The sequence below is a fragment of the Balaenoptera ricei genome, chromosome 2 (assembly GCF_028023285.1).
Source record: "Balaenoptera ricei isolate mBalRic1 chromosome 2, mBalRic1.hap2, whole genome shotgun sequence".
Classification (NCBI taxonomy): Eukaryota; Metazoa; Chordata; class Mammalia; order Artiodactyla; family Balaenopteridae; genus Balaenoptera; species Balaenoptera ricei.
In genome coordinates this window covers 77,008,528-77,134,366 of record NC_082640.1, presented here as the reverse complement: position 1 = coordinate 77,134,366, position 125,839 = coordinate 77,008,528, and the positions used below count along the sequence as shown (strand labels likewise).

The 125,839-nt window shown below is 37.5% G+C and overlaps 3 protein-coding genes across 10 annotated transcripts; all 3 read left to right on the top strand.

Annotated features, from left to right (window-relative positions):
- Positions 1–8,117: 8,117 nt before the first annotated feature.
- RNF111 (ring finger protein 111) lies at positions 8,118–93,718 on the top strand. Of its 8 annotated transcripts, none has more exons than XM_059913169.1 (15): positions 8,118–8,467; positions 9,375–9,421; positions 42,406–43,304; positions 58,054–58,180; positions 61,791–61,954; positions 64,815–65,009; positions 72,353–72,672; positions 75,919–76,177; positions 79,885–80,233; positions 81,925–82,050; positions 83,356–83,482; positions 87,032–87,124; positions 88,787–88,882; positions 89,935–90,038; positions 92,057–93,718. In XM_059913169.1, exons 1-15 carry the CDS (start codon positions 8,459–8,461, stop codon positions 92,172–92,174), a joined length of 3,033 nt encoding a protein of 1,010 aa, XP_059769152.1. In that variant the 5' UTR covers positions 8,118–8,458; the 3' UTR covers positions 92,175–93,718. The 8 variants fall into 8 exon arrangements, with proteins under 8 accessions (XP_059769152.1, XP_059769150.1, XP_059769147.1 ...); XM_059913167.1 differs by having other exon boundaries at positions 89,911–90,038; XM_059913164.1 differs by having other exon boundaries at positions 81,898–82,050; positions 89,911–90,038.
- A 715-nt stretch (positions 93,719–94,433) lies between these two features.
- On the top strand, positions 94,434–95,464 carry LOC132360448 (glycine cleavage system H protein, mitochondrial-like). The gene has a single exon (XM_059915526.1). It carries the CDS (start codon positions 94,434–94,436, stop codon positions 94,953–94,955), a length of 522 nt encoding a protein of 173 aa, XP_059771509.1. The 3' UTR covers positions 94,956–95,464.
- Positions 95,465–107,765: 12,301 nt separating this feature from the next.
- Positions 107,766–123,852, top strand: CCNB2 (cyclin B2). Its single transcript, XM_059915525.1, has 9 exons — positions 107,766–107,916; positions 110,302–110,430; positions 110,536–110,649; positions 115,453–115,623; positions 116,255–116,413; positions 117,926–118,162; positions 118,461–118,601; positions 122,409–122,519; positions 123,610–123,852. Exons 1-9 carry the CDS (start codon positions 107,893–107,895, stop codon positions 123,718–123,720), a joined length of 1,197 nt encoding a protein of 398 aa, XP_059771508.1. The 5' UTR covers positions 107,766–107,892; the 3' UTR covers positions 123,721–123,852.
- The last annotated feature ends 1,987 nt before the right edge of the window (positions 123,853–125,839 follow it).

The following is a 125,839-nucleotide window of genomic DNA, read 5'->3' as shown; positions in this document are numbered from 1 at the left end:
TATAATCCAAATAAATACATTTTCAGAGTTTGGTTATCATCAACTTTGACCAATTTATATTTTCACAACTTAAAATTTTTGAGTTAAATTTCAAAGTAAAGACCTAAAAGATCTAAAACTAAAATCTCCAATCTTTCCAGATTTCTGAAACAGTAGTGTTAATAGTGACTTATGCCCTATCGAAAGTTAAAAATAATTAAAATCTTATCAGAAGTCCTGAGTACTAATGGCATTCAGATTCAAGTTGTTAAATATTTTTAAAATTTCCTCTTATTACATAGAGAGTTTCATTTCATTCTCTTTTCTTCTTCTATATCCTTCCTTTTGAATATTCCCCAAGTATATCAGTATTTTAAATGTACTGATATATTTGTACAATCTATAAACTAAACAAAGCACAATCTGTTTACAATCCTATAATCCAAAATCATAGTCAAGATACATGTTAGGCAATTAAATAAATACTAATATAGTTTAGGGAAACATTTAGTGCTTTTGGAAAACTTTACATAATCTATAAATAACAAGCAAGTACATAGAAACATCTTAACTTCCTGTTCTGAATTTGCAAATAATTTACCAGTCTGTAAATCACGCTTGAAACTGTAATATTCACAGCGTTCACATAAATCTTATTAGGTCTGAAGCAAATCATGAAATGTTAGAGCTTTAAGGGACTTTGGAGAGTATAAGACTAACTTTTTAATGATCTTAAACTTTTAAAGTTTTGTTTACTGCTTACAGAAGTGAACCCTTTAGAAATTATGGTTTTTAAAAACATTGGAGGGGACTTCCCTGGTGGTTCAGTGGTAAAGAATCCACCTTCCAGTGCAGGGGACCCGGGTTTGATCCCTGGTCAGGGAACTAGGATCCCACATGCCGCGGGGCAACTAAGCCCGCGCACCACAACTACAGAGCCTGAGTGCCTCAACTAGAGAGCCCGTGTGCTGCAAACTACAGGGCCCATACGCTCTGGAGCCCGTGTGCCACAACTGGAGAAGAGAAAACTGCATGCCACAACTAGAGAGAAGCCCTCACGCCAAAAGGAAAGATCCCGCGTGCCTCAGCAAAGACCCCGCGTGCCGCAACTAAGACCCGATGCAGCCAAAGATAAAAATATAAATAAATCAATAAATAATAAATAAAAACTTTTTTAAATTGCAAAAACATTCTAAAAAGAGTTAAAACAACTTATTGTAAAAGTTAATTGGTAAGCCTGTGACCAATTTTGACAAAGTGTATGAAAATACTAGTAATTAACAGACTAAACTATTCTGAGAACAGTTGTCAATCAATCTGGAAACCTCAGTGTGACGCTAGGCTTACATAACCATAGGTGAATGGTGGCTTTCTCTTTTATTTTTCTACAGTTTTATTTTAAAAATATACTTTCACAGAACCACGTGGCCTCAAGCATGCCCAGAATTTGGCCAGATAGCCAGAAATATTTCAGGATACTCGAAGTTTCAAATGCTTGTCTGCCAAATTCCAGGCATACTGTGTCTCCTTGTTAGTCCATAATTTGTTACTTCTGTTTTTCAAAAACTGAGCCACACAGATAGTATTAGTGCTTGACAATTCAAATATACCTTGAAGGTTACATTCCAAAGACAGAGAAACTTTAAAAAATGATATATATTCATGAAAATTATCCTATCTTTTGAAGTTATCATTCCACCAAAGAGCTTCTCAATTTTTCAAAATGATTTCATTGACTTCAAAGCAGTTTAGCAGTAGGAAATAAGTGCTGTGCCTAATGACTCCTCACTTTCTGTTTCTGTTTTTCTGTCTCTGTCACTCTGTATGTATAATAAAGATTGTAATCTTCAAGCTAAACACAGTCTCTGTTTGCAATCTTATAGTCTGAAATCAAATTATATATATAAAAAAAATTTTTTTAATATAAAATTTTAATGAGGACCTGCCTTGCCTCAACTAAATCAGCAGTGCTGTGGAATCTATAAAATTTTCCTTTTAGTTTCAAGTTCCAGTGATACCTTGGTACATCAATAAGAAAGTAAAATGTGGTGAATCACTAAGTGTTCTGACCAGTGCACTTCTTAGATCCTTTTAATTCTTCCCCAAACTTTTCATCTGAGGAAATATTTTAGTAAATATTTTCAACAAGTTCCCCAAATCCCCTCATTGCATTAAATCTCCAATCTTTGTTTCATTTTCTTCCAAAGAGCTCACAAAGCTGACCACATAAGCATACTCTCACTTGCAAACGTTATAGAGTTATAGTATTTATGCAATGGTTGGTGGGCATACAAGACTTTCCCTGTGACTTCGATAATTTGTAGAAAATTTCCTTTTTTCCCATTTATTGCAGGTGATCCATTAATACAGCTCAGTATTTCCATGTTTAGAACAAGCTCCTTAAATTCTTGTCTGCCAGATAGTTAGGCACTACTGGCCCACGTGTGCAGACTAATTTGGTAAACATTACTTTGCTGCAGTTCCCGGCAGGCAGAATTTGGTTTGGACTATATGTTGAATAGCCCTGATCTTTTCACAGTAAGTAAAATTAATTTTTGGAAGAGTTCAAATGATTTGATTAAGACTAAGAATTTCTATTTTCTTAGTGCAGAATTAAGACTAGAACCCCAATCTTTTTTTTAATTTTTAAATTTTATTGTATTTATTTTTTTATACAGCAGGTTCTTACTAGTTATTCATTTTTTACATATTAGTTTTTATTGAAGTATAGTTGATTTGCAATGTTGTGTTAATTTCTGCTGTACAGAAAAGTGATTCAGTTATACATATATATATATACTCTTTTTCATATTCTTTTCCTTTATGGTTTATCACAGGATATTGACTATAGTTCCCTGTGCTATACGGTAGGACCTTGTTGTTTATCCATTCCATGTATAATAGTTTGCATCTGCTAATCCCACACTCCCACTCCAACCCTCCCCCCACCCCCCCCATCCCCTTGGCAACCACAAGTCTGTAGAACCCCAATCTTCTTATTCAGTTAAGTTCAGTAAATAATTTTGAGTGATATTTTTCTACTAAAGAGAGAAGGACATTATATATATATTTTTTTTTGATCTCAGTTTTTGGAACAGACAGGTATGTATATAAATAATTATAATACTTCTAATAGAAGTATATACAAAGACTGAAGAGAGTACAAAAGTCAGAGTAATTATTAGGTCTGTTGTGGGAGTGGAGGAGAGAGGTATGGAAATGCTTCAAGGAGGAAGGCTTTGAGGAATGGATAAGCGTTTGCTAAGCAGATGAAGCAGGGGTGGGGCGGGGGGAGAGGGGGAGGGTGTTTGCACAGAAGGAATAGTAGGTGCAAAGGCAGGAAGATTTTGGAACAGTATACGTTTTCTAGAGAATGCAAGGAGTTTGAGAAGTCTGCTGAAGTCTAAGTGGGGGCAAGGAGTAGGATTGTAGAAAGAGGTGGTGTGAAATGGCTCTGGAGAATCTCGATTTTGAAGAGCTTTATTTGCCAAGCTAAGGATTTTGGATTTTATCCTGAAGGTGATGGAGGATCATTGAAGAATTTTAACTTAGTGTCTCAGTTTCTGCCATACTCTGGTAGTGGTTGAAGGTGGATTTGGGAGTGGTAGGGTGTTGCTTGTGGAGTAGAAACATAGAAATCAGGAAACTATTGTGTGTAATTCAGATGAGAGATATCTCCCACCCCTATAATATGCTATTATTCCCCTAAATACAACCCGTGGCACCTGTCCTTTCAGTCTCACCCCTTTTCTGCTCTGGGCTTCCTGCCTTTGATTTGTTGCCCATCTACTGTCTGCCCTGCCATCATGTTAGTGACTATTCTGATTTTTTTAAGTCTACCTCTTCTCATTACTCTCCACCGAGCCATTTCCAAACCTGATGTCTTAGTAGATGGCCTTACCTCACATTTCACAGAGATATCAAGGCCATTCAATGAGCAAGCCTGAGTTTGTTTGTCCCCGAAGCTAACAAACTTAATTCACTTATACAATCACTTCCTCCTCCTCCCCACCTGCTTCAGTGAAAGGACTAGCCCTTCTCCTATCTAAGGCTAATTCTTCCATCTGACCTTTGAATCCCATTTCCTCTGCTTCCATTGAACATTTCTTTATTTCCATGATCATTCACCTCTCTTTCTCAGCGGGCTCTGTTCCCGTCAATATACCAATAGGATTCAAGTCTCTGCCTTTTAAAAATTCCATATCCTGCTTGATATGTGTCTTTCTTTTTCCATTTACTACCAATTTCATGACAAAGTACTGATCCTTGTATAACTACACTGTTCCATCCTTTCTAAACCAGGACTTCTCAGTTGGAATATTATTGGCATTTTGAGTCGGATAATTCTTTGCTGGGGACGCTGTCCTGTGTAGGATATTTAGCAGCATTCCTTGCTTCAAACTGCTAGATGTCAGTAACATCTACCTAGTTATAATAACCAGAAATATCTCCAGACACTGTCAAATAACCCCTGGGGGTCAAAATCTACCCCAATTGAGGACCTGTGTTCTAAAATGTAGACCAGTTGCCGAAACTGCTCCTACTTACAGACCTCCATACTGCCAAACATACCCTTCATTACTCACTTCATTATTGAAACTTTTTTCTCACTGGTCCTGTTCGTTACCTGTTTCTCCCTTTGTTCTGGCCCATCCATATCCTTCTGGGACTCCTTTTCATCCTTCAACTCTTAAAATACCAGACTTCCCCAGGTATCTGTCTCCTCTCATTTATGCTCTGTGTGACCTCATCAAAACTATTGTTTTGGCTATCACATATAAGTTAATGAGTCCAAATCTCTCTCTTCAGCCCAGACCTCTCTCCTAAGCTTCAGACACATATGATGAACGGCTTAACTGGAATCTCCACTTTGGGTAAATGTTAGATATCTCAAACTCAACTTGCCCCAAAAAGAAGTAATACTTTCCTTTCTCTCAACCTCCTCCCTCATCCCATGCAATTGAAAGTCCCAAACCCCCAAAGTTGGGTTTTTCAAGCCTGTGTCTCTTTCTTGAATGGTGCCACCACCCAACCACTTACCATAAATCTGGAAGCCTCTGAGATTCTCCTCCTTCACCTCCTATAACCACTTAGTTATTCAATCTTCTTATCTTCTGTATCTGTCCCTTGCTTCTTACTCCCATTTCTACTACCCTCATCATTTTTTACCTGCAATTCCAACTGGTCCTTGCCCCTCTACTCTTGCCCTTCTCCAATCTTTCCTCTACTCTGCTTATATAATGGTGTCTCTAACAGTCAAATGTGATTTTTATTCCTCTGATTGATTTCCTTTAATAGCTTCTCATAGTTTTAAATATAAAATAGTTCAAATTCCTTATCCTAGCAAAAACCTTACTTAATATATTTCTATCTACTTTGCTTCCCTCATCTTTTGATAGTTTCCTTGCATGACACATTCAGTCGATCCTAGTAAAGAATTTGTTTCATGCTGTTTCAACTAGAGGATTCTGTAGCTTAGCACGTGCTGATCTTTCTGCCTGCAATGCCCTCTCTATTTGCTTTATTTAACTGTCTTCATTCATGTTGCAAAATTTAAACATTAAATTTTGGTTTAATGTTTGACTACATGTTTGACTACAGCGTTTCATCTTCTCTTGGTTTAACTACAGTGTTTCATCTTCGTGTTCTCAGAACGTGAGTGTACCATCCTTTACCTTCCACATTACAGTGTAAATTGTGGGTTTGCTTTCTGGGTCTTGTAAACTACTTCAAGTAAAGCAGTGGTTATGTACCTAGTACTCACAATGTGCAGCACAATGTCTAGCACATAGTAAGTACTTGATAAATGAATAGTTCTAAATACACTAAAGACCTGGACTGGTGCAGAGTACAAAGAGGAATGGGTCGATTTTCGATATATGAGATATTTCATTGGCAGAATTGGAAGGACTTATTCACTAATTAGAGGTAGGGAGTGAAGAAGAGTCATCAAAGATGACCATTATGTTCCTAGTTAGATAACTTGGTCCTATTGATTGAGACAGGGAAGACTGAGATGGATGGGGTTAAACACTGTATACGTACATTCATTTATTTATTTTGGACACGATATGTTAGAAATGCCTGTGGCACATTAAAGTGGAAATGACATATACAGTAAACAGCCATATGGGTCTAGATCCCAGTCAACGCTGTCCAACAGAAGTATAATGTGAGTTACAAATGTAATTTAAAATTTTCTGGTAGCCATATTTTAAAAAGTAAAAGAAATAGGTTAATTTAATTTTAATAGTATATTTTACTTAACCTTGGATTTCTCGACTGCACTATTAACATTTTGTGCCAGAGAATTCTTTGTTGTGTAGGGCTATCCTGTGAATTGTAGGATGTTTAGCAGCATGCCTGGCCTCTTGTTAGTAGTTGCCAATAGCTCCCTCCCCACACAAGTTGTGACAACCAAAAATGTCTCCAGATATTGTTAAATGTCTTGGGGGGAGGAGATGGTACCAAATCACCCCTGTTTGAGAACCATCGATTTAACCCAATATAGCCAAATTATTATTTCAACATGTAATCAACATTAAAAGTTATTGAGATTTTAATAATTTTTTGTATTGTATCTTTGAAATTGGATGTATAGATTTCACTTACAGCACTTCTCAGTTTGTACTAGCCACATTTCAAGTGCTCAGCAGCTACATGTGGCTAGTGTATACCTTTTTGAAGCACATAGGTCAAGAGCTTTAGAGAAATGGTTCGGTCTGGAAATACATGGCTTTGAGAAGTCATAAGTTGATAACAGCTAAAACCATGGCAGTAGATAAGATAGTTCAGGAAGAATTTTTTATTTAGAGTGAGAAAATAGGAGGATTGAGGAAAAATCCTAGTCCAATGCTCTTCTGGTCTCCCCACACGATCTGCTACCCTTTCTTGTTTATTATCATTATCATTTAAAAATATTTTCTTCACTGAACAATATGGAGAACATGAACAAACACAGGAAAGGGTATTGAGAAAGACAAGCTGATGACAAAGGGAGGGAATTAATGTTTATTGAACACTTAATTGGTAACTAATGTTTGAAGCGTTATGTGAACTGTCTTAATCTCACAAGAACCCTTTAAGAGAAATGATGTTACCTCAGTTTACAGAGGAGGAAACTGAGGTATTTTTGTTTTTGTTTTAAATATGCTTTTATTTTATTTTTTTAAATTGAGGTAAAATTGACATTTTCTTTCTTTTCTTTTCTCCCTCTCTCTCTCCCTTCCTCCTTCTCTCCCATCCTTCCTTTCTGGAAACAGATTTACAAAGGTCTAATCAATTAGACAGCTAGCTGTTAATTGGCATCACTGGGATTTTTTTTAATTTTTAGAATTCTTTTTCAAATTCTTTTCCCATTTAGATTACAGAATATTGAGCAAAGTTCCCTGTGCTATACAGTAGGTCCTTGTTGGTTATCTATTTTACACATAGCAGTGTGTACTTGTCAATCCCAAACTCCCAGCCTATTCCCCCCCACCCCCAACTGTAATTTCATTCTCTAAGTCTGGCATCACTGAGATTTGAAAGGAAGTTTGACTGATTCCAAAGCCTACATCCTTTTCCCCTACATCCTCCTAATGCACGTAATGAAGCATTTGCTATCTACTGATTTTTATAAAATAAGTAAGAAGGCGTATGTGATTGTACAGTTAGTTCCCAGGATACCTATCACCACTTTTCATCTGATTTCGGAAGCAAATTCACCTTAACGGTGAGGTACCATGATCTCCATGTCATTGGCAAGTATGATTTCAGTATCATTTGCTGCGAAAGACACTAAACCACGATGTTTTTGTTTGTTACCTTAAGTACTGTCAATAATTCTGTGGTTAGTTGTAACTTTTAGTTATGAAAAAAATCAGCCAAGACGTAGTCAGCATTTTGTTTAAATACTGACCGCATTTCACCAAGGAAAATAAACTAACGAGCTCTGTGACATCGCTCCGTTTCGCCAACAGACTGATAAAGCGAGTTCGAAGGGGCAGGCTCGGGGAAGAGGGGGCGGCACGGTGAGAAACGAGAATCTGAGCAAGCGCAGAAACAAACAGATGTTAATGGAGGCGAGAAGGCTACTGCGCTCTCACTTTGCGAACTGTCGTAAAGCCCCCAGTGTCGTGCTCGCTCGGTAGAGGAGGGATTGGTTAGGCGGCGGCGGTCGGAGAGCAGCAGCAGTGGCGGCGACGGTGGCGAGGTGTTCGGTCTGCGCAGCATAGAAACGCCCGCAGCTTCGGGGAAGGAGTTCCCGTGGGACCAAATTAGGCATTCTGAACCCAAGCCGGGTCAGCTGGGCCGAACTAGGCGCTGCCGCTCGTACAGTTTTGGTGGCGGTGACAGACGCTGCTCCTGACTGTCGGGGCCTATTAGGCCAACATCCGAGGCGCGGATCACTGGCTCTCGACGCATCCTCTTCCCCCCTTACATCTCCTGTCTTCCTTCCTGGGCCAGTGATTCCCGGAGCCTGGGAAGAGGGTTGCTAATGATTAAGGTGAGGAGGGCGGGGGGAGGGGAGCGATTGGAGGCCGCGCGTGCGCGCAACGGGGGAGGGGCCGGGCTGGAGGGGAGAAAGAGGAAGGGCTGCGGCCGCGGAAGGCTGGGGTCGGCGACCGGCCGGTTATTGCTGGCTCCGTAGTGACTTAGGGTCTGGCTCTCTGCAGAAGATTTAATTGTGTTTGAGCAAAGCATTTGTCTACAGACACACCCACCCCCCTCAGTAAGGGGCTGTGGGTGAAGGGATTTCTTTCCCTTTTTCGACTCTCCCTAGAGTCTTAGGATGGGGGCTGAGGACTGAGGCGTGGGAGTGCGATTTGACAATGGAGTGATGAAGGTAACCCGCACCCGGGGTGTTGGAGGGCGCTAAGTCAGCCCTGACGGTTAGGGAGTTGCCTTCTTCTGTGATGAAGGAAACGTAGACCGCAGAACAGCTGAGATACAGACCCGTCAGATTTTTGTATAGAGTTGGCTGATTGGTCATTAAAAAAGAAGATATTTTTGTTACTGTTTTTAGAGAATTTATCAGAGTCAGTAACAATGTTGTATTTGGAAATGTTTGTTCTGTGCTGCAGAAATAGAGGTTTGTTACCATAGTTCTTAAATAGGTTATAGTAGATCTTTACAGATAAGTTCTTAACGCACGTCTAAGTTTTAACGTGTAAAAAATACCAGGAAGTATAGGGTATTCATTTAATTTGTTCATGTTTGTAGTGTGGGGTGATTCCATTGTATTGCATGCTTTCCTGTTTCTTGGTTTATGTGCAGTATGAATTTAGAACTCTCTAGGGTGGTAAAATGCCAGCTGACATAGACTTCATTTCATAGTTCATAAAGCTTTTTGAACCTGCCTTAATCCAAACTTTATTTCATTTGGTGTTTTATGTTTAATTTTCTTGTTTTAGGGACCTCTTCAACCAAAAAGAACAGACTGGGGAAAAGATAAGCTAAGGTTCCATTTCCTTTCCCATTTTTGTTTTTTGTGTCATTGCTTTCAAATGTTAGTATGTGATTAAGGTATTACATAGAAGTTTTATAATACTGGTTTTACTTGGTTTTATTAGGATGAAAAATCTACATTTTGATATTTCATTACTATATGTTTTTTAGTAAAAATTTTCATGTCAGTGTGAACCAGGTTATTTTTTCATACAAAACAGTAGTGTTTGGTCGTGTTTGTGAGACAAAACAAGTAGGGTGAGAAAGAAACCCTTTCACTTTGAAAAGAATCTTAAATTTTTTTTTTTTAAAGCCTTGAATTATTTTACTTTTGTCCATCTTTTGTCATTTAACCTTGGACAAATGACATCTCTCTCCTGTGCATTTGTTTGCCTCTACAATTCAGAGTAGTATTCTAAGAACTGGTGAGGGTATTTATGAATTGGTCTGAACAATATTGTAGGGAAACTAGGAAGGTTAGAGTTTCTCCTTGTACATCAGGGAAGCTGTATCTTGTGTATATGGATCCTTATGTCACTTTTTCCCTTTTGTTTGTTGTCTTTTGGTCACTTGCATATTAGTTCTTTCACTAGAGTTGGTTTTTGACGAAAGATGTAGTAAAAATAATTTCATTTTGGTGAAAAATGCATCGCAGTGGAGGTTATACCTTGACAAATTTCACTTCAGTACTCTATTTCTACAGATAATTGAAAAATAGCTATACTGATCTTTAAGATAAGAGGTCAGCAATTTACTCGTCTAAAGCAAAGGAATAGTCAATAGATATTCCTAAATAGTTATTTTCACTTTAAAATTTAAAATGTGGAATAAAAACCTCATTGAATCAAACCAATTAAAAATTTTAGATGCTTCTTGTATTATTTTGTCAAAGAGGGGTTTCTGTAACATGCTTTACTTAGAGCGTAATTATATGTGCCCTTGTTCTGACATTTCCCCTGGTGGCTAGGATTTCAATAGGAAAAAAAAAAAGTGACAGTACTAAAAATGATGGTAAAGTATTTTATAACTTGATATTAACATTCTATGGGTGACATTATTATACATAAAGAGTATAGGGCTAGAGACAGGAGATCTGGATTTTAAATCTAGCTTTGCTTGCTATTCATTAGATCTGTGACTTTGTGGATGACCATCCATCCGGGGCTTCAGATCTCTCTCAACTGTTAAATGAGAAGTGTGGGATAGGTAACTCTAGCTTTCTCTAGGTCCCAATTTTAATGGTTTGCATTTTTAGTTAGGCGTTTTTGGTATTAATCGTATTCATCATGATCCAGTCCCCAGAAAGAAATGCTGTACTGAGAGTATTAATTCCTTCATGGTATGTATATATTAGAGACGGGGAAAAAAAAGACGAAACAAAACAAATGATTGAGCCATGTTTGTTGTTCTAGATAATGCTTCTGTCCCATTGTAGATATTACTCATGATTAGCTCTCATATGATACTAAAAAATGAAACTTTTACTCCTGCTAATGCTCTTTAAATCATCCTGAGTAATTTTTCTTTCAGAAACCCATAATCATTGTTGAGTGAATTTCCAGAAATGCATTTGAATGCCTTACACCTCTGTTCTTTCTTTGCTGCATCCCATAGTGTTTTGGTAACAGCTGGCCCAAGTTTCTGCAGGTACTCAATTTATACCATGACGTGAGCAGTGAGTGAGCTACAAATGTTTAAAAACAAATACTAAATTGAGCTTACATTTTAGATAGAGGTACTGCATTACTATTTAATCATTCTGTAAGTATTTATTGATTGTCTCATGTTCTTGGCATTATTCTTGGCCTTCAGTGAAGAAGGCACTCTGCCTTCATGCAGTGGATATTTTATTAGGGGAAACAATAAACAGAATAGCTTTATGTAGTGGTAAGTGCCATGAAGAAAATAGGGGCATGTAATGGAGAATGAATGAAAGTGGGGCTCTACTGTGCATTGAGAGGTTAGAAAGGGCCTCTTTTTAGAGGTAATACTTGATTTGCGATCAGTGATTAAAAAGAGTCAGCCACAGTGGCAATCTGGAGGAAGAGTGCTGCAGACAAAGCAAGCAGTAAATACATTAGATTGGGTTTGATTCTGGAGAATCTACAATTGTGAATTAATTGTTTGGTTTGTCTGTTAGGCTTTTTCATAATTACTGATAGACAATTGTAAAAGAAAGGTTAAAAATACTTACGTGTAGTAACCAAATGTAGTGTGTTGACATTGTTTAAATCCTGACTCAAACCAACTGTAGAAAGTAATTTTTGAAGCACTTTGGAGGAAATTTGAATGTAGATAGGTATTAGATGATTTCAAGGAATTATTGTTAGTTTTGTGAGGGATGCTAATGGCATTATGTTTATGTAAGAAAATGCCCATTTTTAGAGATGGAGACTGAAGAATGTGGAAGAGAAATTTGTTTGGTATTCGTTTAAAAATACTTCAGAACAAAGAAAGGATGGGAGAGATGAGTTAGATGAAGCAAGTGTGGAATAATCCTGATAATTGTTGTGTTGGAGTGATAGGTGTATGTGTAGTAATAATATTGTTCTCCTTTTATGAGGTTTGGAAATGTTCATACTTTAAAATGCATTTTAAATAATATATACCCTATTTAGATGTCTTCTCCTTTTTTTTCTCTTCCTCCCAGTTTTGATAAAATGTAGACTTTTGTTCCTCTTTCTAAACATTCATCATTTATTCAACAAGTATGAGTACTGTATTTCAGGCACTGTGTCGGTGCTTGAGTTAAAACAAAGAGCAGGACCTTAAGGCCTGCCTGTGAGGAGCTTATGGTTTGCTGGATGAAGGGAGAGTCCCTCAGTGTGGACTGTGTTAACATGAAATCATAGGTTTCTGTGTTTTCCTGAGGGTATACAGGATCAGCATCTTAGTGTTTATGTGGTTACTAAACAAATATTTTTCTTGGGACATCCCTGGCGGTCCAGTGGTTAAGACTCTGTGCTCCCAATGCAGGGGGCACAGGTTCAATCCCTGGTTGGGGAACTAAGATCCCGCATGCTGCACGGTGTGGCCAAAAAAAAAAATTGTTTTTTTCTTTTTCTAGAGAATTGAGAGTTTAGGAAGTTCTATATGCAGCTGTGTGCCAGTCTGAGTCACTGTTGTATTCATTTCCCTTATTCATATGTGCTATAGGGCATCAGAATAAATCACTTTTTTACTTTACCACCTTTTGACATCCCAGTTTGCCTTTATTTAAATTTTTTATTTTGAAATAATTTCAAACCTAAAGAATTTCAAACCTAAAGAAAAGTTTAAAAAATGGTAGTGAGAACTCTTCAATATCCTCTAGTCAGATTTACCAGTTTTTAAAATTTTGTTGCATTTGCTTTAGTGCTCTTTTCTGAATCACTTGAAAGTAAATTGAATGTATTATGCCCAAGTCTCTAAATATTCACTGTGTATTGTATTCTTTTGCATTATCACAATACAGTCACCAGATTCAGGAAATCTAACATTGATAATGCTGTATTATCTAATCTATCTAATCTATAGCGCCTATTCCAGTTTTGTCAGTTTGTCCCAGTAATAGCATTTGTTTCTTTGTAGCATTTTCCCCATAGGATCCAGGCCAGGATTGCAAATTGCATTTAGTTGTCATCTCTCTTCAGTCTCCTTTCATCTGGAACAGTATCTTAGCCTTTCTCTTTCATTGTATTGACATTTGTGAAGAATACAGGCTATATATTTCATAGAGTATTCTCAATTTGGATTTGTCTGATGTTTCCTCATAATTAGATTCAGGTTATGCATCCCCAGCGGGGGATTTTGTATCTTTCTCAGGGTATGATATTGAAGTACCTGTTATCGGTCTGCCCCTCATTGGTGATGTTAAGTTTTAGTTACCTGGTCATGGTGTTGTCTGGTTTCTTCACAGGAATGTATAGTTATTATTTTTCCCCTCTCACCTAATAAGCAGTCTGTGGGGATAACTTTGAGATAGAGCATATATCCTGCTTCTAATCAGATCTGTATTTTCATGAAATTTCCCTCCTGGATTTAACATCCATTGATGATTCTTGCCTGTGCTGATGTTTATATTGATGGTTGCAAAATGGTTATTTTCTGACTCCATTTCTTTATGTCAGTAGGTGTTCTGTTTTAAGGCAGAAGCATCCTTTTATCTATCTGTTATCAATATGGACTTATGTACTTCCTATCTTACTCAATGGGTTATACTACATTACTGCCTTTATTTATTTTGATGCTCAGATTGTCCCAGGTTTGTCCAGTGGGAGCGTTTCTACCCTGGCTTCTGTGTCTTTTTGACATACTCTCATAATTTTTTTGGAGTATTTCCTCTCTTTTTGCACATCTCAGTCCTGGAATCAGCCATACTCCAAGGAGCCCTGGGTCCTTACAGTGGGGAATCCAATTTGCTTTTGAGTTATCTATTTATATATAGAAATAAGCTCTTCTTTTCTGGATCAGGACATCTTTTGAGAAACTAAATTTAAATTAGACTTTGATAGTGGGTTTGTATTTCTCTGAAGATTTTGTTTATGAAGTAATTACATAAGATTTAGCAATTATATTTACCGTAAAGCAATTATTTTATTCTTTTCTTTTTCAAATACATAAGTTCTGATTTGATCTTAATCGTGATCAAATGAAATAGAAGAAAAAAAAGGTTATTTTATTTTATGTTGCCTTGTGTCTGTGTGTGTATGTATATGTGTGTGGGGAGGGTTTAACCACTTAACTGTTAAAAAATGACTTAAGGTTTATATACTTAACTGTTTTTTTAAAAAAATAAATTTTTTTTTTTATTTTTGGCTGCATTGGGTCTTCGTTGCTGCACGCAGGCTTTCTCTAGTTGCGGCGAGCGGGGGGCTACTGTTCTTTGCGGTGCGTGGGCTTCTCGTTGCGGTGGCTTCTCTTTGTTGTAGAGCACGGGCTCTAGGCGCACAGGCTTCAGTATTTGTGGCACTTGGGCTGCGTAGTTGTGGCTTGTGGGCTCTAGAGCGCAGGCTCAGTAGTTGTGGCGCACGGGCTTAGTTGCTCCGCGGCATGTGGGATCTTCCTGGACCAGGGCTCAAACCCGTGTCCCCTGCATTGGCAGGTGGATTCTTAACTACTGCGCCACCAGGGAAGTCCCTACTTAACTGTTTTTACCTGAGTCATCAGACATTTTGGTTTGAGGAAATTGTTGCTTTTTAACTAGCTTTTTAAATGAAAATGTTTTTATTGTAATATAGAATGATATTTCATACAAGAGTGGGAACTCAAAGGCACATTATTCCAGGCAGTTACTGTTACATCTTGGTATCTTTCACAGCCATTCTCTCACTTTTGCATCGGTATTTGCTTTATTTGTCTTTTAAACTTAACTTTTAAGTATTTTTCCTGGCAGTATTTTGAATGATTTTTATTTATTTATTTTTAAAAAATTTTTTATTATTTTATTTATTTATTTTTGGCTGCATTGGGTCTTCGTTGCTGGACGCAGGCTTTCTCTAGTTGCGGTGAGCGGGGGCTACTCTTCGTTGCGGTGCACGGGCTTCTCATCGCGGTGGCTTCTCCTGTTGTGGAGCACGGGCTCTAGGCGCGCGGGCTTCAGTAGTTGTGGCTCACGGGCTCCAGAGTGCAGGCTCGGTAGTTGTGGCGCACGGACTTAGTTGCTCCGCGGCATGTGGGATCTTCCGGGACCAGGGCTTGAACCGGTGTCCCCTGCATTGGCAGGCAGATTCTTAACCACTGCCCCACCAGGGAAGCCCGATTTTTATTTTTGAACCAATTAACATCTGTACATGGTTTAAAAGTTAGTTCCAAATGGCTTATAGTGAAAAAAAACAACAGTCCCCTCTGCTACCCCTCCTAATCTCCTAGTTCCACTTCCTAAGTGGGAACACTTTCGGCTCTTAAAAAATATTTTTTCTTTTGGTATTTACCTTCATATTTCTAAATAATATGCTTATATATCTACTTAGCCACTTTAGATGTCAGTTTACATTTTTTGTTTTTTAAAATAATTATTTAATTTTTTAAGGTAAAATACATATCAATACAAAGGATACTGAATTCCCAGGGTACAAAGGGTATACAGGGAAAGATAAGTCTTCTTGCCATCCCTGTCTTCCTACCACCCAGTTCTTTTCCCTGGAGACATATTCCCTCTTCTTAGTTTATACGTATCTCCAGAGCAGTGGTTCTCTGTGGTCTGTGGAGTCTTGAGGGGGGTCTTCAAATGTTTCAAGTTATCTGTTGGTTTGAAACTATTTCATAATAATACTAACTTCTTCTTTGTTACTTAACTGTGTTGACATTTGCACTGATGGTGCAAACACAGTGGTGGGTAAAACTACTGGCCCTGCAGTGCATATCAAGACAGTGGCAAAAATTGTACTAATAGTCATGTTCTTCATCACTATACATTAACGGTTGGGGAAAAAAACCTGGTTTCATTTAAGAATATCCTCCATGAAGCAGTAAAGCTTGTTAATTTTATTAATCTTGACCCTTGAGTACATGTTTTTTTAATATTTCATGTGACAAAATGAGAAGAATGTTATACGACACTTCTGCTGCATACCAAAGTATGATGCTTGTCTTGAAGAAAAATATTTGTGTGATTGAGTTGCGCGCCGAACTAGCAAACTAGTTGCTTTTTTCATGGAACACTATTTTTACTTGAAAGAATGACAAACTGTAGTTATTTAAACTTGGGTATTTGTACATATGTTCTCAAAAATAAATGAAGTGAGCCTGTTACTTTAGGGAAAACAACCAACAGAATTTATTGCCAGGATAAAATTAAGGCTTTCAAGCAGAAATTAGAATTTTGGAAAACATATCTGCCACTGTGATCTTGGCAACGTCTCAGGACCTTGCTGATGAAATTATTGGTGATATTAACAAATGTGATTTTTAAAAATTTGCTGTGTTATAATGAAACGTGTCATTGTTTGGAAGATGTGCATAACTCGGTGGACCAACTTTTTTCAAAAGATCAATGCAGGATATTAACAGAATCATGCTGTGGGTATAAGGGCCTACTTAAGTGCAAGATAGATCAATAGATTTTAAATGAAATGGTCTGGAAAGTTTCATTGATATGGTTTCAGAGTCCACCTTGCAGCTAACCTTTACAGAATTACGCGTGTTAAGTTTTGGCTTAATATCAAAGAAGAATAATATCCACACTTATCTGAAAATATTAAAAATATTCCTTCTTTTATCAACTACATATTGGTGTGAAGCTGGATTTTCATTTTAGAAATTTTTGAATTTTTAGAATTTTAGAATCTTGAAATTTTAGAATTTTTCATTTCTGACTACAGAAGCAGATATAAGAAATCGGGTTTCTCTATTAAAGAGATTTGCAAAAATGTACAGCAGTGCCACTCTTACTAATTATTTTGGAAAAATACATTCATAAATGTTACTTATTAGCATGGAGTGGATTTACCTTTGCTGATTTTAAATAAAAAATTTTAAAGCATTTACCAACTTTCCTTTATAATATTATTACCAGTACATACAACCCACATAATAAAAGCTCTTTGAGTTCCTCAATTATTTTTTAAGAGTGAAAAGGGGTTCACAAGTCAAAAAGTTTAAAGACTGCTGCTACAGCTGGTTAATCCAGAGGGTTAAGCAGTTTTAAGCGTTACCTTTTGACTGCTTATGGAAAAGGAGTTCACACTTCTCTCTTTACCGTTTCTCCCAATATAGTTGTATCACAATTTTAGATTATTTTATTTTATTTTTCCTGATTTTCAAAAACATACTTCATGTTTACTCTTGTATTATATAAATATCAGTTTAACCTTTTACTGTAAGAATATAAATGTTTTGAGAGGCTTTGTTACTCTTTATACAGGTTCACAGTCAATTCATAAAGGTCTCTGGGTTTCTTTAACTCCATGGTCTCGTATGTTGCATATTTTAAATAACAATTCAGCGTATATTTACTGAATGCCAACTATGTGTTCAGCACAGTAGTGATGAAAATCAAGTCTTGGCCTTAGTGGGAAAACAAGTAAATTTTACAGATGGTGATTATGGAAATAACTGAGCTGGAAAAAGAAGATGGGGGTAGGGTTAGCTTTTTAAGTATAAGGTGGTCAGGGATGGTCTCAAGGATAAGGAAACATTTAAGCACAGACCCAAATGAAGCAGGTAGGAGAGCCTTATGGATATCCTGGGGACAAGCATTCTGTGCAGATTGAATAGCAATAGTATGCTTGGCCGGCAGAGGAATAGCCAAGAAGCTGTTGCAGCTGAAGTGGAGTGGAGGAGAAAATGGTAGTCTCTTAGGACAAAGGTAGAAAGGGTTTATGTCCTTCATTTTTAGGAAACGTTCTTGTATTAGCTTTGATAACTACTTAGTCATTTTTTCCTCTGTTCTCTTTTTGGAATTGCTTGTGAAGTCAGATGATTGAATTTTGTTGCTGTTTCGTACTTGCTGTTAGTTCCTCTGTGTGTGTGTGTGTGTGTGTGTGTGTGCACGCGTGCACATATTTTTAAAAAATGCTTATTGTGTGCCATCTCCTTTTCTTCCCACTCCCCTTCTTTCTGTTCTTTGTACATGTTAGGCCTGTTCCTGCTACATGATCTTTCCTTACTGTTTCCCCCTGCTAGGAATGCTGTTCCTCTACAACTGCGTGGCTTGGTTGACCGGTGGCTGGTTCCTTCTCATGATTCGTGTCTTTAGCTTCTTAGCGAGGAGACTGTTGATGGTTAACCTTTACCATTTGTTTTATTTCCTTAAGAGCACATATTTCTAAAATTATCTTGATTGTTTGTCTACTCGTGTCTTGTTTGTCCTCATTTGCATGCAGTTTCCATGAGAGACTTTCTGTGTTCTGTTCACTGCTGATCCCAGTGTCTAGAATGGTGCCCAGCTTGTCATGGGCTCTCAATAAATACTTGTTGAATGACCACAATACATAAGTAAATGGTAGCTAATGTATTATCAGTGATATTGTATCTTCTAAAATGTTAATAAACTACTGTAAAATTCATTTCTGTTACCTGGGTGTTGTTTCCAGATCCTGATCTGATTTCAGATGCTTGGGATAGAAAAAGTTTGGATAACTTGACTTGTAATTATCCTCTTAGAACTGAATACATCTTTTCTGAAACCTTCTTCCTAGACTTGCATTTACCCATTTTATTCCAGTGTGAGTGAATATTTTTCCTCATAGATAGCAGTTCTGGGTAGCAGTTCTAATGCCTCGACTTACTTTTCAGTCATCTTCCTTTATCTTGAACAAGTTTCAATTTAAAAGATTTTCTTCTTTTCTCTCCTGTCATCTTCACTAACCCTTAGTTGCCTCTTTTTCAGTTGCCACTTTCTTCCCCAACAGGAAGAAGTCACAGTTTATGTATACTGAAACCAAAATTCTGAAGATTGCCCAAAAAGTATATGAGTAGATGTTTGTAGGCTAGACATGTATAGGAATCCACATTAAGGTTAGGATTACTATATTTATCTAGAATATGAAATTCTTGGAACAGGGTAGCATCTTAACTATCTTTTAAATTATCACCTTGAGCAGTGACTGGTAGCAAAAAACTAAAAAAGTTTATTGAGTAAAGTAGCTGACATTAGTATACTGGATAATAAATTCTTGGTTTCCCCAAACCAGTACCCTGGGATTGTTTAATAGCTTGCTGTTTTTGCTTTTTGCCACAAAGATTTTCACTTGCTGTCTGAATACACAGATTCAAGGAAGACAAAAATGTCATTTGGTCCAAATAACCTTGGAAATCCCTAAAGTTGCCCATAAAATATAAAATATAGATATACAGCCTCTAAAAGTCCAACACATCCTATTTTTCCTTCAGTGTTGGAACAAATCACGTTTCATTGTTAAACACCAGATGAAGTTGTAGGCTATGTTTGTGGTCCATGTTATGGGAAAAATAAATGGCTCTAAACATTAGAATCTGACAGCACAGCAAGATGCTCATATCATGAGAGGCACATGGGAAGTAAGGCCAACTAGAGAGTAGTAAAATATTACCTTTTTGTGTTCATTTTGGGCATACACTCATTGAGCAGAATAGCAGGCATAATCTACATGGTTTAAATTATTTTTTTTTCTTCATATAGTTGAATTTATATTAGTGTGCTCTCTATCCAGAGGTGTTCCCCCATCCAGTTTTCAGCCTTTACCTTCAGTCATTAAAGTGTCAGTAACTCTTCCTGGTTTTTCTCTTATGACTCTTTTTCTCATACTTTAAAACATACTATTTAATTAATATTCTCCAGGTTACATATTTTGACCTAGATCACATAGGTAGAGCAAAAGCAACTTTTATCTAAGTACGCTTGGACTTTGTTCAGGGAGAAATTTTTCCCTTGGACACTTTTGCTCAGCATATTAGATCTTACATTCTCAAAGTAGCTGCCATGTTTTCTAATCTAGTTTTCTGTTTTATTTTTATTTTGTTACCCCAACCTTTGCTTTGGGGCTTTAACAACTCAGGGTTTTGGTCTGATCTGCAAGAGGAATTTGAGGTTCTCTCGAATAAGACTAACTTGAGGTGGGTGTACCTACAGAACTGAAGGCCTGCCAAAAAAAAAAAAAAAGGAAAAATTCATGGGGGGCAGATTGTGGACTTTTTTGCCAAGATGATTTCTAAAAGCTAGTTGACTATTTAGCTTTAAAAACAGTAATGAAAGCCAGTATGTGCATACATTATTTTGCCTAAAATTTATAACAACCTTTTGAGGTAAATATTTCTATTTTTCAGATGAGGAAATTTAGGAACAGGATGGTTAGTAACGTGATGAAGACTCACAGCAATGATGGAGTTGAAGGGATTTAAGTTCATTAGATTTTGAGTCACATGAGAAAGGAATTCCAAAATTCAGGGGCTTAATCTGAATTTCTGTAATACCTTTAATGAAAACAGTAAGCTGTATTTTTATCTCCCCTGGGCATGGCCTTTGTTAAAAGAGAGGGAAGGATGGTGATATTTTATTTGGATGGTGTGATTAGGAGGGACTTAATTTTTCTGTGCTTTTTCTGTGTATTCTAGATTTTCTGTAGTGAAGATATTTTAAAAATCAATTGAAGTATAATTTATAAAAAGTATAAGGCACACATTTTACTGTACAGTTCAGTGAGTTTTGGCAAATATATACATCCATGTAACCAACACCCCAATCAGGACATAAAACATTCCATCACCCTAGAAAGTTCTTTCTTGCTCCTTTGCAATAAGTCATCCCTATCTCCTGTCCCAGGCAACCACTGATCTGATTTTTGACATCATGGATTAGTTTTGTTTGTTCTAGAACCTCATATACATACAAATCATGTAATATTACTGTTTTGTGTCTGGCTGCTTCTGCTTATTAAATATTTTCTGTCTAGCATTTTATTGTGAAAAATTTCAAACATATAAAAGTTGAAAGAATTGTACAGCAAGCACCCATTTCCCTATCACCTAGATTCTACAGTTACCAATTTGCTTTTTTGCCTTATCACAAATCATTCCATCTATCCATTCCTCTAACCATTCATCAGTCAAGTTTATTGGTGTGTGTGGTGTTTTGTTTGTTTGGCTTTGTATTGCAAATTAAGTTGCAGACATCAGTGCATTTTACCCCTAAACAAATTCAGCTTCCATGTCATTGACTAGAGTTGAATATTTGTTTACAGTTCTTTGTTTTTGAAGTAAAATTACATACAGTGAAATGCACAAATCTTAAGTGTACCATTTAAGTTTTGCCAAATGTATACATTTGTGTAACCCAAATCCTTATGAAGAGGTAGAACATCACAATCACCTCGGAAAAGTTCCCTCACGTGCCTCCTGTTCAATTCTTTCCCCCATCCTTTGTAGAACACAACCGCTATTTTGATTTTTTTTCATCTTAGACTAAATTTGCCTGATCTAGAACTTCATATAAATGGAATCAGTATAGATAGATGTTTCATATCTGATTTCCTTCCCTTAGCAGGGTGTTTTTGAGAGTCATCTGTAATGTTACTTGTATCAGTAGTTCCTTCTTTGCTGTTGTTCTTGTTACTGTTTGGTATCCCATTGTACCTATATATCATAATTTTTTTATCTTTTCACTTGTTGGAGATTTGTTTTTCCCAGTTTTTGGTTCTTATGAGTAAAGCTCTGAACATTCACATACAAATCTTTTTGTATACCTGTATTTTCCAACCTAGGTGTGGATTTACTGGATTATAGGTTAGGTGAACGTGTGACTTTACTAGCAGCTACTAAGAGTTGTATGTGCAGTTCCAGTTGTGCCATATCCTTAACATTTGGTGGTTTTGGTCTTTTTAGTCTTTTAGCCTTTTATTGGGTATACAGTTGTATCTCACTGTGGTTTTAGTTTGCATTTCCCTGATAACTGAAACTATTGAGCATTTTTTCATGTACTTACTGGCCATTTATATATGTTTAGAAAAATGTTAAAAATTATTTGCCTGTTTTTTGGGGGGTTGTCTTATTAAGATGTAAGAGTTTTACATATATTCTGGATTCAAATTGGGTGTGTATTTGTATATACATGTAAATTATATATATGTATATGTAATTTTCTCTGTCTTATGCTTGCTATCTTGCCTTTTTGTTTTCTTAATGGTATCTCTGAAGAATAGAAGGCTTTTATTTTTATAAAGTCTAGTTTCTCAGTTAAAAAAAAAAAATGTTTAGTCCTTTTTGTGTTCTATGAAATCTTTGCCCATGGTGTGATCACATAAATTTTCTGTTCATTTCTTTTTGAAGTTTTAGCTTTTAGGTTTAAGTCTGTGATCTGTTTTGAGTTAATTTTTGTATCTGGTGTAAGGTAGGGGTTGAGATTTTTCCCACACAGCTCACTAGTTGTTCCACCGCCATTTGTTGAAAAGAGTTACTCTTTCCCTATTATCTTGGCACTGTTGTTGAAAATCATTTGATGATATGTGTGAGGCTATTTCTGGACTTTCCAGTCTATCTGTATGCCAATAGCACCCTGTTTTGTTACAGTTGGGCTTTAATGTCATCTTGCTATTTGTTTTCTATTTGTCCCATTTATTCTCTGTTCCTTTTTCCCCCCTTCTCTTGTCCCCTTTAGTCTTGAGTTTTTTTTAGTTTTGTTTTTTGCATTACATTTTACTTCCACTATGGACTTACTAGCTATACCTACTTGTTTTATTTTTTATCTTTGATGGTCTCTTTGGGTTCACACTATGCATATTTAACTTTTCACAGTCTGCCTTCAAGGAATAATAGACTATTTCATGTATAATGTAAGAAACACAACAGTCTATTCTTTGTTCCCCTTCTGTGCTTTGTGTTATTATTGTCATGCATTTTACTTTTACATGTTAGTAGTTTTGGGAGGATTTCTTTGTTCAAATTTTGGGGGGGTGGCTAGAGAATAATCCTTGTGAAGGTGAGTGTCTTTATGAGGAAGATGCTGGTAGAACTCACTTTTTTCCATTCCACTTTCACAGAAGTGACCAGATGGTGATGATTTATGAAAATGTCTTTTAAATTTGATAAATTCAGACCAGAAAACTTAGATATTTGAGGCTAAAAAAAAGATGGTTATATCATATATTCTTTTTGTAGAACTAGAGCAAAATTAGAACTTGGAGCATTTGTAACTGAATGTCTCTGAATATTACCCAGTTATTGACTTTAGGCAAATTATTCAGTGAAAAACATTAAAAAAATTCCTCCCCTATGTTTTTAATCTGTATATAAGGTAAACTTAGTTGTACTTTATATTAATTAAAGTTTTTGTTTTCAATGATTTTGCTCATCTCATTCTAAGCTTTTATTTTCAGGTCTTGATTTTGTCATTCAGTTTATATGTAATCCTTTTTCAGCTTTGTGTCACTTGAGACTATGGTGAGCATTCCATTTATGCCCTCATGTGAAATCATGGCTAAAAACAGATTTTGGAATGCACGTTGTAGGCTGATTTTTAATTATACAGCTCATTTTATGTTGCTGATTATTTGTATACTCCAGACAAGTTTTGGGATTGCTCTTTATTCTGTTTTAACTTCAAAGTGTATTGTAGCTTACAATTCTTCTCTACCTATTGAAGGGTAATGAAGTTGAGACTGTGCTGCCTGATTAGAGTGGTAGGGAGCGAGCTTAGTGTTAAGGGTGGAAATGAAGGGAGAACATAGGGCTTTAGTTCTTGTGAAGTAGATTCCTCCGTCTCATACTAAATTAAAACAAATTCTGGGGGAAATCTTGTAATTCTGTGGACCTTAGTCTATTCTTTCATATGCTGAAAAGTATCCCAAGAAGTCATCTTACTTTCTCCTTTTCTTCTTAACAGTAATTCTAGACAAATAGTTGTTTGAAGTGGAATGGCATATTTGAAGATTATATGTTGTCTCTCAGAAGATCATATGTTGTCTTTCAGATCACTGGTTTTTAAAATTTTTTAGGTGTACTTCATCATTAAATATATGGTTCATTCAGAGAACTTCTGCCATGGAAAATAGGGTAATCAAGTCTCGTTTCTTCCCATTTCACTATTTTTCCTTTTATTCTTCCTGGAAAACCTTCCTTGGTACAGCTTCCCCTTCAGAATTGAATTAAGTTCTACTCCGGTTTGTTTCAGTGCATACCTCTTTCATGACACTGCATTTTAACAACCTACTGATAGGTTTCTCTACCTGCTGGACTGTAACTTCTTAAGGACAGGTCTGTGTCTTATTCATCTTTGTATTTGCAATATTTGGGACAGTCTGGCACTTAGGAAATGTTCATTGCATGGTGTATTTGTTTGCTAGGGCTTCCATAACAAAATACCACATGCTGGGTGACTTAAATAACAAAAATCTATTTCGTCACAGTTCTGGAGACAAGAAGTCCAAGAACAAGTTGTGGGCAGGTTTGGTTTCTCCTGAGGCCTCTCTCCTTGGTTTGCAGATGGCTGCCTTCCTGTTGTATCCTCACATGGTCTTTTCTCTGTGTCTCTCTGAGTGTCCAGATTTCCTCTATTTATAAAGGACACCAGTCAGATTGGATTAGGGCCCACTCATTTGACCTCATTTAACCTTAATTATTTCTTTGAAGGCCCTATATATAGTCACATTCTGAGGTACTGGGGGCTAAGGTTTCAACATATGAGTTTTGAGGGGACACAGTTCAGTCCATAGCACATGAATTTTTTGATTTGGCATACATTCCAGCTGAAGGGGATTTGTTATGGTCCAACACCAAACCAAGGTTGTCAAGGTTGGGACCAAAGATTTCCTAGTTTGTATAAGAACAAATGGCTTAATTCTAGTGTTTTGTCTTAATGTAGTTGTCATACATATTTAATGATTAAGACGCTGTAGCCTTTAGTGCTTGGAAGTACTACTACTACTAAGTTTTCTTTCCTTCACTCTTTATATCACAAAAAAGTGATAAAACACACTCACACATGCATTTGGGCACATGAATGCTTTGTGTACATATTGGCTGTTAATGCATGGTTGCTGAACATTTTAACCCAAGAAATACATTTTTTTAATTGAAGTACAGTTCATTTACAATGCTGTGTTAATTTCTGCTCTACAGCAAAGTTATTCAGTTGTACATATATATACATTCTTTTTTTTTATTCTTTTCCATTATGGTTTATCACAGGATATTGAATATAGTTCCCTATGCTATACAGTAGGACCTTGTTGTTTATCCATTCTATATATAAGAGCTTACATCTGCTAACCCCAAACTCCCATTGCGTCCCGACCCCACCCCCGCCCCTTGGCTACCACAAGTCTGTTCTCTATGCCTGTGAATCTGCTTCTGTTTCGTAGATACGTTCATTTGTTTCATATTTTAGATTCCACATATAAGTGATATCATATGCTATTTGTCTTTCTCTTTCTGACTTACTTCACTTAGTATGATATTCTCTAGTTCCATCCATGTTGCTGCAAATGGCATGATTTCATTCTTTTTTATGACTGAGTAGTATTCCATTGCATATATGTATCACATCTTCTTTATCCATTCATCTATCGATGCACATTTAGGTTGTTTCCATGCCTTGGCAATTGTGAATATTGCTTCTATGAACATAGGGGTGCATGTATCTTTTTGAATTATAGTTTTGTCCAGATATTTGTGTGCGGGCTTCAGTAGTTGTGGCTTGCAGGCTCTAGAGCGCAGGCTCAGTAGTTGTGGCACATGGGCTTAGTTGCTCCGCGGCATGTGGGATCTTCCCGGACCAGGGATTGAACCCATGTCCCCTGAATTGGCAGGCGGATTCTTAACCCCTGCGCCACCAGGGAAGCCCCAGCATTTGTTATTTGTAGACTTTTTAATGATGGCTGGTGTGAGGTGGTACCTCATTGTAATTTTGATTTGCATTTCTGCAATAATTAGTGATGTTGAGCCCAAGAAATACATTTTTATTTGCCAAATTCCCAGTGGTAATTTGGAAAGGTGACACCATTCAATAATTTCTCTGTAGAAATTCCATGAATTATACATAATTTCCCAGTGTATACAGATACATGCCTTGCCATCCCAGTGGAGCTACCAGACAGTTTTAGACCCTTTCTTTTCCCTTGGTAGTTCCAGCCTTAGAGTCCCACTCCCTCCTCCCTTAGTAGTTCAGTGTAAGATTTTTGGGGATATTGTTGGCAGTAGTCAGGTAATGGTGAGATTGGAGAGCAGGGTAAGCTCCATTGTCTCTCATTTGTCTCCTCCCTTTCCTAGGAATGGGGGAAATTTGCAAATAATACCCTAGTGCCCCCCTTCCCCTTAAAAAAAAGTTTTTATTTTACAGTTTTTCATTTACAGAAAAGTTGCAAAGATAGTACACAGAATTCCCATAAACCCCTCACCGTTTCTCCTATTGTTAACATCTTACCTATTGTACATGTATCACAACTAAGAAACCAACATTAGTACATTACTTGATTGTAGTGTCCTGTGCTCTCACAGTTTTTCCGTCTTTCCTTGTTTTCATGACTAACAGTTTTGAGGAGTGCTTATCAGGTGTTTTGTAGAATGTCCCTCAATTTGGGTTTGTCTAATATTTTTCTCATTGGTTTGACTGGGGTTGTGGATTTCGGGAAGAATACCACAGAGGTGAAGTGCCCTTGTTAGCATCATGACTTATGATTGATGATATTAACCTTGATCACCTGGTCAAGGTAGGGTTTGCCAGGTTTCACCACAGTAAAGTTACTGTCCTTTCCTGTTGGTCTTTTTTCTTTTTTTGGAAGCAAGTCATTAAAGGGGGACAAATTGTTCAAAGTTCCACCTTCTGGAAGGGATGTATCTAATAATCATTGGGAATTCTTCTGTCTTTTCACTCCCACTTATTTATTCAGTCATTTGTTTATATCAGTGTGGACTAAATGGATATTTATTTCAGACTTTGGGTTTGAATTCAGTACTATGTTATTTATTTTGTTGCCACAACTGTTCTAGCTTTGGCCATTGGGAGCTCTTGCAGGTTGGCTCCAGTGTCCCTTTGACATGCCCCTTCCTTTTGTGTTTTGTGTCCTTTACTTTTTGGCACTGTAAGATGCTCCAGGCTCATCTGTTTTTCTTGCCACAGTTCTAGTATCAGCCATTCCTCCAAGGAGCCCTGATTCCTTTTGTTGAAGAATGATATTAAAAATCAGAATCTGGGTGCTGGGTCCTAGTGCCCTTTTTCTTCAATTCCTGTGCACAATGTGGAAAGTCTGAATCTGGATATTTGGATGAATGGTCGAGTGGTTATAGCATCACACATTTTTATCATAGTACTTGATAGTATCTGTGTGTGTTGACTTTGTCTTTTGCTATGGAGTCATAAAAGCAGATTTTTAAAAGTACTTCTAAGTGTTTAAAAAAAGAAAAGTTAAAGTTAGACAGCTTTAAGGAATGTATGCTTGTTTTAGGGCAGGCAAATGGGGAAGAGTCATTAGGTTCTTCTGTTTTATTCTGAATTTCAGAAAAGATGAACTCTCTTTGGATGCAGAAAGGAAGGGTGTCATCAGGAAACCTTCCATGGACAAAGAAGTGTGTTTGAGAACTTATGCTAACAGGAATTTCAGGCTTCCTTGAGCCTGTTCCTCTCCATTATTATCATCATCATTATTGCTGTCATCATCAGTAATATTATTTTGCCATAATGCTGTTATTCCAACCTTACCTTTCTTTTCCATAATGCTGAAATTTTTTGTTTTTCAACATACAAGTCATTTACAAATGATTTGTAGACTGTCAGGGCAGGTAAAAGACTAGGGAGGTCGGAGCCTCTTTCCAATTGCTTTTGCTGGAGTTTGGTTGCAAGTAATGGAAATTTGAGCTTTTAAATCTATTACTGCCTTGAAACTTTACTAAGTATTTTAGAAAATGAATGGATCTGGATCAAGAAAAGAGTTTGTTGTTGAATTCTCTTGGAAAACCTGGTTTGAAATAGCAACTGTAGCTCTAAGAAAAGGTTTTAGTCAAAGAATAGCAGAGTTCATCGTTGTCATAACAGTTGAAGAAAGAGCCAGTGATATTCACAAGGTTTTCTGAACTTAATTTCTAATCTTTTAAAGATTCTATAGTTCAGCCTTTGTCCTCCTACTTATATTTAGCAATTTAGATCTGACACCCACTAGGGACCAAAGTTTTTAAATAACAAATCTGAATCTCTCTCCTTTTTTTTTTTTTTTCCCTATTTGGTTATTTCGCTTTATAGATTTCTCAAAAAAAAAAAAAGAATAAAAGTAAGTAAAACATTATAGGTAGAATTCACATATGTTTTCCCTCTTGTCAGTTTGAAGAAACTTTGCATATTAGGAATATAGTTTCATATTTTGCAGGTATTTTGTATATTTTATTCTTTTACCATTTTTGTGAATTTATATGCGTTTTTTTGTACCATCGACATTGTCATCTTATTTGTACATTTTCAATAAAAATTGAGATAATATTGTTAGTCACAATTGACATGTTACCATGTTAACCCATGGTAAGCAACTACAAATTTTTAACCATATTATTATAAATATGTCTAAAACATGCTGTATGCTTGTTTATTTTACTGAGAACAGTCCTCTGGATGGCTCAGAATCATGATTCTGAACATCAGCTTTTATTCTTTGCTTATTACAGTGTTGCCCTCAGAATCTGTTCACAGAAATAATGTTATTTAATCTAGGCAAACTGCTGACTTTTTAGTCACTGGGACAAGTGGCCTAGTTCTTCTATCTTTTAATTATTAGGTGCTGCCACCAGTATTCCGTCTGTTATACCTGTAATCAGACAACTAAGCTTATTAATATTAAATATAAAATAATAGTCTCTGAGTATTGAATTGCATGTGGCCTTTCTGACAATTATTTTGAACCTTCGTAGAATCATTTTCCTTTAGGCTCTGTTCCCAAGAGTTGAAGTTGTTGGAAATCTGACTTCCAAATAAGTGGAGTATTTATTACTGCCTTACAGAAAGAGAAAAGGAGTTATTTCAACAACATGATAAAACCTGAAGAGTATTTTACGCAACGGAATTATAAGTTACTGAATAACGAAAGATACCATATTTTAACACGAGTATTTTTTTGGGTGGGAGTATGGTTTTTTTTGTTTTTTGTTTTTTTCATTTAGGGGGTATGAAGTTTAAGGCCAAGTGTGATACCAGCAAGAAACAGCATTCATTCCAAAATGGCATAATTCTGTAGTGTTCTGCAGTTTGTGGTTCTAGCTCACTTGTTGAGCAGTGCTCTGAAAAAATGTAGACAGCTTCAGGGTCATATTTTGGTGTTTTGGCTCAAGTTTGGTCGATTCTGGGGAGGCAGCCCTTGATTTGGTGAACAAGTTCTCCTTCCTTCACACCACCCTCCAACGCTAAAACCACCTTTTGCCCCCACCGCTGCAAAGCCTTCTCCCTGGTCTCTCTGCTTTCTCTCCAGCCTCTTGCTGTTAGCACCACCTTCAATCTAAACTGTGTTAAGTAGAAACATTATCCCTCACTTTTTGATGATTTGACTCTAGCTTAGTCTCTCCCTCTAAAAAACAAAACCACAAAAAAAAACCCATACCCCAAACATCAGAGTACTTAGATACTGTCATTCTTTGCCATGTCTCAGCATTGTTTGAAATGAAGGATTTTCTCTGCCTGGCATCACCTTCTGTATGCTTCATGGTTTGACTTAGATGTCACCTTCTATGTGAATCCTTTACCAGAGACACCACATGCTTTCTCCTTTGTGTTCTATAGAGAGTGCTTTTATTTATATCATTATTCATAGCATTTTGTATTTTGGGTCTTTTATGTTCTTTTTGTCATACTAAATTGTGAACTTCTTGAAAGATAAGACCCTATATCTTATTTATATCTCTGCCCACAGATCCATAAAGCCCTCATAGGTAGTGATTCTTGTGTGTCCACTTTAAGTTGGTTATTGCATTTGCCTTTGACATAGGCTTGTAGTTATTCTAGAACTAATTGAATAGCTAGGCATATACTGTATGAGTCAGAAATTTTCATCTTGACTTTTTCAGCCCACCATCATTTGGTTCCACCCTACCTATTTCAAATAGTATTTCCTGCTTCTCACAAGGATGTGCTCACTGCTTCGTCAAGGTTGTGACTCTTTGTGACTTCAAAGAGTCTTGCATAAGCCACAATTTTTATTTTTGTATTTTTGATTTTGATTTCTCCTTATTTCTTTAGCATCATTCAACATATGTGACTGTTTATTCGTAAGTAAAAGACCAAATCACTTAAAATTGTTAACAAAAATTAGTTTAAAATGTTAAATGTACTCTGGTAAAGATTTCAGATCTTATTTAGCAGTATGGTTTAATTCTACATTTAGCTCTTGCAGATTATTAAATTTTGATAAGAAATTAGGCAAGTTAAAGCAGATATCTTTCCACATATAAAAATATTGTCTTTATGTTGGCCTCTATCACTTTAAAAAAGAAAGAACTCTCAGTTCACTGAGTTCCAGTCTCCAAGGAAACCTGGATGCCACTTGAAGTTCAGTTTTGGAAACTGACAGTTTAAATAATAATAATCTCTTTTTTTAAAAAATTTATTTTTAATTTTATTTATTTTTGGCTGCGTTGGGTCTTCATTGCTGCACATGGGCTTTCTCTAGTTGTAGTGAGCGGGGGCTACACTTCGTTGCGGTGCGAGGGCTTCTCATTGCGGTGGCTTCTCTTGTTGCAGAGCACAGGCTCTAGCTGCGTGGGCTTCAGTAGTTGTAGCACGTGGGCTCGGTAGTTGTGGCTCGCGGGCTCTAGAGCGCAGGCTCAGTAGTTGTGGTGCACGGGCTTAGTTGCTCCGTGGCATGTGGGATCTTCCCGGACCAGAGCTCGAACCCGTGTCCCCTGCATTGGCAGGCGGATTCTTAACCACTGCGCCACCAGGGAAGCCCAATAATAATAATCTCTTAAGAGTAGTTTGTGAATTTGAAGCTTTTTGAAAGTTGGCAGATTGATTATTTGAAAAACTATCAAGAACGAAAGATTGTGGAGGTTTGTTTTCCTTGAACATTTTTTTGACTTTTTATGGACACTTTTCACTTAACTCAACTATAATAATTATTGTACTTTCATTGGTAAAGATTATTTGATGATAGATTATTACTTTCCAAGCATGAAAATTTCTTCATACAGATAAGTTCAGAAACAACGTGCCTAGGTAGACTAGTATCAGTAACTAAAAAGCATAATCAACTCTCAAGTTTGACAGCTTCATTCAGATTTGCTAACAATTAGATGCTATCAGTTTCTGCCCTATTCTCTCATTAAGCTGTCCAGGACTGGTGGTCATTTCTGGTCACTAAGGAGGAATTTCATGCTTAGCCAAGATTCTCATAAAAATCATACTATCATATATTTGACTTATATAGTAATCTGCTACTAACAAAGTTGTTCCTAGTCCAGAGGAAAAATAAAGTATATTCAGTTCTTTTTTTTCACTCCTTTAAAAAATTCTTGTACTTTGATTTCAGAAGTGGCAAATGATCATTTTATAAAAAATCAAACCATGCAGAAATTTGTAACACCGAAGATAAATGCTTCTAGCCCAGTGCACTAAGTCTCCACCTTACAGTTTCAGTCCCAAACTAAGTGTGTATTTTGCTGTATTGTCCCCATGCATGTATAAATATAAGTTGTTTTACAAAAAAGGGTCACATTATAACACTTATTTGCAACCTGCTTTAAAAAAATTATCAGTTTGTACAGAGCCTACCTCATTTTTAAAGGCTGCATAGCAGCTTATTTTATGCATATACCCTTAATTTTTAATTGAAGTATAGTTTATTTACCATATTTTATTGGTTTCAGGTGTACAACATAGTGGTTCAGTATTTTTATAGATTATACTGCATTTAAAGTTATTATAAAATAATGGCTATATTTCCCTGTGTTGTATCCTTGTAGCTTGTTTATTTTATATGTAGTAGTTTGTGCCTCTTAATCCCCTACTCCTATCTTGCCCTCCCTCCTTCATTCTCCCCACTGGTAACCAGTAGTTTGTTGTCTATATCTGTGAGTCTATTTCTGTTTTGTTATATTCATTCATTTTATTTTTTAGATTCCACATATAAGTGATAACAAGAGTACCTAATTTTATCTTTGTTGTAAAAATTAATGCTTGATTTTAAAAAAGGAAAAAAAAAGTTTGAGTTCAAATTTTCCCTTTCACTTATACCTCCTCAGTTATGCATATAACTGTATAGTTATTATTTTTAATTAAATGTTGAAATGTTTCAAAATTAATTAAATGTTTCAAAATTATTTGAAATTTTCAGTGAACAAAATGATGAGAAACTGGATGCAAACAGTATGAATTTGAATTAATCTTTACATTTATGTTTTCAGACTATTAAAAAAATGTATGATGTTTTTAAAGGCCCAAGATGTCTATGGTGATGGTATTTATGTTTTATATTTTAAAAATTTGTATCTTCTAATTTGTAACAGAGCCGATTTGGAGTGTTTGCTCATTCAGAAATGAGGTGTCTCTCCACTTATGAGGATTGTGTTGTACAGTTTTGTAGTTTTTCGCCTTTAAGCCTTTTTTGGTTGATTCTTTCATATTTTCTTGATAGAATATATTTTATATAATAGATAATTAGCAATATCTTTATCTCTCATATTTCATGTTGTAATATAAATTCCAAAGTCCAGGCCAGAAATGTTAGATATTTGTGCATTGTACCCTATAATTTGTAATACTGCCTTACTAACTAGTTGATACTGACTGCCAGATACTCTTCAGGCTTGCCAGGATAGATAGACCCTTCACTTTGCTACTGGCCATGATAATAACACAATCATGACTAGAGCAGTAGACTCTCTATAATATATTGAACTCCACCCAGTTTGTACTCATAGGAGACCTAAATAGATGCTAGCTGTGTTTTTCTTTGATGACTAATACTTAGGGATTTTAGAGTACTTTAAACAAGATGAACAAGAAAATCATTAAGTTCATTGAGTAATAGAAACCTATTATTTGACAGATATTTAATTTCTCTTTTTCCAAAAGTATAATGTCTAGTATTAGAAATTAGGCAGCTGAAACATCCAGCTCCCCAAACTAATCCTCCATAGTAAAGGAAAGTCTAGAATTATTCGCTTTCCTAGGTTTTGTGCGAAAGAATCTTAGGCCTTTATTTCTGTACTTTAAGGTTCTGCAGGAACAGTCGATTTTATGCCCTTCTTTGACTCTAAGGATTTCATTTATTTCTAGTTATAAGGGAAGGCCCTAAGCATTGTATGCCTTATATGTGTAACTGTAGAAAAGGAATTAGTAACAGCCATTATGCCAGGCACTCTGATAGGTACTCTCATTTAACCCTTAAAGCACTTTTACGAGGTAGATACTGTTATTGTCCCAATTTTATAGAGGGGAAACAGTGTTAGTTTAAGTAATATGCCCTAGGTTACACAGATAGTCAGGGGTAGAGACTTGAACCCAGATCTTTTTAGTACACAAATGAATAACACTTAACCTTTGCTTGACTATTTACTCCTTTTTGTCAGTGATCCCACTTAAATGTCGATAATCACCTTCCCTTTCACTCAGTATCCTTTGAGTGTTTTTTTTTCCATAATATTTTCCCAAAGTCCTTAGATTCACTATAGCTTTTTTGATTATTATTGTACTGTCTTTATTTTCTAGCTTCCTAGAATATTTTGGAGATAGAAGATTTCTTTTTTTGAAGTCTTCCTCTTGGTGGTTTGGTTAATCAGCTAGTTCTCTACCCTAAGTCATTTGAGGTCAAGTTTGTACTGGGATGGTGGGGCACAAAAATTCTACATTCACAGAGTAAGCCTTCGATGAAATAATCAACCCATGGGAGCTCTAAATGTAAACTGGGTGCTTTCTGTGCTTCTTGGTTCCTTTTTCCCCTTTCAGGGGAGATAGTGATCCTGGGCAGACCTCTCATAAGGCAACTTTGAGAGTCTGATAGTTCTAAACTCCATTGTACTGTACCTTCATTCCTTTTCATACCATGAGTAATAATGTCCAGAGCAACATGGAATGGAGGCTGGATATCCCATGTCCACTTCCTCTCAAGTCATTGTCTCTATGGATATCTGTTTAGGTTAAGGAGTAGAGTAAACATCTCTGGATTTAGGTCTCAATCCTTTCACTCTCCATATAAATCCTTCTTAGTTCACTTACTTTGAAATGCAACCCTAAGACTGACCTGTGACTCTAGCAAATAATAGGATGGGTCCCTTTCATAGCAACACAGAGCCGGCCAGTGAGACTCCCTGTCCTTCCCTTTCTCTACTCAGAGGGTTTCAAGATTTTACTTGGAAAAGTAAGGAGAAATTCTGAGCTGCTTAACAGAAAACTATGAACTACAGTATTCTAGAAGACTGTAGATAACAGAATTTTTGAAGGTGAAGAGAACTGGAATACTAGTTTCCCTTGTTTTATAGTTGAAGAAAATTTCCCATTAATTTTTGCATAATTGACATGATAGTAGTTGTTTCTTAAAGGTCCTGTGTGTCTCTTGTTAAATTTGATACTAGGTATTAAATCTTTTCACCTCTATAGTGAGTGGTATATTTTTGTTATTCTGTAATATTTTCTAACTAGCTACTGTTTATTTAAAGGAAAGTCATTGACTGTGGAGTATTATTTTGGTAAACATACATGTACCTGTCTTACTGTTTCCAGTGGTTTTCCTGTTCTCATCTGTTAATGTCATTTGCAAATAATTATAAAAAAATCACTTCATTTTTAAAATTTATGTCCATTCTCTTGTTTGAATGACTTGACTAGCCTTTCCAGAACAGTGTTATATAGTGATGAAAACCATTTTTTCTTCTTGATTTTAGTGAGAATGCCTATAGTGTTTCACCATTAACTATCAGTTGTTTTTCTTTTTTCTTTTTTCCCCCCCTGAGTTGTGCAGGCCAAATAAAACATGTGTATGACTGAATCCGGCCAGTTCTCCAGTTTGAAGATTTATTTATTTATTTAAAATTTATTATTTATTTGTTTATTTGGCTGTGCTGGGCCTTAGTTGCAGCATGCAGGGTCTTTAGTTGCAGCATGCGAGATCTTTTAGTTGCGGCATGCGGGATCTAGTTCCCTCACCAGGGATTGAACCTGGGCCCCCTGCGTTGGGGGTGCGGGGTCTTAACCACTGTACTGCCAGGGAAGTCCCTGAAGATTTATTTTTTAACCTTGGACCTTGATGCCCTCAGAGACATTAAAAGTGGTCTCTACAGACTTTCTGGAAGATGCAACCACTATTTAATACTATTTAACACTATTTAATACTTAGTATACATTGAGAAGCAGCAATGTAGATCAGGTTTGCCAATTTTATAGAGAAGAAAAATCTCTTATTTTCCTACTGTTCCCTTTTGAGATCAGTTTCTCTACTTTAAGGACTTATTGGACTCCCAAATATAAGATAAATGTCTTCTGTCGTTCTAGAGCTTCTGTAACTGAAAATTGGGCCATGGTAAATGTTCAAGAAGTCTTAGACATAATTATTACATAATTTTGTTATTACTATTATTCTCATTCTTCATATTCTCCTCTTTCCTATCTAAGTGATTGGTATCATCATATTCTTAGTTACCCAAGCAAAAAATACAGCAGTCATTTTTTACTTTTATCCATGCATTCTTTTACTGATTAATCCAATTTAAAAATATTCATTGAGTGCCTACTATGTGCCAGTCACCTGTGTTTTTTTTTTTTAACATCTTTATTGGAGTATAATTGCTTTACAATGTTGTGTTAGTTTCTGCTGTATAGCAAAGTGAATCAGCTATATGTATACATATATCCTCATATCTCCTCCCTCTTGAGCCTCCCTCCCACCCTCCCTATCCCACCCCTCTAGGTGGTCACAAAGCACTGAGCTGATCTCCCTGTGCTATGCAGCTGCTTCCCAGTCACCTGTTTTAATTAGTACAAGTCAGGCAGTGAATAGGACAGACAAGGTTTCTGCTTTCTTTGAACTTCCATTCTAGTGAGGGAACTTGTACAATGTACAGTAAATAATGAGATAATTTCATTTAATTGGCAAGTCAGTTACTTTACAGAAATCAGGATGTGATATAGAGTGGTGGGGAAAAGAGTTTGGTTCTTTAAATGAAGTGTGTGTTAGTCCAGGTCCTCTGAGAAACAGATACCACAACAGGATTAAATGTGTAGGGATTTTTTTTTTTTTTGTGGTGGTAAATTACACATAATATAAAATTCACTATTTTAACCATTTTTAAGTATATGGTTTGGCATTAAATACATTCACATTGCTGTACAACCATCATCACCATCCATGTCCAGAACTTTTTTGTACTTCCCAACCGAAACTCTGTACCCATGTAACACTAACCCCCCTTCCCCCTCCCCCTAGTCCCTGGCAACCACCATTCTACTTTCTGTCTTTATGAATTTGACTACTCTATGTACCTTATATAAGTGGACTCATACTATTTGACCTTTTGTGACTGGCTTATTTCACTTAATATAATGTCCTCAAGGTCCGTTCATGTTGTAGCATGTGTCAGAATTTCCTTCTTTTTTTTTTTAAACTTTTTTTTTTAGAGCAGTTATAAGTTTACAATAAAATTGAAAGGGAGGTTTAGAGATTCCTCATATACTTTCTGCCCCCACGTATGCATAGCCTTACCCATTATCAATATGTCATCAAAAGATACTTTTTTTTTTTTAACCAAGGATGAACATAAATTGACCCATCGTAATCACTCAAAGCTTCATGGTTTACCTTAGGGTTCACTCTCGGTGTTGTACCTTCTGTGGGTTTAGACAAATGCATAATGGCATATACTCATCATCATAATATCGAAGTATTTTCACTGCCCTAAAAATCCTCTGTGGTCTACCTATTCATTGTTCCCCCTCTCCCAGCCCCTGCCCTTGCCCTGCAACCACTGATCTGCAGCCACTGATTGTCGCCATAGTTTTACCTTTTCCAGAATGTTAAATAGTTGAAATCATACACAATGTAGCCTTTTCAGGTTGGCTTCTTTCACTTACTAATAATGCATTTAAGGTTCTTCCATGTCTTTTCATCACTTGATAGCTTCTTTCTTTTTAGCACTGAATAATATTCCATTGTTTGGATAAACCACAGTTTATCCGTTCACCTCCTGAAGGACATCTTGGTTCCAAGTTTTGTCAATTATGAATAAAGCTGCTGTAAACCTACGTGCGCAGGTTTTTGTGTGGATTCCTTCCTAAATTTCTAAAGCTGAATATTCGTTGTATGTGTACCACGTTTTGTTTATCCATTCATCTGTCATTGGACACGTAGGTTGCTTCCACCTTTTGGCTATTGTGAATAATGCTGCTATGAACGTGTGTGCGCAAATATCTGTTCAAGTCCCTGCTTTCTTTTAGGTATATACCCAGAAATGGAAATGCTAGATCCTACACTAATTCTGTGTTAATTGTTTTAGGAATTGCCGTACCCTTTTCCAGAGCACCATTTTATGTTCCCACCATCAGTGCATAAGGGTTCCAGTTTTTGTGCATCCTTACTGACTCTTGCTATTTTGGGTTTTTTTGATAATAGCCTTCCTAATGGGTGTGAAGTGGTATCTCGTATTTTTTTTTTTTAATTTAATTTAATTTATTTATGTCTGTGTTGGGTCTTCGTTTCTGCGCGAGGGCTCTCTCCAGTTGCGGCAAGCGGGGGCCACTCCTCATCGCGGTGCGCGGGCCTCTCACCACCGCGGCCTCTCCTGCTGCGGAGCACAGGCTCCAGACGCGCAGGCTCAGTAGTTGTGGCTCACGGGCCCAGCCGCTCCGCGGCATGTGGGATCCTCCTGGACCGGGGCACGAACCCACGTGCCCTGCATTGGCAGGCGGATTCCCAACCGCTGCACCACCAGGGAAGCCCGGTATCTCGTATTTTTGACTTACGCTTCCGTAATGGTTAGTGAAGTCATTGAGCATATTTTCATGTGCTTATTGTCACATGTGCTTATTTCATGTGCTTATTGTATATCTTCTTTGGAGAAATGACTATTCAAGTCCTTAGTTAATTTTTAATTGGGTTATTTGTTTTTTGTTGTTGTTGAGTTCCAGGAGTTCTTTATATATTCTTCATACTGATCCCTTATCTGGTGTATGATTTACAAACATTTTCTCCTATTCTGTAGATTGCCTTTTCACTCTGTTGGTACTGTTCTTTCTTACTAATGAAATTTTCATTATTCGGAATATGTAAAGTATACTGTCTATATTATCTAGCTATAAGTAGTGGTTTTTATAAAGTATTTAAATAATAGGAAAGTATTCTGTCAGGCACTTGATTTAATATTCTTAAACTGGCACAAAGTCAAATAAATATCAGTGAAAGAGAAAAGGTTTAAAACATGCCTGTGGCACAAATATTAATTTTTTCCATGTAATTATATGAAAGAAAATAAATAGCAAACATATTTCTAGTTAATTTTCTGAAAACCTCTAAAACTTTTGTAGAAAATTCAAAATTATCTTATACATTTCTTTTAAAGTCTTGTTCCTTTAGAGTTCTGAAAAATTAATTATTTAAAAAATTCGGGCTTCCCTGGTGGCGCAGTGGTTGGCAGTCTGCCCGCCAATGCAGGGGACACGGGTTCGAGCCCTGGTCTGGGAAGATCCCACATGCCACGGAGCAGCTGGGCCTGTGAGCCACAATTGCTGAGCCTGCGCGTCTGGAGCCTGTGCTCCGCAGCAAGAGAGGCCGCGATAGTGAGAGGCCCGCGCACCGCGATGAAGAGTGGCCCCCGCTTGCCGCAACGAGAGAGAAGTCCTCGCACGGAAACGAAGACCCAACACAGCCATAAATAAATAAATAAATAAATAAAATTAAAAAAAAAAAAAAAGAATATCCTTATCATCTAAGGATAAAGACCATTTAAAAAAAAATTTCAAAATTTAAACTATTGTGTTAATCATAAAAAAGTATATTTACCTTTGGTAGTGAAGGTTCATACTAATAATAGTGACTGTTTCTAAACTGTATTACAGTTTAGAAGTACAGTTCCTGAAAGTTGTATTGGTAATCTTAATGGGTTTTTACCCCCCTTATTAAGCTTATATCCTCATATAAGCTTAATTTATAATGTAAATTGCCAAATCCTAACCCTAATTTTTAGTTCTGAAAGTTAGCCTTTTTAGCTGTTGTGCTTTTTTCATGCAAGATTTACTAGTTGTGTATCCTAAACTATTGTCTGTCAGGAGTAATTGGTATGCTGCTGTTATAGCAATAAAATGATTGGATCAAACCAGCACGAAGAGGGACTAGTGTTATGATTTCAGTATTGAAACACTGTATAATATCAAACCATTCATAATGTGGCCAAGGAGACAGATATATCTAGTGCAAACTTGCCTCCTTTGTAAATTAGGTCAGCCAATAATTTTTACAGAAATAAAAGACTAGATCATGATTTTATCAAATAGCAAATAGTTCAGAACATTCTTTATTGATCCTTTGTGTTAATCTTGGTGCTTTTTTAGTTAAAAAAATATAGTATTGGTATTTATTTCTTTACATGACCTTGCTCCTCTTCTTTTTCTTAGTTCAAAATAGAGCATACATTTGTACTCCCCTGGTGGGAACATCTCAGGAAATACGGGATGTTAATATTGCATCTAAGGACTGCATGACAATGCAGAGAACAGTTACTGGTATACAAATGCACATACCAAACACCACACTATACACCACCATTCTCCCTTACTCCCTCCCCGCCTTGAATGGGGCAGACAGAATTCACCAAAAACCAGAGCAGAGTTAACCATAAAGAGTTCATTATTTTGGCTTTGGGGCATAAACTGATGGAAAAGAAATTGAGTTTAGTAAATTATGCCATGAATCACTTCTTTGTAAATTCACTTATGGATTCCTGGTCTCATAATTTATCTGTTCTTTTGGCAAGTTTTTATTGCCTCTCAGGATCTCCATTACCAAGGCCCAGAGGGTGACTTAGTAATTAAGGATGAGGAGTCTAAGACACCTTTTTTCTTCAGCATATAAAGACTATTTCCTCAGAGATCCAACTCAGCACAGCTCTTGGGAGACATGACTTCTGGAAGAACCCCAGATTTTTTCAAATGACATGATTTTTTTTGATGTGAATCAAAAGAGGGGTCCATAATTATCTGATACCCAGATAATTATGATACTTTACATCTTGACTTTTTGGCAACAGCTTTATCGAGATATAATTCACATACCATACAAGTCTCTCTTTAAGTGTACTGAACTCAGTGGTTTTCATAATATTCACTGAGTTGAACAACCATCAAAGGAATCTTAAAATATGTGGGTTTTTTGACGTTTTTTTAAACTTAGCATAGTGTTTTTGAGGTTCGTATCATGTTGTAACGTGAATCAGTACTTCATTTCTTTTGATTACTGAGTATTAATCCATTTTGTGGATTTATTTATTCATCAGTTGATGGACATTTATGTTGTTTACACTTTTTGGCTCTTATGAGTGGCTCTAATGGTGTTATGAATATTTGTGTGTAAATTTTTGTGTGGATGTATGTTTTCATTTCTCTTGGGTGTATACCTTGGAGTGGAGGTGCTGGATCATGTGATAACTCTGTGTTTAATCTTTTGAGGAACTGCCAAACTACTTTCCCAAAGTGTATACACCATTTTACATTCCCACCAGCAATGTATGAGGGTTCCAATTTCTTTACTTCCTTGCCAGCACTTGCTGTTATCTGTATTTTTTATTATAGCTATCCTAGTGGGACCAGCTTAAATCTTGAATCACATATACCTGTGCCTTATCGTTGTGGCCTGTTTTTTCTTGCGTTTAATTATGGTGATCCTTGTGTGACTGGCCGCCTCTTACAGTTGCTAATTGCTCTACCCATGTGTTCACCCATCTTTTTGTTCCTCCTTTACTGCGGATCCAGACAGGGCTTGATGACTGATCTTGGATACACCAGCAACCTGCCCTTGAAGAAGATAGAGGTTTTAATAGCTTCGTATAGAAATAGGTTGTTTCATTTTTTAATTACTGTCATCTGTTCATCTATTTGATAATAGTTATATACTAAAATATATACCTGTGAAGTTGTTTATTACTGTAACTGTCATTTGTGGAGAAGAAAAAACTTGCTACTAAATAACTTTTTTTCCTCTCTTTTTCAGAAGTGGTTTACAAAGTGCATGTTAAGTACAAAACTATGGTGTTAGAAGTTACCTTAATGGTTACAACTCTTGGTGGGTGGAGTGACTGGAAGGGGATTTCTGGAGTGCTGGTTATCTTATGTTTCTTGATATTGGAGCTAGTTACATAGATGTGTGAGAATTCACCGAGCTATAGACTTAGAGTACATGTGTCTTTGTTATACTTCAATAAAAACTTAAGTTAAAATCGTTAACATTGTTTAAATCATTTTTAGCACTAGTAAAGGTTTTCATTTGTCATATTAACTACCTTTTAAATAAGTATATTCCATTTTGAGTCATTATATTTACTACCTTAAATTATCACCATTCTTGTATGTACATTGCGTTGATGTAGATGCTATAATTTCAAGTCCCCTTGTTCAACTGCTCATAATTTCAGAGATTTAATGATTTAGATTCTTAGATTAGCTGTAGAAAGTTTGATTTTATGTTCTGCTGTGTTGCTTTAACTGAATGATCTTCAGCAGCTCAGTTTTGGCTCTGGTCTTTCTGTATGTATCTAAAACTTTATGAAATGCAGTAGTTGTGCCTACTGTCTATTGGTGAGTTCAGGTTCTCATTAGAGTCTAGAGTAGTATGAAGGAAAGAACTATGAAAGAGAAGCTATATATATATATATATTTTTAAATTAATTTATTTATTTATTCCTGGCTGTGCTGGGTCTTCGTTTCTGTGCGAGGGCTTTCTCTAGTTGTGGCAAGCGGGGGCCACTCTTCATCGCGATGCACGGGCCTCTCACCATCGCGGCCTCTCTTGTTGCGGAGCACAGGCTCCAGACGCGCAGGCTCAGCAGCTGTGGCTCACGGGCCTAGTTGCTCCGCGGCATGTGGGATCCTCCCAGACCAGGGCTCGAACCCGTGTCCCCTGCATTGACAGGCAGACTCTCAACCACTGCGCCACCAGGGAAGCCCCAGAAGCTATATTTATATTAGTTCATTGTTTATAGTAATCCATCTAACATAGTAACCATATAGATGTATAGAAAGTATTTGATGTAATTATCACTTTAAAATGTGATACCAGGAGAAAACCAGTATTGACTGATCAAAGTCTTTTGAATTCTAATCCTTTTATCTATTTTTACTATCATAGGTTTTGGAGAAATTGTTTGATTTTGACCAAATATGTTATGCTGCTGAAGTTAGGAAGATACACAGTAAGATCAGTTTTTTGGTTAATAGAAGTTCTGAAGTAGGCTTATGTTATGTAATCTTTATTTCTAAAAATTGGGTTTATGGGTAAGAGGTATCAGAGAAAAATGACTCATTACAGCCATTTTATATTCTGATGAGGAAAAGGCAATTCTGCCCTATTACAGGGATATTTTCAGTGGAATCTGAGAACTGTTTAAACAGTATAATAAAACACATTAACCATCTTCTTAATATCTTATTGTGTCTTCTAGGCCTTCCTTAAAGTTTCCCATGTCTCAATGGACTCCTGAATATAACAAGCTCTATACCTTAAAAGTGGATATGAAGAGTGAGATTCCTTCTGATGCACCAAAGACACAGGAGAGTCTGAAAGGGATCCTCTTGCATCCAGAGCCCATTGGGGCAGCCAAAAGTTTTCCTGCAGGAGTTGAGATGATTAATAGTAAAGTGGGGAATGAATTCTCACATTTGTGTGATGATTCTCAAAAACAAGAGAAGGACATGAATGGTAACCAACAAGAGCAAGAAAAAAGTGTTGTTGTGAGGAAAAAACGCAAAAGCCAGCAGGCTGGCCCTTCATACATGCAAAATTGTGCTAAAGAGAACCAGGGAATATTAGGATTGAGACAACACCTAGAAACACCAAGTGATGAAGATAACGATTCCTCTTTTAGTGATTGTCTTTCTTCTCCTTCATCTAGTCTACATTTTGGAGACTCTGATACTGTGACTTCAGATGAGGATAAAGAAGTCTCTGTAAGACATTCCCAGGCAATTTTGAGTGCTAAAAGTAGAACTCATAGTGCACGGTCCCATAAGTGGCCTCGGACTGAGACAGAATCTGTTTCAGGATTGTTAATGAAAAGACCCTGTTTTCATAGCAGTTCATTAAGGAGACTTCCATGCAGAAAGAGATTTGTGAAAAATAATTCCTCCCAGAGGACACAGAAACAAAAAGAGAGGATATTAATGCAGAGGAAAAAACGAGAAGTGTTAGCCCGAAGAAAATATGCATTGCTCCCCAGTTCTAGTAGTTCTAGTGAGAATGACCTCAGCAGTGAATCCTCTTCCAGCTCATCAACTGAAGGAGAAGAAGATTTGTTTGTTTCTACCAGTGAAAACCACCAAAACAATCCAACTGTTCCCTCAGGTAAAAATTTTGTTTCTTAAGTTTAGTATGGCATGGAGGCTATTGCATTGTGTTTGTGCTTATTTTCTTCTACATTTTAGTGATTTCATTGTATTTAGAAGGAATATGAGGCTCTATTAACTTTTATTTTTAAGCCATATAAATAAATTACCAACTGTAATATTAAACCATGACCCCAATTCTAAGATACAAATTTTTAAAATTTCTAAAATTTTAAATAGAAAATTTAAAATTTTTCTGGCAAAAATAAAGCAAGAGGTTTTTTTTTTTTTTAAAGGAATTCCTTTTTTATTTTTATCATTTATTTATTTATTTATTTTTAGCTGTGTTGGGTCTTCGTTTCTGTGCAAGGGCTTTCTCTAGTTACGGCAAGTGGGGGCCACTCTTCATCGTGGTGCGCGGGCCTCTCACTATCACGGCCTCTCTTGTCGCGGAGCACAGGCTCCAGATGCGCAAGCTCAGTAGTTGTGGCTCACGGGCCCAGTTGCTCTTCGGCATGTGGGATCTTCCCAGACCAGGGCTCGAACCCACATCCCCTGCGTTGGCAGGCAGACTCTCAACCACTGCGCCACCAGGGAAGCCCCAAAGCAAGAGGTTTTATTGGGGTTTTTTTTGTGTGTGAAAAAGTTTTTATTTTATACATAATCAGATTATATTTTGTGAGTTGTTGATTTATGGTACAGTTTTTTTTCCCATAGTGCTTCTTTAGTACGTTTAACTTTTGAGTGCCTTTTCAGATAGCTATGTGATGGATTTCTTTCACATTCAACTACAGTAAGAACAATTCTAGTCACTAAAAAAAGACACTTATTTTTCCTTTAAGTACTCTATTCTTACTGTTTACTCTTCCTTTGTCATGTTCTCTATAACGGAAAAATAAATTCAAGCATTTGAGAGGTAGCTTTTATTCTAATACTGGAACACAAACTTTTAGTCCTGACGGTGCTCAGTAGAGCCTATGATTAATCAGTTAAAAATGAATCGATAGATGATTAGCTTGAGTGCACCCCTCACCACAGTAAATGTTATATTTAACTAGAATAAGTTCATATACAGTCTCTGAAGTGTATGTTCCATATAAACCATTTTTACAGTTTGTTGTAATTTAAGGTAATTTGATGAAGTGAGCATTGAGGAGTGAAGTCTGAACTGAGGTAAAAGATTAATTTCTTGTGAAAGTGTAAGGAAAGTGGGGTTGGGAGAGCTTTTTAAACGGCTAAGGTAATGGTTTCCAATTACTGACACAGAGCTTTCCTAGTCTTTGCCTGATGTCCTGCCTGTTGAGGACAAAGCCTACTTACTAGTCTCCTGTGCAGATATGCCATTTCTCCCTCTTCTCTCCTTCTATATGGGTCCCTTCCTTTTCCAAGACACCCTTTCCTCTTCGACGTTTATTTTTCTATTCTTGCCAGAATCCTGAAATCAGCAACTTTGTTCTTAATTTTAGTCTTAGCTATGGTTAGTTCATTTTTTTTAACCTACCCAAATATTTGTTTTAAAAAGAGTTAATTGAGATCACCTGCAGCGGAAAGGAGGTTACAGCACCCATTCCCTGAGGTTTCTTGAGAAAGAGGGAGGTGAGAATAGGAATTGTCTTGCTTAATTGTCACATTTCACATTTTTCTCAGGTAATTAGAATGTGAAGACTCTAGTTTGGGGAGTAGGAGCAGCAGACTCCAATTTCTGCTTGAAATTAGTGAGGCAGGATGGTTGGTGATGTAAAGCAGAAATTCTAAGAAACGGATATTTGTAGGAAGCATGAGAATAGAGTAAATATAGGCCTGGATCTGTGTTTTTATCTAGGAAGAAAGGAGTTCATATGTCCTCAAGTAGTCAAGATAAATGCAAACTCTGTAATTCATTTTTAAATCTTGTTTAGTACTAATTGTAGCACGTGGGTTTTTTAACTGTCTCTCTTGGAAGAAATACATTATTTTCAGGCATTATCCTTGTTTGTCTCCGGAAACACAAATCCAAAAGTTGAAGCCAAGTACTCCTGATGTTTTCTGGTTCCTAGACCAGTGTTTTAAACTAGTTTTTTGGTTTTTTTTTTAAAACATCTTTATTGGAGTATAATTGCTTTACAAGGGTGTGTTAGTTTCTGCTTTATAACAAATGAATCAGCTATACATATACATATATCCCCATATCTCCTCCCTCTTGCGTCTCCCTCCCACCCTCCCTATAAACTAGTTTTTAATAATAACATTCACTTGGTGTGGAATTTTAAAAGTACCAAGAAAGTATAAAATAAAAAGTAAAAGTTTACCTCTTCTTCTTAGGTCCCAGTCTTACTACCCAGGAGTGATCAGTTAGCAGTTTCTTCTTATCTCCTGAAGAAAATGTGAAAGTATATGTAAATATAAATAAATAATGTGGGTTTTAAAAATATCAGTATGTATAGTTATCTCTTTTTTTTTTTTTTAATTTATTTTATTTTTGGCTGTGTTGGGTCTTCGTTTCTGTGCGAGGGCTTTCTCTAGTTGTGGCAAGTGGGGGCCACTCTTCATCACGGCGTGCGGACCTCTCACTGTCGTGACCTCTCTTGTTGCGGAGCACAGGCTCCAGACGCACAGGCTCAGTAGTTGTGGCTCACGGGCCTAGTTGCTCCGCGGCGTGTGGGATTTTCCCAGACCAGGGCTCGAACCCGTGTCCCCCGCATTAGCAGGCAGATTCCCAACCACTGCGCCACCAGGGAAGCCCCTAGTTATCTCATTTTTTAAAAACAGATGCAAAGTATCCCCTGTGCATGGATGTTCCATAATTTATTTAACCAACTTTTGTTGATGAATATTTGCCACATTCATTAGCATTCAGCCTTCTACACGCATTTTTTGCACATCCAGGCAAGCATATCTTAAGGAATAATTTTTAAAAGTATATCACAGGGTATATGCATTATAAAATTTGCTAGCAGCTGTTGCCAGAATGTCCTCCAAGGAATTTGCCTCAAGTTCCTTTACTACCCAACAGTGGATGATGTCATGATAGTAAAAATACCCAGTATTTGGGTATTTACTCTGTGCTGGTAATGTTCTAAGTGTTCTAAGTGTTTTATTTAATCCTCCCAACACTCCTATGAGGTGGATTCTGTCATTATCACCTTCATATCACAGACAAAGCATTTAGAAAACCATTTTAGAATGATTTAAATTCAGAATAAACAAGTATTGATGGGACTTAGCTGTACTGTCTAAACTTAAGTATTGATGGGACTTAGCTGTATTGTCTAAAAATTTTAGTGCTCTCAAAAAGTTGACTTCCTTAGATTCTTAAGAGATAGGGTTTTCTTCTAGATACATTTCTAGTGCTGGCTTTCTGACTCCAAGTCTAGTATGTTTTAGTGTGTGTTAAGAATTAGAAGAGGATTGGAATGACTCAAAGTTTAATTAGATGTATCTACTGAACTTTAGTAATTTGATTTGTAATATGGATGGATAGTAACGAGCTACTGGGACAACTTTTTCATACACTATCCATCAGTACTTATTGGCTATTACTGTAGTGAACTGATGGAAAGAATGTTTTACATGTTAAGTATTTTGTTGTACCTTCAAACTCTCTAAGGCAAAACAGTTGTGGATAATTAATGGGTTTTGGCAGATTAACTAAGAATTAGTTACTTAAGTCAGTACTTTACATTATAACAAATATTGGTTCATTTGTTGTAATCAGTAGATCTCTGTGTAGTCCCGATTTGCCTCTTGCTTCATTATTGTCTTTTAAATTTATTAGAGCTCTCTATTCAAGCCTAGAAAGCCAAAATGACACACAACTTGAGTTGTTGGACATTGGGTTATTCCTGTTTGCCAGTTGGGTAGAAAAATTATACATCCTGTTTTAGTCCCTATAATATTTGCCAAGAACTTAAGATGTTTTAAAATAACCCAATATCAGCTAAGTTTCAGAGTGGGCTATTCAGTGTGCCTTCTCTGAACTGCTGCTTAAATTTTTATTTTATAGTGCTGTAGCCTTTGGTTTCCCAATTAATTGTGCGTTTGAGGACCTCCTTATTAACTTTTTTTTTAATATATAGCTACTTTATTTATTTACTTATTTATTTATTTTTTTGGCTATGTTGGGTCTTCGTTTCGTGCAAGGGCTTTCTCTAGTTGCAGCAAGCGGGGCCACTCCTCATCGCGGTGCGGGGGCCACTCTTCATCGCATTGCGCGGGCCTCTCGCTATCGCGGCCTCTCTTGTTGCGGGGCACAGGCTCCAGACGCGCAGGCTCAGTAACTGTGGCTCACGGGCCCAGTTGCTCCGCGGCACGTGGGATCCTCCCAGACCAGGGCCCTAACCCGCGTCCCCTGCATTAGCAGGCAGACTCTCAACCACTGCGCCACCAGGGAAGCCCTATTAACTTTTAAATTAAGTATTTATAGATTATATTTCCTCCAGACTTGAAGGACATGTAAATACTGTATATGCCCCCAAATAAGAGAGCTAGAATATGTCAGTCCCATTTTCCTACTGAGGAGAAAAAAAAGTTTTGACTGTCTTGAAATATACACTTTTAGGGCTGTAGTTAAAATAGTCAGCTGTCTTAAAAGTAAATTACTAATTTATTTGCATATATAAAATGTTGAATAAATGTCAGTTTAGAAATATTGCTTATTGGTACCCAGATTTTCTGATCACAGTTTTATTCACACAGGCACCTTAGACTTTGGTGACTTGGTAATTGCTAGAACCACTTTTTAAGTCATTAGACAGTTTTGAAGATCATATTATCCTCATCTTTGTGTGAGACGTAGCACTTGCGGACTCCCATGAGTTACGCTGTCACTGGAAATTTTATCCCAAACTACAGATACCATTTTCCCTTGTATTATGACTGGGAAATCCCTATTTCACAGGGTTTTTTTTTGTTTTTATTCAACAGCTATATATTCATATTTTCTGACTGCACTCCATACCGTATTGACCTAAGAGTTTTACAAGTTTGCTTAAGATGTTCAACCCTTGGAATTGTAAAGTCCTAACACTAGGAATTATATGTAAATCCGTGAATAATTCTTTTTTTCCTTTTCTAAAAATAACATTGATAGAGTTTTTGTTGTTATTTTATTATTTTTATATGGGAATTTTCACATATTTTTAATATAAAAATATATAAGTATACAATGAACTTCCACATATTCATAATCTAACATCAGTTTTCAGCATTCTGCCATTCTTATTTCATCGCTCACCCCTCACTTTTTGTTTTTTTAGTGGAGAATTTCAGAACAATTTCTGACATCATACCATTTAATTTGTTTTATATACTACATCTTTCCTGCAAACTGGTGGATCTAAAAGCTTGATTAGATTCAGCAACTCTTCCTTGGTGGTGCTGTGTACTTTCTGTTGCATCGCATGTTAAAATTGATTAGAGGTTTCAGATGGTGTCATCCTGATCCTTCCACCATAAAGTTCCCAATCAGCATTTCATGTAATACTTTCAGCAGCTTTGATGATCTTGCCTAGATCCATTATTTCATTAGGGGTTGCAAAATGCTGACTTTCTATCATTCTGTTACATTTATGAACAGAGGTTATTTTATAAGGAAGAATTCTCCTTGCATCAGCTAATTGTTTACTCTGAAATGAAGGTCATACAGTAAATGTAAGATGAATGCTTGAGTCTTTACCTTCATTTACCACTTTTCAGAATAAACTTCAGCAATATTCAGAGAGATTTTTCATTTTCAATTATCATTTTGAACTCATGGATTTTAGCATAGTTGATGTGTTCCAGTCTTTTTATTCTTTTTGATGTTCAAATAGTTTCATCTTTGGCCAGTGGGAACATCTTCAAGTTGCTTTGTGTCCTTTTTTTTTAAATTTTATTTATTTTTGTCTGGGTTGGGTCTTCGTTGCTGTGCACGGGCTTTCTCTAGTTGCGGCAAGTGGGGGCTACTCTTCATTGCTGTGCGTGGACTTCTCATTGTGGTGGCTTCTCTTGTTGCGGAGCATGGGCTCTAGGCGCACAGGCTTCAGTAGTTGCAGCACGCGGGCTCAGTAGCTGTGGCTCACGGGCTCTAGAGCGCAGGCTCAGTAGTTGTGGCACACGGGCTTAGTTGCTCCACGGCACGTGGGATCTTCCTGGACCAGGGCTCGAACCCGTGTCCCCTGCATTGGCAGGCGGGTTCTTAACCACTGCACCACAAGGGAAGTCCCTGGTTTGTGTCCTTTTGATGCCACTCCAGTAGTCTTTGATAACTTCCTTACTCTCTGATGTAACAAGATAGTCCAGATTCATCCTTTACATTTCCTGTTCCAAACCTGGAACCAGTCATTCCAAGTACTCCTGATTTCCTTTTATTGAGAAGTGATAGTTAGAAGCTATCCACTGGGAACGAAAGTGCTCATTGTTCTACTGGGTTATCATTGCTTTTTGTCTTTCTTAATCGACAGAGTTAGGAATGTAAATATTTTAGAAAGATAAATCATTAATTCATGTGACTATTTCCATTGAAAATTTAGGATTAGGGTTTTTATGTAAGCTTGTGTTTTATTTTTGGATCTCTTTCCTCTTACATTGAAAATCTGGATTCTTAACAATATTAACAATTACTTTTTTATTCTATACAAACTATAAATACATAGACATAAGTGAACACTCATAAATGAATGTAAATGAAAATCTTTACAATTATTACTAACAGTAATTCTATTGAATATAATAAAAAATTTTTCTGTGTGGTTCCTTTTTTGCCCTTGGCTTGTTTTCTGTGTGGTTATTCCACCGATTTAATATGCATTTAGGATCATTTGTTTTGTGGTTGTTGCAAGGTGTTTTGTTTTGTTTTTTAAGAGATTTGTAAAAATTTTTTAGTTTTGCTTTTTAATTATGTGAAATATTTACCTGTTTCCAAAGTCAAAACTTTTAAACAAGATATATTCATTGAGGTCTAGTTTTCCACCTCTGCTCTCTCTTCCTATCTTTTTCTCCCTAATAGATAATCATTTTTCACTAGTTTCTGTTTTAGTTTGTTGTTCCATTTTTTTCTCTTCAAAAATATTAGGGCTTCCCTGGTGGCACAGTGGTTAAGAATCCGCCTGCCAGTGCAGGGGACACGGGTTCAAGCCCTGGTCCGGGAAGATCCCACATGCTGCGGAGCAACTAAGCCCGTGTGCCACAACTACTGAGCCCGCGTGCCACAACTACTGAAGCCCGCACACCGAGAGCCCGTGCGCCACAACTACTGAGCCCACGTTCCACAACTACTGAGCCCGCATGCCATAACTACTGAAGCCCGCGCACCGAGAGCCGAGCTCCGCAACAAGAGAAGCCACTGCAATGAGAAGCCTGTGCACCGCAACGAAGAGTAGCCCCGACTCGCTGCAACTAGAGAAAGCCCGCACGCAGCAATGAAGACCCAACACATACAAAAATAAAATAAATAAAATAAATTTATTAAAAAAATTATCAAATATATATATGTGTGTGTGTGTATATATATATATATATACACATACACACACACATACATACATCCTCCCCTTATCTTACTCAAAACATATCTCTTTTTTTCACTTAACAATGTATACAGTTGTTAGAGTATAGAGAGATAATAGAGGAATAAAAGTTTATATATGATGAGATATAAAGGATATATAGGCTTTCATTCCTCTATTCATTCTTTTTCATTCCTCTTTTATTTTTTCCACAGGTCCACAGTACTCCATTGTATAGTTACACCCTAATTTGTTCAACTAGTCCCCTATCGATGAACAGTTTGCAGACTTTTACTATTATGAATAGCATTGCAATGAATAGCTTTTTGTATATGTCATTTAATAGTTTTTGCCATTGTGTCTTTGGGATAGAATTCTAGGAGGGGATTGTTGAGTCAAAGATAAAAGAGTATGTTATTTTAAAAATATGGCCAGATTTCTCTATGAGGATCGCAACCATTTTGAGTCCATCAGCAGTGTGTGAAAGTACCTATTTTCCCAAAGCCTTTCAAGCAGAATTAGTTGTCAGATTTTAATTTTTGGCCCATCTGAGAGGCAAGAAATAGTATGTCAGTATATTTTTAATTTGTATTTTTTATGACTAATGTTTGTGTCTTTTCATATATTTAAAGGTCATTTGTGTTTCTTATGATCAGTCTGTTCATTTCATTTGCCTGTTTTTCTGTCGGAACGTTGGTCTTCATTCTTGCATCCATTTTTAGAAGTTTTTTATATATTAGAGGTATACATCCTATATAACACATTTTCCTCAAGTTGGTCATTAGTTTTTTGACTCTGCAATACTTCTTTACCTTGCCAAACTTTTTTTGGATTAGTCACATTTATTGACCTTTACTGTTCCTGGATTTTTGAATCATAATTAGGTAAGTTTTTCCCACTCCAAGTTTATAAGGAAGCTAACCCATTTCCCCCCTAGCCCTTGTATTGTTTAACTATTTTTTTTAAACGTATAAAGCACAGATCTATTTGATGTTTGTCCTCATGTACAGTGTGAAGAATGGATCCTTTTTGTTTCATGTGGCTATCCAATTATCCCAAACAAATCATTAAAGACTTTCCTATTGACTTGAGTTGCCACCTTTGTCATATGTTAAATTTCCATAAGTATTTGGATCTATTTATGAAGCTTTCATACTGTTCCATTGGTTGGTCTGCCTGTCCACGCACTAGAAGCACACTGTTATAATTATAGACTCTTTCATGTTTTCCTGGTTATTCTTGCCTGTTTATTCTTCCAAGTGAACTTACAATCAACTTTTTATCTGAGTATGGTGGTAGTGGGGAGACACATGATGATATTTTTATTGGGATTGTATTTGTAGGCTAAATTAGGGTGAACTGACATCTTTAGGATTTTGGGTATTCCTCTTCCAGAGTATGGAATGTGTTTTCATTTACTGAAATCTAGTTTGTTTTTTTTTTTTTTAAATTTTTATTTATTTATTTATTTATGGCTGTGTTGGGTCTTCGTTTCTGTGCGAGGGCTTTCTCCAGTTGCGGCGAGCGGGGGCCACTCTTCATCGCGGTGCGTGGGCCTCTCACTGTCGCAGCCTCTCTTGTTGCGGAGCACAGGCTCCAGACGCGCAGGCTCAGTAGTTGTGGCTCACGGGCTCAGCTGCTCCGCGGCATGTGGGATCTTCCCAGACCAGGGCTCGAACCCGTGTCCCCTGCATTGGCAGCCAGATTCTCAACCACTGCGCCACCAGGGAAGCCCTGAAATCTAGTTTTGTATCTTTTTTTTTAAAATAAATTTATTTATTTTATTTATTTATTTTTGGCCGTGTTGGGTCTTCATTGCTGTGCACGGGCTTTCTCTAGTTGCGGCGAGCGGAGGCTACTCTTTGTTGCAGTGCGCGGGCTTCTTATTGCAGTGGCTTCTCTTGTTGTGGAGCACGGGCTCTAGGCGCGTGGGCTTCAGTAGTTGTGGCACGCGGGCTCAGTAGTTGTGGCGCATGGGCTTAGTTGCTCCACGGCATGTGGGATCTTCCTGGACCAGAGACTGAACCCGTGTCCCCTGCATTGGCAGGCGGATTCTCAACCACTGTGCCACCAGGGAAGCCCCCTAGTTTTGTATCTTGCAGGGAATGTTTTACAGGTTTTTTGTTTTTTTTTTAACAGCTTCATTGAGCTATAATTTACCTACCATAAAATTCATCCATTTCAAGTATACAATTCAGTGATTTTTAGTAAATTCAGAGCTGTGCAGCCATTACTGCAGTACAGTTTCAGAACATTTCCATTAATCCCCAAAGATCCCGTATCCCTGTTTGTTTATAGTTAATCCCTGTCCAACCCTCACTTCTGCATACAGCCTCTAATCTGTTGCTGTCTGTATAGACTCGCTTTTTCTGGACATTTCATATAAATGAAATCATACAATATGTGGTCTTTTCTGTCTGGCTTCTTTCACTTAGCATAGTGTTTTTGAGGTTCATCCATGTCGTAGCAGGTATCAGTACTTAGTTTCATTTCATTTCATTTTGTTTAATTTTAATTTAATTCTATTCTGTTCTATTTATTTTATTATTTAGTTCCTTTATAGTTCCATTGTATGGATTTGTTTACCATTTGTCAGGTGATGGACATTTAATTGTTTTTAGTATTTGACTATTGTGAATAATGCTGCTATGAACCTTTGGGTACAGATCCTTTGTGTATGTATATGTTTTCATTTCTGTTCGATAGATACCCAGCAGAAGAGTCCCAAAGAAGAGTCAAAGCTGTTAAAACTTCAGTAACTTTTGTGACTGCAAAAGACAGGAGCAGTAGTGTAACAGGAAGATTCTTTTGATAGTAATTAGCACCAGCTTGTTGAGTAGTTATGGCATGGTGATATACTTCATGTAAAGAGCCTGAGTTTAGAATTGAAATTAGGTGTTAATTCCAAGTGTTGCTCATGTTTGCTTGACAAGTCGTTTAAACTTTTAAGTTTCAGTTTCTTCATGGAGCTAGACATGCAGAATATTATATGTGGGACAGAGTATGTGCTCACAAATTGGAAGCTGTTCTTATTATTGGTATCATACCAGACTTAAGGCACAGGGGGACCAGAATAATCAATGATTTTGGGGGGTTCTTGAAGACCTCTGTCAGAGAAACCATTGTTTTTGTTACCATTGTTACACTACCCAGGTTATTACATTTTATTTTTCTCATGATGTATTAATACATTATTGACAGGGGGGTTTTTGCTGAAACTACGTCTCTAGTCAAAAATGTGTTAAAAAGTACAAGCAAAATAAGTAATCTTAGAAGAAATAGCTAAATCACCTGCAGTCCCATCACTCTCAGCTGCACTCAAGTCTCTCATCCTGTAATATTTCTACATGTAAAAGACATGAAAATGAAATTTGCCCAATAAGAAGTGACCTATTCTCTTGATTTTTTAAAAGCTGTATTAAGGTTAACTTCATAATTTTAGGAATGTTTCCTTTAAATTGTGTTTTAAATAATAGTCATTCTAAAGATGCCCAAATCTTGCCTAATTGTGATTATTATTTAGTTACATGATTTTTATGTATTATGTTCAAGTTATGCTTATAAAGATTCTTTTTAGAAAAATGATGTTTAAACAATAGAGTAACAGTGCCTAAATGAGTTATTTATATAACTTTTAGTTATACAATCTCTGTGTTCATAAAAAATTATATAAATTGAATTTTAATGCATTAGCAAAGCTAGCTTTGTATCATTTATCATTGGAACTTCAGAATGTTACATTTATATTTGACTTTGCATAACTGTGTAAAAGGTGTTTAATAATGTTAGGTGATTTTTTTTACAGGCTTGTAAAGAAATTTCATGTATACATATATGGAGAAAAATCACTAATAAAGCTGATATATAGATGTAGCTTTTCTCCATGTAAAGTGGCAATGTCCATTTGGTGGGTTAAAATAAGAGAGGTTTTTTTTTTTTAAAAAAATCCATGGTCTTTTATTTTTATATATAATGCTTTTAGTTTTAAATATATGATTGCCTGTGTACTCTTACCTTAAGCTGCATCGTGTATGTGATTTTGAAGAATTAGAAAAGTAATTTGGAAATTGAATCGATAATATTATTTTAAATAGCCACTGAGTGCTGCTATTTTGTTTTTCTCTGCCTATAAGATATTTATGCTGTTAAAAATACATTTGACCTGAACGTGTGTATGTGTGTAATCTCTAGAACTTAGAAACTACTTTAAAAATTTGCACATCTCATAATTTTTAAATCTTAGTTTTTTTCTATTTAATGGATAGAACAATTTGCAAGTATTCCAAAATAGAAATATTATGGAATATTTTTAAAATAACTATTTCTCCAATCAGATCATATTTTATTGCCTCTGTGATTTACCAGTGCCTTCTTTGTTATCCTCTTTGGAGTATCAGAGAGCATGTTATAGATCTTTGTCATGGGCTTGTAACCTCCTCCAGATACTGGCCAGCTTTTGAAGTAGTGCAGATATTTGATGATGTAGAGGTATATTCGAGATGAAATTCCAGGTTGTCTAGGAATGGTGCCTCGGGTGAAGGAATGTAGACTGCGTAAATTCCACAGTGAGAAGAAAGTTGAGCCATTTGTTGTCATTGTGCTAAGCAAGAGTTCTGTAAGAGTTGGGTAAAAGTGAATATACGGTATCAATGGAATACCACCGTACTAGTAGAAAATGTAATGAAAAAAGGGAGCATGTTTACAAGAGCAGCAAAGAGAATAAAGAGTCTAAGAATAATCTCAATAGGAGTATATTTAGCTTCTATGAAGAAAATTATGTAGCTTTATAGAGAGTTACAATTATAATCAAACCAAACCCTCAGTTTTTTTCCAGGTTTATAAATATGATATTGGTAGATGGCAAGATATGTTCTTGGATGCAAGTATGTATATTATAGAGATATCAGGGCTTTGTTAGTGATGCTTAATGCCAATCCAGTCCAAATCTCAAGAATTTTTCTCTCCCCTTGATTTTATAATCCTGAAGAATAATTAGGAAAACCTGAATCTACTAAATATCAAAATAGAATTATTCCAGTCTTTTCAACAAATAGTGTTGGGACAGTTATGGATCTACATGCTAAAAAGGTGAATTTAGACCTTTTATATCATGTCAGACACAGAAACTAACAAAATGGATCACAGACCTAAATGTAAGAGCTAAATTATACAACTTCTAGAAGAAACATACAAATTCTTAGTCACCTTTGGCTATGCAGAGATTTCTTTAAAAGGTCACCAAAAACATGATCCATTAAAGAAATAGCTGATTTGGGCTTCATCAAAATGAAAGACTTTTATGTTTCATAAGACACCATTAAGAAAATGAAAAGAATATATACTACTATATATACTACTGTACATGCAGTAGAACGGCTATGATGAAAAAGAGACGGTAACAATTAGTGGCAAAGATGTAGAGAAAATGGAGCCCTCATTTTCCTGGTGGGAATGTAAAACTGAACAGTCACTTAGGAAAACAATTTGGTACTTCATTAAATTTACCATAGTATTTAGAAATTACATTCCTAAGTATTTACCCAAGAAAAATGAAAGTACATGTATGCCTGAAGTACGTGTATTTATTTGTAATAGGCAAAAGTGAGAAAAATTCAGATGTCCATCAACAGAAGAATGGATAAACAAACTGTGATGTATTCATATGATAGGATACTGCCCAGCAGTAAAAAAGAATGAACTATTGATACACACACAACATGAATAAATCGCAAAATAAGTACACTCAGTGAAATAAGCCAGATATGAAAGTATATGTAATGTATTACTCCATTTATATTGAGCTCTTGAAAATACAAATCAATCCATAATGACAGAAAGCATGTTAGTTGTTGTAGGGATGTAGGGATGGGGTTAGAGGGACAATGATTGACTGAAATAGGGCATGTGGGATCTTTTTAGGGTGTTGGAAATGTTCTAACACTGGATTGAGGTGATGGCTGTGCTCCATAAACACACTAAGATCAGTGAAATGTACACTTAAAGTGGGTGAAATTTTAAGCTCTCAATATTCTTATTATGGGAAGATTTTTATCACAAGATATTACTTGTAAACTGTTGGCAGATCTTTACATTGACAGGTGATGGTAATGAAGAGAGAAGAATGTTTTAAAAAAGAAGACATTTTAGCCCTAGATTTGTGGAAAATATAGCAAGAGAAGAAATGGAGCACAACTTTTCTTTTTTTCTTTTTTTTTTTTTTTTTTTGTTTAACCATCTTGACCATTTTAAAGTGTGCAGTTCAGTAGCTTTAAGAATATTCACATTGTTGTGAAACAGATCTCCAGAACTTTTTCTTCTTGCAATCTGAAACTCTATACCCATTAAACAACTCCCTTTTCCTTCCACCCCCCAGCTCTGGTAACCACCGTTCCACTTTCTCTAGGAATTTGACTACTTTAGATGCCTCACATAAGTGAAATCATACAGTGTTTTTTTGTGACTGGGTTATTTCACTGAGCAGGGCCAGATTCTATTTATAATCTCATCTAATGCCATAAGTAAAAATTAGTTCTAGGTGAAGTAAATATTAAGGAAACACATTGCACCAAATATAGTATGTACCATCTTCTAGATGACGAAGCACTTTCTGAACTTGGAATACTTTAGAAAAGAACACGTACAAAAAAATTACAGATTTTTTAGCACAAAACTGAAAAGCTACTGTGTTTTTCTTAAAAGAATACCATATTACGTAAATAAAAAAACCTTGAAGAAAACTTAGAGTGTAGTATCTTCATTTTAGATATTAAAGGGTTGATATCTTATAGAATGTGAATATCTTACATAAGATCTTAAATGAGTACTTTCAGATATTACAGTATTAATATCTTTATATAAGATTATACAAATTCATATGGAAACTACTAAAAGTTTGTAAAGAACAAACAAAAATCGTAAGAGGAAACAAACGTGCAAATTAAGAGAGTAAGTACTGTTTTCACTTTGCATAATGAGCTCTGGTTTTAAAAACTTTGATTTGACAGATATGAATTTTACTTTTGTAATGAATTTCAGTCTTCAAAGTCAAAATAAAACTTTTTGTCTTTAAGTTAGCTGACAAGCATATGCTCTATGTTTTTAATTGAAGTATAGTTGATTTACAATGTTGTGTTAATTTCTGCAAAGTGATTCAGTTATACATATATATACATACTTTTTTTTTTTTTTGTATTCTTTTCCACTGTGGTTTATCATAGGATACTGAATATAGCTCCTTGTGCTGTATAGTAGGACCTTGTTGTTTATCCCATATGCCCTTTAAATGTTTTTTCTTCTTGTTTCCAGGAAATATTGATGAAGATGTTGTGGTGATAGAAGCTTCCTCCACTCCCCAGATCACTGCCAATGAAGAAATTAATGTTACCTCAACTGACAGTGAAGTGGAGATAGTAACAGTTGGGGAAAGCTATCGGTAAGATTTTAATTCCTAGTTGTATATTTGAAGTTTTAAATGTAAATATTTAGACACATTTGTGCTGCAGATATTTGCATTTTTTTACTTTTTTTTTCTTTACCTAGTTTTAGTGTGTGTATACCAACCAGATTAGTGGTTGTCAAACCAGACTGCGTTAGATTCATCTGGGAAGATGAATATATATAAATATATATTGAATATATATGAATATATGAATATATATAAATATATAAAATATATATTGTTGCCTGGATCATAGCCCAGACCAGCTGAACCAGAATCTTAGGAATCAGTATTTTTTTAAGCACCCCAAGTATACAGTGAGTGTTGAGTCATTGCTCTAGATAAACATCAGTTTTACTTGGTGTTTTATAAAATTGAATTTGTTTTGTGATTCAGAGAGTTCACAAACTCCTCTGAAATTTAGATGTGAATAGTACATAAGTATTGGGAATGATATTGGTATCTCATTAATACCAGTGATGTTTATGCTATTATGTTAGGACAACTTAGTATAAAACATAGTTTTTGGATTTTTTTGTCCTTCACTCAGTAATTTTATATAAGCCCTGTAGTAAAAAATGAATGAGATATCCTCATTTGTTTTGATAAATAACTGGAAATGACATTGCCCTTTTGAGAATCACTTTGACGGAAAAAAAAAAAAGAGAGAGAGACCCTAACACAATTCATTTTGTGCTTTAGATGATTACAAATACTGGTAAAGGAAGCAGTGAAGTACTCCTCTCTTTCGTTTGATATACCGAACTGTGGATGAATCTTAATTTTTGTGTTGGAATGAATTTAGAAATGCATTTGCTTATTGTATTTTAATTTGTTATTGATCTTTAAAAAAAACGTTGTTATTTTGGAAGCATGTTACAATCATACCTAGAATGTGCTTCTTTACTTGCCACTTTCCCATTGGAGTACTACTTCTAATGGCATGGAAGAGAGCACTCTATAATATATCCCTGTTTAAGTTTTAAATGATTTTCCCAGACTCTGAGGAAAATTGATACTCCACAGTATGTGCCACAGTTATTCTGTGACTGGCCATAGTGGTTGGTACAACACTGACTCCGTTTTTATGAGCTATAACAATTGTTGAAACTAAAGACCTGTTTTTTCGTGGAACTGGAGAGCTTTCTTTTCATGTAGACGCTTAAATGTTCAAGCAGATGCATTTACATAGTGATAGACAGTGCTCTTGAAAAAGACACACAGTGCTCATTAGCCATATTTATTTTCCTTATGGTTACCTAGAATATTAACATTGTCACTTTATTTTTTTAAATTTTTTAATTTTTTATACATCTATAAATATAGATATGTATACATACATACATATATACATTCTAGAGCTATATGCATTTCTATATTTACATTTATATCTACATCTACCCCGTACATCTATTTTTTTTCTTTTTTTTTTCCACACACATATACACACACTGTATTTTATTTTTACAAGAGATAAATAAACTGACACCAAGCATTGTAAATGAATGACCACAACAAAAGCAACAACTATTGCAATTACCAAACACGAAACACACTCATACTGTCATAATATTGACATTCAGTCCAGTAATCCTCCACTGTAACAGCTCCTTTACTTTGCAGTGAAAATTGATTTGTATATTTTTTGCCTCTGAGTCCTTGTGGGATTTTTTTTTTTTATTCAAACAGAAAGTCACAAAAATTATAATCATCCTCATCAGTTCACTCAGTCCCCTGTAATTAATTTTTTTTTCATCTTGATATTAACTTTGTCACTTTAGCTGGCTCTTGGCCCTTCCTGTTTAAGAGAGAATGCATCTGTGTTTCAGATCCCTTTGTGTCAGGATTTGACAGTTGCCACTAATTATAGGGGCGACTAAGGCCTCTGTGAAACTGTTCATCATACATCAAGTTTTTTGCTGGTACTTTATTCAGCATTATATTTGGAGTTAGGACACCCTGTGAAGTTTTCACACAAGTGCTGTATAGTGGACGTGGAAGTTTCTGCAGCTGTTAACAGCTTCTGAGAAATAATAGACTACTCAGTCTCTCATCAAAGACTCTTGGTTTCTCAAGAATTTTAAATGGTGATCATTCTCCTTATCTAAAACCATTTCAGCTTGAAATATTTGTTTACCTTCATGCCTTAATCTATACAATTCTTGCTGGAATACACGGTCTTTTTTTTTAAACTCTGTCTCAGGATTTAACCTCTGTACTCCTGTTACTTAAAAACTTAATTTTAGAATTTGAACTTCTTTCTAAACTTTTAGGCTCTATAGTTGCTGAGGCCAAAGCTCAGTTTGAACTTCGGAGTTCTTTTCTGAGTGGTCAAGCTTATACGATGACTGCATGTTAGTGGATCTGGCTCACTCTTTCCATACATAGTGACAATAAGCTTATAGGCAGTTTTACATTCAGTTTGGGCAGGAGAAAAAACCAACTTCATAAGCCCCATCTTTCTAAAGCATATTTATGTTTTTCTCCTTGAAGCCTGAGGACTGCATATTCTACATACTATCCCTCTGTACCCTTAGTCCAGATCATTACAGTGAATCCTTTAAGAATTTTTTTAAATAAAATATATGCTGTAAGTAATTTAGTACAGTACACATAATTAAAAGATGATAAAAGCATTCAGTGTTGAGGGTTTGTGATTATATGCCTTTAAAGCCTAAAGCAGCTCAAACGATGATGTTTCTTATAGTAAACTAGCTACAACTGTCCGTACCTCTCCTGATGGCAAGAACTCTCTCCGGTGCTTTGAATCTCTTTTAGACAGTCCCAGAAACTTAGCTTGGTTTGGGACTCCCAAAGCCATGCTTTGCAGAGCCAATCTAAACTAAACATAGAAGATCATGTGAATGTTAAATGTTTAGGGTGTTGATATTTTTGTTACTATACCTATGGTGAATAATTTTAGGTATTAACATAAAACATAAGTAATTGATTATAACCCAGGTGAATATTCAAAGTAAACATTGAAAAGGGAGCAGCATTCTTGAAACAGAATCCTGTATTTTACACCAATGATTGGTCTAACATATCATTTTTCATTTTCTGAGGTCAGTTGATTGGTGAACATTTGTTGAACATTTAATTCAGCAGATGTTTATTGAGTGCTAGGCATTATGCTAGTCAGAATTTTAAATTCTATTATGATTATTTCTCTGGAGAATTCTTTTTTTAAAAAAATTTATTTTATTTATTTTTGGCTGCGTTGGGTCTTCGTTGCTGTACACGGGCTTTCTCTAGTTGCGGCGAGCGGGGGCTACTCTTCATTGCGGTGTGCGGGCTTCTCATTGCGGTGGCTTCTCTTGTTGTGGAGCATAGGCTCTAGGCATGCGGGCTTCAGTAGTTGTGGTGCGTGGGCTTCAGTAGTTGTGGCTCAGTAATTGTGGTGCACGGGCTTCGTTGCTCTTCAGCATGTGGGATCTTCCCATACCAGGGCTTGAACCCTTGTCCCCTGCATTGGCAGGCAGATTCTTAACCACTGCGCCACCAGGGAAGCCCCTCTGGAGAATTCTTGAATGAAGAATTTCACAACTTAGTTTGTAAGAAAGGCTTATGATTTCTTAGGTAACTAAAAATTTTGTTATTTAAGGTCTCGTTCAACCCTTGGACACAATAGATCTCACTGGAGCCAAGGTTCAAGTTCTCATACAAGTCGACCACAGGAACCACGGAACCGCAGTAGGATTTCTACTGTTATACAGCCCTTGAGGCAGAATGCAGCAGAAGTTGTGGACCTTACTGTTGATGAAGATGGTAAGTTGGAGTACTAGCAGTGTAGAATTATGAAGAAGATTTGGTAAAATGAAGTATCTTAATATGCTAGAAACTTCTATTGCTGCTTAATGGTAATATATATTAAATTACAGGGAAGTTGCCAGGTATCCTAATGTTATTTTTCAATTAATATAATAACCTCAGTTTGTAAGTTGTGTCTAAAAATTCTTTCTGATTATTACTTCATTGCTTGGTAGTTATTTTCTTAGAAAAAAATTATTTTTACAAGACGTGGTTTGATCTATCCTCAGACTTATGTGTTATTGATACTTTCATTTATAATATTGTTATCATACTTTAACTTTGCTATGAAAAATAGAAACAACACTTTAAAAATACAGAACAGAAAAGCAATATAACTGAGTTTATTTTTTTATTTTTTATTTTTTATTTTTTTTATTTTTATTTATTTATTTTTGGCTGTGTTGGGTCTTCGTTTCTGTGCGAGGGCCTTCTCTAGTTGGGGCAAGCGGGGGCCACTCTTCATCGCGGTGCGCGGGCCTCTCACTATTGCAGCTTCTCTTGTTGCAGAGCGCAGGCTCAGTAATTGTGGCTCACGGGCCCAGTTGCTCCGCGGCATGTGGGATCTTCCCAGACCAGGGCTCAAACCCGTGTCCCCTGCATTGGCAGGCAGATTCTCAACCACTGCGCCACCAGGGAAGCCCCTAACTGAGTTTAAATGGTTAATACTGGTTATTTGAAATGTTCAGTTTGCTTTTAAAAGTTGTGTTATCCTTCAGTGTAATAATATGGTTACCTTATGTGCTGCTCAGCTTTAGTGTTTTGTTTTGGCTTACAGCTGCACCCAAGTAACTGAGGAAATAAAGCTAGAGTTGGAAAACAGAGGTTAGGGAAAGTGGTAGCAAGTATGAATATATGAATACGTATGTGAATTTTCCCTCATATTGAGAATTGTCTTCAGATAGTAATAGTTACATCTTAGAAGGAAATGGTCAGTCATAATTTCCTTAAGGAGACAGTAAGCCGTATATGAATTTGTTAATTTTGGCAGTTAGCTATAAATTGGAAAAAGGGTACATTCGCTAGGTAGGAAGAGTTAGGGGCCTTGTGCAATCATCTCTTATATCGGCTGTTTGCAGTTTGGATGATCATAACTTTCAGAGTAGCAGTACTTTGGAATTAAGATGTTTATTAAGAGGTTATTTATTCCCATTGTCTACGTTTCATTTAACAATGTCTCGGTTTTTATTTTGAAGCACCATAAATTATCTGTAAGGCAGTGGTTAATACAATAGGGATTAATTAAAGATTACTCAGTTAAATATTGATGGCTCTTTTGGAAACTTTTTGTGTGTTTTCCCATGTGACACCTGCCATCCAGTAAAGTAACAAAATGTGACAGAGTAGCCTTTTAACCCACTAGAATTTAGTTCAAACAGAATACTTTTACTTTTAGGTTAAAAGTATTCCAGTGATCAGGAGATGCCCCCTTCTCCCTACTGGTTTCTTTTAGTGGAAGGCTTCTACCTTATTAAAAATAAGTCCAAAGCTTAAGTTTATCAGTTAGACCAGTGGTTCTTACCTACTGGCCATTTTGTGCCCCTAGAGACATTTGGCAATATCTACAGACACTTTTGGTTCTCACAGTTGGGGGAGAGTGCTATTACCATCTAATGGGTAGAGGCCCAGGGATGCTGCTAAACATCCTACAGTGCAAAGGACAGTCCACCCTCCTCCCCTCCCATCTCCAACAAAGAATTATTCAGCCACTGTCAATACTGCTAAGATTGAGAAACTGAGATAAACTCTTTGCAAATCAACAGACGTTCCTCCCTCCCCCTTTTATGTTTAGGCAAATATATTTCTTTAAGCATCTGAAGTACAGGGTCCCATATAGACTAGCAGGTACTATTTGTGTTTCAGGAATCAGCGTACCTCACTTCATTGTATAGAATAGTTGTCCTCTCATTGTATATCACATTTAAAGAGTGATAATTCAGGTCTAATTATTGTGACTATGTAATTATTATTATTAGTATTATTATGTAATTATTATTCCCATTATTCTTAATTTTTAAACAGTCATTTAACAATTAGGGTCTAAAGTATAACTCATTCATAAGTTAAGGTCTGCCTGAAATTTCTTTTAATTTCTACTACAGAAACTTTAATTTTTATTAGAAAGCACTGATGAACATTAATATTGGCAAAAAAATTTGGGGGAAAAACGTACAAAAAGGCATGTAAGAAAGAAATTAAAACGGTTATTAAAAATCATAGCTAATGTTTATTGAATGACTACTGCTTATAAAGCATCATATAAAATGCTTTATATGTGTGATCTCTGTTCATCCTAACAACAGTTCTGTGAAGAAAATTCTGTACTTTCCTAGTTCTACAGGTGAGGAAATAGAGAGTGGTTAAGTAATTTATCCTAGATCATACTGTCAGTGATGAAATCAGAATTGCTATCCAAGCTGTGTGACTCTAGAATCCATAATGTAACCAGAGAAAGTACAATTTGTATACTGTTCTAACAGCCTGTGACAATGTGTATAAACATAGGAGAGGGACTTTTACTTTGCCTCTTTTCTTTGTGATCAGAAGACTTACATGGTCATTACCCAAAAAAACTATGTTAGTCCTTTGAATTATTGGAATATACATATATGTGTTGGGTTTTTAAAAATGCAGTAACATGTCATTTTAATGTTGCAGTTTAACTTTATGAAAACTTTTTTTTTTTACTGTATATTGTACTTATTAGAGGGTTCATATCTTGTTTTAATAATTATCATAAAAATGTTAGCTTTTATTAAAATATAACCCATTACCTAATTTGTTTTGAAATGCTAAATAAACATTTTGTATTTTGTAGAACCTACTGTAGTACCAACCACTTCCACGAGAATGGAATCACAAACCACAAGCGCTTCCATTAACAATTCAAATCCACCTACCTCTGAGCAGCCCTCTGATACTGCTTCAGCTGTCACTAGTAGCCAACCCTCCGCAGTGTCAGAGACTTCACCTATGCTTGCAAGCAATAGTATGACTGGTACTTCTACAGGAGGTATGTAAAAAAAGAAAAAGAAAAAAAAAAGAAGAGCAGGGAAGGGACTCTTTGTTAGAAAAAGGATTGTTGTTTTTAAGATTTTAGCTGTGTTAGCAAGAGTGTATTCTTAGAATAAGCATCATATGTGAACAAAGTGGTCTCTATTAGAATTAGACTGACTTCATATTTGAGTCTGTGTGCTATATGTTACTGAAGTATTACAGCTCAACTGAAAGAGATGGGGGAGAATTGAATGGCTGACACCAAAAATATAAGCAACGAAAGAAAAATATAGATAAACAGGACTTCATCAAATTTAAAATTTTTGTACATCAAAGGAAATTTTAAGAAAGTGAAAAGATAGCCTACAGAATGGGAGAAAAATATTTGAAAATCAGATATTTGATAAGGCTCTAGTATCCAGAATATATAAAGAACTTGCACAACTCAATAATAAAAAGAAAAGCAACCCAGTTTTAAAATGGGCAAAGAATTTACATAGGCATTTTTCCAGAGAAGAAGGTCATTTGTACTAATGACCAAGAAGCACATGAAAACATTATTAGTTATTAGGGAAAAGCAAATCAAAACCAGAATGAAATTCCACTTTACTCCCACCAGGATATCTATAATTAAACAAAACAAAAACAAAGAACAGGAAATCAGAAGATAAGCAGGGTTAACAAGGATATAGAGAAATTGGAACCTTTATTTTCTTTTCTTTTTATACATTTATTTATTTTGTTTTATTTATTTTTGGCTGTGTTGGGTCTTCATTGCTGCAAGCTTTGGGCTTTCTCTAGTTGCGGCGAGCAGGGGCTTCTCTTCGTTGCGGTGCACGGGCTTCTCAGTGCGGTGGTTTCTCTTGTTGCAGAGCACGGGCTCTAGGTGCACGGGCTTCAGTAGTTGTGGCTTGCGGGCTCTAGAGCACAGGCTCAGTAGTTGTGGTGCACGGGCTTAGTTGCTCCGCAGCATGTGGGATCTTCCTGGACCAGGGCTCAAACCCATGTGCCCCGCATTGGCAGGCGGATTCTTAACCACTGCGCCATCAAGGAAGCCCCTGGAACCTTTATTAATATCTGGTGGGAATGTAAAATGATGCAGCCACTGTAGAAAACACTTTGACAGTTCCTCAAAAAGTGAAACACAGAGTTAGCAGCATATGACCCACAAGTCCACGCCTACATCCGTATCCAAAAGAATTGAAAATAGGAATGGGAGTTTTAAAAAGTTTGATGATGTCATTTTCCCAATATTTTGTGTTGTTGTTTACTCTTTTGGTGTCATATCTAAGAAACCATTGCCTAACCAAAGGTCTCAAAGATTTACTCTTCTGTTTTCTTTTAAGAGTTTTATAGTTTTAACTCTTATCTCAGATTAACTGGGTCTTAAAATAGTCTTTTTTTGCTCTTGAATGACGGCACAGAGATAGGAACTTGCTGTTTAGTAACAGAGACATCATAGACCCTATAGCTTGTAGATTGACTATATCACCATTAATAATGAAACCACCATATATTTTCTATCTTTTTTTTGCTTTTAATAATATATTTAATTCTTATAATATCCCTGTAACTTACCGTGAGCAGATTGGAAAACTGCTTGTGTCTGGTTTAGATCTCCCTTCCCTGGAAACTTGAGGCAAAGCTTGAGGAAACAAGGAGATTTCTCAGGTGTGTCTTTGAAAAAAAAAAATGTAGGCAGAAGTGAAATGGGCTTTTATTTCATTTATTGAGTGCACTGTCTTTCCTGGTAGCTTATGTACCCTATGCTTATCTAGATGTTATGTGAAACAGTCCCAACTTTATTTCAAGACAGTCTCAAAGCTTTTATTTATGTACTTATTTTTTAACACCCTTGTTTAGTTAGGATTCACATTTTATCTATTAGGTAGTAACTTCATTGCCTGAATGGCCTTCTCATGATATTACTCTGTCTTTTAATGACCACCCTTGGGATAGACTTGCTCATGTTGTATTTCTCTAGACTAGGAGAACCTTGTTCCAGGCCAAATTGTTCCTCTGTATGAATCTGATAGAAGCACATACAGGTATTCAGATTACATTAGGGGCGTTCAATTCTGCTGGCTTTATTACCTTCCAAGACTGTAGAACATCATTCACCTGTTTTCTTCACATCCTGTCCTTACTTTGCACCTTCTTGTATATTTCCAACCTTGAATCACTTGAGCCATGTAGCTTCTCTCTTATCCAGGTTCCTAAATGGGACTGGTAAAAATCATAGAACCATGCAGATTGGTGCCTCATGACTTTATGGTATCTAATCTTGGGCTTTTGTTAATAAGTTGTCATAGTGTGATATATCTCAATCGGTTCCCTTTCCTTCCCCTCAGTGTCTATTCCAAAATTCTCTTATTCTTCTTAAGACTCTCATTTCCGGGGGTAGGGGGGATAAAAAAAATAAATGAAGGTTCTCAAGCATGAATACTTGTAACTTCCAGCCCCTTTAATAAAAACTTTTGTGTACTTATACCTATCCATATCTCCTAACTCCTGGTCTCTTAACTCCTTCTTATAGTTTCCAGTCTCTTTATCTATGCTCCACTTCCTGTCCTTTCTTGTGTCCTTGACCTTGCTTTATCAGTTATCTTCCCTGTGTCTTCAGCATCTTTGTTGGTTCTGTTCCCTTCGTACACGCACGTGTACATTTGTGTTAAGTCTATGTACACCTAAGTGGATCTTCTTCACCTTAAACTCCTTCATTTAACTTTAACTCTGACTCCTTTCAGAACAAACAAACATGATGTTTAAAAATCTGGCAATAATTTTCTTCTCATCTTATTTTCTCCCAGGACTCTATTTTCATCCCTTCTTTCACTCGTCCATCTCATAACCGTAGGTGTTTTCACCTACCACCAGTATGCCGATGACTCACCATATTGTGCTTCCAGAACACTCTCCTTGTTTTCGTATCCAACCACCTCTCTTCTGGACCATTCTGCAGTCACCTCAAACTCAACATGCCCCAATCAGCTTATCATCTGACTTCTCAATGTTCTTAGCTTTATGCATATATGATATCTTATATATTCATTTATTCAGCAAGTATTTGTTGATTGCATACTATGTATCAGGCACTGTTCTAGACACCGGGAGCACAACATAAACAGTGCTAACAATTGTAGTGGATAAGAATAGCTAACATCTGTTGAACTCATAATATTGGTCAATAATTTATTTATATTAACTCTGATTTTTGTAATAACCTATGAGGCAGATTCTATTGTTCTTTTCATTTTACAGGTAAAGTAACTTGTCTAAGGTTATATGATAGTGGAGCAAGAATTCAAACCTACAAAGTCTGACTTGGATCCTGTACTCTTTCTTTATGCCAGGATTTCTCAACCTTGGCACTATTGTCTTTGGGCTGGACAGTTCTTGTGTGTGTGTGTGTGGGGGGGGTGGTTTTCCTGTGCATTGTAGGATATTAGCATTATTATTATATTTTTAATTTTATTAGAGTATAGTTGCTTTAATGTTGTGTTAGTTTCTGCTGTACAGCAAAGTGAATCAGCTATACGTATACATATATCCCCTCTTTTTTTGGATTTCCTTCCCATTTAGGTCACCACAGAGCATTGATTAGAATTCCTTGTGCTGTACAGTAGGTTCTCATTAGTTATCTCTTTTATACACAGTAGTGTATATATGTCAATCCCAATCTCCCAATTCATTCCACCCCCCTTCCCCCCCGGTAGCCATAGCAGCATTCTTGGCTTCTCCCTACTAAATAACCAGTAGCACTACCTCCCCTCCAGTTGTGACACCGAAAGTATCCCCAGGTGTTGCCAGATATTCCCTGGGGGGCAGTGTTGCTCTATACTGTACCTAGAACCTAATGCTTCTGTTATAATACTGGTTGATTTCTGTTTTAAATTTTCTCTGTACTTGATGATGAGCTCCTTGAGGACCAAAGATCAAGTCTTTCTCTTTTTCAGCACTAAGCTGCAACAATGCAGGCATGCCTCTTTTCCCTTGTGAGGTTAGCTTAAATTTAGCAAGCGCTTATTGAACCACCTACATTGTGCAGGCATGTTTCTAGTTTCTAGAGATAAAACAACAAAGGCAGACAATATCCATTCGTTATTTTAAAGGCCAGGACTTTCATTTTTCAGTACCTTTGTAGATCCTTAACCATGCCATTATTATGTATAAGACTTGCCAAATAAATGAATAAATGCATGAGTACATCTCAGTAATCCTCCTAGAATTACAATAAAAATATTTTAACCAGCTTGGTGTCACTGGGCTGTGGAGTTAATTCTTCTGGTGTAGATTTGTGATTATCTATTTTTAGTGGCCACTCAGCGGCCTAATTTTAATAAAAAAAAGGCAGTGTTTTATTTACTCAATCAGATGTCTTTGTATTTCGCCTCTACTCTGTGGCAGTTTTCTTTGGTCAGTAACTCTTGAACAAGAGGAGATTCAGTTGTCTTTACTTTGGATTGCTACCTTGTTTGAGCAACAGAGAGCTTCTGGACTGTAGGAAAATAAATATTAATTTAATTGGAAGCCAAAACTGTACCATAAGAAGTAGAGCTATAAGGTCAGTCCTCTTTTGGGGGCCATACTGCTAATCATATAACCCCTTAAATATGTGTTCAGCCTTAAGGATATTAAAGTCATTGTGCTTCCTCTTCACTCACTCTGAGTTTTGTATTTGAAATAATTGAAGACCAAGAGGGCAAATCATTTCCAAACAGGTTAAGTGTCATATCTGTCACTTCAGTCATGGCCCTAGCAGTCCCTAGATCTCTTGCTCTGGTTACAGACTCATCTCCTGAATCTTAGAGTTACACACAATCCTCAAATAACTGGGTTTGTAAAATTAATGTGTCATAGTTGGAAGGAATCATGAAGGTCATTTAGTCCATCCACTGAATGGATTTAGTGTCCCAAAGGTTTTCGATTTTCTTTTCTGACGTAACACACAATAAATGACATTTACTTGTGTAACATTTTTACGTGGGGGCTGAGATACAACCCTGAAAATGTTGTAGGAAGTAAAGTTCCTGTAATAATGATATTGCTGTAAATCTTACAGCCTTTGGGAAATAGCTACTTAATGTTTGATTCAGCATAGCCAAGATAGGCTGTTGATCATGGTCAGTTCCAGGTATGCCAGTTGTGACTCTGTCCAGGTTACTCAAGAAATTTGGAATGCAAATGAATGAAAGTGATTTAATTATAGAACTGACTTTGAATCTGCTGTCACTTATGTTTTAAAAGTGAACAGCTTGTTGACTTTCATTGTTTTTTGATACAAATTATTTGTAATATTTAACCTCTCAACTGATGATAACAAGGTAGTGCTAATTCCAGGAGGCTGTTAGAGATTAGTAAGAATTTGTAATTTTTTTCCATCCAAGTTTACAGACTCCTGAATTCTAGTTCTGAGGTTAAGAACCTTTACAAAAGGGTTCAGGAAATTAGCCCAAGTAGGCCAGAGTAGGAACTTGGGGTGGGGGGAACCAATATACACAGATTTAGAATAGAGATACTGCCTAACAGGGTTTAGATCACAGACTTTGCCCAGAAGAGAATCAGCAAAAGCAGGATAGGACATGTATGGGAGGGCAGACCCAGAAGAATTACAGGGAGGTGTACTGCAGTCAAACCCATCAATCAGAGCCTGAAGCATCCCCACCCAGATTCATTTATGTGAGTCTATAAATTCCCTTTATTGTTTAAGCCAGTTTCGGTTGGTTTTTGTATTATTTGTAAAGAACCAGAAGATTCCTAATTTTGGTACATTGGCCCAGAAGAGAATAGCTATGTACTGTGAGCCAAATAGGAGCAGGGTATCCCTGGTATTGGTTACTCTAGAAAAAAGGCTAGAACAGTGGTACTCCAGAATCCTAAGGATTCTGAGGTGATGCCTCATGAGTCACGGGGGGTGGGGGAAGGGAAGGACAGGGATTTGGGTTTTCCACTCTTCTAATTTTTATTTTTAAGTAAAAAAAATTATCTCCATTTTTATCTGTTTTATCTAATTTCCACATAATATGTAGTTTGAGGAAAGGGTGCTTTTTTTTTTAGAGGAGTTTGAAACACTAGGATAAACCTTCTGGGGACACTTTCTGCTGTTCTTTTGGCATGGAAGAACATACCTTCAAAATAACTGGGCATGTGACAGAGCATAATCAGGACTCGGATATTTCATACCTAGAAGATTATTATCTTTTCTAACAACAACCATGCAAGGCAATTATTGCTACATTTAATAGGTGAGAAAGAGGTTAAATAACTTTCCTAAGGTCACATTGCTCCAGATTAGACAGGCTCAGAATTAGAACTCAGGCCCATCTGACTCCATGTTTTTTCCCACTGTTCAACCTTGAGTCACTAGATCATTATAAGAGACTTTTAATTTTCGACATAGTAGAGTCTTATTTCTTTTGTTCTATTGGGTCTGAGTTTAGAGACCAGAGGAAGGGAAAAGACATTGGAAGTTAGTGAGACTTAGACAGATATGCTCTGAGTTGGGTGGTTATGTCTTTTTTTAAAAAAATAAATAAATTTATTTATTTATTTATTTTTGGCTGCATTGGGTCTTCGTTGCTGCGCGTGGGCTTTCTCTAGTGGCGGCGAGCGGGGGCTACTCTTCGTTGCGGTGCGCGGGCTTCTCAGTGTGGTGGCTTCTCTTGTTGCGGAGCATGGGCTCTAGGCGCAGGGGCTTCAGTAGTTGTGGCACGCGGGCTCAGTAGTTGTGGCACGCGGGCTCAGTAGTTGTGGCTCGCAGGCTCTAGAGCGCAGGCTCAGTAGTTGTGGCTCATGGGCTTAGTTGCTCTGCAGCATGTGGGATCTTCCCAGACCAGGGCTCGAACACATCTCCCCTACATTGGCAAGCGGATTCTTAACCACTGTGCCACCAGGGAAGCCCGTGTAGTTATGTCTTAAGAAGATAAGATTTTAAGAAGTACATAGTAGTCTTCATTATATAGGAATGATTTATAGTATTAGAGGCTCATGGAGCTCAGGAGAACCTTAGCTTTGTTGCATATAATGGAAAGACTCCCATGATATTTTAGAGTTTTTAAAATACAATTTAAAACTAATAATTTATAGTGACCTAGGAAAAGGTGATCTATTGCCATATTTAAACATCATGGTAAATATAAGCCTCCTAAAGCTTGCCTGAAAATCCCAGTGAAGATCACTGCCTGAAATTACAGGATATGCGTGTTAAGAATGTGACTGTATCACATTATTATTTACAGATATTTGAATTCAGTAATCACTTCTTAATTATTTACTTATTTATACACATATATAAAATATACACTTTCTTTTACACAGTGATATTTGATCATTTGGTTCTATGCATTTTTTCGTTTCAAGATGACTCAAGGAGAACTGCATCTAGTGCTATAACGGAAACTGGCCCTCCTGCGATGCCAAGGTTACCTTCCTGCTGTCCCCAGCACTCGCCATGTGGAGGGGCGTCGCAGAGTCACCATGCGTTAGGACATCCACACACAAGTTGCTTTCAGCAGCATGGCCACCATTTTCAGCATCATCACCACCACCATCATACTCCCCACCCAGCTGTCCCAGTGTCTCCCTCCTTTGGTGATCCCACTTGCCCTGTGGAAAGACCTCCACAAGTACAAGCACCTTGTGGAGCAAATAGTAGTTCTGGTACCAGCTACCATGACCAGGTATGTGGAATTTGATGAGTTCATCTTGATTTTTTAAAATTGTGGTTCCTTCAGGAGAAAAAAAAAAAAAACCTAATGATAAAGTTTATATGCTAAATAAGTCATTCTTGTTGCCCCTGCAAGAGTTCAATGATGTGTGATTTTTTTAAATTAAGTATTTAGGATTTTCTCATGTAAATTATTGCAACTAACTGAGGGGGCCAGGGATGTAGATAATTGGACGTGATACTAATTTTTATTCTGGAATGTTTTTAGGTGTTTTTAGTTAAATGTAGTAGAATCTAAATCTTTGGGATTTTATTTCAAACAAAGTGTTGAAACTGCAGTGTCAACCTAATTCATGAGAAATTCGGGAATTCTCCCAGTTTTTTTCTCCTCTACCCTACCTCCTATTCTGCAGCCTCCCTATAATCTCCACTCATCTAGAAATAAACAGCCGTCTCAGATGCAAACCTGTGACATAGTTTCTTAGGAGCAGATGAGGTTTTTAGTTTGTGGGAAATTGAAATGTCAGCAAAAATTATAAGAAATTTTTTGCGAATTAAGTAAATTAGTTGATATTATTAGTGAGTGCTTGATATGTCAAATAATATTAAATTAATATTGGTGATCACATGGAGTAAATAAAGTGAGGTGTTATGTGCTGTTTTAACTTTTGCTCCGTCATCTCTGTGTATAATTGTGACGTAAACCTTGGTGGTGCATACTTTAAAAAGCAAAAGATGTAATTTAAAACTGTAAGTGACACGTGCTAAAAAATGTGCTAGAAAAAAGTCAAGAAGAAGTTCAGAGCAGCTGCTTTACTGTACCCTCTGACCTTTCCTAAAGTACTTGCTTCATCTTTTAAATTTTTGCTGGTTATCTCTTCTGGTTCTGACAAATTAAAAGTAATTAAGAAAGTGGGGTGTTCCCTTAAGAAGAAAAAACTAGCTGCTGATACCAAAAGGAAATTTGAAAGGGTTTAGTAGGAAATATTATTAAAGAGATTTTAGATGATGTTTTGGTTCTGATAACAGTTCTAAGTATTAACATCTATGGGTTGTCTAGACCTGTTCTACCTCTTGGGAATGAGGAAGCAACCTGAGTGAGTTAATTAGAGGAAGAATCTCTTTTGTGTAAAATATAGATGTAGCCTACTCACCTATCTCTAAGTAGAGGTATTTGGACTGTACACAAAACTTGAGAAGAATCAGCAGGATCAGGCATTCAGTGGTTATAATGGGTATGAAGGTAAACAGAGAATGCGGTTTTGGAAATATGAACGGTTTGAGATTGATGTAGCTATTTGTAGGACTCTGAAATTAGCCACATGCTCATGAGGTAGCCTCGTATAGTCTCCGTTTGAGACCTGTGTGGACACAGCAGGAAGTTGAGGAGAGGCAGACTGATCTGAGGATTTATAACTGTGTGGATGTCTTATGATTGAGTGTCAGACTATAGATAGACAGAGAAAGATTGGGGAGGATTAGGCTTGACGAGAGAAGTTGCAGCAGTCACTTGACTCTGTACTCTACTACTCCTTTGGATGTAGCTTTCTCTTTTGAGAGAATAGTTTAATTAGTGCTATGAACTTCTTATGAGATGTGTAAAGTAATATTTGCCATTTCTGTGCCATTTTGCTTACCCTCCCTTTTCCTTCTAGAATAATAATTGAATGAACTGTTGGAATTGTGAGGAAGAGGGTTCTCTGTGTTGATTTTTCCCCTTTTATTTTTATTCTCTACTTTTAACTTTACCCTCGGTTCCTTCTAGGAGGACCTTCACCCTACTTTACTCACTCCCTGGGAGTGTTCTTAATCACTGACTGGAGAAGAAGATAGGAAATTTTCTCACCTTCATAGTATGTGGATATTCCAGTCCATTTGCCAAATTTTAACCTAAATAGGAAAATACGGAAAGTATTTGAACCATAAGTAATAATTCACGATCTTAAAATATTACTCTTAAACCTTATTTATTCAAATTGGGAGCATATATTGTATTTGCCAACTCAAAAGAAAGAGCCCAGACATTAACTTAATTGATTGTAGACACATAATATAGAAGAGGAAAGTAGCTCTTTCTTTTCACCTTCCTATAGCTTCTCCTGTACCATCATCCTCCTTCCCTTTTAGTATCCAGAGTTTCTCATGTTTCTGTTATCCTCTGAGCTGGGAGGCCATTGAAAGTACAAAGACAACTCTGTCTCTAAAAAATAATAATAATAAAACAAAATAAATTTAAAAAAAGTACAAAGACCACTATGGTTCCTCACTGGGCTGGGTGACCTGGGCCTCTAATAAATGCATTACCCTAGCTTTCCTCACCTCTAGCCCCTCATCTTTCAGTATTGAACAATTCCTGCATGTGATTCCATATATAACATCTTTATTTTCTTTAATCACATTTTAAAAATTACAGCTGTACTGAACACTAAGCAAAGACTTGTATTTAAAATACTTAAGAATATAAAGAAGCAAGTCTGTTTCTGTAATCTGCTCTAGAGTAGAAGGTAAAGTGTTTTACTAAGGACTTTTCAAAGTGCTCAGGGGAAAAAACTTAATTACTTTTGAGTAGAGATGGAATCTAGACTCTTTGATTTTCCAACTTGGTAAATGGGCCTTCCCTAAAATTATATTCCTAATAAAAGTAATCATGGTTTAATCTTTTTTTTTTTTTTTAAGCGAAAAAAGTTATGAGGAAAAGCTAGCTAATGGTTTAGCTTGAATAATCTTAGGGCCTTTGTTATCTTGGATAATGTTTGCACTATTAGAGTTTCAGTTGAATGCTTGCTGTGTACAGTTTAAAAACAGAACAAATTTTTACCTGGAGCCTTAAATGTTTTCAGTGGTATGATTATATGTTTTGTAAAGGAGTCCTAAATTACCAATCAGAATTTTGGGGTAAAGGAGGATATGGAAGTATGATTTAAAAGTTTCTTTCTCTCTTAAAATCTAGATAATGGAAGAGAAACAGATCTTAAAATAATATATTAACTTTTGTTCATCTTACAGCATGATCTCATGCTTGATTATTTAAAATTGATTATAGATTTTAAGTGTATGAGCAGTAGAATTTTTACAGTCCAAGATGCACACAGTATCTTCTTGGTGCTCAGTAGGTCTTCACACTCAAAATTTTTACCAGTTTTAAATTCATAGATTCTATTTTTCTAGATTGCATTAGGAGTACTTTTATAATATAACATGAAACAATGTTTTGACCAAATTTCAGAAAGATAAAACATAGTTCCTCTTTATACAGCAGGCATTGCCAGTAGACCTGAGCAGCAGTGGTATCAGAAGTCATGGAAGTGGTGGTTTTCATGGAGCATCTGCCTTTGACCCCTGCTGTCCTGTTTCCTCTTCCCGAGCTGCAATCTTTGGCCACCAGGCTGCTGCTGCTGCCGCCCCGAGCCAGCCATTATCAGTAGATGGTTACGGATCCAGCGTGGTTGCACAACCCCAGCCCCAGCCCCCTCCACAAGCCTCGCTGTCATCTTGCCGACATTACATGCCGCCTCCTTGTAAGTATGAATTTAACAGGCAAAGAGCTTAGAGGCACATAGATGAAGCATCGTCCTCTCCTCATGAAATAACCTTTCAGCAATACTAGTTTATAAATGTTTAGTACCTCCTTGGCCTAAGAGTGGAGTGTATTTTTCCTATTTCATCCTCCCTTTACCTCACGTACCCAAAACAGTCTTCTAAGGCAAAAAGGGCAGATGTTGTTGTAAAAGGTCTGGGAAAATAATAAAAAGTATATTTTGTCTGTTTGACATACTAACATTTACATTTTAATTAATATCTATGAACTCGTACATTGAATGGCACCTTAGATTCCTATAAAAGGAAATTTTAAGGAATTAGATTTATCCTTTAGTAGTAAAAGGAAATTTGAAAGTTTAGTAGTCATTTCTACACATAGGAAAGTAAACTTGGATTAAGAATTCTGAAGCTTAACTGAGGCACAAGAGAAAATTCCTTGACAGAAAGCTTTGCCAATTGCAGAAAGGTTTCTGTACTCATTTGATGCAAGCAATTAAAGTAGAATCAGACATGGCTTTTCTAAAGAAATTGAAATCTATGAGATACCATAAGAAATGAGAAATACCCTTAGGCTGTGTAACATATATTTATTGCTCTGTTAAATCATAGGTTAATAGTCAGATGGAAACTTATTAAATACTTTGATTTAAAAGAAACACTGAAAATTCATGCCAGGGGTAAACCAGAAAGTTGGCAAGGAAATTTGCTTTTGTTCTGATTACATGCAAGGGATAATTTTCAGTTATATATCTTCTTAGATCTCTTCTTCCAGTCCTATAATTTTTAAAATCTGGGTCCTGCAGGCACAGCTGGAGTCAACCCAGAATTTGTACAATGAAATCTGGTGATACATCACTTTTCAAGAATGCAACTTTAAAGTATAAGGTAGAAAAAAGGTTTTGAAACGAGTTAGTTTTTGCAAAGTATTGACCAGTGGGCAAATTTTGTGTGTGGACACTGGTACGATGTACAGGCTGTTCTGTAATACTTGTTGATATTCATCTTTAATTGATAATCTTTTATTGAGAACTCAAAATGTGTGGTTTTCTCCCCCTCCCCTTTAAAAATAATATACTGAAGCAATTTATAAGTGTATCCGTTCCCCTTTTATGTCCTAATAAAAAAATGTTTTAGACTTAAACTTGTTTTACTTTTATCATAAAAGTAACTGGTGTACACTCTAAGAAATTCAAGCTGCAGAATGATATAAAATGAGAAGTTAAAAGCCCTTCTCCTTTCTTCCCACTAATGCTAAAACCTCAGAGGTACCAACTGTTTATAGTTTATTATAAAACCTTTTGGAAATTTTCTTTCTCCACACGTTATTATGACATCTCTTATTATGACATATCTCTCCTTTTTTAAAAAAATGGGATTATATCAAACATAGTATTTGCCTCTTGCTTTTTCATTTTTGATGTTTTTAAAATTCAACAATACATCTTAGATTTTTTTTCATATTAGCATATAAAAATCTAGCTCATTGTTTTTAATACCCTCGTAATATTCCACTGTATATTAAATTAGTCCTCTGTTGATGGACATTTAAATTGTTTGTAGTTTTTTAGTCTGTCTGTAGGGTAACTTCCTGGGAGTGAGATTGCTGGGTTAAAGTGACATGCTGAACTTTTAAGAAGCAAGATCAAGAACGTTTTTTTGTTTGTTTGTTTTTACTGGCAAGAACACATAAAATAAAGAAGCGAAATGGTCTGTGGGAAGGCAAAATATGTCACCTTTATACAGTGGTTAGTAATTGTTTTGTTTAGATAAACAGTGTATTATAATGATGGCTGAATTTTTCACCACACACAAAAACTGGCAACTATGTGAGGTGATGGATATGTTAATTAAACTGATTGTGGTAATCATTTCATGTGGTATACATGTGTCAAATTATCGTATTATACACTTTGAATATATTGTTGTATTTGTTAATTATATGTCAGTAAGGTTGAAAAAAATAAAATGATTAATGAAGAGTTAAATAAACTGATTCATTCCAAAACAAGACTTTAAAATTCTGTTATATTTGTGAATATTTTTTCTTGTATAATGATTATAGAAGTAAACCTTGACATGAAACTGGGAAAAATGCTCTAAATTTGAGGAAGGATAGTTAACAATGATAAAACTTAGTGACTTCCTTTTTGATGACCAAGAAGTAGTGAGCTTTGTGAGTTCTTAGACTAAAGCATTGATTTGAAAATATAACTTTTAGAAAATCAGTTTAAAAATATGTCACAACTTACACTGAGCTTATTGAAAGTTTCCTTTAAATATTGTGAATATTTAGTGAATATTTCCTTTAAATAACAATACATACTAGCAGGGTTTCCTTTGAAGTATGGCTGAATGAGTCCATGGTTACCTGACTTTCACCACTGATGCATGAATCAAAGCAATTAAAAATTGAAGGCAGTCTTTCTGTAATGAAACTAGAGAATAGCTGTAGCTCCATACCAGGCTACCAAGAAAAACCTTACAAATAAAATGAAATTAGAACTAAAATCCAAAGAGGAGACAAACTTATTTTTAGACCTCAAACAGATGCACATCTCTTAGAGTAAGAGAGATACATATTCCTCTGAGGGACTTTTCAACAGTCACTTTGCAACATAAAGCTTCAGGATGAAGAAATGGGCGAAACCATCTTTATAAAGGCTGATTTCCGTGGCAAGTTCCTGGCAAATATGCCCCTTCCTTCTTAATGTAGCACAGGAAAAGTAGCATGGGGCAGGAGGAGAAGTGCACTAATGAAAGTATATGTTTGCAGTTGTGCCTAGGACTCGCAAGTTGCTTTCCTCTCTGTAGTGCTCTATAACCAGTAAATGACAAAGGAAAACAAGATTTATGTATTTATAAGTATATAATTTATACATTTGATTATACAAAAGCAAAATACTTGAGTATGGCAGAGTAAAATTGATAGGAGACAATTTGGAAAAATGTTTATACTACCTTATTATGGCAAAGCTTGCATGTATACAAGGAATACTTATAAACAACAAGAAAAAGGTGAATAATAGGCTAAGAATATGAATAGATAATTCTGGGAAGAAATGTTAAGTGGTAAATAAATACATAATTTTTTTCTGGTTAGCATTTAAAAAATTTAGTGATAGTGTAATTAGGCAGGAACTCTCATGTACTGCTGATGGTAATTAATTATGTAAACTTTGGGAAGGGTGTTTTGTCAACCAGTATCTGAATTTAAATTATTCTCTCAGACTCAGAACTGCTTATAGGAATTTATGCTACAGAAACTCTCTGTGAGCAGTGTGTGTGTGTGTGTGTGTGTGTGTGTGTGTGCGTGTGCACGTGCATGCGTGTACACACTCGTGTACATGCATGTATGAAAGAGCACAAGGGGAATCATACAGATGTTTATTGAAGCTTTGGATTGCTTCCAGTTTTTATCAGTGGCGATTTCTTCAATAAATTTTGGCGCATTCCTATAGTGGAATGCTGTGAAGCTGTGAATGAAGTAAAGCTATATATATTGACATGAGAAGATACCTATGATTACTCAAAGAAGAAAGCAAGATGCCAAACAGGACTAAGTAGACTCAAGCATTGATAAAGTATTCATAAAAATTAAATATGTGCTAATATGTCTGTAAAATATAATAGGAATGTATTATGCCAATATGTGCTCAACTCTATGGTGCCTGTGCTTTTCTTACAGATGCTTCTTTGACAAGACCACTTCATCATCAAACCTCTGCCTGCCCCCACTCTCACGGAAACCCTCCTCCTCAGACTCAGCCTCCGCCTCAAGTGGATTATGTTATCCCTCATCCTGTACATGCTTTCCATTCTCAAATATCTTCTCATGCAACATCTCACCCCGTGGCACCTCCACCTCCAACGCATTTAGCCAGTACCGCTGCACCAGTCCCTCAGCATCTTCCTCCCACACACCAGCCAATTTCACACCATATTCCAGCCACAGCACCTACAGCACAGAGACTGCATCCTCATGAAGTGATGCAGAGGATGGAAGTTCAAAGAAGGAGAATGATGCAGCATCCAACGTATGTTTTATGTTTTTAAAAGAATAATCACATCTTATTCTTTCACCTTCTATTTCCATTGGTCTTTAAACCTGTAAAGTCTTTAGAAGTGATGTAGCTATCCTCAATTAATAGTGATGTAACTTAATCCTCAATTCACTGGGAAATTAATTCTTTACTAACCAGAATGTTCCTCCGTCTTATCCTGAGTTGTAGGTGCTGACAAAAAAAATCTGTATCAGTTTATTTAATAAAATCAAAGCCCTTTCAGGATATAACGCAAGGTCATTTATTTTTGCAAACTAATCTCTTGTTTGTTTCTTCCGTAGTCCATACTAAAGATTAATGTTAAAATTGGTGATCCTGAGTAACAAGATGTAAAGTTATTAAAGATTGAATTTGATTTATTTTATGTTACCAACCAGAGGGAAGAAGGGTATTAGTAGAAGTTTTCAACAGCTGACATTGAAAAACTAGTCTTACTAACTTAGTTTATTTATAAATTTAAATATTAAGATATTCCCCAAACATTATGAAAAGACTATGATTGAACTTTTTGTTTTCTTTGGAAAATTCAGGATCTGATAGTCTAATTTAGGGCAGCGTACTTTGTTGGTCTAATTCTGCCTGCCTGTTTTGGTATATAAAGGTTTGCCTGAAAACAGCTGCACTTGTTCATCTATGTATTGTCTGTAGCTTTCACACTACAGAAACTGTGTTGAGTAGTTGCAACAGAGACCTTGTAGCCTGTAGAGCAAACAAGATTAACTATTTGGCCCTTCCAGAATGTTTGCAAAACTCTTGATCTAATCAATAATCTGTAACTTCTTTCTTTAGTTATATAATTTAAGGTTATATTCAGAATCTCCGGCTGTTTCTGCCATTCTAATATAGTGACCCTTTATATAGAAAGTTGCCAATTTTCATATTCATATCTTCCAGTATCTAGAAAATTAAGATTAAACATGCAAAATCTGTAAATGTGTTTGGAACTAATAGTAAGAATTAGACTATAAAAAATGAATCCCTGGAACTGTTTTTTCTTAAGTGCCATTTGTTTAGAACTTTATGACCATTTGCATTTGTGAATTTGACAGACTTTAGACTAGAAAGAGAAAATATAATAAGCTGGGATGACAAATAAAGTGTGAATGGAGGTAATGTCAGTGCCCTGGATGTGTTGACATGTATTTGCGTGTGTTTGAAAAAAATGCACAAGGTTAAAATTTTTTTCTTAGAAGTTTTATCCATTAAAATGGATGAATGTTATTACAGTATAAAGGTGAAGCAAAATAAAATAGTTTCCATTTTTCTGCTTTATATGTTTATATAAAATAACTTTTTTGTGCCTGTAGCATATGCTGGAGTATTAATTTTTAAAATTTTATTTTCATTTAGTTCCTATTATTCTATTTAAAATATTTGCTGTAAAGCAGTTATGCAAGATAATGTTAAAACTGCCTTTTTCCTTGGGTGATACTCGGATTGGAGGCATTGTAATAAATGAGCAGTGAGAATTTGTGGGATTATGGTTTCTTGATTTATTATTAATCATTAAATTATTTTATATTATGTTTTTATAATTTATAGAATTAATTTCAAGACTAATCTGTAGATGTTTATAATGTTAATATGATATTATTTTTTCTACACTAAGAAATAACCAATTATTCAATTATTTCCAGTGGTCTTTTTGTGTTCTGTGTTTCCAGGCGGGCACATGAACGCCCCCCACCCCATCCACATAGGATGCACCCAAACTATGGTCATGGGCATCATATTCATGTGCCTCAGACTATGTCCTCACATCCTCGACAGGCTCCAGAGAGATCTGCCTGGTCAGTATCTTGTTTATTTCAAAGCTATGCTCAGTTTCTCCTGGTGGAAACCTGGAAGAGATACTTTGTAGTGGAATGCTTAGAGAAGGGTAGTGTGGAGAAACTGAATTCCAGTTTATCTGTGAAGCACTGTCTCTGGGTGAGTCCTAAGAGACCTGGAGAGGAAAGAGTAGCAGCTTGAGTTCTGGGGCAGGGAGCGTGTCAAACAGGAGTAGAGCTTTTTTGTTGTTGTTGTTTTTCAGGGATCTACCGTCAAAAGTTAACTCCCTAAACTTTTCATAACTTCTTTATCCACCACCCCCCACCTTTGTACTCACATTTGCTGTACCACCCTTAACCCCTGCTGTTGACAGGGGAAATCCAGCCAGCATCCTCTAGGCTTGTGTTCTTTCCTAGAGAAATGGAAGCAGATTTGCGGTAATTTTCTTTCTGGATCTGTTGTCTGTAGGCAGTCATTGAGATCTTGATCCACAGTGACTTTTGAGACAAAACATAAAATGAGAATGAATAAATGAAGATTTGGCATTTACCAAATTTTACTCTTTCTAAAATTTTGTTTACCCTTGCTTTACAAGGTAATTGTCCTTGATGCCAACAATCCAGAGGCACTGTCCAACAAACGGAAGACCTGGGAGCACATTCATATAAACCAAAAAAGTAACCTCTATTCTATACGCTCCTCAGGAAGAATCAGACTTCTAGATTGGAAGGAACCTCAGGGGCCGTCCATTATATTTCCTTCCTTTGTGAGATATGAAACTGAATACAAATGCGTTGCTCCTCATGCTCACAAAATTGGATCTTCGAATTTTAACTCCTAAAATGAATTTGAAATTATTAGTTATATCCTTTGGGCTAAATTATCTTTTTTTCTCAGCTAAGTAAGATAAAAATCTTCAGATTACTTTTAAAAATGTAAACATAGGGCTTCCCTGGTGGCACAGTGCTTGAGAATCTGCCTGCCAATGCAGGGGACACGGGTTCGAGCCCTGGTCCGGGAAGATCCCACATGCCGCGGAGCAACTAGGCCCGTGAGCCACAACTACTGAGCCTGCGCGTGTGGAGCCTGTGCTCCGCAACAAGAGAGGCCGCGATAGTGAGAGGCCCGCGCACCGCGATGAAGAGTGGCCCCCGCTTGCCGCAACTGGAGAAAGCCCTTGCACAGAAACGAAAACCCAACACAGCCATAAATAAATAAATAAATAAAAACAAAAAACAAAAATGTAAACATAATCCCCCATTTCTGTTGATAATAAAGACACTGTAAGGATGTCTAAAATATAAACTGTTCTCCTCTCTTGTCAGGGAACTGGGAATTGAAGCTGGAGTGACTGCAGCTACTTATACACCTGGAGCATTGCATCCTCACTTGGCCCATTACCATGCACCACCTCGACTTCATCACTTGCAATTAGGAGCTCTTCCTTTAATGGTAAAATAGGAACATTTCAAAATTCTGACATAGTTGCCTTCAAAAACTATTCTTCCTTTTCTAAATTAAATATTTTATTGGAAATATTTTTAATGTATTAGTTGTTAATAGGCGTTTCAGTAGAAGTTGAGAATTATTATTATTAGATTGAAACTGTGCCATAAGAAGGTATTAGATATATTAAAACATGTGTTTGTATTTGCATTGTAAAATATACTCTTCGCAATGTAAAAAATGACACATTTTTTTCTTTTGTATGAAGATGACAATCTTGATCCACTCTCCCTAGGACATGTGATTTATTTTGTTTTAAGTGGTAATGGGTCTGTTCTAATGCATTCATACTTTATTTTCTGATCTGCAGAAGGACTGTATTAATTCTCTGTATCTGATTTGAACAGATTCAGATTTTGTCAATCCATTTTGAGTTCTAAAGAACAAATTCCACAAAAAATTGAGTTTGCTCTTCACATAATACATATATTGTGTGGTACAGAGCAGTGAGTAGTTTTGTCTTGTAGGGGTAGAGGCACTGCAGAGAAGGTTGCCAAGAAACTTTATTATACATGCAACTTCTAAGCAGGCTTTGGAAGAATTGAGAATGGTACTCTTACAGTGGCTACAGCATGTAAAGAGCTTTCAAATAGCATAAGCACAAGGAAATCCAAGTAAGTTGGTATTTCTAGATCTTAGGGGTGAGGGTCATTCAGCAATGAAATATCTGCTCTGCTAAGAAACTAGGACTCAGGAACCATTGAAAGGGGAATGTCTTGATCATATTTATGTTGTTAGAGTGATTTAATCAGGTTGTAGTTAAATAGACCACCTCTTTAGTTGTGTGTAAAATAGATTTCATGGTAGGAGAAGGATACTGGTTAGGACATTATAGTAGAAGAGATAAAAGTTGGTGAATGCCTGAACAAGGGCAGTGGTAGTTGACATAAAAATGATGGGATACATTTGAGTAATATTTAGGATGACTCCCAGATTTCTAGCTTTGGTTATTAGGTATATGGTGTTGCCATTCACTAAGTTGGAGAATATTAGATGAGGGTTTAGGGAAGGGGTTAGGTGAGTTAGGTTTTGGACATATTGAATCTGAGATAATATGTGTATCAAGGTGGGATGTCCAGTAGGAAGTTAGGTTTATGGTCTGGATCTCCAAACAATAAACTGGTATCTGAGTTAAAGATGGGTTGTGATCTGTCAGTGTACAATATATATGTGTCACATATCTGTCATATTCCATGAATCCATGGAAGAGGATTAGATTTCCAGGAAAATCTAATCTAATCTAATTTGTCAGACTGACAAGAGATTGAAAAAAACCTTGGAGAATAATAATACTATATTTAAATGATAATACTGTACTTCAAACAAAGAATTCCAAGAATTGGCTAGAGAAGTTGAGGAGAAATAAAGTTAGAATTATGTCAAAATAATATGGTCAGTAGCGTTTCATCACAAAAAAGTAAAGTTTGAAAAATGTTGAATGCATTTGGCATGGGAGTAGTTATTGGCGGCTTTTGTCAGAGTGATTTCAGTAGTGGTGAGGGATGGAGATGGGGTGCCTCTTAGACTACAGTAAGGAAGGTTAAAAAATGTGGAGACTGTGAATGTAAACTACTTGCTTTATAAACTTGGCTGTGAAGGGAAAGTGGGAAGTAGGGTTGGCATTTGTTCCAGGATTAGAGGGGTAATTTAGGTTTGGAGAAACTTGAAGGTAATTTTAGGTTTAAGACAGAACAACATTAACATTAGGGAGGACTTGTTTGAAGATGTCGAGGAAAGGGGTGGGTAACAGTTAATTAAGGATGACCCAGGGTTGGGGAATAGGAGGAGAGGGGAGCAGGTGATAGAGCTTACCTTTGAGTAGGAGAAAGAGGAAGCTTATCCCTAAAAGCTAGAGAAAGGAGGCTAGGGAGGGTTACAGGAGAAGTGCAGGTTTAAGTAATTTGGAAGGCAGGCGTTCCTTTCTGATTTTTTTCATTTTCCTTGGAGATGTGTAGGAAGTTAGATTATCTGCTTAAAGCTGGGTACTATTGATCTTGATTATGAGGAAAATTGCAGATATTTAAATACTAGGCTATTTGAAGGGTAAAAGTTATTGCTTATTTTAAATTCTTTTCCATGTGTGAATTGTCCTTTAAAGCTGTAAAACCTGCTAGAAGTATGTTGTGATTCAGCGAAGCTGATTAAAAAATAATTTTGGAGATTTATTTATAAAAATGGAAGAATGGTGCTCTGTCTCAGTATCTCCGTTTCCTAACACTACGGTCAACTCTCGTTATTCATGGTAGTTATGTTGTGTAGGTTTGCTGTGAATGCTGACTAAGCAGATATTGAACTGTTGGTGTGGCCAAAAAGTTCGTTCGGGGTTTTCTGTAACATCGTATGGAAAAACCCAAACGAACTTTTTGGCCAACCCAATATTATTCCTAAGGGTAAATACAGCCCTAGGTTATTGCAAGCTTCTAGTCGTAACAACCAATCAATGCATCACCTTGTTTTAATGTGTTTTTCTGTTTAGAGACACCTTATTTGACATATACTGTTGATTCATTAATATTGATCTCATGGCCAACAACACCATAACTCATGCCTGAATGAAGCTTATCTACACATATTTTCTGCATAAAGCACATCACAACCTTCTTGCACTTAGGAACACTAGCCAGCAATTAAGCATTTTGTTTGGGAGCCATTTTAAACAATAAAATGATCTATAAATAGCACAAAAATGTGACAAACATCGCACTAGGTAGACTGCAAAAAAGACACTTGTTTATAGTGTAAGAGCTGAAACAACTAGGCAGGGTCTTCTTCCTCAGCTGGGAACACGTATTGGGCAACTCAGATTTTTTGCTGCTCTGTGCAGGTCCATGAATGACTGTGAGAGCATGACTATTGATTTTGGAGTTACAAATAAATTCTCTCAAGTAGGTGAGTTCACAAAAAAGAGATCCATGAATAATGAGGATTGACTATGCCTAACAAAAAAATTAGAAAACACTGTTAAAACTTTCACTAACAGAGCCAAACCAGAAAAGGAGCCAAGGGTACCTTTGGCTATTTGGGAGTTAGAGGAAGGGAAGTAAAACTTTTATGTTGAAGTTAAGTTTTGTTGGAAAATCTTGTGCATTTCTGTTTCTTAATACTGTTCAATAAAGCTCTCTGAAATTGATCAGATCTTATAAAATTTTAGCCTTTATACGTTTAGGCTACTAAGAACATCATTCTTAGGTTTGAGTATTTTCTACTTAAGATCCTTTGTGGAAAATAAATCAAGTAGAAGAGAATTGTTATCTCATGGAACTGCTGTTTCCTTTTTTTTTTTTCCTTCTGATGACGGTTTGAGTTATTATAAAAGAGATCATTTTTGAAGAGGAACCTGTTAACAGAATGCTTTTTTGGAGCTATATATACTTATTGACGTTGATTTTTGTGAGAAGCTGGATGGAGAGAATTGAGTGTCTGAATTATTCAATGGTAGCAGCAAAACTTGAGCCTATTCTTAATTGATTTAGCCTATCTCTTCTGCTAAAATAGGTTCCTGACATGGCAGGCTATCCTCACATTCGTTACATTTCATCAGGCTTGGATGGAACATCATTCAGAGGTCCTTTCAGGGGCAATTTTGAGGTATGTAATAAAATTAATGAAGATATTTGCCACAGTATCCGTAATGCAGAGAGAGAATATATGTAATATTAATATTTACAACTGTATAGGATTGCTGCAGTGGCTGGGGATCAGAAAGCAGTAAAATACCTGGATTTCTGATATTGCTTCTAGGGATTATTATAGAAAGGTTTATAAGTGATATTAATTTTAGTGTCAGAAGTTACCCAAGTATTTGAAGAACAGTAAATGAAAATATCTAATACAGAAGAATGTAGAAATTTATTGAGTTAATATAAATATCAGATAAAGAACCATACTATTAAATGTGGGAGAAAAACCTTAATGCTTTTTTTTTTTTTTTAAAGGGAATAGTTTGATTTATTTATTTTTATTTTTGGTTGCGTTGAGTCTTCGTTTCTGTGCGAGGGCTTTCTCCAGTTGCGGCGAGCGGGGGCCACTCTTCATCGCGGTGCGCGGGCCTCTTGCTGTCGCGGCCTCTCTTGTTGCGGAGCACAGGCTCCAGACGCGCAGGCTCAGTAATTGTGGCTCACGGGCCTAGTTGCTCTGTGGCATGTGGGAACTTCACAAACCAGGGCTTGAACCCGTGTCCCCTGCATTGGCAGGCAGATTCTCAACCACTGCGCCACCAGGGAAGCCCAATGCTTTTTTTTTTTAAATAAATGCAGTAGACTTACGTGCTTTATTGAACCCATGTGATGTTTGTAGTACATAAGAATTGAGCAGTAACATTTTTTATATAAATCTACCCTTTGCAATATATCTGGGAAATCAGTACTATCATTTTTTGGACCAATTCATTGTTTTCGATAGCTCTGATATTCTACTGTGTGGATGAATATAATTTAACCATTCTCCTAGAAAATCATTTAGGTTTTTCTAATATTTTCCTACTGCAATCGCTGCCTAATGCTTTTTGACTAAGCTTAATTTTTAGAGAAACATTGCTGTAGAAAAAGAAACCCAAGTAATTCAGTTTTTCGCTAAATATCTTCTTGTGTGAATTTTCAGGAAGAACAAGTCATTTGAATATGATGTAAAGTTTTTTGTTTTTTTAAAAATTTATTTATTTTTGGCTGCGTTGGGTCTTCGTTGCAGCGCGCGGGCTTTCTCTAGTTGCGGCGAGCGGGGGTTACTCTTCGTTGTGGAGCACGGGCTCTAGGGCACACGGGCTTCAGTAGTTGCGGCACACAGGCTTAGTTGGTCTGCAGCATGTGGGATCTTCCCGGACCAGGGCTCGAACCCCTGTCCCCTGCATTGGCAGGCGGATTCTTAACCACCGCACCACCAGGGAAGTCCCTGATGTAAAGTTTTGTTTCTTCATGTCGGTTTGGAAGTTGGAGTCATTGGGACTTAGAACTATTGTTTGACTTGTTTCCCTATTTTACTACAATGATTTCATCTTTTACATGCATGCATACATGCTTACTGACGTACATAGTACCATGTGGTAGTCTGCAAGGCTAACTTTGCCATACCACTGCAGTTGGCTGAGAAAAGAATTATAAATAGTCATTTGCCTTACCGTATATATGGCTTTTTGAATACTCTATTTACATTGCAGGTTTATAAATATGGAACTTTATGGCTTTTACAGTATTGACAGTGCTGTTCAAGGAATAATCATCCTGACTTTTAATACTAGTTATTCTTCACCTTCAGGAACTTATACATTTGGAAGAAAGACTAGGAAATGTCAATCGTGGAGCATCCCAGGGGACAATTGAAAGATGTACATATCCACATAAATACAAAAAAGTAAGAATTTATTCTATGAAACATCTACATTATTATTGAAATGCATAACATTTAATATTATGGACTTCCTTTGAGTTTGTGGAGTCTAGCAACTACATTTTTTATTATTAAAACAATACATGCATATGGTTAAAAAAATTGAAAGTATGAAAATATATACTCCGAAGTCTGTTACCCTACTGATCCTAGTTTTCCTTCCCAGAAGAAAAATCATGCTTAAAGATTTCTTAGGTATTCTTCCACATATTTTTAATAATATGCATATGTATATATTTTTCTTTCACTTTTAAAAATAAAGGGGATAATATGCACGCATTTTTGCACATTTTCTTTTCATCCTATATCAGCACCTACAGATGATCCATATTCTTTTTAATCGCTTATACAGAATTCCATCACACAGTAGTACCATAATTTAACTAGTCAGTTATTTTGATGGACATTTAATTGACCTACATTTCTTACATTCTACCCTTATATTCCTTATGTAGTATTACATCTAGAAGTTATGGACTAGGCATGTTAAATAAATTTCTTTCAACAAACGACAATGTTCTTTGCTATAGAGACTAATAAAGTGTGAAATTTCTGTTCATTGTATTTTTCATCCTTTTTCTAAGAGTATTAATGAGGTATAACCATTAAAGTCCTTTCAACTGTTTAAGCTAAATACTATAATTAGCATTAATTTTTTGAATGTTATTTGAAATATTCATTAGTAAAATAAAGTTTATTTGGCTGTGCTCATGACAGGACAAAAATAGTACATAGTATTCTAATTGTGGATTGAAAATGATAAATTTCAAACTAATGAATTTCTGTTACTTTTCATTTTGCTTTTGATGCTGATCATTTAAGGGTCTTACAAGAACACTTAGTTGATAATAGTCACTTAATTCATCCTTTAATTCATGACAGTTTTACCTGGGAAATAAGTTGTGGGTGAATGTGTGGTTTTGTTTTGTTTTGTTTTTCAAATAAACACAGACTTTACTCAGTTGTTCAATAATGTCATCTCTACTAATAAGGTAACAACTGATTGGTTCTCACAGAGGAAACTGCACTGCAAACAAGATGGGGAAGAAGGGACTGAGGAAGACACAGAGGAAAAATGTACTATCTGTTTGTCTATTTTAGAGGAAGGTGAAGATGTGAGGTAACTAGACACTAATTATCTAAAATCCATTGTCAAAACTGCACAAGATTTTATTTGAAAGTAGACCAGAACCCAAATAAAGATTACTCCTGGCGTACCCTGTTACCGGTCTCTGACATGTAGAATTGCCTTCTTATAGTGAGTGCAAGAATAAAAAAGATTAAAGTCTCTGTATTAACAGCAAAGGGGTGTGGATGGGAAATATACTACCTGTTTTGGGGCCACACCAAGACTTGGCCAGGGAAATTTTGTGGTCAAAATTGTCTTCTTTAAATCTTCCAGGAAGGAGAATTTGAGAGGTGAGAGGCTTTGGAGGCCAAGACAGATATATTAATGTATTCTCCAGAGCTTAACGAGGGGGATCCATATTAGCTCCATGCAGTTTGTTTTACAGCATCTTTTATCAAGTAATCTTGTTCTAAAATTTCCTCTCAGTTTGTAGACTGTTTTCTTCTTGCAACTTTGTGATTTAGGAAATGCTATTATGCTAACCAAATATTAATTTTAGACTTCTCTTTTTATAATCTCTTAAGTTAATTGTTTTGTTCCTATTCTGTTTTTTTCTAATGTAACATAATCCCATATGAAACAAGTTCTATAACATATATAAAAACTGTGTAGTAGTTTTGTTGCCCTAGTTTATACGGAAAACTTTATTGTATTTCTTCAGTTGGCTAAGAGAGAGAAAAAATGTTATAAAAAGTTGTCTACTATACCACATATAAGGTTATTTGAACACTGTATTTCCAGTAAAGATTTATAAATATGGATGATAATTGTTTTTACAATATTGACAATACTGTGCAAGGAATAATTGGAACACCTCTTTTTAGCTATTTTTACAAAATATTAGGAAGTCTGAAATGTATGACAACTCTTAACGGGGGTGGAAGTTGAAATGGACACTTAAGTCAGTAACTTTTATCCTACTGTTACACTTAGATTTAACATTACCCAGTTATTGCATGGGTAATATTTATTACCATAATATTATTTCTTTATTTCTCAAGTTCTAATTGGTAGTGTAGTGTACTAAAGTAAACATCTCTTTTTAACCTACTTTTAAAAGAGTAGCATACAATTAAGTGAATATAACATGAAAACAATATTATTAACCTTTAATCAATCAGGTACTTAAATTTAATGTGTAAAGATCCTGTAGACAGAAAATAATATTGCATATTAAGACATTCCTTAATCAGTATGATATGGCTGCTGTATATTTACAACATAAGTTCTAAGGTTTGTTTTTTCTTTTTTTTTTAATTTTACTTTTTTATTTATGGCTGTGTTGGGTCTTCGTTTCTGTGCGAGGGCTCTCTCTAGTTGTGGCAAGTGGGGGCCACTCTTCATCGCGGTGCGCGGGCCCCTCACCATCGCGGCTTCTCCTGTTGTGGAGCACAGGCTCCAGACGCGCAGGCTCAGCAATTGTGGCTCACGGGCCCAGTTGCTCCGCGGCATGTGGGATCCTCCCAGACCAGGGCTCGAACCCGTGTCCCCTGCATTGGCAGGCAGACTCTCAACCACTGTGCCACCAGGGAAGCCCCAGTTCTAAGGTTTTTGAGAGAGAATTAAATGAGATTTTTTTTGAAAGTGCTTCACAAAACAATGATTTGATATTAAAAAATGTACTTAGAATATTATGTTACAGGAAACATATTGCCAACTCCAGTGCATTGGCAGCTCACGTAGAGAAGTGAAGCTGGAATAATTGCTAATGTAATTGTTGTTCTTAAAATTCTTGAGATTTTACATAATTTGATTCCATACCTGTGACAGTTAATTATCTTGGTCATTTATACATTATATTGCCCAGAGTATTAATTTAATGTAGGTGTAACTCTTTGAGTACGGAGGGGTGTTTTTTGGAGGGGTGTTCTTTTTTTAACAGAAGAGAAAAATGTTTAGTAACTTCAGAACATTACTGAATTATTACATGTATCATTTGTTTAAAAATAAATGCCACTACGCTTGTGATAAAATTAATTTTTGCTTTTTGTTTTGTTTGCCTATAATAGACGCCTTCCCTGTATGCACCTTTTCCACCAAGTGTGTGTTGACCAGTGGTTGATTACCAATAAGAAGTGCCCCATATGCAGAGTGGACATTGAGGCCCAGCTGCCAAGTGAAAGTTGACACCATGTTTCAGAACTCTTACCCTCCCTCTCATTCCCACCCTCCTGGTACTGCAGTCTACCAAAGATGGCATGACTTACCTGCGCAGATTTGGAAGCCGTGAACTTAGAGTGCTGGCTCTGCTATATGGTACAACTAATGCTAGACCTACAGTTTATGTATACAGTTGATTTTGATGTATTTATAAAAGCTTTTTTTTTCTAGATTTGACATTTTTCCTATATCATTTTACTGTATTTTTGCATGGTTCCTTGTATTGCATTTCTTTGCACATATTATGGGCTTGTGACCCTAAACTTGCAGGCAAGATTAGCTGCTTTAGTAAGTAGAATTTCGTGGTCTTTTTGTTTTTTACATAGTACCAGGTCTTGAGAATTATGAATTTTTTTTTTTATCCATTACTAACGTTTAATTTAATCAATCATGTACTTTAGTTTAATGTATAAAGATCCTCTAGAAAATGATAATATTGTGTATTAAGACATTCCTTAATTAGGACAAAATGGCTGCTGTATATTTACAATATGGAGTTCTGAGTTAAATACCATTCTTGATACTGGGAACAGAATACAAACCATTTTCAATCAGATGCAGGTGGTATTCACATCACCAGAGTAGAGTGATCAATAGAAATTTTCTTGGTGTATCCTTTTCCTTTCAGCACAATGCAGATAGAGTTGAATATTGATATCATACATTTAGACTGCTGTTCTGATTGTATTTATCTTTTTCCTACATCGATTAGAATTTTATTTCCCAGATTCAATTTTTGCTGCTGTGAAACAGCTCTGATGAACACTAAATAGTAATTTCAATTAGCTGGATTGTACATACTTGCAGATTTAACAAAATTTTAGGGAAATTGGAGAAGACATGTAGAATTTTGTTCAGTCTTCTGCTAAGCACGTATATTAAAGATATCTGCTTACATTGATTTTTGTAAACACATTTAGTCAGGATTTAGAATTGCAATCATCGGCAGGTATCTGTGCATTCATAGAACTTCTAAAGGTCCCAGGATCACTTTTAAAGGGATTTTTATTAGTTTAAAGATAAATAAAGTCAGCTGAATCTACATGTCTCTTGTTTTATTTCTCTTTAAACTTGAAAACAGTAAATCTGCAGATACTGTGAGGCACAAATTATACTGTCAACCTACTGTTGCTCTGGTTTTAGACTCCCACTTCATACATTACCAAGAGTCGATCACTGATTTAAAAATTTTAATTTCTATAGTTAAGATTTACTGCATAATATAGAATATTAAAGTTAAGTTAATGTACTAACATTTCTCCTTTGGAGAAAGTTTTAATCCACTTAAGGATGTGTATTATCAAGATACTTTCATATACAGGATAGCCTAATTTTATTTGTCTAAATATGCTTAATATGCCCGAGATTGCAAATGCATCAGTCAGTAACATCACTGTCTGTATGTGGAAGACATGTTCCCATGGATCATATGTGAAGATGTCGATAAGCTTGCATTAAGCCACCTGCTTTGTAAGTGGATTGATTAATAAATAACTTATATTTCTATTGTCTTTGTGTTTCATAATTCATTTTTATAAAACTGTTTACACTGAACATCTTGGAATTCAAAACAGTGATCTCACTCAAGTTGACATTTGCATAATTTGATGTTTGTATTCATTCAGTTATGGCTACTTGCCCTTGTTTTGTATTAGTAAATGTTACACCATAGTAATTGTCAGTATCAGCGTGCTTCAACATAGTATGTGTAGAGATGGAGGATGGACTATGGTTTAGAAATTTGGATATAAAATAACACATTTAAAAAGAGTACTAGGGACTTCCCTGGTAGTGCAGTGGTTAAGAATCAGCCTGCCAATGCAGGGGACACGGGTTCGATCCCTGGTCCGGGAAGATCCCACATGCCAACGGGCAACTAAGCCCATGCGCCACAACTACTGAGTCTGCGCTCTAGAGCCCACGAGCCACAACTACTGAGCCCGCGTGCTGCAATTACTGAAGCCCGCGTGCCTAGAGCCCATGCTCCGCAACAAGAGAAGCCACCTCAGTGAGAAGCCCGCGCACCGCAACGAAGACCCAATGCAGCCAAAAAAAAAAAATTATAATAATAATTTAAAAATCAAAAAAAAGAATACTAGATGATTAAGCTGCAGTTGTAGAAGGGTTGTGGGAGGAGTGGCAAGACAGAATGAGAGAGAGAAAAAGAGAGAGAGAGACTTTGTTTGCCATCTTACTGGGGGCAAGAGCTAGTAGCCTCCTGCGAACATGGCGCTGCGAGTGGCGTGCAGCGTGCGGGCCGCGATCTGCAACCTGCGCGCCATCTCTGCGCCCAACGCGCCCTGCCCGCCGCGGCCCTGGGGACTGCGGGCGGGCGCCGTCCGGGCGCTGCGCACCGGCCCCGCTCTGCTGTCCGGTCGTAAATTCACAGGCAAACATGAATGGGTAACAACAGAAAACGGCGTTGGAACAGTGGGGATCAGCAATTTTGCACAGGAAGCTTTGGGAGATGTTGTTTACTGTAGTCAGCCTGAAGTTGGGACAAAATTGAACAAACAAGAGGAATTTGGTGCTTTGGGAAGTGTGAAAGCTGCTAGTGAACTCTATTCTCCTCTATCAGGAGAAGTAACTGAAATTAATGAAGCTCTAGCAGAAAATCCAGGACTTGTCAACAAATCTTATTATGAAGATGGTTGGCTGATCAAGATGACACTCAGTAACCCTTCAGAACTAGATGAACTAATGAGTGAAGAAGCATATGAGAAATACATAAAATCTATTGAGGAGTGAAAATGGAACCCCTAAATAAACTAGTTTGAAACAACTTAATCTAGCATAGTTGTCTTAAATTAGTGGTGGATAGATTTTTAAAAAGCAACTTTTAGCAAAAGAAACTACTTGAAACAATGTTGCCTGAAGAAAATACCCCTTAACTTCCTAATGATTTCAGATAAACACTATGCATCTTTTTCACAACACCCTGTGATTTTTAGGCTAGTCTCCAGTTATAATACTCAGAATTCCTGAAATTATCTGTGGTAAAACTAGTTATAAAAATTATGTAATTCAAGGATAACATTGCTATCTTAACCTTATATAATATTGTAACTTGCTTACAGCCATCCCTGGATTTGGGTCAGAATACTCAATGAACTTGCCACTGGAAATAAATGACAGTGGAGAAAAGTTTGTTAGTTGTATAGTGTCCAGTGAAGAACATTACTATCTTAATTTTGCAATATACTGTGTTTGCTGGTGCTATTTTTATACAGTGAAGCAACAGCCTTGCAGGAAAATAAGAAACAGTTTAATAATAAAATATTCAACTTCTTAAAAAAAAAAAAAAAAAAAAAAGAGCTAGTAGCCTGTCTTCAGGTAGCCTGTGATGGATGCAGGACTTTACCACTGGAAAGCCCAGGGTCTGTGCCAAGGAGTAAGATGGGGAGAATTCTATACAATGGAGTCCTCTTGATGCTCCCCAAAACACAAATACAGATAGATTTCTCTCTTTTTTTTAATATTATATCAGATTTAGATGCACAACTACTTATTGACCTGTTTAATGATTGCTACTGATTTTTTTAAAATCTGAAGTATCATTACTTTAAAATTTATTTTATGCAAGTATTTGTAGGATATACCTGAATTGTTAATGCAGGAGCTTCTTAAGCTACTGCAATTAATTACAGAAAAATGTGATTAGTAATGAACCAAGTGAGAAAGAAAATAATTTTTAGTATTTTAACTTTCCTGTGCTTTGTTTTGGTGTCTTCCATATCCTGCTACATCTATGTCAAAACGAAAATTTCAGTGATAGCTATCCAAATACTTCAAAACTCTTTTGTCAGCAAATCCTTACGTTCATCGTTGTTAATATGCAAGTGATAAACTGATATTTGAAACATTTTTTTAATCTGGTGATTTTGTTTAAGCTGCTAGCACATTTCATCATTTGAACCATAACTATTTGACAGACAGAAAACTAGCTCTGTTTTAAAAATGCTATTTGCAATACAAATTAAAATGTAAACTGTAGACATTTTATTATTAGTTTTTCATAAATGGGGATAGCTTAATTTTGTAGAAAATGCATCCTGAATTTTTTTTAAAACATCTTTATTGGAGTATAATTGCTTTACAATGGTGTGTTAGTTTCTGCTTTATAACAAAGTGAATCAGTTATACACATACATATGTCCCCATATCTCTGATTTTTAAAAAATTTTTATTTTATATTGGAGTATAGTTGATATACAATGTTGGTGTACAGCAGGGTGATTCAGTTATACATAGACATGGATCTATTCTTTTTCAAATTCTTTTCCCATTTTGGTTATTACTGCATCCTGATTTTTTTTAAATTAATTAGTTTATTTATTTTTGGCTGCGTTGGGTCTTTGTTGCTACGCGTGCGGGCTTGCTTTAGTTGCGGTGAGCTGGGGCTACTCTTCGCTGCGGTGCACGGGCTTCTCATTGCGGTGGCTTCTCTTGTTGCAGAACATGAGCTCTAGGCGCGTGGGCTTCAGAAGTTGTGGCACTCAGGCTTCAGTAGTTGTGGCTCGCGGGCTCTAGAGTGCAGGCTTAGTTGTGGCGCGCGGGCTTAGCTGCTCCGTGGCATGTGGGACCTTCCCGGACCAGGGCTTGAACCCGTGTCCCCTGCATTGGCAGGCGGGTTCTTAACCACTGTGCCACCGGGGAAGCCTTGTGTCCTGATTTCTAATTTAACTTCCAAAACCTCTGGGAACAGTAAATTTTCTTGCTTATTCAAGACTTGACATGTCACAGTATTGGATATATCAATACTGAAATATTTTCTCTCAGTTATAGATTTCACTCATTTCCTTGAATTAAGAGTTATGTCCAAAACAGCTATTTCTTTCTAAGAAAAATAAATGTTACCACTTTTGTGGTTGGGCCTGCTGGGCCTTCTCTCTCCTCTGTATTCTGTACAGATTCACAGGCCACACAGTTGATCTTTTGGAGTTTTGAAAAGAATATAGTCGTTGGTGGCAGACAGACTTGGGCTTAGAATTGTGTAACTCTAAAAAACTTAACCTTTCTGAGCTTCATCTTTCTTATCTGTAACAGAAATAGTTTGTCATTAGAATTAAATGAGATGAGTGTAAAGAGCTTTGCATATAGGACATACTTAAGAAGATACATTCTCCCAATGCTTGCTCCATCCCACCCCACCGCCCAAATACCCTTGCCCTTGCTGACAAATGGTAGCATAGCGAGATGCTGAACCATAGATCAGTGTTTGCTGTAATCTTTACTCTTACTGAGTCCAAGCGACTGATTACTAGATAAGAATGAACAATCCTCTTCAGCCCTTCAAATTTTTCTTCTACCAGAGGAATGGAAGATTCCCAGCACATGTTCCTTTGCTTTGAAGCCACATCAGGCACATAGTTACCCATAAAAACCGTCCAATGCTGTGTTTTAGGCAGCTGCTGCCAATAGATCAGACTTGGCACAGGATGTGAAACCATTTGCCTCTCTGAGCTAAAAGAAAATATTAAGGAGAGATTAACAGCTAGAATTTCTCAATCTCTCCTAATTTTTCTCCCCATCAAATTGTGTTATGCAGGGATCTGGTGCCCATTAAGGATTAATTAAGCACACTGCGGAGCTGCCTATGTTATTGTATTAGCTGCTTCTAGGCTTATTCTTAGAGAGACCGAGAGTGTGTGGAAGGTGTAGGTTTCCAGGAGAAGCTTTTGATTAGCCCAAAGAAATTGCATGTCTCCTTTAATCCTTTATCATCACTACCGAGAATGGTTAGATTTACTAAATAGTCATTTTCATTGTGTGCTACGCTGAGTCAGTTTTGCTTTAGGTGGTGGTATACAGTATGTGTGCAGGGTGGGGGGGTGCTTTGGAGAGTAAACTTCCGCAGATTGTTATTGATAATGTTGTGTTACAGAAAGGAAGAGTTTGGCTTCTGCCATTGCCTGCGTGGCTGGTAGCACAGCTCAAGATACTCAGATTTCCAATCTGGCTCATAATATGGAATGCTCCAAACCTGTTATCCTAAGGATTCTGTTTTTTAGATTCTCAAGAAGAGTTTTTGACAAGGGAATTGGAAGAGATATGGTAAGTCTTCCAGCCTGGCTTTAAAAAGGAATGGATATCTTTATTGAACTGCTATCTAGACTACCGTACTGTTAGTATTTGCTCAGAGAATAAGCTATGGTGTACCTGGGTTCCTAGAACTTTGTTGTTAGCCACACACGCCCCAAACCCCAAAGGTTTGTATTACCTATCTATTGTTTGGTGACCCTAAAACTTAGTGGCTTAAACATCAAACATCTTAGTTTCTGTGGGTCAGGAATTTGGGAGCAGCTTAGCTTGGTGCTTCTGGCTCAGGGAGTCTCATGAAGTTACAGTCAAGGTGATAGCTGGGGCTGCAGTCATCTGACGTCATTACTGGGTCTGGAAGATGTGTTTCCACGATGGCTCACTCACATGGCTGTTGAAAGGAGACTTTGGTTCCTTATTGGCTGTTGGCCAAGAGACCTCACTTCCTTGTTATGTGGGACTCAGATGTCTTCACAACAGGGTAGCTGGCTTCCCCAGAGCAAATGACCACAGAGAGAGAGCAAGTAGGAAGCCACAGTGATATTTTTCATCTAGTCACAGAAGGTATACTCTCATTCTTGCCACATTATATTCATTAGAAGCAAGTCACTAAATATAGCCTATACTCAAGAGGAGTTGATTGGGTTCCAACATTTGAAGAAAGGTACAGCAAGAATTTGTGTACACATTTTTAAAACACCACGGTTAGTAACCTGTCTTATCCCCTATGTCAAGACCCAGTCTCCAGACATCTTGGACTTCTGTAGCCAAAGATTCTATCAGACTGGTCTCAGTCCTTCCCAGGGCTCTCCATTACATCTGATTCATGGTTCAGCACTAAATCCACTGTGCCCTCAGCAGGTAACCAAATGCCAAAATATCTGGAAATGGCTCAGGCATTCAAGTTGCCCGTGTGAAAAATTTTCCAAGAATAATTTTTTTTTTTTTTTTTTTGGCTGTGCTGCACAGCATGTGGGATCTTAGCTCCCCGACCAGGGTTCAAACCCATGCCCCCCTGCGTTGGAAGCACAGAGTCTTAACCACTGGACCACAAGGGAAGTCCCAGAATAATGTTTTTGAGATTCATAGTTTACAAATAATTATAAATCCTAGCTACTGTGCTATGTTTTCCTAAGCCGTGACACCATAGGAAACAGTAAGATGCAAAACTTGCAGCAGGGATATCCCTGGTGGTGCAGTGGTTAAGAATCTGCCTGCCAGTGCAGGGGACACGGGTTCAATCCCTGGTCTGGGAAGATCCCACGTGCTGCGGAGCAACTAAGCCTGTGCACCACAACTACTGAGCCCATGTGCCGCAACTACTGAAGCCCGTGTGCCTAGAGCCTGTGCTCCGCAACAAGAGAAACCACCACAGTGAGAAGCCCGTGCACCACAACGAAGAGTAGCCCCCCTCGCCACAACTAGAGAAAGCCTGCACGCAGCAACGAAGACCTGATGCAGCAAAAGAAAAAAAACTTCCAGCAAACAAAAAAGCTTATTTGGTGCAAGGATTGAGAATACTCCCAGGTAAATATATCTGTTACCTATTATGTAACAAACCACACCAAATCTTAGTGACTTAGACACAATATTTATTTGGTCATCACTGTACAATATGGGCAGGGCTGGGCAGGAACTGCTCATATCTCAGTGTGGTGTGACCACTGCGTTCTTCATGTGACTGTATTGAGTTGGGAGCTCTACTGGGATGGAATGCCAGCGTGGCCTCCCTTAGATGTCTGATGCTTTAGCTGGGATGGCTGGGACAGCTGAAGACTCACTGGGCATCTCTCTTTTTTTTTTTTTAATTTATTTATTTTTGGCTGTGTTGGGTTTTCGTTGCTGCACGCAGGCTTTCTCTAGTTGTGGCGAGGGGGGCTACTCTTCGTTTCAGTGCACGGGCTTCTCAATGCAGTGGCTTCTCTTGTTGCGGAGCATGGGCCCTAGGCACGCAGGCTTCAGTAGTTGTGGCATGTGGGCTCAGTAGTTGTGGCTCACAGGCTCTAGAGTGCAGGCTCAGTAGTTGTGGCTCATGGGCTTAGTTGCTCAGCAGCATGTGGGATCTTCCCGGACCAGGGCTCGAACCCATGTCCCCTGCATTGGCAGGCAGATTCTTAACCACTGCGCCACCAGGGAAGTCCCTGGGCATCTCTCTTGATGTGGTCTCTCTAGTGAGGGAGAGCTAGACTTCTTTACATGGTGACTCAGAGCTCTAAGAAAGAAGAGACTGCCAGGCTTCCTAAGACCTAGGCCTGGAACTGGCACAGTGTCATTTCTGCCATGTTCTGTGAGTCAAAGAAAGGCTAGCCCAGATTCAAGGGGAGGGGAAAAAGACTGTACCTATTAATAGAAGTAGCAGCAGCAAAAAAAAAATTGTGACCATCTTTAATTAATCACAGTAAGGTAAAACAAGTGCCATTGCTTTGTTATAATTCCTAGTACAAACTTCCTGAACACATTTTTTCCCCCCAAGCCAAAGTTTAGCATATGGAGAAGTCATGTGTGCAAATGGTTTATTTTCTCAAGTGTTATCATGAGAGGAATCAGTGGTGGAGGAACTTTGACTTCCCCACACTGATATTTGAGAAAAAGAAACTTATGTGATGGAGATATTTCTGTTCCTTTGACTGCTATATCTTTGTGTAATTTAGAAATTCTTTCTGCAGTGTTTTTTTTCTTAACTTTTTTTAAAATTTAATTTATTTTTTGGCTGTGTTGGGTCTTCATTGCTGCGTGCGGGCTTTCTCTAGTTGCGGCGCGCAGGGGCTACTCTTTGTTTCGATGCGTGGGCTTCTCATTGCAGTGACTTCTCTTGTTGTGGAGCATGGGCTCTAGGTGCGCGGGCTTCAGTAGTTGTGGCTTGCGGGCTCTAGAGCTCAGTCTCAGTAGTTGTGGTGCACAGGCTTAGTTGCTCTGCAGCATGTGGGATCTTCCCGGACCAGGGCTTGAACCCGTGTCCCCTGCATTCGCAGGCAGATTCTTAACCACTGCGCCACCAGGGAAGTCCTGCAGTGTTCTTAATAGATGGTTATTGTGAAAGTTTATGTGTCAATTTGCACCACTGAGTACCCAAACATTTGGTGAAACGTTATTCTGGGTCTATTTTAGGGGGTGTTTTCTAGATGAGATCAAGATTTAAATCTGTAGTCTGTGTAAAGCAGTCTCCTTAATGTAGGTGGGCCTCATCCAATCAGTTGAAGGCCTGAGTAGAACGAAAAGACTCTCTTCCCCTCCTCCTACACCCCATGAGTAAGGGAGAATTTCTCCTCTTCACTGCTTTCAAGTTGGGACATTGTTTTTCTCCTGTCTCTGCACTCAGACTGAGACATGGGCTCTTCCTGGGTTGCTAGCCTACCAGCCTTGGACTGGAACTACACCATTGGCTCTTCTGAGTCTCCAGCTTGCAGACTGGAGATTGTAGGACTTGTTAGCTTCCATAATTGTGTGGGCCAATTCCCTATCTATCTGTCTATCTCTGAAGAACCCTGACTAATCCAATTATGCCCATGGTTATATTCTTCCAGGGATGATGAGGTCACTACTTACTGAAGAAGTGCATTTCTTTTGTAAACAGTTAAAATCATTAATTCTTAAAAAAAAAAATCATTCTCTTCCTTTGGTAGATGTTCCTATAAGTCATAGGGTCCTATTCTGTATTTTGGAGCAATGTAAAAATAAGTCTGGTTTCTTGCTATATGCTAACTCTTCAGATACTATAGGACAGCCATCTTGATTTATTTGGGTCTTCTCAAAGTGGAATATCCTTAGAACCCTTTTGTTTAGACTGGATCTTAAGCTTCTTACCTATTCTTGTCACCATTTTCTGGATATGGTGTTTTCTAGTTTATTAACTATTTCTAGTTTATTAATCATTTTCTAGTTTATTAACATTCCTCAAAATATGATACCTATAAGTGATCATCACTCTGGCTCTGGCCTGAGCATTAAAAAGTACAGAATTAACCTGAACTCACTCATGCTAATGAGTTAGATCTTGGAATGGTGGTATTTTCCAAGGGTGCACAGGTTTCCTAAAGGAAAGATGTGGAAATGGAAAGAATAAGAACAAATTGAAAAAGGAATACAAACTGAAGGGAAATGAGACACAGTCTGCACTCTACCATCTGTGTGAGAGTGGGATTGGCTGTCATGTCCCAGTAGGCCTGCACACCCCACAGGCACAGTTTAGCCCAGAATGGGGGCAGTTACTAAAAAGCCAGCTTGATATGCCAGTTGGGACATTCTCTGCATTCTGTAGCTCCTCAAGATTCCACAAAAGCTGATTAGGATATGATACAAAAATCAGAGTGTCTTACAATGTTTATCTGGTATAACAGAGAACAGGAAATGCATGAATAATCGAACAGCATAATATTAAAACTCTTGAGTCAATGGTTTATTATCCTCAACAGACCTTTTACTTTTTAACTCACTTTCTAAGGATGAGTAAATTATATTGTAATCCTTTCATGGACCTTATATTTTAAGCACCATGAGGGCAGGGACCTAGTTTTTAATGCCCTCTTTTTTTCCTTCTAAGTAGTCTGCACAGTGCCTTGCTTATACAAGGCGTTTAGTAGATTAAAAGAACAAAACAAACAAAAAGAACTTGAATAATCTGCAAGCTTGAGGTCCAGATTTTAGAGACTCATTTTGAGTGGAGGCTCATGAAGATACTAGAAAGGTCTTTCTTTCTACCTCTATGGGTCTCCCTGCTACTGAGCAGGCTTACAGGCCCTAGACTGGGACAAACCCATGCACCCTGCCCAGCCAGCAACAGATAACCAGGTTACCTTCATGGGATAGATTACGGTGACATATTGGTCGAGGTGAAAGTAGTAGGTCAAGATGGATGCAAGCAAGGCAGAGAAAAAAGTCTTTCTTTTTGTAAGAAAAGTGACCTGCCCCTACCCCCAAAGAAATTCGCATTGAAAGTTACTTATTTTGGGTAACATTTAAGAAAATTTTAACCTAACCACTCAAAACTTTTAAATTACCTTGCAGTTGTTTCCCCTTGTCATCCATATTTAGTCATTTATCAAGGTTCTGTCATTTTTCCAGTAATGCCTCTCATACCTGTTTCCATTTTTTTATTCTCTACACTCATCCAAGTCAGATTTTCGTTACATCTCACCTGGGAAAACTTTTTCCATAGTCCATTCTTCGTGCTGCCCCCAGGGGTCAGCTTTCTAAAACAAAGTTCTAACCAAGTCATTATCCTTCTTAAAAACTTTCCATGATTCCTCATTTTCTGGATCTTTTTCAGCTTTATCTTTAACATTCCTATAATCCAAATGCCTCAGACTGCTTTGTTTTTCCACAGATTTATTCTCATTGTTTCTACTTGAATGCCTTTGCCATCTCTGCTTGCCAAAATCTAACCCTTCCTTTAAAAGCTCAAATGTCCCCTTTCTAGTAAGCCTTCCTTCACCTATCCCCATTTTGAATTAATCGTATTATTTGTGCTCAATGTTTTATAGGTTCTGCCTCTTAAAATAATTTTGTTCCTATTTGTCTCCCCTTCCTTGTTTTGAACTTGAGGGCACGGCTTGCACTTTACTCTTCTCTGTGTTCCCTGCAGTACCTTGCAAACACTGACATTTTAATTTTAATATGGCAAATTTATCTTCTAGCTAGTTAAGAGAGAAAAGAAATCAGGAAGAGGTAGGCAGTTAGGGTAGGGGACAGAAATGTGATAAGAGCAACTGAGGGAGAGAACATGGTAGTAATGAGGAAGATAGCTGGGTGCTGGTGAAAATCATAATTTGTTTATTGTCTCATTCACAATTAATGATATGTAAATTAAACTGGGCCCTTTATGCTTCCACTGTGATCTGGAACAACAGCTGCTGAAAGTCACCAAGAACAGAAATAGAAAAGCATTCTTCAAGGATATAGAAACCATGACCATGAGCTGAGCTGTTGGACTTTTATGATAATCTAGTACATAACCCACATGAATCCTAATAAAAATTCAACAGTAAATAAGCACTTTATTTGTTCTAGGCACAGAACCAACACCCTTGCCCTCATGTAGCTTATAATCTAGCATGTTTGATCAAATTAAGCAGCTCCCTGGGTTGAGCTTGAGATGGTCCTAGTGCCTGTTTATGGGCCTTCTAGGAGAGCTGTGAGGTTTCCAGCTCTGACCTGACCCAGGACAGTTTTTGCCTCCTGAAGTTCTTGAGTTCTGCATCAACAGTGGCTATCTGACTGTGAAATTTTCCCATTGGAGGAAGGTCCTGGAAGTCTGAGGGAAAGAATCCCAGGAACAGGAGAAAAAGGTGGGTAGCTGAATAAGAAATTAGAAGTGAGGAAGGTCTGACAAACAGCAATCAAATCTCTGGTGATTCAGAAGGATAGTCCTGACAGCCAAGAGTGTAAGACTCTACCCCAGACTGAGGAATCTTGGTGTCAGAAAAGAAGAGTTCCCGTTTGGCACTCCAGGACCTAAACATTTGTGTAGGAATCTCAGAATCTGTCTCTCTGACTTTCTATCTTGGACGTCCTTTCGTGGGGTTGGAAGACACTAGGCAACACCTACCTTGAAGTCCAATAACTCCCGCCAAACCAAGCCACTCACCTTGTCTCCAGTCATACTGGTCCAATATTGGTCTGTGCTTTTGCTTGGGGTGCTCTCTATGCCTGCAGTATTCTCCCTTCACTCCATATCCGCCCCATATGCATACCTTTTTGAAGCAGTACTTGACCAAGAAATGAGAAAAAGTGTATTGATCATGTAGAATTTTACCATAATGTAAAGGGCCATTGGCCTTCAGGAAATTTATCCTTGGTTAATTTTCTATTCGATTCCTTTTGATGACTGTTTCAAACTTTTCCCACTCTTTCTGCCAAATGTAGAGAGGACAATGGTAAATACAATGGAAAGAGCACAGGCTTTGCAATCAGAACTGAGTACCAACTCTAGCTCTGAAACCCATGAGGACTGTGATTGCAGCCAAGACATAGAACTGTTCTGAGCCTTAGTTTCTTCATCTGTTAGATTGAGATAACACACGACATGTTAATTAGACTCACTGTGGTGATCATTTTGCAATATATACAAATGTTAAATAATTAGGTTGTACACCTGAAACTAATATGTATCAATTATACCTCAATTTAAAAAATGACCCCAAAAAACTGGGATAATACTATCAATAAAGATTATGAGGAATCTATGAGAAAGTTTATTTAAATTAGAATATAGGAAGAGTGATCAATAAATGTTACCTAAGACAGGAGGGAACAAATAAAAATATAGAAGGACTACAATGCATTAAACAAGAGATTGAATCAAAAAGTTTATTTGTAAGGTTCTAGGTTAGTTGAAGTGAGGGATAAACCATAAAATAGTACTTCTATTTTAAATGAAAACATAATATGTCTAATACGGATTAAATTATTCAGCTTTAACCATGTCAAATCAGTTAATAAAAGCACTTTACCATTCTTAACATTTCTGTTTACAAAGACCTGAGAGGTGGTAAGGATTGTTTAATAGTTGTAGCTTTTGATAATACCACAATATTATAACAATAAAGCAAAAATATAATTATACTCACAACCCCAGTGCACAAAACATCTAGAGCCCATGCTCTGCAACAAGAGAAGCCACCGCAATGAGAAGCCTGTGCACCGCAACGAAGAGTAGCCCCTGCTCGCCGCAACTAGAGAAAACCCACGCACAGCAACGAAGACCCAATGCAACTAAAAATAAATAATAAATAAATAAATTAATTAATTAAAAAAAAAAGTGGATACCATACAATAATGTGGAATGGAAGAGATCATGGGCAAGCGAAATGAACCACCACCAACAACACCAAAGGCCGGTGTTCATCCAAAGAAGGTGATGGTGTGAATATGGTCACATTGGAAGGGAGTCCTCTATCATGAGCTCCTTCCGGAAAACTAAATGATTAATTCCAACAAGTACTGCTTCCAGTTAGACCAATTGAAAGCAGCACTCGATGAAAAGCGTCCAGAATTAGTCAACAGAAAACGCAGAATCTTCCATCAGGATAATGCAAGACTGCATGTTTCTTTGATACCAAGGCAAAAACTGTTACAGATTGGCTGGGAAGTTCTGATTCATCCACTGTATTCACCAGAATTGCACCTTCGGATTTCCATTTATTTTGGTCTTTACAAAATTCTCTTAATGGAAAAAATTTCAGCTCCCTGGAAGACTGTAAAAGGCACCTGGAACAGTTCTTTTCTCAAAAAGATAAAAAGTTTTGGGAAGATGGAATTACGAAGTTGCCTGAAAAATGGCGGAAGGTAGTGGAACAAAAGGGTGAATACATTGTTCAATAAAGTTCTTGGTGAAAATGAAAAAAGCGTCTTTTATTTTTGCTTAAAAACCAAAGGCACTTTTTGGCCAACCCAATACTTTCCCTTCCCAATACTTCTTCACTGAATACCTAATTTTTAGTTATAGGACGATGGATACACTAACATCTTCCCATGCCATATAGTAGCTGCAATTATTTCTGTTTTACTAAAGAGGAAACAGGTTTAGAAATGTTAGATGCAAGGGAAGGAATTTAATTCAGATCACTTCATTTAAGGGTCATTAGTACCCCAGTAACAGAGCGAGGAACCATTTTTTAAAGAGTAGAGCAGGAGTGATGGGAAAACTTGCTCAAATTGTTAGATGGAGCCTATCATCAGAAGTCATTTCACTACCTTTACTGTGGGCCTTGGACCCTTTCCCTTCCTCTCTCCTTTCCCATTCCTCTCACTTTTTCTTTCTTCTTGTCTTGACGTGAGCCTCTCACCCTGCTGCCCAAGGCTGGATCACACTTGTCTTTCTCATTTTAAAATCTTTTGCTCATCATAAGATAATTTATTCGACGAATATTTATTGAGCACCGATCACAACCCACACGAAACAATGTGCTAGGTGCCGGCAACACAATGGAGAGCTTACATGAATCACGAGTCACACAAATCGCATTTATCATTTTTTTCCCCCCTCTCCTAGGAATCTTATCTTTTGAGTAAACGCCACAATTTCCATTCCTTAAGCACACGTTTGAGTCTCAACCAACTTAACACAGTGCAGCCCTAAACCAACCAGAGGCGCCTGTTCCCCGACCCAGGCAGGCAAACCCTACCTAAACTCCAACGCGAAATTTCCGGAAGAGAAATAAAGGTCAGAAACGGCATTTCCAGGGTGTTCCTTAGTACCAACTTCCGCCCACCCAGTACAAACGTAGACATCCGTAATCCGTAGACATCCGTTGACATCCTCGTCAAAATTCAGACACGGCGTCCGACGTCTGCTTTCCCTACGAGGCATTTCAGTTTTGTTTATTTTAGGGCAGAGATTTTTTAAAAGACAGTAGGCAGGAAAAAAACCGGTTGTTATGACAACCAAACGGGTCTGGAAAATTCAGCCAATCAGCCTACGGAAATGTCTCCTACTTAGCCAATGGGAAGAGCGCGCCGTACGTAGGGCCGCCCAATGGGGGCGCGAGCTGCGCGGTATTTGAATCCTGGAATTAGGCGACTTCACGAAGATCTCCAGCGGTGCGGGCTCTGAACGCAGTCTTAACGGCGCCGGGGAAGCTAGTGCTCTCCGTTTCCAGTCCGCGTCCCTCCCTGGGCCGGGCTGACACTCTTGCCTGTCCCGTCCCTCATGGCGCTGCTCCGACGCCCGACGGTGAGTGGGCCGGCGACCTCCAGCGCAGGCCTGGGCCCCGGCCGCGCAGCGCCCTCAGCCGCCTCTCGCTTCTCTCTCTCCTCCCCTCTGAGCTTCTTCGTCCCAGCCTGCGCCGCTTTCCCCTTCTTGCGGGCGGCCCGGGCCCTGCGGCCTGTCCTCTCCTCTCCGGTCGGCTTCTCCCCGCCTTTCTTCCGCTCTCCGGGTCCCGGCTCCTGGCCTGGCCGTCCCTGCGCTGGGGTGGGGGAAGTGTGGGAAAACGCCTCGGGGGTGGCAGTTGTCAAGTGAGCCCCCAGAGCACTGGGCCTAGGTCGCGGCGAGCGGTCCCCCGAGGGCGCTTTGTTGTTAGAGAGTTACAGCTTCTTGGGGTTTCCTTCCTCTCTTCTCAAACTCCTTGCCAGCTAAGGGATTCGTGGTGAGGATGGGGAGAAGGACTGAAGAAGTTCCGCAGGCTGTAAAGTGTTCTAACGTTTGATCAAGCAACAGCCGTGGCTGTTTTTCAGATGTTTTCACATTTCACTTTTATTAGTTTCCTATTTATTTCTGCACACGAAGTGTTACAAGGCTAAGTTCACTACTGTATGGGTTTGTCCCTTTAAAAAAGTAATTTCTTAAAAAAAAAAAAAATAAATAAAAAATAAAAAATAAAAAAGTAATTTCTTTACTCAAGTGCAATAGAGATTTTGCATATAATTTGGAGCCATATGGCAGACTGAGAGAAGGGTCCAAATTCATTTATTTCGTCTTTGCAAAAAACAAAGTGTTAATGGAAGTTTGGATTTTTTTCTGTGGGTTTGAATTGTACCTGGATCTACTTTTTTCTTTGCTGAAAAATGGAGGGCACTGACACACCTGAGCTCCATTCTCCTGGCTGTAGGTTTGTTAAAAGCTGGGGATTTTCCCTTCCAGATGGCTTAATTTAGATTACCAGGCTTCAACCCATTAAGAATTTAGCTTTCAAACACTTTTTAAAAATCTCAGGAACTGCTGGAAAAATTGAACAGTGTGACTTTTGAGAATCCTAATAATAATACGTTGAATACATTCTGTATTTAATTGTAACCCTTTTATGAATCTGAGTCAAATTGATAAGTAATTTTTGTCTAATCTATCCCATCAGGTGCTTTCATAGTCAAATTCTGTCTATTCAGGTAAGGCTTGAGTTTTTCCCTGCCCCTCTGTCTATCCTGGTAGGTCCATTCAAACCCCCTGTTGGGAAATTTTTTAAGATTAAGACCCCCAATTCTCAGGGATAGTACATGCTGTTTTTTTCTCATGAAATGTTTATCACATATAATAAAATAAACTTTTTTGTGTGAATTGTTTTTAACTAACAAGTTTTGTTTCTAAGGACATTCTGTCTAAAGCAGGTTAAGGTCAACTAACAATTTTTATTTCATACAATTCAAACTTTCAATTTGAGATAAAACTATTTTACCCACGAAAACTATTTTCTTTCTAAATATCCCTAATAAAATAGAGAGTACATGCTATGGTACCCTCATGGCTAAAAAGCTGTATCTCTAAAGATCTTGTCTACCTGCGTACTTCTTATTTCTAGCATGGCATAAGAATCAAAGCTAGTTTAGGTTTTAAACATCTGGTTTTTAAACAGCTTTTTTTTTTTTTTAAAGCAGAAACCACACTTTCTTTTTCTTTTTTTTAAAAATTTTTATTTAGTTTATTTATTTATTTTTGGCTGCGTTGGGTCTTCGTTGCTGTGCGCGGCATTTCTCTAGCTGTGGCGAGCGGGGGCTACTCTTCATTGCGGTGCGCAGGCTTCTCATTGCGGTGGCTTCTCTTGTTGCGGAGCACGGGCTCTAGGCATGTGGGCTTCAGTAGTTGTGGTACCCGAGCTTAGTAGTTGTGGCTCGCGGGCTCTAGAGCGCAGGCTCGGTAGTTGTGGCACACTTGCTTAATTGCTCCGCGGCATGTGGAATCTTCCCGGACCAGGGCTCGGACCCGTGTCCCCTGCATTGGCAGGCGGATTCTTAACCACTGCGCCACCCGGGAAGCCCGAAACAGCTTTTTAATATTGTGTCTTAATTGCACTTGTTACTCATCTCTGTCAAGGAAGTTTTTTAAATAGATGCCATTAATATTCAGGGATCTCTGACAGATGATGGTGGGTACCATATGAGAAATGATCACTTATCTGTGAAGCTCTTAGTGGACTTTTTAAAAATAGATAAGGTGGATGAGTGATTTGCCTAATTTAGAGTCATGTTATAAATCACAAATAGCATTTTTAGACTTCCTGAAATGTACCTTTTCCCTCTCGCAGATAGATCTCAGCATATTCACCTTTCCTGAATCAATTCTGACACTAGCAAAGTATTGTAAATGATCTCAACTCTTCAGTAATTTTTTTCCTTTTTTTTTTTTTAGGTGTCCACCGATTTGGAGAATATTGACACAGGAGTTAATTCTAAACCTAAAAGCCATGTGACTATCAGGCGGGCAGTTTTAGAAGAAATTGGAAATCGAGTTACAATCAGAGCCACACACGTAACTAAGGTAACAGCTGTGAGAACTGTACCTGCACACTGTAGGCTGATTCTGTAGAGCACTGAGGGGCAACACTGGCCATCTTGCCCTATTCACATTTCTTTTCCCTTTTAGAAAGCTCAGAACACTAAAGTACCTGTTCCACCCACCAAAACAACAAATGTCAACAAGCAGCTGAAACCTACTGCTTCTGTGAAACCAGTGCAGATGGAAGTGTTGGCTCCAAAGGTAGGAAGTTCTGAATTTACAAACATACTTAACGAAGTAGGCTGTTTGGGGCTAGGATATAAGGGTACCTTTACCGTCAGTGCAACTTTTGAAGAGCAGTGATAGCTAGAGCTCTACTTTAAAACAACAGTGTAGAAAATGAACATACACATCTATTCAGTGATGGTACCTTAATATAATATTATGACCTTGAATAACAAAGTTAAATACCTTAATACCCAAATAAATTTAGTGATCTCAGAGGAAAATTTGGTAGGTTTTATTAAAATAACTCGCTGTAAGAATGAACTTGTCCATGAAGATGGTGGAAGCTTACAATTCTGAGACCTTCACTCATGGAAGAACAAAGTAATGCCAAAATTCTGTGTTGATAGATTGTAGTCTGCATGACTTGTTAGCTCAACTGAAGTTAGAATGCTAATGGACCCATTAGCCTGTTCATCTTCACCATGTTCTAGTTCATGCATCCTCTCATTCATAGATTACACACATTCATATAATTACAATGAAGCAAGCACTGTTGTAGGTGCTGAGAATACAACAATGACCACTTCACTCTTTCTAGCTCAAAATATTTATATATTATTGTATGTTTGAAATTAAAAAAAAAAAATTGAATATATTTGAGAAATAGGTGAGTATTTACTATACACATCCAATTGTGTTAAGGCTGATAAAGAGACATTTTGCCTTGAGGAGACTTATCCAGAAGGGGCATCTGTACCTGAAAATTAAATATATAATCTGAGGGCATGCTGCTAGGTGCCCATGGGCAATGGATGACTGAATGCAAAGTGCATCTAAAGGAGGGAGAGAATCTTGAGGGATGGAGTGGTCTGGGGAAACTTCCTGGAGTAAGTGGGATTTTTAAGGATAGGAGGAAGCTGATAGGAAGGGGCACCTTTTGGGGGAACAAAGCAGCAATAGGAATCAAGGCACCAAAGAGGGAATAGGCCTATAAATTATGTCCTTTGGGGCAAAGAGTCAGCAAGTCTAAATTGGGTCAGATGGTTTGTGTGAGGAAACAGGAAAAAAAGTTGGGAAGAAGGTTGCAGCTGGATTTGAAGGCCTTGGAGTTTGGATTTTATCCCATTAGGCAGTGAGGAACCTGTGGAATGTTTTGAGGAGGAGAGACCTGATGAAAGCAGTGTAGGGTGGCCATGGAAGGGACGTTAATTAGGAGGTACTACAGTTTTCTAAGCAAGGGCTGATGGGTGTCTTGAACGAGCCCATATCTCCCCTAAGTGGACATCCACATACCAGTATCTATACGGGTGCTAAGAAACAACCTCAGATGTGTTGGGATGTACCAGAACTCCTTTCAGGGACATCATCCTGTATTCAGAAGGAATGCTTTGGCTATGTTGCTTGGAGTGGAGGAGTGAGACCCTTAAGCACTTGAGTATTTAAGGAACCATTTATGGAATAAATTAATAAAATATAGGAAATTCAGGAGATTGAGGTAGCTTTGGGGAAGGTGTCTCATTTGGCTTTAGATTTGTTGAGGTAACAGAGAGACAGCCATTGGGAAATGCATTTGGAAATGGGCCAGCAGTATCTGAAGGAGAAGGCTCCAGCCATTCACAGGTATTTGCAGAAGCTTATTATCATGCAATTTTTGGAGAAAACTGTTTTATGCTGACTCCTGAGGCTTTGGCAAACTGAGTAGTTTGAAGGAAGGAAGAAGGCTTTTTACTAGCCTCTTGTTTGGTGGGTACTGGGTAAACAAGGTGAGTGAACCACTGACTCTGTCCCCAGGAAGCTCCCAGTCAAGTCGAGAATGTCAGAGTGAAAGCATGCACTATAATACCCTGTAGCAGAGGTAGATGCAAGCTTAAGAGATGTACTGGGGAGTGGCAGCTAGAAATTCTGATGAGGTTTTAGATTTACAGATTTGATTGAAACACTAAATTTGGTGATAGTCATTATTCAGCTATAAGAATCTTTTATGGCCTAACTTTCCCTAAAACAAAAACTATATATAAAAGAAAATGAGCACAATTATTCATATTTAAAAAAAAAAAAGAGTGCCTTTTATTTTTGATTACACAAGAAACATATGCATAAATAAGCAAGACAATACAGAAATAGTAGAGTACATAGAATAAAGGGTCAGTTCATTTTAACTATTCTCCCTACCCCCAAAATTCCACTCCACTGCATTCCCTAAAGCTAATCATGGTAACTGATTTTGCCTTTCCACAGCTGAGTATGCTTTTGTACACACATGTACACAGTCATTGTTATAAATCATGAACTGTCTGATTGGCATCAACAGTTTTTCTTGGAGTCCTTCCTTATTGCACTTAGTTGACATTGTTTATCTATTACAAATTTAGTAAATGAAGGAATTCTGTGTCTTGCCAAAACTTGTGTTAATACCTATATATTTGCATATTCATATTAATCCGTTCTCTTAACAGACCCGACTCATTAAATGTTGGTGCTAGGAGAACTTCAGTAGCCTTTACTCACAGTCTACCCGTCCTTTACCAAAAAGCAGCTTCTCAAGTTCAGCAAAATCTCACAGCTTTATTGTTTCTGTTACTACTTTTCAGTTGTCTCTGACAACCCACAGGACTCATTCATTAATCTAATTTGAAGGTTTTTGTTCTAGAACCACTTTTGTGATGGGTAACTAGCTGATGCATTTTTTTTTTACCTTTGCATGCAGCAGACTCTGGACAGGATTGCACAGCTGGCCCACAGGGCTTAGGCTATAATCTGTACAGGGAAGCGGGATCTTAGAAAGGATTTTAGAATAATTAGATTATGTTGGAGTCCAAAAGGAATGCTTTCAAGAAATTCTAAATTAAGGCCCAGAGCAATTATCCTTGTCTCATCCTGGTGGCCTTGCATATGGCTAAACTCAGATATACTTCTGAGTAGACACAGGTAAACATTTCAAGCTGCTAAGGCAGTCTGAAGCACATGAAGATAACCTCTGCCTTCTTAGGCTTCCTGGTACTGATTGCCCTCCCTGGGGAAGTTACCTTAAAAAAGGTATCCTTAAACTGAAGCTACATGTGCTTATTAAAACGCACATCTGATTCTAATCACTCTTGCTCAGTTCCTTCAGTGGGTTCACTTACATTCAAATAAAATCTAAACTCCTTAGCTAATTTCTTGCTCACCTTCCCAGTCTATTTCTGTCACCTCACGCACTACCTTCTGCCGTCCCAAATCAACATGCAGTACCGAGACTTGCCTTTATTTCTTGGCTTCCCCTGGGACTTTGTGCTTGTGTACCTTTGCCTACTCATTTTCCTTGAGGTCCTACCGTCTCTGGTAACCTTACTAGATTTCTCCCTGGTACCCCAAGTAGCTCTTCTTATTCCTTCTAACGGTTCTTAAATTCTTGAATAGATGAGGTATACCTGTATACCTCTTGCTCACCTAGCCCTTCCTCAGTTTAAGACCTTTGGTTTAAGAGGGAAGGGCATGTTTTGAATTGCTATCTATATATATATAGATAGATAGATAGATAGATATATTGTTACTGTTTTCTTCTTCTCTAAGACTGGAAACTATAATCATTGAGCTTTAATGTAAATTAAAATTGTTTATTATACTGCCTTCTCTTTCCGTCTGTATTTTATTACTTTAATACATATTCTTATAGCCTTGCAGTCCTAGGCTATACTTTGAGAAGTACCTCTTATTCTTTAAAAAAGTAATTGTTTTTGCTTCATTACTAAATCCTTATTTTAACTTCATAAAATTTTAATTTGTGTGATTTTTATAAATAATCACCCAGTCAGCATAAGAAGATAAAATACTGGGTGTATACTTGCTCAGTCTTTGCTTCCTCCTTCTGTTTTATTCATAGGCTGGAATGTGCTTTCCTGCTTTTTCGTTGCCAATTTCTCAATTTAGAATAAATTGGTTCATGAGAAGAAAACATTACACTTGCACAAGAGGCTACTGCTAAAGTGAACTATCAGCTCTAGGAATCTGTGAACCCAGGTGTCTACCTTTCTTTCACTCAATAAATACTGTCAGGGATGACATAGGTATTTGAGATACCTTAGCGGACAAAATCAGTTTGAATAAATGTAAGGTTATAAAGCTTACATTCTGGTAGAGGTAGACAGAAAATAATACACATCATATATAAATAAACTCTATAGTATATTAGGAGGTTATCGATTCTTTGGGGAAAAACACAGTAAAAGAGATGAAACATATGTGTGGGGGGGAATAGAAGGCAGATGGTAATTTTAAATAGGATAGACCTAATTGAGAAGATAACACTTAGCAAAACTTGAAGAAGGTGAGGGAATTATCCATGTGGATACAGGGACAAGAGGCTTCTGGGAAGAGGGAGACTGCTTGTGGTGAGGGAGACCTGGCCAGGAGGCTGGAGAGAAGCAAACCGAGGCCCCCTGCACTGGGAGCGTGGAGTCTTAACCACTCACTGCGCCACCAGGGAAGCCCCCTAGAGTGTTTTTTTTTTTTTTTTTTAACATCTTTATTGGAGTACAGTTGCTGTACAGTGGTGTGTTAGTTTCTGCTTTATAGCAAAGTGAATCAGTTACGCATATACATATATCCCCATATCTCTTCCCTCTTGCATCTCCCTCCCTCCCACCCCCTAGAGTGTTTTTAAACAGAGGAGTATACCTCCGAAAACTTCATCCCCTACATCTTGAATTATTCACCTCTTACTCTGAAATGTATCTGTTTTGGCTTTATCATTTATAAAAATGCATATGATACTTTTAAACCAGTTGGCCCTGCTTGTATTTGTGATCAAGGCTACTCCTAAGGTAGTGATACATGCACTTTCATTTGTGGATGTAGGGTCCCTCTCCCACACCTGCGGATATCTCCATGAAGGAAGAGAACCTCTGCCAAGCTTTCTCTGATGCCTTGCTCTGCAAAATTGAGGATATTGATACTGAAGACTGGGAGAACCCTCAGCTCTGCAGTGACTATGTTAAGGATATCTACCAGTATCTAAGGCAGCTTGAGGTGAGTGGGCCTTTGTGTTTTGGTTGTACAGCCGTGTGGAATTTACCACATAACTGGGAAGGAAATGAGGTCAGCTCTTTTTTTTAACTTATTTTTTAAAATTTATTTTATTTAATTAATTTATTTATTTTTGGCTGCACTGGGCCTGCTGTGTGCGGGCTTTCTCTAGTTGCAGCAAGTGGGGGCTACTCTTCGTTGTGGTGCACGGGCTTCTCATTGCGGTGGCTTCTCTTGTTGCAGAGCATAGGCTCTAGGTGTGCAGGCTTCAGTAGTTGTCTCACGCGGGCTCAGTAGTTGTGGCACACGGGCTTAGTTGCTCCGTGGCATGTGGGATCTTCCCAGACCAGGGCTCAAACCTGTGTCCCCTGCATTGGGAGGTGGATTCTTAGCCACTGCGCCTCCAGGGAAGTCCCTAAAATTTATTTTTCATTGAAGTATAGTTGAATTACAATGTTGTGTTAATTACTGCTGTATAGCAAAGTGACTCAGTTATAGATATATGTATTCTTTTTGATATTCTTTTACATTATGGTTTATCACAGGATATTGAATATAGTTCCTTGTGCTATACAGTAGTAGGACCTTGTTGTTTATCGAGGTCAGCTTTTTAAACTTTTAATTCCGCCAACAGGTTCTGCAATCCATAAATCCACATTTTTTAGATGGAAGAGATATAAACGGACGCATGCGTGCCATCCTGGTGGATTGGCTGGTGCAAGTCCACTCCAAGTTTAGGCTGCTGCAGGAAACTCTGTACATGTGCGTCGCCATCATGGACCGATTTTTACAGGTAGGGGACTTCATGCAGCTCAGCGAACTTTGCATTTATGCACTGCCAAGGTGTGGTGCCTCTGAAGAAAAAACCAAAAGCCAATTTATGAGATGCCCAAGAACTTCAAGTGCTAGAAAAGGAAGTAGTCCAAGTGTGTCAAACCTCTGGTGATGCTGACCAAAGCTGGGCATTTCTGTTAGGTCAGCCTGCTGCAAAGTGCTCAGGGGAGACGCTGCCTTGCCGCAGTCATTCATCGGAGGAGATAAACCAGCAGGCGGTCTGAAAGTCCATCTGAAGCCTGCGGTACCTTTGGAGGCTGGTCCTCCAGGCCCACTTGCACAGTTTCCATAGTTCAGTACTCTTTGGTGTTAAGCTTCCTCATCTGAAAAATGAGGAGTTTGGCTAGAGGACTTAACAGTTTCCAGCTGGCTGTGGCATTGAATCAGTGTAGAAGAGGCAGGAGGCAGACTTTTTACAAGGTGTTGGAGGTATGCGTGGGGAGTGTACTCAGTGTGAGGTCTAAAGTAAAGAGGGAGGTAAGAAATGAAGCGGAGAAGCGTAGTGATCATCAAAATATTTCTCAACTGGTAATGTAAGAACACTGACCAGTTAGAAGAAATGCCAGACATTAACCACTGGTGCGTTGTCTACCAAATGGGTAGCCCTTCAGATGAGGCTTTATTTATTTAAAGTCAACATTTATAATATAGGTGTAGGTCAAGCCCAAACCATACAGTAATAATTGTGTTGATAAGACTGACCCTGAGATACTGCAAAATGCTAAGTCATCATAGAGTCATTGGTTTTTATTATACAATCCTCACTGGATAGGAAAGCACTGTCATATTTTTGGTAGATTTTCAATATTGAGAGTTGAAGCAAAAAACAGAAATTCCTAGTTTAAAAAGAAAAGAAAGTTAAGGGAAACACTTATCCTCCAGGCTGAGATTTTCTCTGACCCTGAAGCATCTTTGGAAGGTTCTTTAGGCTGAATAATGAGTGTACTTTTGGTGAGGATTAAGGAGACACTTAAGGCACTTCCTCAGCCCTAGTCATCCATTAAATTCCTGCTTTTTTGCTTGGCCTCATCCTGATTCAGACCACACTGAGTGCCATATTGGGGCTTCCCGAGACACTCAAGCCAGGATGATGGGGGTGGAGCAGTGCCTGGGAGCTTGATTGTCAGTCAGCAATTGACTGATCTTGGGCTGATGTCTGCATCTCTTCTCAGTCCATCTGTTTCTAAGTGGGGTAAAAAATATGTACTTCCTAGGTTTTTTGTGAGGATTCGATGAGATGATTGTTTGAATCTTAGCACTGTGCCTGGCACATAGCAAGCACTCCATGATAGACAGCTCCTGCGAGCCGTGGTGGTGCCTGTGATCAACACTCAGGTTCCTGTGCCCTTAAGAGGGGTGTGAGCAGAGACAACATGCACTGCTTCAGGACTTGGTTTCCTCTTACTTTCTTCCACCCAGAGCCCCCATCCTCTCGTTAGTTAAGACTTTTGACACACTCTTCTTCAATTAGGTTCAGCCAGTCTCTCGTAAGAAGCTTCAGCTGGTTGGGATTACAGCTCTGCTCTTGGCTTCCAAGTATGAGGAGATGTTTTCTCCAAATATTGAAGACTTCGTTTACATCACAGACAATGCTTACACCAGTTCTCAAATTCGAGAAATGGAAACTCTAATTTTGAAAGAACTGAAATTTGAGTTGGGTCGACCTTTACCACTACATTTCTTAAGGCGGGCATCAAAAGCCGGAGAGGTAAGTGCCTCCAATTCCATAGGAGACTTTATTTTGCTGTTTGTTGTCTCATCCCAGAAACACTGACCCAATTAAAGGAAAACTTATGAATTTATAGGATGCATCTTTTAGATAAGTCCTAACACTTAACTTATCAGTTCTTAAAAGACTTCATGTTCTGTGTTTGTAACATACTGTGGAATAGAGCAGTGCCTGAGAAGGACAAGTGAGTTAAGTGGATTTGAGTTCCTAGATCTTCACCCAGAATTTTGCAAGAGAGTCCTAACAGCCATGCTTCTTACCATCTGTTCTTTCATAGGTCGATGTTGAACAGCACACTTTAGCCAAATACTTGATGGAACTGACTCTCATTGACTACGACATGGTGCATTATCACCCTTCTAAGGTGGCAGCAGCCGCTTCCTGCCTGTCCCAGAAGGTTCTAGGCCACGGAAAATGGGTAAGTATTGAATTTAAGAAGAAATTAATTAGCTGTATTTTAGGGCCTCTAGACACGAAAGGCGTTAGCATTTGTCACACACTATCCTTGAAGCAGTTGCTAAAAGGCCACAGGCTTAATTAAAAGAGCTGCTTGGTGACAACACCATGGTATGCAAACATATTACAGAGTCGTAAAGAATGAGGAAGGCCACTAAGAACTGATAGGCTAAGATTTCTGGGATATTTTTTTAAGTGAAACAAGCAAGTTGTCAAGCACGTAAGACAAAACAGGGCCAAGGCCTGACCTGGTTTACCCGGTAAAGATGAAATGAGCCACTTTTAGGTTCATACAATTAGCCAAGGATGTCAGCTCCCACCTGGGTTCTTGTTTCACACGCCAAAAAGGATAACAGTGAAACAAAAGGGGCCACTGGCTGCAATGCGAGTCAGAGGATCGCTTCTGTGGATGGGCCCATTCTGGACTGCCACTAAGCAGTTTTAGAGTCTGTATCTGTAGCCCGCAAGCAGCAGAGCAAACACCCCAGCAGAGCCCAGGAGGTGATAAGAAGTGGTCTCATTACAGCCTCCTACCCAGAAGAGATAGGGAAGTGAGTGGGAGATGGCTTGGAGGAGGCCCCCTCGCCTGCCACCCCGTCATGTTCCAGGAGGATCACAAAGCATTTTGCCAAGACAGATCAATGTGGTTCAAGCCTTTGTCAGCATGGCCTATGTGGTGGATATGTGTAAGAATGCCAGGGCATCGTGGTGGACCTTTTCCTCTACACAGTATGTAGAGTTTACATTTTATTTAAGAAAGAATGGGAGTAAGAGAGAGACGATATGTATCTGTGCTTATGTATTTGCTAGTTTTTCAAAAAATACAAGAAGAATAGACCAGAAATTAATGAAGATGGATATCTCTGGGTTGGGTATCAGGGTAGAAGGTTGAGGATAGGAGCAGAACTTCTGGTTGTGATTTTTTATTAACTTGTATACAGTGTAATGTAACTTTTTTGACTTTTGAACAATATGAATGTTCTATGCAAACCCGAAACTGGAATTAAGCAAAAACAATGTCACTATATATTCAAAGTGGTAACAGAACAGAGGGAAGAATTAATTCCCATAACTTTTGAACACAGCACTCCGACTGTGCATTTTTAGTGGGATGTGAAATTAAACAAAACAAAGGACCAAGAAAGGTAACATACTTAAAGTTTACTTAGGAGGTTTACTAATCTGTTTCTAGGAGGTTAATAGTAGTCTGTTATTATAATTCTGGAACTATTTTTATTGTAGGATAAAGCAAAGATTCGTGTTATTAAGGACTAAAATTTTCACTGTAAGAAGATAAAATATTGCTAACAATTAAAAACAAAGGAAAACCCTATAATATTAAATCTGTTTTAGAAATATCAATAAATTCATAATGAAAGGCCCAGAAACAATGACAACCCAGTAGCAGTGAAGATACCTAGTGCTCACATCTTGCATACTCAATGCCATGACACACTCGGAACTAGGGCTTCTTCAAGAAATAGCTGATTTCAGGGCTGTGGCAGGGGAAGTACAAGGTGAGCGTAGATCAATTTGTAACAGGTAGCAAGCAAATTCTCAACGATCAGTGGGGTCACATCAAAAGGACACAGAAGCTGGCTTGAAAGGGCTCCTTCTGACTAAAGTTGAGCATTAAAAAGAATTGTGACAGTAACAGATTATAATGCATTAAAAAATGCATGAACCCATAATGATAAAAAAGGAAGGAAGGAAGGAAGGTAGGGAGGGAGGGACTCCAAAAAAAATCAGTAGAATGCCAGCTAATTAAAGTAGAAACAGTGGTAGAGATAGAAATCCACCATTTTTAAACCCCTAGTGTAATAATAGATTCAAGCAAGGATCGTCAATTGATGCCTATAGCATTAAGTAAAATAATTTGGGCAAACAAGATTCACATTGTTCTCAAAATATCACCCCAAAGATGTGTAGTATTTCTGAAGAAAAACTGTACCTTTGTGATGGAAAGGTCTGGCAGTTACTACCTTAACCCAGTGATTGAGCTTGGTATCACCAGTGGTGAGACTACCTGACTTTACCTACCTTCTGGTGTAATAGGAAGTATGCATTATCGCCTAAATGGAATTCATGTCCAAAATGTTGGACATGAATCCAGTCATCATGAAACACAGACAAACCCAGAATGGGACGTTCTCAAAGTAACTGACCTGGGTCCTTCAAAAAAATCAATGTCATTTAAAGCCAAGAAAATGGGAGTTTTAAAGACTAAAGACAACAACAACCAAATGTACTGTCTGTACCTTGATTGGACCCTGGATATAAAAAGAAAAATCTGTAAAAGATATTTTTGCAACAATTGGAGAAATTTGAATATTGACTATATATTAGATGATATTATGGAACTGTTGATGTTTCTTATGTGATAAAGGTATTGTAGCTAGGGAGGAAAATACTTTTTAGGAGACGCTTCTGAAACATTTAGAAGTGATGTGTCATGGTGTCTGCAACTCACTTTCAAATGGTCCAGCCGTTTGATGGCTTCAAAAATCCCACACAACTTTTGCTGAACCATTTGAAAGCGAATTGCAGATACCATGAGTGAGAGAGAGAAAGAGAAAGAGGAGGAGAGAAAAAGTGGCAAAATATTAAGAATTGATGAATCTGCACAAAGAATATACAGATGTTCATTATCTTATTCTTTCAAATTTTCTATAGGTTTGAAAATTTTTGATATAAAAATTGAAGGCAAAAAGACCACTGGTAACATCTATGGCACATGCTCTTGGTACCAATGGCTTATTTTAGCCAAATTACTCTAAGAGGTGCTTCCTTGGCTCTAAACCTATTAACTATAGGCCTCCCTGTTTCCTGGCAATTGATTTCAAAATACCAGTAGTTGTGCATTACATCAGGATTCACTCCTGCTTAGTTCTTTTTTCCTTTAAACTATTTTAGGATTAAGGTTATATCGTGGTTTATTTTCCCAATTATATTATGCATATGAGAGAGGTGTGTTTTAGCTTTTAGAATTTTATCACAAATCTGAAATAAAGTCAGGTTACATATCTTCATACAAAGTAAGTCATGTTATCAATCATCAGCTGTCCTTTTGCTTGAATTTTGGTTTCTGGGAGGCTGGGCCACGAGGCTGGGCCACGAGGCTGGGTGTAGATGCTTCTCTGAGTGCTCTGTGTTCTCTAGTGCTTAACTACACAGGGCCCGACAGGAGAGCGCTGCTGGGAGGTCTTCGTTCTTCTGGGTTTGGTAGCTTAGATTGCTGCTTAGGGGCCAGTTTATTTCTTAATCCTGAACCCCTTTCCCTGACCGACAATACAGATATCTGTGCTCTCGAGCTCCCTACCAGCCGCTGCCAGGCAGGGCTTTAACGAGGGGACCGAGATGTGCTAGACCCAGATCTCTGTAAACCCTTTGTTGGGTTTGTTTATACTCTGTCCCACTTTCCTTCCCCTTTCAGTGTGGTGACAGAGGCAAGCATGAAAGCTTTGTTACTTGAAGTACCCTACTTACATGTGCAACCTTCTTTAAAACATAATTATCTGGGACCTTCGCCATTTGACTTAGCTGAGAGCTATGTAACGTCTTAATTTAGTCCTGCTCAGAGCCACAGTCGTCCTGCGTTTACTGGCTGCTTTGCTGGTACCATGGTAGTGGTTGGGGCTGAGACTGACTTTCCAGCAGGTAAGAATATTGTTTATAGCTTTTACGTAAGTAATGTCAGCATGTGTTAAGATGTGCTCTCCTAAAGAAGTGGAGGCTTTATCTTGCTTCTTCTCTTTGCGTTGTGTTCCAGAACTTAAAGCAGCAGTATTACACTGGATACACAGAGAATGAAGTATTGGAAGTCATGCAGCACATGGCCAAAAATGTAGTGAAAGTAAATGAAAAGTTAATGAAATTCATTGTAAGTACTCTTTCCTAAGCTGTTCAAAGCACTGGATTATGGGTTCGGGGTATGAGAGGATGTATGTGTGTTTGCATTTTCATGTAAATATTTTGGCATGTGTGAGAGTCTGTTTTAGCACAAACTCTTTATATTTTTCTAGTACAGCAGGGGATGGAGCGTACTCATGAACCCCAAGAACTGACTTTCTTTAAAATAAGGTAGACAGGCTCCCTATGTCCAGGCCCAAGCAGCTGTCCAATGTATTATCCATGCTTGGCCCGGCATCCTGGGTAGGGCACACGGCAAGCGGGGAAGGCTGGCCGGCATGCAGGGGTCCAGCGTAAGTGGCCCTGTGGAAGGCTTGGGTATTCGGGTGACATCACTCAGGGCCTTTGTCCAGCATCCTTCAGGACAGTGACTGAGAAGCACCTGAACAGCCAGCATGTGAGGCAGTCCATTCAGGAAGCATCCTGGGAGCTTGGAGTCTTCTCTGTGTGGCCTACCTGAGAGGAGAAACCAGAGGAGAGGGGGTGCTATCCTGTGCTTGTGTGCTGCCAAGTATCAGAGCTCACCACGGGTCTGACAGAGAGCAAGGCATTTGTACCAAGTGGCCTCACGGCCTGATTTGCTTCCTTACTTGTAGTTTCAGCGTGATCTAGCACACCGTGGAAGCGTCGTGTTTTCAGTCCTGAGAGTATCATCTGGGATCTGAGCACTAGTTGCCACTCACTTTTATGGCCAGTTACTGCTGCCAGTGCTGGCAAATCTGTTGTGTCCTGAAGGCCCTTAGGTATGATAAACACAGCTCCCCCCTCCCACCCCTCTGGGAGCTCATGAGAGAAAGCCTGCTCTTTGGACCTTGAAACTATCACCTGTGCTACCAGCTGGGTTTTATCCATCACTAGGCATGGCAGGAGATTGTCAAGCACGACACATCATGCCCTAGAGCACTTGCTGGCTTCAGTGATTTGGCATCATCGTACCCTTTGAAGACTGTGGGTCTGGCCCTTTGATACTTGTAAATTAGACTAGGAATAAGTTGTAAGTTTGCGGGGTGGCGGGGCGGTGGTGCTCCTGATGCGTGCTTAATCACAGATGACTTCTGCAGGCCATCAAGAATAAGTATGCCAGCAGCAAACTCCTGAAGATCAGCACGATTCCCCAGCTGAACTCAAAAACCATCCAAGAGCTTGCCTCACCTCTGCTGGGACGGTCCTAGGCTGCCGAGGCCCTCAGGGAAGAGTGCTTCGTCTGTGCACTTTGTCTTGCTGATTTGGAACTCCTGACTTTATATATAGTCCTCTGGTCTACTTCATGAAACCTTTTCTCAGACTGATCTTCTAAATGTATATTGAGGAAAAATAAAGCTATTGGTTTTCTTTTCTTAAGGTATCCTATGTGTGTGTATTTGGGTATTCTATACTGAAGAAATCAATAGAAGCTTGTTTGACTAATTTCTTTTTGAGCTATTATGTTTGTAATATGTAAATTATTGCCCTGATGGCTTGGGGAAAGACCTTACCATTCTTGGAGAAAACTACAACTTGGCTTCAGTGAACGCTCACCCATTCCTAAAGATTGGTTCATTATATAAAATTTAAAATGGGAGGATAACCACGACATTCCCTTTCTAGAACCTGCGTAACTATTTTCTAATTCCTATACAGGAACACCTGGCCCACAAGGGTGATGGCTTCCAGAAGTAACCCTCATAATGTGTTTCACTCCAAGGCATGGTTGAGACCAGGAATAGCAGTGCTAAGGGGCCACAGCTGGAAAAAGGAAGCAGGTCTGTGACATCCTGTTAAAGGTGAAACTTGGAATGCTTTTTCCTGTTGTTGTAACTACATTATGGTTTATTTTATTTTATTTTTGAATTTTATTTTATTTAGTTTTTATATAGCAGGTTCTTATTAGTTATCCATTTTATACATATTAGTGTACATATGTCAATCCCAATCTCCCAGTTCATCACACCAACATTATGGTTTATTTTATTTTTTTTGGTGGGCATTAGAAAACAATGTTAAATGTAAGTAACATTGTTACATTTAAACAAAGAGGGAATGCATTCTCAGTCTCCAACCACTAACCTAAAAAAAAAAAAAAAAACACAAAAAACCCATGAAATAAATGAGTCTCTTAGAGCAACGACTGCCCAAACTACTAGTTCAACAAGAAGTTAATTGGTTTTTCGAGGGAAAGGAATTAGTCAGATACATTTGGGAAACACTGCAAACTCATGTAAGATTCATAAAGGCTGAGAAACTTTGCAGTAAGCTCATTTAATGCAGTGTTTCCCCAACCTAGAGCGTGGTAAAAGCTGCCTTCTACGCGACTGAGGTCCCCAGGTGCCCGGCTCTCCGACTCAGCTGTGACGTGTGACTGCCCCATCCCGGGAGGAGAGAATGGCTCCAGCGAGGCCTGGGCAGGCCAGGGCTGCCTGACTAGTAAAGCTTGAAGTTTCGAGCATGGAGAGGAACTGGGTGTCTTTATATGTTCAATCCTAGTATAAAGTCTTATAAATATCCCTTGTTGAGTTAGTGAAGCTTGTTCCCATGGCAGCCTTAGACCAACTTAGTCACAAGTGTGAATGGTAACGAAGTGAGAGCATGAGAGGGAGCTTTCCTGGCTCTGAAAAGCAGTTATTTCCCGGGGATGCTTGAGCTCCAACTTCTCATCGAGAAAGGATGGGTTTTGCAGGCATATTCCAAAGACATTTTATAGCTTCTTTATTATATATTTTGCTTAGTTAAATATTAAATACCCTGACTCAGGAAATTCATACTTCCAGGATGTCATTAAAAAAAAAAAAAAAAAAAGACCTTTAAGATACTTATCTGCCAAGCAGGCACCTAAACTAACGTGTTATAAATGTGAAATAAGCTGTGAAAGTAGAAATCATAGTATCATAAAAACACTGAAATTAGAAAATGAGATGACGTAACCCCAGTATTTGAAGAGCACAAACTCTAAAGCTGGGTTGCTTGGGTTTAAGTCTACTTAGTAGCTGTGTGACCTCTGTGCTTGTTTCTGTGTCTGTAAAATGGGGATAAGAACGTCTACCTCAGAGTGTTGTACTCAAGTATGTTAAGCACAGTATCTGGAGGTGCTTGAGTGCTAGTGGCTTTTATTTTATTTATTTATTTATTTACTTATTTTTATTTTTGGCTGTGATGGGTCTTCGTTTCTGTGCGAGGGCTTTCTCTAGTTGTGGCAAGTGGGGGCCACTCTTCATCACGGTGCACAGGCCTCTCACTGTCGCGGCCTCTCTTGTTGTGGAGCATAGGCTCCAGACGCGCAGGCTCAGTAGTTGTGGCTCACGGGCCTAGTTGCTC

Bases quoted from the DNA above. Each gene is read 5' to 3' on its own strand.
- RNF111 (XM_059913163.1), top strand. The intron at 61,955-64,814 runs GTAAGTTGGAGT...TGTATTTTGTAG, and splicing joins CCTTACTGTTGATGAAGATG to AACCTACTGTAGTACCAACC. The intron at 76,178-79,884 runs GTAAGTATGAAT...CTTTTCTTACAG, and splicing joins ACATTACATGCCGCCTCCTT to ATGCTTCTTTGACAAGACCA.
- LOC132360448 (XM_059915526.1), top strand. From the start codon at position 94,434: ATGGCGCTGCGAGTGGCGTGCAGCGTGCGGGCCGCGATCTGCAACCTG.
- CCNB2 (XM_059915525.1), top strand. From the start codon at position 107,893: ATGGCGCTGCTCCGACGCCCGACG. The intron at 110,431-110,535 runs GTAACAGCTGTG...TTTCCCTTTTAG, and splicing joins GAGCCACACACGTAACTAAG to AAAGCTCAGAACACTAAAGT. The intron at 110,650-115,452 runs GTAGGAAGTTCT...TTGTGGATGTAG, and splicing joins TGGAAGTGTTGGCTCCAAAG to GGTCCCTCTCCCACACCTGC.